The sequence below is a fragment of the Bos mutus genome, chromosome 21, assembly GCF_027580195.1.
Source record: "Bos mutus isolate GX-2022 chromosome 21, NWIPB_WYAK_1.1, whole genome shotgun sequence".
In the NCBI taxonomy this organism is placed as follows: domain Eukaryota; kingdom Metazoa; phylum Chordata; class Mammalia; order Artiodactyla; family Bovidae; genus Bos; species Bos mutus.
The window spans coordinates 32,769,621-32,895,205 of NC_091637.1; the positions used below are offsets into that span (position 1 = coordinate 32,769,621).

A 125,585-nucleotide genomic window follows, 5' to 3' on the forward strand; every position below is an offset into this window, starting at 1 on the left:
GGTTTGAGCCTTAGTCAAGAAACTAAGGTTCTGCATGCTGCATGGTGTGGCAAAAAACAATAACAACAACAAAAACTTATTTATGAACATTCATGGTAACATTATTCATAATAATCTAAAACTGGTAACAATCCAAACGCTCATCAAATGGTAGATGAATAAACAAAATGTGATATAGCCTTATAATGCATTCAGTTCAGTTCAGTTCAGTCACTCAGTCGTGTCCAACTCTTTGTGACCCCATGAACCACAGCACATCAGACCTCCCTGTCCATCACCAACTGCTGGAGTCTACCCAAACCCATGTCCATTGAGTTGGTGATGCCATCCAACCATCTCATCCTCTGTCGTCCCCTTCTCCTCCTGCCCTCAATCCTTCCCAGCATCAGGGTCTTTTTCAGTGAGTCAGCTCTTCACATCAGGTGGTCAAAGTATTGGAGTTTCAGCTTCAACATCAGTTCTTCCAATGAACACCCAGGACTGATCTCCTTTAGGATGGACTGGTTGGATCTCCTTGCAGTCCAAGGGACTCTCAAGAGTCTTCTCCAACACCACAGTTCAAAAGCATCAATTCTTCTGCACTTAGCTTTCTTTATAGTCCAACTCTCACATCCATCCATGACTGCTGGAAAAGCCATAGCCTTGACTAGACGGACCTTTGTTGACAAAGTAATGTCTCTGCTTTTTAATATGCTGTCTAGGTTGGTCATAACTTTCCTTCCAAAGAGTAAGTGTCTTTTAATTTCATGGCTACAATCACCATCTGCAGTGATTTTGGAGCCCAGAAAAATAAAGTCAGCCACTGTTTCCACTGGTTTCCCATCTATTTACCACAAAGTGATGGGACTGGATGCCATGATCTTCATTTTCTGAATGTTGAGCTTTAAGCCAACTTTTTCACTCTCCTTTCACTTTCATCAAGAGGCTCTTTAGTTCCTCTTCACTTTCTGCCATAAGGGTGGTCATCTGCATATCTGAGGTTATTGATATTTCTCCTGGCAATCTTGATTCCAGCTTCTGCTTCTTCCAGCCCAGCGTTTCTCATGATGTACTCTGCATATAAGTTAAATAAGCAGGGTGACAATATACAACCTTGACATACTCCTTTTCCTATTTGGAACCAGTCTGTTGTTCCATGTCCAGTTCTAACTGTTGCTTCCTGACCTGCATACAGGTTTCTCAAGAGGCAGGTCAGGTGGTCTGGTATTCCCATCTCTTTCAGAATTTTCCTCAGTTTATTCTGATCCACACAGTCAAAGCCTTTGGCATAGTCAATAAAGCAGAAATAGATGTTTTTCTGGAACTCTCTTCCTTTTCCATGACCCAGCAGATGTTGGCTATTTGATCTCTGGTTCCTCTGCCTTTTCTAAAACCAGCTTGAACATCTGGAAGTTCATGGTTCACATATTGCTGAATCCTGGCTTGGAGAATTTTGAGCATTACTTTACTAGCGTGTGAGATGAGTGCAATTGTGCAGTAGTTTGAGTATTCTTTGGCATTGCCTTTCTTTGGGATTGGAATGAAAACTGATCTTTTCCAGTCCTGTAGCCACTGCTGAGTTTTCCAAATTTGCTGACATATTGAGTGCAGCACTTTCACAACATCATCTTTTAGGATTTGAAATAACTCAACTGGAATTCCATTACCTTCACTAACTTTGTTCGTAGTGATGCTTCCTAAGGCCCACTTGACTTCACATTCCAGGATGTCTGGCTCTAGGTGAATGTGAATGATCACACCATCATGATTATCTTGGTCATAAAGATCTTTTTTGTACAGTTCTTCTGTGCATTCTTGCCACCTCTTCTTAATATCTTCTGCTTCTGTTAGGTCCATACCATTTCTGTCCTTTACTGAGCCCATCTGTGCATGAAATGTTCCCTTGGTATCTCTCATTTTCTTGAAGAGATCTCTAGTCTTTCCCATTCTATTGTTTTCCTCTATTTCTTTGCATTGATCACTGAGGAAGGCTTTCTTATCTCTCCTTGCTATTCTTTGGAACTCCGCATTCAAATGGATTAATGCATTACTATATATCAATAGAAAATAAACAAACTATTGGTAAATGCTATAACATTAAAGAATCTCAAAAACATTATGCTAAACAGAGAAAAACAGAAACAAAATATTACTTACATATTGAATCATTTCATTTGTGCAAAATTCAAATAATGCAACTCTATGAAGATATAAAACAGATCTCCAGTTGCCTTGGTCTTGGGATGGGAGCAGAGACTGAGGACAGATGGGCACAAGGGAATTTCTGAAGTGATGAAAAATTTCTAAAACTATATGGTGGTGATAATAGTACAAGTTTATTTTCTTTCCTTTTTTTTTTTTTTTTTTGGTTGTACAAGTTAAACGGAGTGAGTTTGATAGCATGTAAATGAAAAATTCTTAATTAAAAGCCAAAAACCACACAACTTTAAAAATGTGGAAAATATTTTAATAGAAACCTCATCAAAGAAGATACGTAGATGACAATAAGCACAGTTTAAATGCTCAATATCATCATTAAGAATATGAAAACTAAAACTACAATGTGATGCCATTACATACTTGTGGAATAGCTGAAAGAAAAATGGAGAGAATGAAGAGTATTTGGAATTTTTATATGTTACACTGCAATCATTTTGCTGGGTGCACTCGGTGCAGCCACTTGGAACATAATTCAGCAGTTTCTCGTAAGGTGAAACATACACTTACCATATGCCCCAGAAATCTGACTCCTAGGCATTTACTCGTGAGAAGTGAAAATATACACCTACCCCTTAAAATCTGTATACTAATATTTATACCAGAGTTGAAGAGAAAGTTGAGAGTTTGGGAAGTTGAAGGTGGCTGGAACATGCAGAGTACTGGAATAAGAAACCTTTACAGAGAAAGAGAGCTCCCGTAATCTGCAGTCTTCAACTGAGTACTAAGTAGCACATTACATGAGGATGCTACCAAAGCAAAGGACAAGAGGAACAATAACCAGAACCAACAAAACTGGGAATAGTTCATGTTCTCAACAGCTGGGTGCAAGGATCTCTTGACAAAGTAGACATCAGAGAGATGTCTCAGAAGAGTATTGCCAAATGAGTCCTAGAATAAAGACTACTCTGGCTCCGTGAGAAAAAAAAAGAAATCACAAGCAAGTCTCAAAGGAGTCACACTGTTACCAAATAACTAACTGCACGTAAGATCAAAATCAAAGAAATACAAAGAACTCCAAAACACAATTGTAAATGACAACATCTGGTGTCCAACAAAAAAGAACCAGGTATAGAGGAAGATTGTAGGACGACATCAAAATAGGAAGCACCAGGAATCTAGAGTTGCACCAGCAAATTCTGTCTGATGTATCTATTCTGGAAATCTGGAATCTGTTGAAGGCTTTCAGCTTCCAGTGGGAGGACTTGGATGCTGAATTGTGGCTAATTTCAGTCAATTTTAGCTCTTAGCACAGTAGCAGCTACCCATCTTCCACCCCACAGCCACATGGCAGGCAGCTGTGCACATATTTCTGCAATAGCTTGCATGCAGTATGTAGAAACAAATATCAGGGATCCTGTCCTCCATATATCAGGGATCTCTTTTGTGATGGCTGATTGCTGTTTCTGATTACAGAGGTAGAGACAAAGAGGTTGGCATTGTTGTTGCATCTTTCCCATTGTTGCAAGCTCCTCCCTCTCTAGCTGAAGTGACATACATAGGACTTAAAGGTATGGCATCTTTTTATCTACCCTTCATTTTTATCTTTTTCCCCTCTCAGAAACCAGACATTAAAGACTGCTGCTGCTGCTAAGTCGCTTCAGTCGTGTCCGACTCTGTGAGACCCCATAGACGGCAGCCCACCAGGCTCCGCGGTCCCTGGGATTCTCTAGGCAAGAATACTGGAGTGGGTTGCCATTTCCTTCTCCAATGCATGAAAGAGAAAAGTGAAAGTGAAGTCGCTCAGTCGAGTCCGACTCTTTGCGACCCCATGGACTGCAGCCTACCAGGCTCCTCCGTCCATGGATTTTCCAGGAAAGAGTACTGGAGTAGGGTGCCATTGCCTTCTCCACATTAAAGACTAGGATATTTAAAAATATATGCATATACAAGGAAAATTAGAAAATGAACATGCATGCCCAGGGAGTCTCAGAAAAGATATGAGAAGACATTGAATTTATACCTCAGACTGATCCTCAGCACAAAGACAGCCTACAACAATTAAAAAATAAAACAAAAAAACCCAGTAAACTCTTGGAAAAGGGGATAATCTGATTTCCAGAATTATCACATTAATTGATTCGTATATCCAGTGTTCATAAAAAATGACAAGGCACACAAAGAAACAGTAAGTATGTTTCTCAAAGGAAAAAAAAATCAATGGAAACTATCTCTGAAAAAGATATAATGGCAGATATACTACACAAAGACTTCAAAACGATTGTCTTAAAGATGCTCAAAGAACTCAAGGAAAATGGGATAAAGTCAAGAAAACGATGTGTGAACAAAATGGAAATATCAGTAAAGAGACAGAAAACAAAAAGGAACCAAAAAGAAATTCTGGAGCTATAAAATACAATAACTGAAATGAAAAACTCACTACAGGGATTCAAAGGCAGATTGAGCAGGAAGAAGAAAGAGTTAGCCAACTCGAAGATAGGACAATGAAAATTATTGAGTCTGAGGAGAAGAAAGAAAAGAGGTTGAAGAAAAGTAAACAGATCCTAAGAGACCTGTGGGACACCGTCAAGAGGACCAAAACAAGCCCTGGGCAGTCCCAGCAGGAGGTGAAAGAGAGAAAGGGGCAGACAGAATTTGAAGACATAATAATGGAAACTTCACAAAGTTGATGAAAGACATAAATGTGAACATCCAGGAAGCTCAACAAACTCCAATAAGATGAACTCAAAGAGAATCACGTCAAGAGTCATAATTAAACTGTAAAAAGGTAGGCAAAGAGAATCTTAAGAGCAGCAGGAGAGAAGCAAATCATCACACACAAAGGAACCTTAATAAGATAATTGTCAGATTTCTGACAATTTTTGAGCCATAAGACAGTAGGCCCATACATTTGAAGTACTAAAAGGAAAAAAATGTCAACCAAAAGCCCTGTATCCACCAAAACTGTTCTCTAAAAGTAAGGGAGAAATCTAGAAATTCCCAGATAGTTGAAAATTGAGGGACTTTGTGACCAATAGACCTGCCCTGCAAGGAAGGGATAGTTGGGGAGTTTGGGATGGGCATGTCCACATGGCTATGTTTAAAATAGATAGCCAACAAGGACCTACTGTATAGCACATGGAACTCTGCTCAATGTTATATGGTAGCCTGGATGGGAGGGGAGTTTGGGAGAGAATGGATACATGTGTTTGTATGGCTGGGTCCTTTTCTGCTCATCTAAATCTGTCACATTGTTTATTAATCTTCTATACTCCAATACAAAACAAAAAGTTTAAAAATAGATAAATAAAAGAAAAAAAAAGAAAGACATGCTCAAAACAGTCCTGCAAGTTGAAAAGAAGATACTAGGCAGTAACTTAAAGTCAAAGAGAGAAATAAAGATATTAACAAATGTAAATACATGGGCAATTATAAATGCTAGTATCGTTGTAACAGTGGTTTGTAACTGTGTTTTTTGCTTTCTATATGATTTCAGGGACTAAAACATTAAAAAAAAATCAATTGTTACTACAAATGCTAATATTAATGTAAATACTCTAATTCAAATCAGAGTATCTTAACTTTAAAATGTTAAATGTAATCCCCATTGTAACCACAAAAAATAGCTATAGAATATATATGAAAGGAAATGAGAAAGGAATTCAAATATTTTACTACCAAAAAAGAACTAAACACAAAAGACAAGAATGCAGAAAATAAGAAGCAAAAAGGCTATAAGGCATTCAGAAAACAAACAGCACGATGACGAATAATTCACTCTTATATGTAGTTACATTAATATAAACACTCCAATCAAAGACAGAGATTGGAAGACAGATAAAAATATATGATCCAATCATATGCTGTCTACAAGAGATTCACTTGAGATCCAAAGACACAAGCAGGTTAAAACTGAAAGGATGCAAAAAGATTTTTCATGCAAATTGTAACCAAAAGAGAGCAAGAGTGGCAACACTAATATCATGCAAAATAGATTTAATTGAAAAAAATTATAAGAGACCATGAAGGATGTTATGCATTAACAAAAGATTCAATACAGCAAGAATATGTAACCAGTATAAACATTTGTGCGCCTAATGACAGACCATCAAAATATATGAAAGAAAAACGACAGAACTGAAGGGAGAAATAGGTATTAGTACAATAATAGTTGGAGGCTTTAATATCTCATTCACCATAATGGACGGAATAACCAGACAGAACATAAGTAAAGAAATAAAGGGTTAAACAACACAATAAACCAACTAGCTCTAACACACACTCTACCGAACAGCAGAATACACCTTCTCTGCAAAAGCACATGGGACATCTTTCAGTGTAGACTATATACTAGGCCACAAATTAAGTCTCAATAGATTTTAAAAAATAGATATCATACAAAGTATCTTCTCTGCTCAAAAGGGGATGAAGTTAGAATTCAAAAAAAGGAAAGTTCACAAGTTGTGGAGATTAAACAACATATTTTTAAACAACCAATGGATCAAAGAAGAAATCACAAAGGAAATTAGAAAATACTTAGAGGGACTTCCCTGGTGGTCCAGTAGTTAGAGTTCACCTGCTAATGCAGGGGACATGGGCTCAGTCCTTGGTCTGAGAATTAGGATCCCACATGCCAGGGGGCAACCGAGTCTGTGCCCTAGAGCCCGTGAGTTGAAACTACTGAAACCTGTGTGCCCCAGAGCCTGTGCTCTGCAACAGGAGAAGCCACCGCTATGAGAAACTTACCCACTGAAACTAGAGAGTAGCCCTCGCTTGCTGCAACTAGAGAAAATCCCTTTGCAGCAACAAAAATCCCGTGCACTGCAATGAAGACCCAGTACAACCATAAATAAATAAAAATAAAAAGAGAAAATACTTAGAGATAAATGAAAATACAGCATACAAAAACTTAGGATGCAGCAAAAGTAGAGCTAAGGGGGAATTTATAACTATAAATGCTTACATTAAAAAAAACAAAACAGAAAATAGCTCAAAACAACCGAACTTTATAACTCAAGGAACTAAAAAAGAAGAACAAACTAAATGCAAAGCTAGCAGAAGGAAGGAAATAATAAAGATTAGAGCAGCAATAACCAAAATACAGAATAGAAAAATAACAGAAAAGCAATGAAACCAAAAGTTGGCTCTTTGAAAAAAATCAACAAAATTGTCAAACTTTTAGCTATATGGACTAAGGAAAAAATAGAGATTCAAATGACAAAAAAAAAAAAAAAGATTACTACCAATTCTATAGGGGAAAAAAAGGATTATAAAATAGTACTTACAACTGTACATCAATAAATTGGATAGCCTAGATAAAAATTCTCTAGAAACACAAAGCCTACCAAGATCAAAGCATGAAGAAATAGAAAATCTGAATAGACCCATAACTAGTAAGGGGATTGAATTAGAAATCCAAAATCTGCCAACTAAGAAAAGCCCTGGACCTGACGGATTCACTGGTAAATTCCATCAAAGATTTTATTTTATTTCCATCAAAGATTTTAGAATACATGCTGCTGAAGTGAGCACTCCATCAAAGACTTAAAGAACTAATACCAATCCTTCAAATCTTTCCAAAGAAGTGAACAGGAGGGACGCTTTGTAACTCATTCTACGAGATCAGGATAACCCTGATACCAAAGACAAAGATACAATAAGAAAAGAAAACTACAGATCAACATCCCTATAAACATTCTGCAAAAAGTCCTCAGGAAAATACTAGCAAACAGAATTCTGCGGCATATTAAAAAGATTATATATCATAGACAAGTGAAATTTATTTCTGGAATGCAAGGATGGTCCAACGTAGCAAAACCAATGAATGTAATATCCCACATTAACAGAATGAAGGGGAAAAAACACATGATCATCTCAATTGATGCAGAAAAGAATTTGAAAAAAATCCAACTCTTTTATAATGAAACAAACTAAGAAACTACCTCAACATAATAAAAGTCATATAAAAAATATACAGTAAACATCACACTCAACTGTGAAAGACTGAAAGCTTTTCCTCCAAGATCAGGAGTACAGCAAGGATGTCTGCTTTTATCACTTCTATTCAACATGGCACTGAAAGTTGTAGCCAGAGCAATTAGATGAGAAAAAGAAATAAAAGCATCCAAATTGAAAAGGAAGAAGTAAAATTACCTGTTTGCAGATAATATGATCTTATATGTTGAGAAACCTAATTTTGTTGAGATTTAACAACAACAAAAAATCCTGAAAGATTCAATAAATTGATTCAGTAGGTAGCAGGATATAAATCAACACACAAAGATCAGTTGTGTTTTTATACACAAACAATGACCAATCTGAAAAAGAAGTTACAAAAATAATTCCATTTACAATTGCTCCAAAAAATAAAATACTTTGGAATTTACTTAATCAAGGAGGAGAAAGATTTGTACAATGGATACTACAAAACACTGAGGAAATAAATTAAAGATATAAATAAATGTAAATACATCTCATACTCATTGATCAGAAGACTTTATATTGTTAAAATGTCAGTATTACCTAACACAACCTACAGATTCAATGCTGTTGCTGTCGCATCGCTTCAGTTATGTCCGACTATGTGCGACCCCATAGACGGCAGCCCACCAGGCTCTCCCGTCCCTGGGATTCTCCAGGCAAGAACACTGGAGTGGGTTGCCATTTCCTTCTCCAATGCATGAAAGTGAAAAGTGAGAGTGAAGTCGCTCAGTCGTGTCCGACTCTTAGCGACCCCATGGACTGCAGCCTACCAGGCTCCTCCTTCCATGGGATTTTCCAGGCAAGAGTACTGGAGTGGGGTGCCATTGCCTTCTCCTACAGATTCAGTGCAATTCCTATAAAAAATCCCAATGGCTTCTTTGTGAAAATAGGAGGAAAAAATCCTAAAATTCATATGCAATCTTAAAAGACCCTGAATGCCCAAAACAATCTTGAAAAAGAAAAATAAAACTAGGTAACTCACGCTTCCTGATTTCAAAACTTAAAGCTACAGTCATCAAAACATGTGGTATTGGCATAAAGATAGACCTGAAGACCAACGGAATAGGATAGAGACCCCAGAAACAAACTCTGATATATACGATCAAATGATTTTTTATAAAGGTGCCAAGACCATTTAGTGAGGTAAAGTAGAGCCTTTTCAACAAATGGTGCTGAGAAAATTGGATAGCCACATGCAAAAGAATGAAGGAGAATTCTTAACACCATATGTAAAAACTCACTCAAAATGGATGAAGGACCCAAATGTAAGACTGGAAACAATAAAACTCTTGGAAGAAAGCATAGGACCAAACCTTCACAACACTGGATTTGGCAATGATTTCTTGGCTATGACACTGAAGGTACAGATAACAACAACAAAAAAATAGACAAATCAGATTTCATGAATATTTTTAAAGATGCATCTCTTGCCTCTCCTGCATTGGCAGGTGGATTCTTAACCACTGCGCCACTTGGGAAGCCCCAAAGCAACAGGAGGGAATTATAAACAGGCAGGCCACCCTCTGCATTTTCTCAGCCTCAGAGGATGCAGAGGATGCAGGTTGCCCATCCTTGAGTTTGCAGACAAGCAGATCCTCCTGTGCAACATCCTTTGTTGGCTGGAATCCCTATTGGTGCATCGCTGTGGGTGCCCTGGAGAGGGTTCTGATGCACCGCAGCAGCCCACTTCTGTCAGTTTCTCCTCAGTGTGCCTCTCTTCCTGGCAGCCCTGTGTGGTCCATCGCCACTTTCAGGGTGAGAGCACTAAAGCCTCCTCCAGGTCTGGCTCCAGCCCAGATACAGCGTCTCTCTCCTGGCACATCCCTCTTGCAACACACAGTCTCTTGGCACCAGACACCTTGCCTTGCCTCGCATGATCCCCTCCAACAGCCCCAAGGCCCAGGCTGGACCCTAACGGTCAGATGCTGTGGCGCAGTACCTGCCCGTCCTAAGTATTTGGTGAGTGGACAAGGGAAGAGAGAGAAACGCGTTTACAACGGCATTAGATAACCAGCTTCTCTTCTGAACTCTTGTCGGGAGAGTAGGATTTGACGAGCATGTGTGGGATCCTAAGAACTCTTTTTCTGTTGGTGATGGTCCCTTCAGAAAAATCTTGATTCCTCTCTGCTTTTTCTTCTACAGGCCTGCCATTTTTCTCTCACTAAATCATTGCCTCTCTCCCACTCCTTGCCTTCCTTCTTTCCTTTCCTACTTTTTCTACTTCCCCTACATCTTAGTTCAGGTTCTTTGTGCTCAGCCTCTAACAGGTTGCTCCATCCACTCCCCCTTACATGCTATCTTTCGGATGACCATTTAAAAAATATCACAACTAGTGATGTCTGCAGAAGCGTCTTGCTCTGACTATGCAATAGAATTTTTTGAACCTTTCCAGCCTTACCTCTGTTCTTCTCAGCCTGGCCTCCTCCAGTCTCCAGTGTCCCTAGGAGCCAGGCTCTTTCTCTCTCCTTCTCATCATTGCTAAATCGTCCTTCCAGACACACACAGAAGTCTTCTATGCAGCCCATTGTGCTTGTAGTCCTACAGGGTAGCCCCCAAAGTTCTCCAGTTTTGTGATTTTTTTTTTATTGTGGTAAAATACCTCTAATATAATGTCTATCATTTTAACCATGTTTAAGTCCACAGTTCAGTGATATTAAGTACATTCACATTGTTGTGAAACCATCACCAACTTTCATCTCCATAACTCTTTTCATCTTGTAAAACCAAAACTCCAGACCCTTTAAATAATAACTCCTCATTCTTCCCTAGCCCCAACCCCTGGTTAACCACCATTTTACCTTCCATCTCTATGAATTCAATTCCCCTAAGTACCTCATCTAAGTGGAATCATACAGTATTTATCCTTTTTGTGATTGGCTTATTTCACTTAGTGTAATATCCCTGAGGTTTATCTATGTTATACCATATTGCAGAATTTCCTTTCTTTTTAAGGCTGAATTATATTCCATTGTGTGCATATACCACATTTTGGTCATCTATTCACTCATCAATGCAGACCTGGTTTGCTTCTGTGTTTCAGCTGTAGTGAATAAAGCTGCTATGAACATGTGTGTACAAATATGGTTTTGATACCCTACTTTCAATTACTTTGGGTATATACCCAAAAGTAAAATTTCTGGGTCATATGCTTCCCTGGTGACTCAGACAGTAACGAATCTGCCTGCAGTGCAGGAGACCCAGGTTCGCTCCCTGGGTAGGGAAGATCCCCTGGCGAAGGGAATGGCAACTCACTCCAGTTTTCTTGCCTGGAGAATCCCATGGACAGAGGAGCCTGGAGGGTTACAGTCCATGGCGTCACGAAGAGTCAGACACGACTGAGCAACTGAGCACACACACACACACACACACACACACGCACACACACACGCACACACTTGTTGCTCTGAGGCTGGCTACTTCTCGGAGGCGACACTGTTTCCTGCCTTCTGCTAATCGGCCAGTGAGATGCACCTAGGAGGAGGGATGAGCTTTGTGGTTTCAATTCACACACAAATGTGTCTGCTCTTGATGGTAGGTACCTCAGACCACTTGCCACAAAGGCCCTCTCTGTGACAATTGATAAAATGATAGAGACCATCTTGCCAAAAGACCCCACTCTCTTTCCTGCTTAGGCAACATTCCATTTAGGGGAATGGTCTGTGCCCCTACTATCTCACTCCTCCTGCTCATACCCTCTCTGAAACAGCATACTTTGGTCATCTTGCTAGTTCCTTGCTAGTAAGTTAGTAAATTTGACATATTCTCAAGAAAGAAAAAATCAACAGGTATATGAAGAAGTATGAAAATATTACCCATAATGATAAGAAAAATAAGTCAATAGAGACAGACTAAAATATGACAGAGACAATAGAATTAGTAGATAAGAACATTAAACTAAAACAGCAATTATAAATATATCCCATATCTTAAAAAAAAAAATAGACAAAGCCTGAGCATAAAAAGAGACCTGAAAAGTAATTCTAAAAATGCAAATTTAATTACTAGATAAGAAAAATATTATATTGATGCTGTTATTCAGTCACTAAGTCATGTCTGACTCTTTGCAACCCCATGGACTGTGGCATGCCAGGCTTCCACATCATTTACTATTTCCCAGAGTTAGCTCAAATTATGAGCCATACTCTGTAAAGCCACCCAAGATGGTAGGTGAACTCTCCACTGGTGGAGAGTTCTGACAAAATGTGGTCCATTGGAGAAGGGAATGGCAAACCACTTCAGTATTCTTGCCTTGAGAACCCCATGAACATTATGAAAAGGCAAAACGATATGACACTGAAAGATGAATTCCCCAGGTCGGTAGGTGCCGAATATGCTACTGGAGAAGAGCAGAGATAGCTCCAGAAGGAATGAAGAGGCTGAGCTAAAGCGGAAACACCACCCAGCTGTGGATGTGTCTGGTGGTGAAAGTAAAGTTCGATGCTGTAAAGAACAATACTGCATAGGAACCTGGAATGCTAGGTCCATGAATCAAGGTAAATTGGAGGTAGTCAAACAGGAGATGGCAAGAGACATTTTAGGAATCATAAAATGGATGGGAATAGGCAAATTTAATTCAGATTATCATTATATCTACTACTATGGGCAAGAATCCCTTAGAAGAAATGGAGTAGCCCTCATAGCAAAAGAGTCTGAAAGGCAGTATTTGGGTGTAGTCTCAAAAAGACAGAATAATCTGTTTGTTTCTGAGGCAAACCATTCAATATCACAGTAATCCAAGTCTATGCCCCAAGCACTAATGCCAAAGAAGTTGACATTGAACAGTTCTATGAGGCCTATAAGATCTGGAACTAACACCAAAGAAAGATGTCCTTTTCATCATAGGGGACTAGAATGCAAAATAGGAAGTCAAGAGATACCCAAAGTAACAGGCTAGTTTGGCCTTGGAATACAAAGTGAAGCAGGGCAAAGGCTAACAGAGTTTGCCAAGAAAATGTACTGGTCATAGCAAACACCCTCTTCCAACAGCATAAGAGACGATTCTATACATGGACATCACCAGATGGTCAATACTGAAATCAGATTGATTATATTCTTTGTACCCGAAGATGGAGAAGCTCTATACAGTCAGGAAAAACAAGACCAGGAGCTGACTGTAGCTCAGATCGTGAACTCCTTATTGCAGAATTTAGATTTAAATTGAAGAAAGTAGGGAAGATCACTAGGCCATTCAGGTGTGACCTAAATCAAACCCCTTATGATTATATGTAGAAGTGACAAATAGATTCAAGGGATTAGATCTGATAGACAGAAGGCCTGAAGAACTGTGGAGGGAGGTTCATAACTGTATAGGAGGCAGTGATCAAAATCATCCCCAAGAAAAAGAAATGTAAAAAGGCAAATGACTGTCTGAGGAGGCCTTAAAAATAGCTGAGAAAAGAAGAGAAGTGAAAGGCAAAGGAGAAAAGTAAAAATATACCCATCTGAATGCAGAGTTCCAAAGAGTAGCAAGGAGAGATAAGAAAGCCTTCCGAAGCGAACAATGAAAAAAATAAAGGAAAACAATAGAATGGGAAGGACTAGAGACATCTTCAAGAAAATTAGTGATACCAAGGGAACATTTCATGCAAAGATGGGCACAATAAAGGACAGAACTGGTATGGACCTAACAGAAGCAGAAGATATTAAGAAGAGATGGTAAGAATATACAGAAGAACTATACAAAAAAGACCTTAATGACCTGGATAATCATGATGGTATGATCACTCACCTAGAGCCACACATTGGAGTATGAACTCAAGTGGGCCTTAGGAAGCGTCACTGTAAACAAAGTTAGTGGAGGTGATGGAATTCCAGCTAAACTATTTAAAATCCTAAAAGATGATGCTGTTAAAGTGTTGCACTCAATATGCCAGCAATTTTGGAAAACTCAGCAGTGGCCACAGGACTAGAAAAGGTCACTTTTCATTCCAATCCCAAGGAAGGGAAATTCCAATGAATGTTCATACTATAGCACAATTGCTCTAATTTGATTTGCCTGGAGAATCCCAGGGATGGAGGAGCCTGGTGGGCTGCCATCTGTGGGGTTGCACAGAGTCAGACACGACTGAAGTGACTTAGCAGCAGGAGCATATGTTAGCAAGTTAATGCTCAAAATCCTTCAAGTTAAGCTTCAACTGTATGTGAACCAAGAACTTCCAGATGTTCAAGCTGGATTTAGAAAAGGCAGAGGAACCAGAGAACAAATTGCTGACATCCAATGGACCATACAAAAAGCAAGAGAATTTCAGAAAAACATCTACTTCCACTTCATTGACTATGCTAAAGCCTTTGACTGTGTGGATCACAACAAACTGTGGAAAATTCTTCAAGAGATGGGAATACCAGATCATTTTAGCTGCCTCCTGAGAAACCTGTATGCAGGTCAAGAAGTAACAGTTAGAATCGTACATGGAACAACAGACTGGCTCCAAATTGGGAAAGGAGTACATCAAGGCTGTATATTGTCACCCTACTTATTTAACTGACATGCAGAGTATATCATATGAGATGGCAGGCTGGATGAAGCACAAGCTGGAATCAAGATGGCCAGGAGAAATATCAATAACCTCAGATATGCAGATGATATCACCCTATGGCAGAAAGCAAAAAGGAACTAGAACCTCTTGATGAAAATGAAAGAGGAGAGTAAAAATGCCAACTTGAAACTCAACATTCAAAAAACGAAGATCATGGCATCCAGTCCCATGAATTCATGGCAAATAGACTTTATTTTCTTGGGCTCCAAAATCACTGCAGATGGTGACTGCAGCCATGAAATCAAAAGATGCTTGCTCCTTGGAAGAAAAGCTGTGAAAACCTAGACAGCACATTAAAAAGCAGAGACATTACTTGCTGACAAAGGTCTGTATAGCCAAAGCTATGAATTTTCCAGTAGTCAAGTATAGATGTGAGAGTTGGACCATAAAGAAGGCTTGATTGCTGGAGAATTGATGCTTTTGAACTGTGGTGTTGGAGAAGACTCTTGAAAGTCCCTCGGACAGCAAGGAGATCAAACCAGTCAATCCTAAAGGAAATCAACCCTGAATATCCATTGGAACGACTGATGCTGAAGTTGAAGTTTCAGTCCTTTGGCCACCTGATGTGAAGAACTGACTCATTGGAAAAGACCCTGATACTGGGAAAGACTGAAGGCAAGAGGAGAAAGGGGCGACAGAGGAAGAGATGGTTGGATGGCATCACCGACTCAATGAACGTGAATTTGAGCAAACTCTGGGAGATAGTGAAGGACAGGGAATGCTGGCATGCTGTAATCCATGGGGTTGCAGAGAATCAGACATGACTGAGTGACTGAACAACAGTTCAAACTCATGTCCATTGAGTTAATGATGCCATCCAACCATCTAATCCTGCCTACAATCTTTACCAGCATCCGGGTCTTTTCCAATGAGTTGGCTCTTCTCATCAGGTGGCCAAAGTATTGGAGTTTCAGCTTCAGCATCAGTCCTTCCAATGAATATTCAGGACTGATTTCCTTTAGGATTGACTGACTTGATCTCCTTGCAGACCAATGGACTCTCAAGAGTCATCTCCTGCACCACAATTTGAAAGCATCAATTCTTTGGTGCTCAGCCTTCTTTATGGTCCAACTCCAACTCACATTTGTATATGAACTATGGGAAAAACCATAGCTTTGAGAGAGAGAGAGACAAACATTTGAAGAATCCAAATTTGATGAAAAGTACCAATAGCTACAAAAACAATCAGTGAACTCCAAATAGAAGAAATATGAAGGAAACCACACTGAGGTACATCAATAATTGCTTAAAATCAGTGATCTTCAAAACGCACTATTTACAAAATGAAAAGTCAATTGACAGCCTGGGAAATATATCAACTCGGTTTACAATAAATATGTCTAATGAATTTATAAACATCAGCAATAAAGTCAGAAAATACAATTAAAGATTTACAATAGCAATGAAAAATATAGTGAAAGTGAAAGTCGCTCAGTCGTGTCCGACTCTTTGCGACCCCATAGACTATACAGTCCATGGAGTTCTCCAGGCCAGAATACTGGAGTGGGTAGCCTTTCCCTTCTCCAGGGGATCTTCCCAACCCAGGGTTCAAACCCAGGTCTCCCGCATTGCAGGCGGATTCTTTACCAGCTGAGCCACAAGGGTTGAAAATAAATCTAACAAAAGATGTGCAAAATATTTATGTAGAAAACTAAAGGACCTTATTGAAAGGCAATAAGAAAACCAAACGGAGCAACACCATGTTCATGGATAGAAAGTTTCAATACTGTAAAGTTGTACAGTATTGTACAAATGGATGTACAGCTTTATTACTTTTCCAATCAAGTCCTAATGGAATTTTTTACATAAAGCCAAAAAAGATTAGTAGCCAGATCCTATAAATCAATTAGAAAGACAAACAACTCAATAGAAAAAGTTTCAAAAACACAAACAAGCATTTCACAGAAAACACAAATGGCCTGTTAAGTTTATGAAAATACACTTGGCCTTGTTAGTAGAAAAGGAAATGCAAATAAAACCACAAATTACCATTTCATGCCCACTGGTTTGGAAACATTTTTAAAGACTGACAAAACATTAGCAAAATGTAACTAGTACACCGCTGTGGGTCTAGAAATTAGTACACTCACTTTGAAGAAGAATTTTACATTATTTGTGAAGGTGAACATTCACATACCCTTTGACCCAGCAATTCCACTCCTGGAGACATGAACAGAATATTCCCAGAAGCACTGTTTAAAATAGCAATAAAAATGGCAACAACCCAAATGTCCTTTACAGTAGAATGAATAAAAGCTTATGGTTCAGTCACACAATAGAACATTAAAATGGAACAGAAGACTACAGCGACTATAGCTCTGTGCAGCGTGGATTGCATTTTCTAAGGACGACCGTCACAATACATCCTGTTTTACATGTTCTCTCCTTCTTAAATGCCAATGACATGAATACTAGATCTTTTTTTATAGTCCCCTGGGTCTCTGGGGTCCTTTTCACTCTTTCTTTTTTTCCAGTTTATTTTCTCTCTGTTGTCCAGATTGGGCAGCTTCGTGGATTCTTTCTTCTATCCCCTTCCATTTTGCTGCTGAACACATCTACCAAGCTTTTTATTTTGGTTATTGAATTTTTCAGTTCTAAAATATCCATTTGGTTCTTCTTTGTATATTTCTTTGCTGAGATTTTCTCTTTTTTCCATTTGTTTCGGATGTGCTCACAGTCTCTTACTAAAGCATTGTATAATGCCTGGTTTTAAATCTTAATCAGATAACATCACTGGAATCTTGAGTGTGGTATCTATTAATATTTTTTTTTTTTTCCTTCAGTGTGAGATCTTCTTGGCTATTGGTGTCACAAGTAATTTTCTACTAAAACCTGGGTGTTTTGGCTATTATATTATGAGACTCTGGATCTTCTTTAAACTTTTGGTTTCAGCTGGTTTCCTCTAACACTGGTCCAGCAGAGGAGGGGAGGTACTACCTCATTAAGGCAAGGCACGGTTAGACATCCAGGTTCCCCACTCTGCCTCCATATTAATCAGCTCAGGCTTCCATAGCAAAACACCAGAGACTGGGTGTCTTAAACAACAGAAATTTATTGTCTCACATTCTGGAGATTGGAAAGTCCAAGATCAAGGTGTTGGAGTTTGATTTCTGGTGAGAACTCTCTCCTTGGCTTACAGTTGACCACCTACTCACTCTGTCCTCCCATGGCCTTTTCTCTGTGCGTTTACATCCGAGGTGTCTCTTCCTCTTCTTATAAGAACATCTATTGGACTAGGACCTCACCTTTATGACCTTGTTTAACCTTAATTACCCCCTTAACAGCCCCATCTCCAAATATTGTCTTATCAAGGGTTACAGCTTCAGCTTATGAATGGGGATGGCACAATTCAGTTCATAACAGCCTCCACTGACTCTGGAGTGGGGGTATTATCTGTTATTGCTGGGAGGGCATGAGAGTATCTGGCTTCCACTAGACCTCCCTGGCTCTGAGGAGTGGGTGTGCTGCCCCTGACAAGACCTCTACTTACACTATACTATTCAGGATAGTGGCAACCTCTGGAGTGGTGAGAGGAGATATGATTTAGGAAAAGACACAAAAGGCTCCAAGGAATTGGATGTGTTTTATTTTCTAGTTGTGAAACAAGTATCTTGGTATTAATTATATTATTATTATTTAAACTGTAAATACGTTATCTATGGTATAGTCTCTTTTTTCTTTTTAAAATTTATTTTTTAATTGAAGGATAATTGCTTTACAGAATTTTGTTGTTTTTTTGTCAAACCTCAACATGAATCAGCCGTATGGCTGATTATGTTACAGAACAACAAAATTCTGTAAAGCAATTATCCTTCAATTAAAATATTCCAGAATTCAAAAAAGAAAAAAAAAAAGAAAAACCCAACCACAACAAAATAGAAATATGGTCTCTCTACTTAGAATATTTATAACATAGCTGAGATGCTCAGAAATAACGATCTAACATCTGTGGTATTAAGCATTATCTATGTGCCAGGCAGGGCTTCCCAGGTGGTGCTAGTGGGAAAGAACCTGCCTGCTAATACAGGAGATGTGAGAAACTCAGGTTAGACCCCTGGGTTGGGAAGATCCCCTGGAGGAGGGCATGACAACCCACTCCAGTATTCTTGCCTGGAGAATCCCCATGGACAGAGGAGGCTGGCAGGCTATAGACCATGGGGTCATAAAGAGTCAGACATGACTGAAGCAACTTAGCATGCACGCATACATGGGCCAGGCATTGTGGCCCTATACATCACCTATATCGTTTTACTTATTCTACACAATCCATTTTACGGATGAGGATGCTCAGGCTCCAAAGAAGTCAGAATCACAGAGATGAAATTCAAGCCCAGGCCTGTCTGCAGAGCCCATACTCTTCAAGCCCATAGCACCTTGAATGAAGTTAAAACTAATTAATATCACTTATCACAATTGTCATGTGCCACTCACCTGCCACCACTAATAAAATCTGACAGAGAACATTAGACTTTACCATTTCAGCCACAAGGGAAGCCTCCAAGTTTAGGCTGTGTTGTGAAAGTCGCTCAGTCATGTCTAACTCTTTGAGATCCCATGGATCTCTAGCCTGCCAGGCTCGTCTGTCCATGGAATTCTCCAGGCCAGAATACTGGGGTAGATAACCATTCCCTGCTGTAGGGGATCTTCTCAACCCGGGGATTGAACCCAGGTCTCCTGCATTGCAGGCAGATTCTTTCCCATCTGAACCACCAGGGAAGCCTGTGTGTGTGTATAATTTTATTTATATATTTAAATATATATTTGTATTTTTATATACTGACGTGGATTTACTTTTATGTTAAAAATCTTACGAGACATATGCACTACCGTATGTAAAACAGGTAGCTGGTGGAAAGCTGCTGTACAGCACAGGGAGCTTGGCTTGGTGCTCCATGATGACCTAGAGCAGTAAAGGAGAGGGTAGAGATTAATGGCCTTACAGAGTTGTGTTCATTTCTGCTGCACAACAAAGTAAATCAGCTCCAATAAAAACTTAAAATTAAAAAAAAATTTATATTATTGTTAGCTTTAAGTTGGTTTTTTTAAATTAATTGGTTAATTTATTAACCATGTGACTGTGGAATCTTAGTTCTCTGACCAGGGATTGAATCTTGGCCCTTGGCAAGTGAAAATGTGGAGTCCTAACTATGGGACTGCCAGGGAATTCCCTATTGTTATTTTAGTAAATATTCATTTATAATTATATACATTTTAATCTTTTGCTACGCCTTTATTCCTTCCTGAAGTTCACTCAAGGATCATTTTCCTTCATCCTGAAGAATTCCCATAAAAACTTCCTGTATTGCCAATGTGTGCTAGTGACAAACCAATTTCTTTGAATTTTTGTCCACTTGACAAAATTTTGAACACATTTATGTTCCCTTCATTTCTGAAGGACATTTTTCTGGGCATAGAATTCTAGATTGGTAGGGTTTTTTTCTTTAGCACTTTAAAGATGTCATTTCATTGTCTTCTGGCTTCCACAGTTAGCCATCAATTGTACTGTTAACTGGTTACTAACTCTCTCTCTCTAAAAATATGATCACTTTAACAAAGAGCTAATGTGCCTCAGTGAGGACCCAGTGTAGCCAAAAACAAATTAATTTTTTAAAATATGGCTGCTTTTGAGATTTTTGATGGGCCTAGGTATAGTTTTCTTTATACTTCTAATATTTGGAGTTTGTTTTATTCAAGTTTAGCTTTGTTTTATTTAAATTTAGGTTTGTTTTATTTAGGTTTCTTTTATTTCAGTTTAATGTTAATCCATGCTGTGTTTCAGTAAGAACAATACAGATTCTGTATCTATGGCTCAAGTCATATATCCACTAATACAAATTAGTTTCAAGTTACACATACTGAATAAAGAGGCTGAGGGAGCAAAGGAGGGAAGGGCTGGGGCCCAGTGGGAGAAGAAACAAAGAATTGAACATGCAAGCTGGCTTTTCCATAACACCTTCAATGCTAACCTGCTTCAGAAGAAGAATAAAAGGAGGCAAGAATGAGCAGCCACAATTGTTAAACTGTTACCAGCATCATACTTTTCAACATTTCAACAGTTTGAAACACTTTTTAATAGCAAAACCATTACAAAAAACTTCCCAGACAAACTTTAACCACCTCAAGCTAAGATCCAATTAAACATTGGCTTAAAATTCAAAGAATTAGAAAAAGGGAAAATGATACCACATACACCTCAGTAGTGTGATTAACCTTTCTCTTAGATGCTTGCAGCACACAAAATTCTAATAGCTTTTGAATGTAATTTCCAATGCTAACGGTGATCCTGCCACGTCTTCAGGAAACAATACAGTAATCCTGAAAAAGCCTCTATGCAGTCCTGTTAGTGTTCTTAAAGATTCTAAAACCTGGGACCAGTAAAATCCACAGAAATTCACTCTTGCCTTTACAAACTTTAGAAAACCATGGGGGAAAAAAAACCCAACAGGACAGGAACATATGTAAAAGTCAGATTTGGTGGTTCTTAGTAACAATGGGGGAATTTCCAAGATGGGTAGGATGGGAATGTCTGGGGTAGTCAGAGATGGTTTCTCATGTTGGCTTTTATGTGTCACTGATTATCATCTTCCACATCCTGCAGTGCTTCTTTATTCCGCTCTTCACCATCACCCTGCATGTCTGAAGTCCATAGTGTCAGATTATCACTAACAACTGTGTGATAAGTGTTGAGTCCTTATAGCTTTCCTCACTCAGTGTGTTCAGTTCTGCAACTGCATCATTAAAAGCTGCTTTGTCAACCTGCAGGTATGCTCAGGGGAATTAAATACGGAAAAACTGAGAGCAAGACCTAAGTGAATGTGATGTGAAGATGAAAGTTCTGTCATTGCAACAACACTAGCAGCTTTATAAGCCACCAAGCTGTTCTCCACAGCCTCCTTCCTATCATTTCTTGTGGCAAATTCAGCCAGATACCTGTGGTAGTCCCTTTCATTTTATAATAGAAAAGCTTGGACTCAGCCAATGTTAGGGGCTGGAATGAGGTGTTTGTCCAGTACACCCAGAATGGCACAACGGATTAACTGTATCTCAGTCTCAACCATTTGCCGATATTCCCAAATCATTTTTAGTTTGTCTCCTCCTCCCCTGTTTTCTTCTTTGTTGATGATTATTCTCCAGGAAGCTCTTCTAGTTCTAATCACATTTTTTATATGCAGAGATAGGAGGTTTCTTCCTTCAACTGTCAAATCCACACGCATCCCTGCTACTTTCTTCATTGATTGCACCGTCTCATCGCATTGCTCAGACTGCTCGGCCAGCTTCGCCTGGTGCACCAGATTGTGAAGGATGGAAGCAGGTAGTGCCTCCCACTCCCAGCCTCTCACTCCACGTCTGAGCAACAGAAATGGCAGTGTCTCAGTCCTCACTGATACTCATGAATCTGTGGCTTGATGCCTTCCATCATATTTAGAAAATTCTCAGTCATTATTTATTCAAATATTTGAGCATGTCCTACATATCTCTTATGCTCAGCTCTGTTTATTCCTCAATTCCTTTTCACTCTGTGCTTCAATCCAGATAATATCTATTGATTGGTCACTAATCTTGTCTTCTCTGTGTACAGTGTCCTGTTAGACCCATTTAGTGAGTTCTTAATTTCAGATATTTTGCAGTCTAAAAACACCAATTTTTTCATTCTTATAGATTCAAGTTTTCTCTTTAAATACTCAAGCTTTTCACCCATTTTGTCCATCTTTTGCTCTATTCTCTTTAACATATTATCCTTACTTATTTTAAAACCTTTGTTTGAGATGTCACCTCCTGTTTGGTCTAGTTCGCTGCATCTCAGTTTGGAAAATGGCCTCAGGAAGAAAGTTGGTTAGATATGGGGTTCACTTCGTGTGCCCTCCATCTGTCGAAGATCATAGCCCTGTTTTGCCTGATGTCCAGCCCCTGCAAACTATTGTTGTTTAGACTGCTGTGAGGAAGAGAAAAGTTGAACAGATGGAATGGGGGTGGGGGTGGGGGCTGTGTGAGAGAAGTAGACAGACCTTGAAGGATCAGGAGGTGCCCTAGAATATCCACCATGCCCTGTTGTCCTGACTCCATGGTGCCCTGAACCCAGCACCATACTCCAGCACCAGGGCCCACACAGCAGGCAGAGTAGAGTGGCAAGAAAGTGGCTCCAATGGGCCCCAGGGGTCTCTGCAAATGACTGGAAGAGGGAACAGGGCAGCAAGAATAGTCTTTGGGCCTAAGTTTCTCAGCCAGAGGGGCCACGCGGGAGACCCTAGGAGGAGGATGGGGCAGCTTTCTTAGAACTACCATCCAACGGGAGGAAGCCAGTGTTCCATTCTACCCTGAGCACTAGGGCCCTCCCTACTGTCTTCGTTTATTTGCATCTTTTTGCATGTCATTTGTCATTTGCATAGGGTCTCATTTTATGTCAAATTCACAGTCTCTGCTTATTCCTCCCTATTTGGGTATAGGGAAAAGTGGACCTTCAGCTAAACCCCCCTTGGGGAATTTTAACTCTTAGTATACCACCAAGGTCATTTAGACTGAATTTTAATTTTTAAGCTCCTTTTCTGAGCAGCTTTAACTATTAATAAGGATTGATTATTTTATGACTTTTATCCTTTCACAGGGGTCTTCCAAAAACCAGAGAGAGATTTAAATTATTTTTTAATAGAATAAAGCTTGTTCTCTTACAATTACCACAACGATCCACTGGATTCTTTATAAGTCCAAAATACATCAATTACTGTATTGATCCATTGGATTCTTTGTAAATTCAAAACATATCCTAGATCTTAAAACCTTTTGCTATTTCATCCTCTTAGGAACTATTTTTCATCATCACTCATTAATTATTCTCAATCATGCTTTTTAAAAACAGAGACTAAAGTAATAAGAAAACGAAAGAATGATGGAATTGCCCGGGCAATTCAGTGGAGATATGAATCATTGCTATTCTACCACCTTTCAGCTTTCTTGTTGCTCTGTCTGAAACATTAGATATCTTTCAAGAAGGTATAAACAAGTCGGTCTGCAAACATTATCTTTGTTCATTTGTTTGTTTTAGCTTTCATCACACAAGATGAGAGTCCAGAATATTTCATTTTCCTACAAAAAAGAAAGAGAAAAAACCAGACATTTCACAGTTACTGAGGTATCAGTAGATGAATGCAATGTGAAGCAGGCTGTCTAGACTACAGTCATGATGGCACATGTGTGCTCAGTCACTCAGTCGTGTCCAACTCTTTGCAACCCCATGGACTATAGCCTGCCAGGCTCCTCTGTCCATGGGATTTTCCAGGCAAGAACACTGGAGTGGGTTGCCATTTCCTTTTCCAGGGGATCTTCTCAACCCAGGGATCGAACCCAGTTTCCTGTGGCCCCTGAATTGACAGGCAGATTCTTAACCACTGAGCCACTTCGGAAGCCTAAAGATGATGGTAAATTTATATATAAGCAAAGTTGAAGTCTATGAATCTTCAGATATCTTAGAAGAATTTTCTCAAATTCAAGAATTGCCCCCATTTCCCCAGAGAGTGGGGAGCTGGAGACCAGAGAGGAGTGGTTCTTTTTCAGGGTCACTGTTCTCGGTCTGTCCAGTTTCACAGCAATGGGTAACTCAGCCTGCCTTTATCATGGCGTATGGTAGGTGCTGCCCTGCAAGCTGGAACAGGGCTGGCCCTAGGAGTAAGGAGGCTGTCCAAATCCCCACTCCTGAGACCTGGCACTCGCCCAGCTCATCTGCCACCCTTCCTCGGGCCTTGGGGCCCTTGAAGCTGTGGTTTTCCTCTGGGTGGTGACTCAGTGCCCAATGCCTGCCCTGCATATGAACCTCCCCTTCCTTGGGCCTCACTGACCGCCCTGAACCAGAGGCAGCTGTGGTTTCCCCTAAAACAGCAACCACAAACTGCCAAGCCCACCCCACCTACCCTCCACTACCCACTCCACCCCTCAGGGCCCTAGACCTAACCTTGGGGTGCCAAAGGAAAAAGAACAGAAGGGAGGCTGCAGACTCCCGTGAGACGTGGAGTTTATGATGAGCTTTGCCTTTTATAGCTTGAGTGTCAAAGATATATCCATTTCATAGATGGGGAGAATAAGGCCAAAATGTTTTAGGGGCTTCTTTCAAATCAATCTATTCATTCCTTCAACTAGCATTCCTCAAAAGCCCACAAGAACACAGGAGAGTAGACGCTGAGATGTGATGCCCACATTTCCCTTCAGGGAAGGACTTGGTGTCTGGGGGCAGGGCAGGAGGACTGTAGCTGTCAGCCCATCCAGGGATCACTTCAGCTGCAGATACTTGCTTTACCCTGGGCCATGCCCTTCTCTGGGTGATCTGTATCCAAAGACTAATCTAGCTGGGGTGCAAAGGCCCAGCTATTTCAGCTCAGTGTGGGACTGTGAGGGGCCGTTCCATGCCAAGCTCCCAGTGAGGAGCCCAGGCTGGGTGGGGCCTGCAGTACAGCTCAGCTTCTCCCTCTGCCCAGTGCTGCCTCTTCCCCCTCCCTTCTACATGCGTCAATCTCCAGAGCTCTCCCTGAAGAACATCCAGCATGCTACCCTTTGAGCCACAGTCTGCTTCCTGGAGAACCCACCCTGCAATACTTAACTTTCAAAGAGCTGCCAGCCCAGGGGCAGAGAGACAAGTAAGCAACCAAAGTGCAGGAAGGATGGCCCCAGGGGGGACGCAGCCAGCAAAGGCCCCGAAACAGGCTTCAGTGCACAGGCAGAGAGGGTCTGGGAGGCCCTGGCTAACAGCACTGAGGCCAGAGCCTAAGTGCCTCTCACCACCTGAAAGCTGCAGCACAGACCCTTGGTTTGGAGGAGGGTCACCTACCTACTACAATTTTCTCTGACCTAATCTGTCCCTGTAAGAAACAACCCCCAAGGTGGCCCTCTCCCAACTTTCTTCCTCAAATACATACTCTGTGGGTCGAGGTGTCTCCAGGGCCTTGTGGCCAGCCAGGGGCAGCTGCAGAGCTCTGGGGCTACTCACGGGAGCTGTTCTGGATCTTGAGGGCTCAGAAAGGAGAGCAGACCCTTAGGTCAAGCAAAGGAACCCTAGGATTGTGAGGAACACAACTTGGTTCCAATCCCACAAAGAGAAACATGGCCAAGAGAGCAAGCAAGCTCCTCTCACTGTGGGCACATTCCCACAGTACGGTCCAGCCTGCATCTTGCCATGCATCTGGTGATGAGAAACTGTGACCCTGTGTCCCCTCCAACCAGAGGTCCCAGAGCTGATAATTTAGATAATCAGGAAGGTCTTCCTTCCCTGGAGTCTTTCCTCCGTCTCCCCTAGGGCCTTCCTCAAGAGTCCTATTCTGGCTTTAGGGGCTGTGGAATCTGTGCCATTCTGCCCGAGGCTGATTCTCAGCATAAATAATCCACCCCTTGGCTCCCTAATCTGATCCAAAGTCATTGTGGGATCTTGGGAACATTCCTCTGCCAGGGACCTCATTTTTCCATCTGTCTGACACAGGGGCAGGAGAGGAAGTCTTTCAGCTTCCTGACTGCCCTGACATTTGTGACCCAGTAGTAAATCAAGTTTATCAAAACCATGATCCTGTGCCTGCCCCCACCCATCCCCTTTGTCTCCCCACCCACCCTCCAACTTTCCCAGGCCCAGCGTCTGCCACTGCCCCTTTCCTGACCTTTCACCTCTCCTGGGACTGATAAGAGATGAGAGGGTTTGAAGTCAGCCTTGCTTCCCATCTGACCATAAACGATGCTCAGAGGAGGTGCCGGTCACTACGTGCAGAGAAGCAGCTACAACAAGCCAGTGTTCTGGGAACTCCTGGAAATCATGTTGGAGAAATGCTTCCCTGGTAATGAACTGGATTGAAGAGTCCAGGGTGGGAAACAGCCAGTTCAAGGCTGTACTTGAACACGTGGATTTGGGACTTTCCCTGGTGGCTCCTACGGTAAAGCATCTGCCTGCAATGTGGGAGACCCGGGTTCAATTCCTGGGTCGGGAAGATCCCCTGGAGAAGGAAATGGCAATCCACTCCAGCACTCTTGTCTGGAAAATCCCATGGACGGAGGAGCCTGATTGGCTACAGTCCATGGGGTCGCAAAGAGTTGGACACAACTGAGCGACTTCACTTTACTTCACTTCCCTTGCAGCAGAGAAGTCAGAAAAAGTGCTGTTCATGCCAGACTCCTTTGTTATGAACAAGGATGACTCATCACAGACAATCTCTGCTCAGAGTGTACCATGGGCCCCACCATCCCCCACAAGGAGGACCAGTGGGAGGGGACAGAAATGGACTGGGCACAGGCGGTGGCTTTGAATCTAGTCCAGGATGAAGGGAAACCACGCCAGAGAGTTTAGCCAGGCCGCAGCTGCACCAACCCTGCCCCTGAGACAGCACTGGAGAGGAATGGAACCCAGCCATCCATTCTTCTCGGCCAAGCCCAACTTAGGTTTGGTTGTGAACGTTTCTAAGGGAGTTAGTGGCAAGCTATGGGGGCTCAGTCTGCAACCAGGACCAGGGATCAGTCTATGACCAGGGTCAGTGCTCAGAGTACCACCAGAATGAGAACTGAGCCTTGATGACATGAAGGGCCCTCACATTAATCTCCCTCCAGGTGGGGCTCGGAGCCAGGTAAGTTGTGGGAAGTCTGGGGTGGAAGGGAGGGTCTCTGTTTTCCTGTGTACGACATGGGGGTTTTTATTTCTGCCCTGCCTGATAACCAGAATCTAAACTATATGACAGCTTCATGCTTTACGAAACACCATCCCTTTTGACCCTCACAAGAACCCTTATCCATACCTGCCTCGCAGGGTGAGAATGCACTTTAGGAGATGGCTGAAAAGATGGGTGGGGTTGTTTGCTCAGTTTTTTTTCTTTGCATAGATTATGAATCTTTTTTTTTTAATTTGGCTGTATTGGTTCTTAGTTGCAGCTGCGGCATGTGGGATCTTTCCTTGCAGCATGCAGGCTCTCCAGTACGAGGGCTCAGTAGTTGTGATGCGTGAGCTTACTTCCCCAACTGGGGATTGAACCAAGTTCCCTGCATTGGAAGGCAGATTCTTAACCACTGGACCACCAGGGAAGTTCCCCGATTGCTGTTTTAAAAGAATTCAGAGGATGGGAGCATCTCAAAAGGGAAGGCCCTTACTGTTATCATGGTTTCTCTTCATCTGTCTTTCAGTTAATTTTTATCTTCCCAAACTCATGTGCAAAAAATGTTTGCTGAGTCAAACTGTGCTAAAGTGTTAGAACAAAGACAGCACTCTCCTATGTCACTGCTCTTTTGAAGTGACCACTTCAACTCATTCAGTTATTTAGGAGACAAAAATCAGAAGACAAAAATCTCTGCAAGGAGATGAAACCAGTCAATCCTAAAGGAAATCAATCCTGAATATCCATTGGAGGGACTGATGCTGAGGCTGAAGCTACAATACTTTGGCTGCCTGATGCAAAGAACTGACTCATTGGAAAGGACCCTGATGCTGGGAAAGACTGAAGGCAGGAGGAGAAGGGGATGACAGAGGATGAGATGGTTGGATGGCATCATCAACTCGATGGACATGAGTTTGAGCAAGCTCTGGGAGATGGTGAAGGACAGGGAAGCCTGGCGTGCTGCAGTCCATGGGGTTGCAGAAGGTCAGACATGACTGAGCAACTGAAAAACAACAACAAAATAAAGCATTTATTGCTATTATTTCTATCTCAGAGAAGTCCAGTTTAGATACCATCTCTTGGCATTCCTCTCCTGACAGATGAGATTCACTTACACTCTTTCCTCTCCTTTTGATATCATAACACCACATTTATTGGTTACATTCACAATCAGTAAATAGTGCTCACTGCTAAGCCAAGTAATATGCTGTCCTTTCCTTTCTTCATACCTTTCTTTTCCTTTCTTCATAAATACCTTTCCTTGCTTTGTAAACTTTTCTTCTTCAGAATTGTTGACTCGTTTTTTCATTTGCTTTTTTTTTTCCTTTCGACACATGCCACACCCTGCAAAAGTCCTGTAAAATGATTCTCAATACACATTTTCACTATAATTCCTTATTTTTTTCACTCTGAGATACCCCTCCTGGAGCCCCTGGTTTTCCTGCCTCCATCTGAACTAACAGCTCTAGATCAGCCCCACAGCTGTCATCCTGTGCTTCTTCCCTTAATGATCTCTGTTTTTCCTGCATTCTATTTCTTCTTCTTTTTCTTCACAACAAAGACCACACCATTTATTTACAAAGGCCAGTGTGGGAGTTGGGAGAGGTAGGGAGGGAAAGCCACACAGACATCCTTCTGGATTGCTTGGGACCCTTTCCCACTTGGAGAAAATTCCATTCTTCTTGCCTCCATATTCTCAGTAGTGGGTCCTTATTTCTTCTTTCTTGGTTTATGCCCTTCTGTGAGCTGGAGCACATCCTCCAGTAGCTTCCTGAGGAAGCTTGCATGTGAGATAAAGTTTTTCAAACCTTGTCTATCTGAAAATATCTACATTCTCTTCTCACACTCTATTGATACCTTGGATGGGTATATAATTCTCAGTTGAAAATAATTTTCCTTCAGCATCTTTAAGGCATTGCTTTGAGGACTTCTGGCTTCAAATATTGCTATTAAGAGATCTGATGCCGACCTGATTCCTGATCCTTTGTATAAGATCTGGTGTCACTTTCTGGAAGCTTCTACAGTCTGATCCAAAGAAATGAAGTCCCTTTGCAGGAGTGAAACAGAGTAAGGCTCTGTGGGGCTCCCAGGCAAGGAGGATTTTCTGTCCCTCATTTCTTGTAGGCAAGACTCCAGCCTTCATGACCTTCTCTGAGTTCCAAAGGGCAAATTTGTACAGTTGCTAATCAAGAGAGGAAGCCAAGAAACCACCTGAAGCCAGATTAAAGGGACCACAGAAGCTCTTCCATATTAGACCTGACCACTTGAGATGGGATTAAAGGAGTACAGGCCCTACACACACCCTAATCTTGTTAGATATCCCACTTTTGAATCACTGTTATAAACCCTTCATCAGATCCTCTCAGGTTGGGACACAGTTTTTCAAGGCAGAAGCTTGGTGTGTCCTCCTTTGCTGGTAAAGTAATAAAGTTATCCTTTTCTACTTCAAAATTGTCTCCCAGATTGGATTTGGCATCAGTGTACAGAAAGGCCAAGTTTTTGGTGACTGGAGTAGTATTTGAGGCTAGTCTCTGAAGTTTGTTCTGATCTCAGGAGGGTTTTTCTCAATTAGCTCTTTGCTTCTCTCTACAAACTTCTAGTTGGTCTAATTTTTAGCTAGCTTTTCTCAAAGCACTACCAGACTTAATTGCTTACCACCAATATCTCCATTGTTTTGAGAGCACCGACATGCTTGAATTTCCCCCCACTCTGTGCAAATAAAGCCAGTTCCCTTGAGGAGAGCATCAGAGTTTTTATGGACTTCCTCTGTCTTTGTACAAAACCTCTGTACCACTGCTCTGAAACTAGTGTCTTGGAGTGCTATCCCTGCTTTATAAGGATGCTGGGTTGGGGCAGTAGCCTTTGGTCTTCTAAACTAGCCTGTCCTAGAATGCAACCTCCCCTCTATAAGTGAGAGAGTCAAGGCCTCAGTATCCTCTGGCTTCCATGACTAGGGTAGACATTCCACTGTGAATTGGAAATGGGTTGAGGAAAAAGGTCCCAGGCTTCTCAGCTACTCTTACCTGGAATACACCTCAACACAGAGGTGAGGGAGATGAGACATGCTGGTGGCCTGCCACTCCCAGGGAGATCCTGCACGTCTAAGCTGGGCACTGGGGATAGAGGGAACCCTGTGTTCTTCACTGCAGCTGCCTAGAGTGGAGCTTTTTTCCCAATGACCTGGGAGGGGAGAGAGAAAGCAGGGATCTAACTCTTCTTACTGTTAGCAAAAGCTCAGCCTCTCTGTACATTGGTGCCACCAAATCAAATCTCAGAGACATTCCCCTTTTCTGTTGCTTTGGCCTCTCTCACATGTTAAAGACTTCCCTCAAATGTCTGAAAACTAGCTCTCTATTTGGCGGCTGACATCCCATCCTGAAGGCATACTCATAGCAACTGGAGATCACTTTCCATGGAGAAGAAAGAGGGCCAACCTTGGAGGTGGCCACACCTGGCTAAAAACCCATCTCCACCTTTTTCACTCCGAATGGGTAAATCCTCCATGCATCATCTTTCCTCTTAGTAAAATAAAAATAATAATATACCTGCTGATCATACATAAGTGCTTGGCACACCACAGGTCCTCAGGAAATGTTCATATCCCAGCCTCCCCGATTCAGAGGCTGATCTAAGACACCTCAATCCTTATAATCTACACTGACATTGGTATGCACTTCTCTTCCTTCTCTCTCTCCTTCCCTATTAACAGCATATGCTTGTGATCATGCCTCTACTAACCATGGAGGGACAGCCCATCCTCATAATGACATTGCCACCATGCTGCCTTAAAGCAAATTTTGGTGTCAGATGGACCTGGGAGTTAACAGATAAGATGTAAAATCAGATTCTGAGCCTTGAGTTAATGGATATGATGTAAAATTAGATTCACCCAGTGTCCCCAAGCCTTGGGTGAGACCCCTAAATATTTACTACAATCAAAAAGATAAGACAGGAACAGGATAATCTGAGGGACTCAGAACCCACCCAAAAGGAAGACCCTCAGTGACAACCGGCATCTGGACTTCAGAGAAGAGGTTCCTTTCTGCCTAGAGCAAAGAGGGAGTGAGTCTTCAAGTCTTCCAATAGACTGGAGACACGGTTTTTCAGAACAGCTGTTGAACTTCATGTACCACACCCCATCCCCACATTACCGTGCCTCCCACTTCCCTCCAGCTCCTTCCTGCTGTGCCCATTTTGCTGCTCAAGCCCAGGCCGTGGCTCTATTTCCTGGAGGGCACCGTCTCCCAAGGCCTTGAAGCAGGAGGAGACAGGGATAGACTCCCTTAGGCCAGCAGCGGGAGTCTTGGCCTCCACCCGAGAATCTGTGTGTTCTTGCCTCCCTCAGAACATTCTGCACCAGGCATCTGACTTCAAAGGCTCCCGGAGCTGGGCCTGGCCCTCTTCCTTCAGCTATCTATCTGATCCTGCCATGGTGGGTGCTCAAGCCTGAAGTCCCAGGGCCCAGGATAAGAGCTTGGCCAGCCCCATGCTGTAGCCAGTGCCCTCTAGAAAGGGCATTCTATACACAGAGTTCTACATACGTGAACCTTCTGCTGGGAATGTGTGCCTCCAGGCCTACACACAGCACACTGGGGTGGCCGGTCACCTGAGCAGAACCAGCATATGCGGTGCTCAGGGCTTTTCTTGCACTCCCGTGACCCCATCCTTCATCTGTCACCTCTCCCGCATTTCTGAGGGGGCGAATGAGCACATACGCTAAGACACACCTGGGAAACTCGACACCCCTCCATCTAATGGGCCTCAAGGGGCACCTCCAATCAAACAGCTCCCAGAATGCTTCCCCTCCTGCAGCTAGCTGGAATAAAAGGCAACAGCTGCCAAGTGTCCAATAATAAAGCTGTGGGAGTCTAGGGGATGGAGCCATTTTAAAAGGATGGACATGAAAGTGTTCTCTAGCTTGATCTGGGTTGCATATTATAGGCTCTAATTCAATTAAAAAATCGTCACTGGCCCTAGCCCCTCAAACTCGGCAGAGACTAGACAGGCCAAGCGGAGAGCAGAAGACAGGTGAGAGAACCATTAAGGGGGCCAGGTCTGGAGGCTGGTGGATGGCAGTGGGAAGTTGCAGTGGACGTGGGCTGGAGCCCTTGTCAAGAAAAAGGGCCAAGGCTGGGGACTACAGAATGTCAGAGACAGAGGGGATCAAGAGTGAGAGTTGTGAGGTGTGAGGGCCAGGGAAGCCCTCTCTTTCGGGAGATCAGGGTGCTCTGGGGAGTCCTGGTGTCCACACAGGTGATGGGGACGGGGGGCAGCGGTTTGTTGGCTTCTCCTAGGTTCTGATTGAGTGGGGACTCCGTGATGGGAAGCTGGAAGGTCCAGGGCTCTAGAAAATATTCAGCTTTCTGAAAAAGGTGACCTCAGATAGTCCAGCAGTGGCCAGTTCACAGGTCCAAGGCCTCCAACATTGCTAATGCCTGGTTTCCCCAAAGCAGTCTAAGCAGAATCGCAGAACAAACCTAGAGCCCAGCCCAGGCTAGGCAGGGTCAGCCGCATCATCTGTGTGGCCTAAACCCCTATGTTTGCTGGACATGTGTGGTGGAAAGGTGGACACGAAGTGCTCCATCAATGAGAGGGCTGAATCTAGACCACCCATTAGGCTAGGCAGGAGCCCTCTCCGCATCTCTGGTCTTCTGGCATCTGCTCCCAGCATAAGAGGCTCACTACCTCACATTTTTCACTCCATTTTCATAATTCCTAAGTTCCAGGTTGTTTTCCCCTTGGGGTTGAACTCTGCCACCAGGAGATTCCTCAGAAGTCTGGGATATACCGGTCTCCCCAGGCTGCTCCTCCCTGTCCATCCAGTCTGGTACAGCGTGCTGGCTCTTCTCTGGCTATTAGGCAGTGGGGGCCCTGAAAGGATCTTGGCCCTTCAGGTAGTCTCAGCAAGAAGGAGGAACAATCTCCTCCTTTGACCTGCATGCTTTGCCACTATTAATTCAGCCCAAACTTTGGGGGAAGCGAAGTGCCTTGTTGTATGTTCACTTCAACTCATAAGGGAGAAAGTTCTCATTTCATAGGCACGTGCCTTGGTTTCCCACAGCCAACTGCTGTTGGCCCCAGGCCCTGTCCCGTTGGGCCTCTGCTCACCTTATTCCCTTCTACCCACTACTGTAAGTTTGTGCCTTTGGTGAGTCACTTCACCTCCCCCAGCTTCAGTTTACTCACCACTAAGATGGGGATGGTGGCAGTGCGCACCTCACAGGATGACAGATGAAGTACAAGTCATGTGTGCCTAGCACACAGGGCTCAGCACAGGTGAGTCTCCTCACCCGGAAGCTTGTGAGAGGGGCGTGTTCAAGGCCCAATACCTCTAACAGGCAGGTTCTCATCACGAGGTGGGGCTCCTTGGCTGCAGGCAGAGCTGTGGGGGCGGGGAAGAAGTTTGGCTCTTACTGCAGGATTCCTTTGGGAATTCTCCAGTCTAGTCTAGTCCAGGACTATCTTTGCTCCCTGATGACCTCAGAGCCCCTTCATCCTCATTCCTCTTTCAGAGCCACAGGAAAAGGGCATACTTTACTGTCTGCACTTTCTAACCAAGTGAGCAAGGCTCTGAGGCTCGGCTGCATGGGCATCCTCCCCTAATCCGGTCCTGGTGGCTGTCCCTCCCAGGGGGCTCAGGCGCTGCCTCTTGAATGCTGCAGACAGGGGTGCAAGTCCTCGCTCTCCCTGTGCCTTGGTCAGCCTGCTCTGTTAGAAAAGGCTTCCTTTCCCTCGTACCCCTCTTCCCTTGGAACTACCACCAGGGATGAATAAATGGAGAAAGCCTGACATGATCCGAGAAGCCCTTCCAGGCCCCTTACTTTTGCCAGGTGGGCTTTGTCTGCTTCCTGGTGAGATGTGAGACTGTTGGTCAAGGCTGTATCTGGGCAGAGGCGAAGCAGGGGTTAGCCCCGGGCCACCAGAAAAACCCATCCTGTCCTCAAGGGGCTGGCACTTGAGGCAACAGTGAAAGCCCCTGAAGCATCTTCAGGACACATTTAAAGTCACAAATTGCACAATTCAGTGCCTGAGCTTTCTAACTATTTCAAGGCCAGTGCTGGCCCCATCCACACTGGTAAGCCTCTCCCACCGACTCTGGCCTACCTGGACCCTTCCTCCTCAGACTAAAAGGGTTAGCTTTGGGCTTTACGGAATCTGGGTCAAGTGCGCCTTCTGGCCCCAGGCCTTTGTACACACTGCACCCCAATCCTGCCATCCCTACTCTTTGCTAATGCCCACACCCTTAGAATTCAGCCCAGGTGGAATCTCCTCAGGGTTTCCCAGGTGGCTCAGATGGTAAAGAATCTGCCTGCAATGCAAGTTCAATTCCTGGGTTTGAGAAGATCCCCTGGACGGCATGGCAACCCACTCCAGCATTCTTGCCTGGACAGTCCCATGGACAGAGAAGCCTGGTAGGCTACACAGTCCGTGGTGTTGCAGACTCAGACACAGCGGAGAGACTAACGCTTTGGGAACTTCCTCTGAGGCCCTTCCTCACTCCTCAGACCACCCCTGCAGGCTGGGTGGACTGTTCTGCTGGGCTCCCTTGGCACCCTAAGCCTACTTACCTCCATCGCTTCCTCCCTCCCCGTTCCTTGATGATAGGGCTGGGCCTTTGGTCCACGACAGTGTGTGGAACACAGAATTTGAGAAATGAATGAATATGGGGAGGTTGTGCATGTAGGAGAGGAAGGCGTATGGAAACTCTCTGCACTTTCCACTCACTTTCCCTGTAAACTTAAAACCGCTCTAAAAAATGAAGTCTATTAATTTTTTAAAGAGATTTATGAATGAAGAAACATGATCAACCCTTGATTATGCAACATTAACTTGCAGAGGCCACAGGCTACTGTACTTGAGAGAAGTACCCCAGGGCGACTCGTCATCCCTTAGGGCAGGGACTTCTCTTCCCTTATCAGCCCTGCCAGCCCAGGTCTGAGCACACAGGTGGTGTGTTCTGACTGGTGGGATGACCAGTGTCCAATTCCCTGCCCATCCACCTGTGATGCAATGAGTTAAGGAGCCTGCAAAGTCATCTGAGGTTTGGACCGGGCCCTCCATTGTCTGTGTTATGGCTGCTGATCCATTCCTGGAATGTCAGGCTGGCTGGAGAACGGAGCAGGAACTAACCCCAAGGCTCACAAACCCTCCACATGTGCGTGACCTTGCAGGCTTTCTGCCCCTGACCTAGAGTATTCCTGCATCCCAAACCCCACAGTCTCTCCAGGAGCCCCAGAGGGACTGAGCTGGAAGGAAAAGGGATCGATAGACCAGAAGGGACAGTCCTGACTCCGGGATACCTACCATTCAATTTCTCAGTGTTCCTGTTCACCAGTCATAGACATGCGGCAACATAATGATGATTTTTTTTCCCCTAGAAATTCCGGCCTTGGCCACTGCCCCCTGGAGGTCCAGGAAGATCAGGGCAGGCTGCAGAAGCCTTTGGGGCCTCCACCCTGCCCCAGCACCCTACTGTCCCCAGCCACTGCTCACGTGACGTCCTGGAAGAGGCCACACAGAGGCTGCCACGTGGTCTCTCACACTCCGAGACCCAAGCCCTTTACCTCTGCTTCTCCAGTTGGTCTCTTTCTCTGGTCTTCCTCCAAAGCCCTGAGCCTGGGAGGCAGCGTGACTCATAGCCAGAATCAGGAGTTGCAGCCAGCCAGATCTTCCCCACTTAAAAGCTGTGGGACCTTGAGAAAGTGAAGCGATGCTTTCGAGCCTCAGTCTGTTCATCTGTCAAATGGGATGATACACTCTCCCTTAGGGATTGCTGTGAGGATTACATCATAAATGGTAGCTGTGACTTCACAGGACATGGCTTCTGAACAGTACTTCCTTCAGGTGCTCTGTGGCAGGGGGGCCACGCATCCTGGTTTTCCCAGGACAGTCCCACTTGATGCCTATTGTCCTGGCATATTTACTGCCCCTTTTCACTCTCAGAAGAGCCCGCCTTCGACAACAAGATGCATGGTCAGCCTACTCGCGCCTCTCTCTGTTCCCAGCTCAGGTCTAGGCTATGTGAGCAGCTTCATAACACTTTCTCCTTTCCCTTCTAAGAGGCCATGGCTTCGTATGCAGTTGGGAGGACTTTTATTTCCTTCTCTTTGAACTTCAGGTTATTATTATTTTTAATGGGGATACCAATGCCTATCTTGAAGGCTGCTTAGAGGATGAAATGAGATAAGGTAAGCAAAGCACGTATCTGGCACAGGTCAGGTGCTAGATAAACATGAGCACCCTTCCATGGCCTTCCCTCCCTGGTTCCCATCATGCCAGCTTCCTCTCCTCCCCCTATGGGGCTCCAGAGCTCAACTTCTCCACTACCAAAGAGAGTGGATTTCAGAAGCTCCCAGTGACATATGAGCCCCCAAGCCCTGATCTCTCCCCAAAATAAGATGATCTTCACCTCTACCCCCAAGCTCCCTGCAGGCTGAGGAGCATTCCAGCCTCTCCTTCCTGCGTGCATCCACGTGTTTCTGTGGGAGGCTTCCAAGCCAATCGCTATAGCCGGAAACCCTTCAGCCCTCATCTACCTTGCCCACACAAACAGAAGGCACCTTTGAACTCTCCCCCCCACCCTTTTCCAGGAATCCAGAGGCCCCAAAAGAAGTCTGCAGGTCCTCCAGTCCCAGTGACTTGCTATCTAGGCCAGCAGGCAAACAGTTACCATGTCACTGTAGCAGATAAAGCTGCCATGAGGCCAGCCTGTTACAGTAAGTAACTGACATACTCCTAGATCACACCTGGATTAGCAGCTGTCCTCCAAAGGCCCAGAAGTTCTCATCTCCCATCTGGCCCTTGCCCTCTCAGCCGCCTACTGTTATACTGCTGGCATTCCTTTGCTATTAGACAGCTAGCAGCTCTCCTGGCCTGCTCCTTGCCCTTGCCTTGCCCCAGGCAGCACCAAGCCTGCTTCGAATATTATGGAATATTTGGTTCCACCAGGAAGCTCTTGGTGTAAACAAGCTGTCAGTCACTGGGAGCTGACTCTAGGGCTCTTTGTTCAGAGGCAGTTGCGTGACATTTCGGATTTTCGTGCTGCCCAAGAAACCACAGTGTATGTATGAGGGAAGCTACAGGATGGGAAATGTACAGAAGCAGCTGCTAAATTGGGACTGAAAAAAGGTATCTGGTGGTGGTGATGGTGTGTGGCGGAGGGGGTGTTTCCACAGGTCCCAGGGAGGTAAACGCTAACGAGGATGGAAGTTCTGTTCTGCAGCAGCAGCAGTCTATTTGCAGGTGGCTTCAGGGCAGAAAGAGAAACTGGCTGGGTGACCTCCACTTTCCCATCTATAAAATGGAATTAAATATACTGGTTGATTCTATTCTGAGGCTTTGTGTTTAGAGTTCAATGAAACTCTCAGCAGTATAAGGACCACACAACGCATACACATAACCCAGATATAATCCAGGGCTTCATATGGCTCAATCCTGCCATGTCAACACACCAGAGAAGCACACACTGGCAAAGACATTTAAAAGACCTAGTATTCGAGTGATTTCCAGTGGGGAGAGAAAAGTGGGGAGGGAAAAGATAGGGAGAGGGGATGAGGAGGTGCAAACTGAAACTGTAACTCAGACTGGGACTTGGACTCATGGGCTTTTAACTGAGATCACTCCTGGTCTCAGGACTTAATGAAGTTCAAGTTCATGATGTCTCATCACAGAAAGGATGCAGTGAGAGACAAAGTGATAGGTAAGAAGTATTTAGAGAGAAACACACTCTACAGAGTGTGGGCCATCTCAGAAGGCGAGAGCAGCACCAGGATATAAGGTTGTCAGTTTTTATAGGGTGGGTAATTTTATAGGCTAATGAGTGGGAGGAATATTCGAGCTATTTTGGGGAAGGGGTAGGAGTTTCCAGGAATTGGGCCACTGCCTACTTTTGACCTTTGTGGTTGGCCTTACAACTGTCACGGCCCCTGTAGCTGTGTCATGTAGCGTGCTAATGTGTTACAATGAGCTTATACTGAGGCTCAAGGTCTGGTGGAAGGTGAGCTTCCACCACCTTGGACCTATTTGGTTCTAATCAGTTTATGTCATATCCTTGAGCTATGTTATTCTTTAAAGGTTGTGCCCGGCCCCCTTCCCTCCTGTTTCAAAACTATAGTGAAAGTTGCTCAGTCGTGTCCAACTCTTTGAGACCCCATGAACTATACAGTCCGTGGAATTCTCCAGGCCAGAATACGGGAGTGAGTAGCCTTTCCCTTCTCCAGGGGATCTTCCCAACCCAGGGATCAAACCCGGGCCTCCCTCATTGCAGGCAGATTCTTTACCAGCTGAGCCACAAGGAAAGCCCAAGAATCCTGGAGTGGGTAGCCTATCCCTTCTCCAGTGGATCTTCCCGACCCAGGAATCGAACCGGGGTCTCCTGCACTGCAGGTGGATCCTTTACCAACTGAGCTATCAGGGAACTACAATGTATAAAATAAATAAGCCACAAGGATATATTGCACAGCACAGAGAATATAGCCATTTTAAATAATAACTTTAAATGGAGTATAATTTATAAAAATACTGTGTTGTATCCCTGAAACCAATATTGTAAATCAACTATACTTCAATATAAATAAATACCCAATCTTTACTTGAGTTTCTTGAAGAACATTAAAGTCTGTCAAACTCACAATCCTCAGCAACCTTCCTCAAAAATCCTTTTACTCCCCATCCCCACCTCCTTGCACCTCTTAGCAGTTTGGAAACTCTATTAAGTCAATTCCCAAACTGTAGCCCAACTTCTGGCCACCTGCATGGCTCTGCGGGCCTCCCTCCACTTGGCTCCTCTCAGGTCTTCAGGATGAAGTTCCCCAAGTCTCTGCTCCACGCTTTCCTTTTTTCTCCCTTTACCCATTACCAGAATCTGTCACAGTAAAGGAGACTCTGGGACCAACCCAAAAAGTAAGATTCCTTCCCCTTTCTTCCCATCTCCTCAGTTCTATATCTCAATCCATTTTTCCCCAAATTCTACACAAAATGCTCAGGAACCATGAGGGCAGGCTGAACAATCCTGAGAAAACACTGTGATAAGCTGGTCTGGGGCTGGGTCTTCGTTGTGGCGAGCAGGCTTTCTCTAGTTGTGACGTGCTGGCTTCTCCCGTTGCAGAGCAGGGGCTCTAGAGTGTGCGGGCTCAGGGCTCAGGTTGCGGTGTGTGGGTTCTCTCATTGAGGTGCTCAGGCTTAGTTGCCCTGCGGCATGTGAGACCTTGGTTCCTCCATCAGGGATCGAACCAGCATCCCTTGTGTCGGAAGGAGGACTCTTAACCACTGCGTCACCAGGGAAGTCCCAAAGCAAAATTCTTTTTAGGGGGTGGGACTGGGAACCGTTAATAAGTCTTGCACCACCATGCGCACAATTGTCATTAAGTTCTCCTTCCCCCTACTTGCCACAAGGACTGTGGTTTTAACACTTTCTGTGGTGGTGGTGTAGTTGCTCCGTTGTGCCCGACTCTTTCGACCCCATGGCCTATAGCCTACCAGGCTTCCCAGTCCATGGGATTCTCCAGGCAAGAATACTGGAGTGGGTTGCCATTTCCTTCCCCGGGGGATCTTCTCAACCCAGGAACTGAACCCAGGTCTCCTGTATTGCAGGCAGATTCTTTACCAACTGAGCTACAAGGGAAGCCTAACACCTTAGTCTTGCTGATTTTCCTTCACATCATGAAGGAAAAAACTCTTTTGCATCCCCTCCCTTTCCAGAACCACGGGTGTGGCCGAGGCCTTCAGCACAGCCTGGCTTCCCTGACTTAGCCTCTGGCTTCCTCCCCAACTCCAGCTTCTCAAGTCTCCAGTCTGTCCTGCATGTTCCAACAGCAGATCTTTATCCCACTCCATGCTCACCATGAGGCTGCCCTGCTGTCCAGCTCCTGACCTCCAGCACGCAGAGTCCAGGACCCCACCCAGGTACCTTCATCAACACGTGGCAGCGTGTCTCCACCCTCTGCCTCTGTTCTCACTACACTGGCCCTCCAGGGAGCACCAGCCTGAGTGCCACTCCCTCCAAAAGGCATCGCCTGGCTGCTTCTCAGTTCTGAATCACAGCACTTAGAGTCTAAGTCACACAGTTTCACTTCTCCATCACTTGATTGTTTTAAGTTTTAAGGCCTTGAGTCTTCTTCCCATAAGACCGTTAGCTCCTTGAGATCAGGGACCTCAAAAACTTATAAGGAGCACCCAGGGATACTCAGATGTCATCTTCCTCTATTATTAGCTCATGACAAGAAAAACAGACCATTTCTATTCCAAAGGCCTTAATGGAAATCTCCAGATACCCCTGCCAAGTCCTTTGCATCAACTCCCTGCCAAGTCATTTTTAACAACTTCTGGATAAAGGGCAGAGGGAACTCTTTAAAAAACATATGTATTTACGGCTTTCGTGGTGGATAATATATTCATCTGGCTCAAAACTTAAAATGAAGTCAGCTGCCTACCTTTGTTTCTCAACCACTCAGCTCCCCTGCTGAGAGGCAAACAATGGACTGAATTCTTGTTTTTCAATAGGTATTCTAGCAAATAGATACTCATTTTCTCTCGCTTTTTTCATACACAAGCTAATATGCAATATATATTATTCTCCATCTTGCGTTTTGTTTAATAATGTATCTCGGACATCTTCCCTGGTCAAACCTAGAGAGCTTCCTCACTGTGGCTGTGTGATGTTCCTGTGCAAGGATGACCCTGATTTATTTAACCAACCTTTTAAAAAATATATTCTCTTATTTGGCTGGGTCGGGTCTTAGTTGCAGAACGCAGGATCTTTGCTGCGGGACCTGGACTCTCTGGTTGTGGCACGTGGGCTCAGTACTTGCAGCACTCTGGCTTCAGCTGCTCCACGCCATGTGGGATCTCAGTTCCCTGACCAGGGATCGATAACCACGTCCCCTGCATTGCAAGGCAGGTTCTTAACCACTGGACCACATTAACCAGCCTTTAGTTGTTACATGGCGAGTGTTTCCAGTCCTTTACTATTGTATGCAATGCTTCCGTAATAGACTTGTTCAGATAAAATGTCACACTGAGATGAGTTTTCAGAATTGAGAAGCACCCAGGCGATGCCTTTTGGAGGGAGTGGCACTCAGGCTGGAGGGCCAGCGTAGTGAGAACAGAGGCAGAGGGTGGAGACACGCTGTTTATGTGGGTACTTGGGTGGGGTCCTGGACTCTGCATGCTGGGGGGTCAGGAGCTGGACAGCAGGGCAGCCTCATGGTGAGCGTGGAGTGCAGTAAAGACCTGCTGCATGGAACATGCAGGACAGACTGGAGACTTGAGAAGCTGGAGTCGGGGAGGAAGCCAGAGGCTAAGTCAGGGAAGCCAGGCTGTGCTGAAGGCCTGGGCCACACCCGTGGTTCTGGAAAGGGAGGGGATTTCTAGCTGAAATGAGGGTTTTCAACTTACTAGGTTGGTGAAGATGAGAAAATGGCACCCTCATACTTTGCTGGTAGGAGTGTAAATTGATATAACCTCTTTGGAGATCTTCCCAACCCAGGGATTGAACCCAGTCTCTCGTGTCTCCTGCATTGGCAGGCAGATTCCTTACCACTGTGCCATCTGGGAACCTTGCCTTTGGGCTACTGCTAGGTGGAATTGTTTTTCTGTAGTCAAATTTATCTGTCTTTGCTTTTATGGCTCCTAGGTTGGGTGACAAAGGAGCAAGACAGCCCCTCCTTCATCCCCCTCCAGCCCCCAATACACAGCTTTTAAAAATCCCGCCTGTACAAAAAGCTTGGAATGACTTCCCAGGTTTTGTAAGGAACAGGACAACTCCTGCCTTCCAGGAGATCCCAGTTTCAGGGAGACACAGACTGACTGCTGCAATTCCATGGTATAATAAATAAGATGGGGCACAATGGGAACCTGGGCTAGGACCGCCCTCTCCTGCCTGAGTTGGCCAGGCAAGGCTTTCCAAAGGCAGTGGCATCCAGGTAAATCTGGAGGTGTGCGGGAAGCAGCCAGGAGAAGAATGATCTTCCAGTAAAAGTGGAAAAGCATATGCAAAGGCAAGAAGCAACAAGCTCAGCCAAGGTTGTCCAGTCTGGCAAGAAGACAGGGAGACCCGCAGAGCTGGTGTGTGGTAGGGGCGGAGCTAGGAAGTAGACAGGGGCCAGATCACAGAAGGCCAAGAAGATACTGCCTGGAGGTCAGGGGGAGGTGGCAGGGAGACACATCAGCAGTGTGGAGGACGAGCTGGAGTTGGTCCAGAGCGGAGGCAGGGCCTCGGAGACTTCCGCCTCTTGCCCAGCAGCAGCCATGGCAGCCTAGAGAGACTCCAAACAGCGAGAATTTCAGACCAAATGTTCGATTCTGCCAAGCTTCCAGAATTCTATAAAAATCATCAGCGAAGCTAGCACCTTCTCTGAGAAACATGCCTACCCAAGATGATGACAACTTCAAGAGCTTTTTCCTGGGGAAGGCGGTGGTTGTCAGTCCCACCTCAGCACCCCACTGGCAGATGGGATAAATGCAGCCAGGGCCCTAACTGTCCTCTCCTCTGCTCCAGCGTGGCTCAGGGAACATGTGGGCTCTCCGGGCCCTGCCCATTCATCCAGATCCTCATTCCTTCAGAATGCAGGACTGCCATGATGGAGTGGTGGACTCCCAGCTGGCCCACGTCCTTGGGTCATCTCTTTCCTTCCAGTCAACATGGCTCAGTCCTAGCTCTGAGCAGTTCGACAGGCCTATGAACTTCTCTACTGTGACATTTTTAAACAGGCATCTTATAGCAGGTTTCCTGAGCAACTGTCCTCCTTAAAGTGCTCAGCACAGAGCCTTGCACACAGCAAGCATTCTGCAGCACTTTCTGCTAAAACTGGAAGTCTCAGGGGACGTCCTTCGTGGTCCAGGGCTTAAGACTCCGAGCTTCCAATGCAGGGTGCGTGGGTTCCATCCCTGGTTGGCGAACTAAGATTCCACATGCTGTATGCAGCGTAGACAAAAAGATCTTTTTAAAAACTGGAAGCCTCGCCATTCGTTAGGAGGTTGCTGAGGGAAAGGAAGGGTGATGTGAATAGAACAAGTCAGAATCCACTTAAACAGAACTTTGGGGCTGCCTCTGGATTTCAGTCATCCAGGGCCTCTCCATGCCCGACCCCCAACCCAGCAAAAGAAGTTGGTTCTTTTCTTCATTGCCCTAAGGCAATTTTATCCCAAAGGATCACTTGGTCAGGTGCTACAGAGACGAAGGCTCTAGGAAGCTGCTGGAGGCAGCCTTGGTTACCACCAGCAGGCCTCCTGTTGTTCAGTCGCTCAGCTGTGTATGACTCTTTGCGACCCCATGGACTGCAGCACATCAGGCTTCCCTGTCCGCCATCTCCCAGAGTCTGTCGGAGCTTGCTCAAACTCATGTCCATTGAGTCGGTGGTGCCACCCAACCATCTCATCCTCTGTCATCCCCTTCTCCTCCTGCCCGAAATCTTTCCCAGCATCAGGGTCTTTTCCAATGAATCGGCTCTTTGAATCAGGTGGTCAAAGTATTGGAGCTTCAGCTTCAGTATCAGCCCTTTCAATGAATATTCACGGTTGATTTCCTTTAGGATTGACTGGTTTGATCTCCTCGCAGTCCAAGGGACTCTCAAGAGTCTTCTCCAACACCACATTTTGAAAGCATCAATTTTTTGGTGCTCAGCCTTCTTAATGGTCCACCCCGAGGCCCTTCCAAGGCATTTCTACCCTTCAGCGGTCTGAGGGCATGCAGCGGAGTACCCACTCACACCAGCCTGGAAGGCAAGAGGGCCAGAAGCCAGCCCCAACTTCAGCTCCAGTCAAACAAGCTCCTCCACACGCAGCCACCAGATAGCAGTCGGTCAAAGGCAGGGTAGTGGAGGACTCCTGGGGCAGAGCTTGTTATCTCTGGAGTATGCTGCTGCGGAGGCGGGCACAGACACCGAGGCCCCATCTCAGGCACAGCAAAGCTCATGAGGATGACACCAGGAAGCAGGGGGCCTGGGTTCCAGGGCAGGGTCCAACCCTGCTGGCTGTGTCCCTGTCACTTATATAAAGTGCACATCTGCTTACGGTCCACGATTTTGTTTTTCCCAAAATGACAGTCTGTTTCAGTAAACGTTAGAAAAGCTCACTGGTATGAATACATATCTAGTTTTAACTTCCCATTTTATTTGACATTTACTATGTGACAGGCAGTCAAAGTATTAGTCGCTTTAGTCACGTCCAACTCTTTGCAACCCCATGGACTGTAGCCCGCTAGGCTCCTCTGTCCAGAGGACTCTCCAGGCAAGAATACTAGAGTGGGTTGCCATGCCCCCCTCCAGGGTGAGAGGCAGTAGGGTGGGCATTTTATACACATTATCTAATTAAGTCCTCTCAACAATTCCATGAGGGTAGGATAATACAGATGAGGAAAGTGAGGGTCAGAAAGGCTGAGTCCCGAGCCAAGGTCCCGCTGCTGGCACGCAGCAGAGCTGGGATCAGAACGAGAGGCTGTCTGGCTTCAGAGTCCTTTGCCCCAAACCACCATATGATGGTCAATTACCAGCCTAGACCCTCCCCCAGCCTCTGACCTCTAAAACCACAGACAGGCTGCAAAGGAAGGACAGTCTCTCAGAAGGTCACTTTTCTTTATTCTCAGTCACCCCAATCTCACAGCATGGTCTGCAGGAAATCTCAAAGTCTGGCCAACTCACAGGCTTTCCTGTGCCCACTGAGGAGCTGAAGCTCCACAGGCCCGGGGTCTCGATGCTGTGGTGTCAAGTCGCTCCTTCTAAAGGCAAGTCCTGGGCATGACGTTGGATCAAGGTTTCTCGGTCACTCCTATGTCCCCTTCCCAGAGCACAGGCACACTTCCGCAGCTTGTCCTCTGGCTTACTGTGCCCATCCTAGGAAAAGGTGGGGAGGAACTCGGGAAAGCAGGTGTCTCCCGGTTGGAAGAAGTTGGGACCTGGGCCTTTGGTCTACTTTGACCTGGGGCAGGTCATGGCCCTCGGGAGGCTCCAGAGCAGGCCCAGGCCAGACCACTACTCGGCGGAAGCAGAAGTCTTCACCACATTTTGGCAAAGTCCACTTTCTTCACCGACTTGGCCTGAAAACACCTCCTGAGTTCAGAGGGACGCGGGTGACAGAAATCCTGGGTTCAGCTCTGCTGGGAGCTGCCGCTGGGACAGGACTTCTTTCACTTTGCCCACAATGGTGCCCACCTCAGCCATGGCCCCCAGACCTAGGGAGCAGAGTTCTTCTGTGGCCCTGCAGACGGGCAGGGGACCATCCCCCACTCACCCCTTCCCAGGGCTCCCCGAGTGTGCCACCCAGAGCCCAGTGCCTGAGAAGGCCAGGACCAGGCCTGAGCCAGATCCATTGAGTCCCATCAGAGACCCCCCCCCCAGGACAGGCCCCAGGAATGGTTACAGCAACCACCTTGAGCTGTTTGGGCTGCACGCCAGGGAGGATACTGGGCACATTACCTAACAACTCCAAGAGGGAGGAATTACCACTTCCATTTCCCAGGTGAGAGAGCTGAGCTGGAGGTCACAACGGGCTGGGATATGAGGCTGCAGGAATGAGCTGTGAGCCTGGCCAGACACCCACCTTGGTCTCCACAGACCAGCTTCTTGGCCACACAGGGGATCTCGATGTAGCCGAAGTCCTTGAGCTGGCCCACCTGCTGCTCGGTGATGGGGTGCTCCCACATGGCGGTGTTCATCGCCGGGCAGAACAGCAGGGGTTTGCTGCGGTCCCAGGCCCGGATGACACAGGTCTGTGAAGAAGGAGGGGCGTGCCTGGGGTGACTGGGGGCCACTGTCTGCTGTCTCGTTACTTCGAGGATGTGTCTCTGGGTCCCTCTCACCTCCCCCTAGGCTCTGACACAGGGCCCGACATACAGGAGCTGCTCCACTAACGCTGGCCATGGCCCAGCCACCTCCAAGCATAACTCCAGTTCTGTACAGAAAGGGCTCCTGGTGCCCAAGTATCTGTCTTCCCTACAGCCAGCCATACCTCGCAGCAGCTCTTGCAAAGCTGAGGACCAGGATGTCCGGCAGGTGGGCCCGTCTGCCCCACACTAGCTCTACTTGAGGCCAATGAAAGCGTGGCCATGAGAACAGGTTCCACGGGACCAGACCCTCTCCCACGTGCTACAACATGAGCCCGCCCTGTGACCCTGTAAAGAAGCTGCTGTCCCATTTCACCGAGGGGAAGCTGCACTTCCAGGAGGTGAGCCGCTACCCAGGGTGACACCCAGACAGTGATCTGGGGTGAAGCTTTGCACCGCGCCCATGCCGTCCTCCACTGCCCTGTGCGGTTTCACCACCTCCCGGTGTCAGGCCCCTCCAAGTCAATACCAGAGCAGCCATGAAAAGGACAGACCAGCTCAGAGTCTTCAGTGCTGTGAGCTTTGCAATCACGTGGACCTGGGTTCAAATCTTGCTGTGCTCTCTGCTGTGACTAGCCATGAGAACTTGAACAAGTCCTTTCATGACAGGAGTCTGAGGTTCCTCTCTGCAAAAGCCCTCTCCCTGGGTGGTCGTGTGGATGGAGGGTGAAAATGCTTATAAAGCTCTTTGCACAGGCCTGGCACAAATACAGGCTCCAGAAATAGTAGGTCCTGTTATTATTACAGACAGGCTCCCTGGGCCAGGGGCTGCCTCGGAGGGAAATAAACTCAGGGGCCCACAGCAGTGCACTCCCCTGGGCTCTGACTGCTCCAGGCACCTCTGCCTGGGCTGTGGGCCCCTCGGGGAGCCAGTGGTGGGCACACCCCTTCCCTGAAGGGGATGCTGTCTGGGAAAAGAGGGGGAGTCCAGAGAACAATGCCACGGATGGGCCAGGGAAAATGCCTGCCCTCCTCAGGGCCCCTGGCCTCTCCTGTGACAGGAAGGAAGTGGGTCAGCACAGCCTCAGGCCCTGGCTGCTCGCGTCATCTCAGACACAGCGCTTGTCTCCCCACCGAGTCCTCGCGGTGGGGCAACCCGGCTGTGAGTGGACAGTTTCAGTCCACACTTCCTCTTGGCCCCATGCCACCTGCTGCTTCTGCAGAAGCCATGAGCATACCTAGAGGAGTCCCCTGACTCCGTGCGAGGTGGGTGGTGGCAGGGCTGGAGTTTCTAAATGCCCTCAAAGCAAAGCATGCCCACCAGAGCAGAAACTCAGCCCCTCTGTGCCCCACACGTCTCCAGCTTTTCCCATCTCATTACAAAGCTCAGCGCTTCCCGGACAAACCACAGCTCCACCAAACCTTCTGGCAGCAGGAGGACTGAAAGGAGGCATCAGTTCCCACGGTCATTTCTGTTTGGCCAACGCTGTATGTAGCACCTCAGGCTCTGCCCCTGGGAATCTGCTTGGGCGGACAGAAGGCCTGGATCTGGGATAGGAGACCAGCTGCCAGCTAGACGGGTGACCCAGGGAAGTTATCTCCTCTTTCTGGATCTGCTTGGTTATTTAGTACAAAGAAGGGCCAGAGCCTGAGTGGGCCACAGGACAGACAGAGATGCACGTCACCCAGGCCCAGGGCCCAGAGACTGGGAACGTAGGTTCATACTTAGCACACAGCGCCATGCACCCCAAGATCTAGACGGTGTGCACCCCAATATCAGGGAGAAGGTTTGAAGGAGGGGGGAAGCAGGGCAAGCTCCTTTGGGAGAATATAAGGAAACAACATCTTTCGAGAGAGTACAGAGCCACAGACCATGACGACAACAGTTTAAACTTGGTAGGATTTGCGGTTCTTTGAAATACTTGCACCTTCAAGTGAAACCTTTGAGGCAAAGGGCCTCAGGTCTGGTCTTGGGAACACATTCTACTGCTCAGCCAACTCAGTAGGAGGGAACTCCAAAGATTCCAGGGAGCGCTGGCAGCTCTAACGAAAAGAGGAAAGCAGAGCTTTCGGGAGTGAGCAAGGAGCTCTCAGAGAGTCAGCCCAGGCCAGGGCTTAGCTCCTAGAGATCAGCATGCCTTGTCACATCAGCTGGCTGCTGACCAGCCAGAGGAAAGCCTGGACATTTGGTGAGATGGTGCTGGTTACACGCAGTGCTGACGCACTTAGATGAAAGTGACCCGGAGCCTGACTCGTTCTGATGTCCTGTCAACCAGGCGCCAGCCCCACCGGGAGGCATTCTTGACAACGCAGCCCAAAGCCCGCCCTCCTCTGCACTCCCCACCCTTGCTCCTGCCACACGATCTGTGTGTTGCTCTTCCTCTGATCACCTGTGATCTAATTCAAATAATACTTAAATCACTAGCAGCTTCTTCGAGAAATACCTTAAGCACCCATCAACTAGCAAACAGAGAGACGAACCCCCTATCTAACCCCCAAAACCTCGACCCAGCTTCATTAGTGATTTCGTCATATTAAACTCTGAAAAAACCTTCTGCTGTTAGCTGAAGCAAAATTACTGATTACCTCATACATGCAATAAGCCTTTACTGAATGCCTACTGTATGCCCGATACTGTGCAATATGGTGGTTCCATTGTCAAAGGACTGACATAGCACATACCAGAGCACAGGCCAAAAACCCTTTCCTTCCAGACTGTCAGCTCCCTGTGTCCTGTGTGTCTGTCCACATAGGGCCTGGTCCCTGGCAGGTAAAAGAGCTGGATGAATGAGGGAAGGGGGGTAATACAAAAGAGGCGGGAAGGATAGGGCACACACCCAGATGCTCATGTAAACAAAGGCTCCTTAAGGACAGCAGCTCCCTGGAGGTCCTTCAGGCCGAAGATGACCCCAACTCTACAGCTGGACTTCTCTTCCTCTCCTCCACCTCGAGCCTCTTGCCTTGTCTCCTTTCTTCTCCTTTAATTTTCCACAATTTCAGGGAAACTACCTCTCAGCCTTGTGGTTAAAAGTACAGGAGAGATAAGTGTGCCTGGGAGATCCATGAGGAGGTAAACACTCTTATCTGTTTGCCCCCATAGATAGCCAGGTCCTAGTGGGAAGGCAGAGCTAAGGGGAACCGGCAACAGAGCTGGGCAGGGAGGCAAGCGGGAAAGCATGTGGAGGGCAGCCCATGGGCATGAGCACCCAGGGGCCTGAGGGGTGGACACCTCTGAGGGCACTCGCAAGTCAAGTCCACCCATCGGGACCCGGGCCATCTGGCCACCTGCCAGAGCATAGGGGCGGCCAGGTGGAAGGTGGTCCAGAGGACTGTGTTCTGAGCAAACCAGCCCACCATACAGGGATTCCCAGGTCAGAAGACCGTCCAGAAGAAGCCTGCAGCTAGCCCACGGTGAGCGTGGCCCTGGGAGGGAGGCAGGCCCGGCAAGCCACTCACAAGCAAGTTGTCACAGATGCCACTGGCCACCTTCCCCAGAGTGTTGGCATCGAGGGGCGCCACCAGCATGAGGTCCGCCCACCTCCGCAGGTCAATGTGGAGAACTGGGTCGGATCGGCGCTTCCACATCTGGCAAAGGAAGGAAGAGCGAGGGAAGTGGGGTCACTGGGCCGGCCACTCTCAGAGTGGAGGGAGGAGGGGCCGGAGCGTTTTGAGGGCTGACACAGGCCTGGGGCACTGAGTCAGGAACCCAAGGGAGGCCACCTGAACGCCCCCCACCCCAGCTCACTGCCACCCCTTTTGCAGCTACGCTGGTGAACCCTGGCTGTGGCACCAACGGCCTGAGAGAAACCAGGCCTGAGGAAACAAACGCCCCTTGTCTCTCTGAGCTATTCCCTTTATGGTTTGGTTTTCAAGAGAACTGACATCTGGCAGGGAAGTCCTGGCCTGTCTGCTTGAGGCGGATGCTTGGGTTGTCCAAGCCAGTGGAAAGGCTCTGGGCGGTGAGAAATGGAGGGGGGGGTGGGGAGACGGGCCAGCCAGAAATGTTCTAGGCTGAGAATGTTTAAAAATGCCTGGCAGGGCACCCCTGTGGGGCCCACACTTGACGTCTGGTGAATCGACCAGTGCCTGCCCCGGCGCGGGAGAGCAGCAGGGCAGCCCGGCAGCCGTGGGAAGTGAGGCGTTCCCGGCGGCCCCGACGCTGGGAGCCACGTGGATGAGGGTGGTGGGAACAGGGCTCCTCTGTGGTTTCATCAGCCCAGATAAGTACAAGGACACTCAACCCCGGGCACGGGGCCAACGCTGAGCTCTGCCTGGGGTGGGAGGAGACTGTGGGCCTCCTGCAGGCCAGAAGCTAGACAGATGTTTTCCTCATCGCCTCTGCCCAGAGGCCCTGACCGCGGGCTTGAGCCTAGCCTGTCTGCTCCGGCCGCCAGGACCATAGGCTGCAGGGAGGACTGTCCTGTCCCATTGATACGGACACGAGGGAACTCAGCCCAGGGACCCAGCACTGACCTCCCATTCATCAGCGTCGCTGTACAGGGTGACAGGAACATCCCGGGGGCTGTAAAAATGTTTGGCTCTCTCAGTTGTGACCACGGCTACTTCCAGCTGTCACCAAGAAAAGTGTTGGGGCGGGGGGAGAAGGAAACAGAAACCGTTACCAGAGCCCCCAGCCTGGAGGCCACACAGGGCCAGGCCAGACCAGGTGAGAGCTTTGTTCATAGCCTGGCTGCGGAGAGGGCTTCTACCCCGGAGGCAGTGAGCCCTGCGTTTGCAGTTACTTCTGCTGTCACCCAAAGGTCAAGCCTCACCAGGTGCAGTGGTTTCACTTCCCCATCGGAGGGGCTGCCGAGGAATGAGTCACACCACTGCCCAGTGTATATAATGCTGCAGGCTCCAGCCACTCGGGCAGGGACAGACCAGGGCAGGCAGGAGGGGGCCCCCAGGAGGCTCCCAGGTCCTGAGCTCTGGGCTACACCACAGGTCTGCCCTCTGCAGGCCAAGGCACGAGGGAGACGGGCCCTGCACGTGCTGTCTTCAGCCACAGCCCAGCGAGCAGGCAAGCAGAGTCCCTCCCAGGACTTCTAGGAACAGGCTTCATGGGCTCTTGCTGCAGACAGGCTCCAGGAAAACCAAACCCGAGTGCCCGACACTCATGGGGCAAGAGTGATGGTTACCCCCGAGTTATTCATTTAGTAGATGATTAATGATGCAAACAAGGGGGACAGCTAACAGAACAGAAATAGCACATGATGGTGTGAATGACACCAGACCCACTTCCACGACTGGTAAACTGAGATGCTAGACTAACAGGCAGACAGAGGAAAGGGGCCCAGAAGAGGCGGCTAAGACGGGAGGGGTGTAGGAAATTACGTCTCTGGGGGACATTTATCCAGGAGGGAAAAAAGTCAAGGGTGACAAGGACAGAACTGACTAACCAGGGGGATCACTGGGGACAGTGTCTGGGCCAGAGGTGGTATACTGCCTTGATGTTGCTATTCAGTCGCTAACTCATCTCTGACTCTGCAATCCCATGAATTGCAGCACTCCAGGCTTCCCTGTCCTCCACTATCTCCTGGAGTTTGCTCGAGTTCATGTCTACTGAGTCAGTGATGCTACCCAACCATCTCATCCTCTGTCGTCCCCTTCTCCTCCTGCCCTCAATCTTTCCCAGCATCAGGTCTTTTCCATTGAGTCAGCTGTTCACATCAGGTGGCCAAAGCTTTAGCATCAGTCCTTCCAATGAATATTCATGGTTGATTTCCTTTAGGATTGACTGATTTGATTCCCTTGCAATCAAAGGGACTCTCAAGAGTCTTCTCCATGTGGGCTACATGGGGGTTATAAACATTTGTAAGCCAAAAAATATTAGGTTTGCCCAAAAGTTCATTCGAGTTCTGTAAAATGTTATGGGAGATTTCACATAGAAAATCCAATTTTCTGGTTTCTCTCAAAAACCCAAAAGCTCTGGCACTGCAGGGGCCACACTGTTGCTTGATTGGAGTTGGTGGTGCTGAGTAACGGCTGCCTTCTTGGATGGGGTGTGCCCGTGCCACCTCCACCTAGTCCCTGCCACTCCCTATCATCTTGCCAAGGCTCCCTCTCCTCATTTGTTTCCCACCTTTTGTGGGTTGTGGGACACCGCTCTGCACAGCATCTGAGAGTGAAGCTGGAAGCAGGGAGTAGACGTCTCAGAGGTAGACTGTGGAAGAGCTTCAGAAGGCCTGGGGCTCCCAGCCGTGCGGCAGAGCTCGCAGACTCGTCCATCCTCCTGCTCCCTCCTTGGAACCTACCAGCCCCCAAACGTGCATAGAACCTCCTGCTCCTGCTGAGCAGGGGAGTCCCTTCCAGGAGAGCCCTGAAGGAGCCTGGTCCAGTTCTGAGCAAGGTGGCAAAGGAAAAGGGCTGCTGTCCCCGCACAGAATCCAGCCCTGAAGATGTCACAGGACCAGCACAGGTGAAGAGAACGGAAAAAGGCAGGATGGTGCTGAGACTCTTAAGACCCAAGACAGCAATGAGGTAAGGCATGGGGCCAAATACGTGAGAAGGAACCACAAGAAGAATATATAACTTCCAAACCAGCAGAAGAAAATTCAATCTACACAAAAAAGGAAAGGGAAAGGAAAAAAAACAAAAAAGCAGTGAGAATACATAAGTAGAAAGCATTAAATAAGAGGGAAGAAGTCCTAATAGAATAGCAATTATAGTGATTATATAATTGGCTAAACTCCCTGATCAAGATTCAGACTCTTATATTGGATGTTTTAAAATCCATCAATCACATTAAAATGTCTTAAAAGACACACTTAAAAAGATATATAAAGCTTAAATAAAAGAATAAACTTGCAATTAGATAAAGTGGATTAAACTGTTTCCTCTCAAAAAGCCAACTGAAATAAAAGTAAAGAGATTCTTTTTTTAAGGTATGAACACCCAGAACAAAGAGAAGAGGACAAAAAGAAAAACCCAGCAGTTAAGATATGTTAACACATAATATATGGAAATGGAAGGAGGCATTAACAGATCAGATCAGATAGGACCAGATGCTCTTTTCTTTTTTAAATGAACATTCAGCTGAACAAAAAAGAACTCTTGGAAATTAAAATTACAAATAGTCAAAGAAAAAATTCAATGTAAGTTTAGAAGAAATTTTTCAAAAAGTAGAACATAAGGAGATGGATAATAGTATTAAGAAAGAGAGAGAGAAAATCAGAAGACCAACTTAAGAGGTCCAAATAAGTAATTAAGATTAACTAACTCATTAACTAATAATGAGTTACTGAAGGGGAGATCAATAAAATAAGAGGGATGAAAATTCCAAACGAAATAAAATTAAATTTCCCCAAACTGAAGGACTCTGAGGCTGGAACATCTGTTCTGCCCACAGGGCTCTGAGAAGGTGGCACGCGGTTAGGCTCAAGGAACCTGGAGTCTCACTTCCCAGCCCCCACTGAGGGTCGGTCAGAGGAGCCTGAGCCCACACCAGCTTCTCTGGAAGCCACATCCTCCTGTACTGACGTACACAGGGTTTGCAATCAGCAAAGCCTCAGGAGTTCTTCTCCCCCATGCTGCTGCTAAACCACAAGCCCCAGACTCTACCTGCACTGCTCCTTTCCCAAAAGAAGTCCCTCACGTTTCCCCGGTGACTGCTCCCTTCCCAGAGCTGGCCCACTGTTTTCGCTCAGTCAGTGAGAAGCTCCTAAAATCTCAACCCTGTCCCCCTGGCCTGTTCTCTGCCAGTACCACCATCAATAGTCCCAAGACACAAATCCAAATCACGAGAAGAACAGAGAGCAGAGGCCTTCCCCAAGGTCCATACGGGGTTTGGCGTGGGAAAGAATCAAGAATGAACCCTGGGCTCCCCTGGAGGTGCAGTGGCCAAGAATCGGCCTGCCGGCGCAGGGGACACGCGTTTGATCCCCGGTCCAGGAAGAGTCCGCGTGCCTTGGAGCAACTAAGCCCCTGCGCCACAACTACTGAGCTCACGGGGGCGACCACCACCGGCCGGCTGACCTAAAGCTGCGCTCGCCCAGAGAAGCCAAGGCAATGAGGACTGCACCCTGCAACGAGCCCCTGCTTACCTCAACTGGAGAAAGCTCACGTGCAGCAACCAAGACCCGGAACAGCCAAAAATAAGAACGAAATAAATTAAATTTAAAAAACAAAAAGAGAACGAACTTTTCCAAGTAGGACCTGTAGGTCACCAACCACAACCTCAGCACACCAGGACAAAACTTGCCCAGTTCAGGAGATGAATCATCCAAACTGGGTCAGGTCTCTTCTACCACCATTTATTCTTTTTCAAGTTCAAAAGAAAACACTGGAAACAAGGTAGGACTCAAGAATCGTCCCCCCCCAACCCCAGGTTACACCACTGGCCTCTGGGACCGGTGCTCTTTCATTGTTTTTTCCAAATATGTGCATCAGTCATTTCCGTCATCCTGAGTTTTCACTGCAAGCTTCAGGTCACTCTGGTGACTTCTGGACCGTATTCTTGCTTCATCTTTGATTACTATGTCCTCCTTTCCATTTAACTGCTTCCCTATCTCCTTCAACAGAGGGCTTCCCTGGTAGCTATGTCAGCTTCTGGTCACTGTCTTCTTTTCCTTAAGGGACTACTTTCATTTCTAAGAACTTCCTGACTATCCTGGACGGTCTGCCCCTTAAGATCACCCCGATTCATTCTCTCTATTCTGAAATTTGAAAAGCTGCTTCCTGAAGAGCTAGTTGCCCTGCTCTCCCCTCTCCTAACTCTGCCCTGCTCTCCCCAGGCTCCCCAAACAGTCTGCCAGTTCTCAAAGTGAGGACTGTGCCTATGGCCAGCCTTAGAAACATCCCGTTTGGTGATGGCCCTGTCAGGGGCTCCCTCCTCCCTGTCAGCTCTACCCTTCACTTCCCTCTACATGCCCCTCACCGTCCCCCCGGGCTCCTGGGGGAGTTCCACCCAGGGGTCCAGGTAGGCCTCCCACCCTGGTCCACTGCTGCGCCTTGAGATTTTTCCTTTAAGCTCATCCCTAGTCTCTCTGGCTACCTTCCCAGGTTACACAGTCATTGTTAGGGAGCTTCTTGGGGTCAGTGTCTTTATATAGAGTTATGTGAAGAGTATGTGATGAGCCATCATTCCCAATGGCCCTCCCTTGACCCCTATAAAGCAGCCACCTCTCCTTGGCAGTGACCCTGGACCCAGTGTTGTCTGGCAGGCCCAGGCTAGTTTTTCTGGTTTTAGAGGGATGTCACTTGATATGATTCTTCAGTCCCATGGGCTTGTTCTTTCCTTTTCATTCACTCTGTAAAAAGGTTCTGGGAGCCAAGAGCTAGGCCCTAGGTTTCCATACACTTTTTTTTTTTCTTCACAAAAAAGGCATGTCATGTTATCTTCCGAGATTCTAAATAACTTGGACTATTCATTCATTCACCCTGACCTTTCCCTCAGCAAATGCTAAGGAGCCTTGGCAGAGCAGAAACTCCTGAGGACAGAAACCCTCCGTGGCCTCCTCTTACACCCTTCTGGGTCCTGGGAGGAGCAGGGCTGGACATTAAAACGGTCTCTCACACACTTCAGAGTTCCTGAAAGGCAGCTCTGTACTTGGCCCCCTGGTGACAAACCTGCCAAGAGTTTCTGTCTTAATATTTTTAACCTGAGCCTCTGTGTGATGTGACCAAGGCGCGGCCAGGCCCTGTAGTATAAGCTGCCTACATTTTGCTTAGCATTTATGGAGATTCCTTCCGGAAACTAGTTGGGAAGTCTGGCGTTCTTTCTCTGTTGAAAACACATCAGCAGTCCCATCTGGGGCTCCTGGGGAGTCAGGGAGGGGAAATGGGAAACAGAATTTGGGGCGATTCCTCCACTTCTCCTGTTAGGCCCCTGGCCTGGCCCAGGCTCCTTCTGGAGCAGGTATCAAAGGAACCTGTGGAAAAGCATTTTCACAGCCACAAGATGAGATCAATCCCATGGCTTGAATGTCCACCTCCGCTCTCATCTCTGGCCTCTTCTCACTACAAGCATGAGCTAGAAGCACCCTTCCTCAAGTATAACAATCAAAAATGACATTGTCCAGGGTTCCCTGGGAGGCAAAACTGCCCGATGGAGAACCACCACTCTACAGAAATCAGCTAACAAAACTCTCTGCAGTGAAGAAAACATGTCACATCTGTGCTGTCCAGTACGGCGGCCTCTAGCCACACATGGCTACTGAACACGTGAGGTGTGGCTGATGTGACAAGGGAACTGAACTTCTGGTTTTATTTCATTTTAATAATTTAAATTTGAATACAGCTAGTGGCTACTGTATTATATAGCACAGCTCTGGTATATACAAGTAGAGAAGAGCCCCAACTGGAACCCCTAGCTGAGTGGTTAGAAAAGAGCAGGGGTTCCTACAGGGCATGTGACTGTGGCTCCACAGGAGACTGACAAGGACTCTACAGAGGAAGCACCAGCCATGACCTGACCTGGCACAAGGCGAGGAGTCCAGAGCTCTGGTGGCTTGGTCCTCTGGCTGTCACACAGCAGAAGACCATGACACTGGGCCTCCCAGTGTTGACGCTGGCAGTGCCTGGGGCCTAGGGGCCAGCCAAGCAGCTGGCATGACCCTGAGCATGGGGGTGGCGGGTATACTGTAGACAAAAGGCTCTGGGTGCAGTCAGCACATGGGGCTGGGGGGAAGCTATGGAGGAGGACGCCACATTAACAAATCCCCGAGGGAGTTCCGGTTGGCTGAGAGGGTGTTCCAGTGGCTCACAATGGTATCTCTCCACTTGACAGACATTTACTGAGCCCACTACACACATGGCAGCCAGAGCTGATAGGGGCTTAGGTGTCTGTCTAATGAGTGGGTGGTGATACATGACCCCTGACTACAAAGCAAGCCAGAGCAGGCAGTAGTTCACACCTGCCTGAGGGTTCTCGCCCTCACGGCTGTGGTTAGGTGCAGTAGGGAATGCCCATAAGCTGAGCTCCTCAAGGCCGCTTGCTGATGGTCGCCAAGAAACCTGGTCTTGAGCCCCAGTTCTGCCAGCCCACTGGCTGGGGGATCTCAGGCGAATGCTTTCTCTCTGGCCTGGTTTCCCTCCTGAGCCATGAGCCATCTGGACTATAGGGCCTCCAAGAGCCCCTCCAGCTCACTATACCATCCTAACCCTCTTGTGACCCATGCCCTTTCCCACCAAGCTCTGCCATTCTCTCCTCTGCCTCTAAACTGGCCTCTGGGGGAGCTGCTATTCTCGGCACACGGCCCTTCCTGCCATTCAAGTAAGACCAGGCTGCCAGTCTCTCTGTGCATGCGTGCTAAGTCACTTCACTCATGTCGGACTCTTTGCAACGCTGTGGACTGCAGCCCGCCAGGTTCCTCTGTCCGTGGGATTCTCCAGGCAAGAATACTGGAGTGGGTTGCCGTGCCTTCCTCCAGGAGATCTTCCCGACCCAGGAATCGAACCCGTGTCTCTTAGGTCTCCTGCACAGGCAGGCAGGTTACCACTAATGCCACCTGGAAACCACTCAATCCCTCTGTGCACTTTCCTGACTAAAGAAATTGCTCAAGAATGAAGCTAGAGCAGCCAACTGCAGAGGCTCTCCCTCGGGACGCTGTTCTGGAGTATCAGAGAAGGACCCTGGTGCAGGAGCCCGGGGCTGGCTGCCTCTGTGGCCTGTAGAACTGACTCCCCGGGGGAGCAGGCCAGGGAAGGACGGGGCCAGCCAAGCCAGCGGAGGCCCAAATAAATGCCTCAGAGTGCTACAGCTGAACCAGTTTCCACAGCAGGACCACAAAGCAGGCAGGTGGTCCCTACCTGGAAAGAAAGGAAAACCTCAAACCAGGCCATGTTTCTTCTGCTCTCCTTTCCATGATGAGAAGTATTAAAAAAAAAAAAAAGGCATAAAATCACAAAAAACATTCCGTGATATCCCCAGCAAAAGCTCCACTGACTTTAAAAAATAAAATAAGTACACACAGAGGTTAGAAAATCAAAATAGAACAGAAGGACGTAAAATCCAAGTCTCCCGTCCTGCCCCCATCTCGCCACAAGGGTAACCACCTCCAGAGGGAAAATCGCAAGCAGTTAACCTAGACGTGTGAACACACAAAAGGAATATTATATGCCAGCAGTGGGCAACACTTTTCTATAAAGGGCCAGACACTATTTCAGGCTTTGTCACCGCCACTGTACTCTGTAGTAGCAAGACTGTAGCGTTTAGTTGTCGGTGTTGGTCTAAGTTGTGTCTGACTCTTTGTGACCCCATAGACTGTAGCACACCAGGCTCCTCTGTACTCCACTATCTCCCAGGGTTTGCTCAAATTCATGCTCATTCAATCGGTGATGCTATCTAACCATCTCATCCTCTGCTGCCCCCTTCTCCGTGGGCCTTCAGTCTTTCCCAGCATCAGGGTCTTTTGCAAATGAGTAGACTCTTTGCATCAGGTGGCCAAAGTATCAAAGCTTCTTCGGCTTCAGCATCAGTCCTCCTAATGAATATTCAGGACTGATTTCCTTTAGGATTGACTGGTTTGATCTCCTTGCAGTCCAAGGGACTCTCAAGAGTCTCCTCCAGCATCACAATTTGAAAGCATCAAGCCTTCATGGTCCAACTCTCAAATCCATACACGACTACTGGAAAATCCATAGCTCTGATTATATGGACGTTTGTCGGCAAAAATGATGTCTCTGCTTTTTAATATGCTGTCTAGGTTTGTCAGAGTGAACAAGCGTCTTAATTTCATGGCTGCAGTCACCATCTGCAGTGATACTGGAGCCCAAGAAAATAAAATCTGTCACTGCTTCCATTTTTTCCCCCTTCTATTTGCCATGAAGTGATGGCCATAGGCAATACTTAAATGAATGGGTATGGATGTGTCCCAATAAAATGTTACAGACACTGAAATCAAATTTTATATAATTTTATGTGTCACAAAATATTTTTCTTTTGATTTTTTTCAACCATTTAAAAAGGTAAATAGTTTATATTTGTATGGTTTACAGGCCATACAAAAACAGACCACAAGACTGCGGCCAGCGGGCCACACTTTGCTAACCTCAGCACCTTGCTCGTTTCACCTGTATCCTGAGGACTGCCCCACAGCAGCACATGAGATCCACCCAGGCTCCTGAACGGCTGCCCTGGATTCCATCAAGAGGTTGAACCATAACTGGCTCACAGTTCTACTGCTGGATATTTGGTTTGTTTCCGTTTTGTTTTATAATTATAAACGGTGCTAAAATGAACATGCTTGTACATTTAGTGAGCTTCCGTAACCCTACAGGGTTCAATCCTATGGGTGAATCAAGGCCTGTGACCATTTCTGGTTTCTCCAGATATTGCCCAAACAGTCCTCCAGAAAACCAGAAAAGATTTCATTCTGCACATATGCAGGCCCTCTTCCCTCAATTCTTAACAGACCTGAACTTCCTGACAGGCATTCTAGAAACTTAAGGTTCTCTAAGCCGAAGCTCTGCCAACTTCCTGGGTGGGAGATTTCCTCCACTTTCAAAAATGCTCTTCTGGCTTTCAGCCCTGCTGACACCTGCTCAGCAAAAGCAGATAGAGGTGTCTGTCTTCTCCATAGTGAGGAGGGTGCCAACCAAAGGGCACAAACTGACTGAGCTGACTGCTCAATTACAGGACAATTACAGAATGCTAAATAGCCACAGCCCCTACATCCCAGGACCTTCTCTTAGGCTGCCTTTGGGTCCTAGGCCTTTCTGCCCTCACGTCTAGAATCTCCTAGCCCTGACGCCAGGAGAGACGTTAAAAATGAATCAGTTGATTATCCAGCCCCCACTTTACTGCAAGGATAAGAAAACTGAGGTCATAAAAAAGATCTGACCTGCCCAGAGTCAGCGTGAGAAATCCTCTGTGCACAGCAGCCTCTCTCGAGGGAGGGCTGGCCACCCCCCACATCTAGCTCCTCCCACCTCTCAGACAGGCTCCAAGGCTTCTCTGCAGGTGGCCACTCTGGATGCCGGCTGGTGTGTGAGGCATCAGTCCAAATTCCTTCCTACCCCTCACTCCCTCAGCCTCCCCGGTCTGGCTCCAGGTCAGCGGTCCTCCTGGGAAGTCTGAACATACTGCTGAATCAGCAGTTGTGAGCCAGGTCTGTAGAATCACCCAGCTCCTTGCCGCCCACAGCCCAGCTGCTTTTGCGAGCTGTTTGCTGGTCAAAATCTAGGGATCCCCAGGGAGCTCAGGAAAGCATGTGAACGCATGACTTAGGCAAAGAGTTGAGGAGGACTGGCCCAAGGCACAAAGACTACTCCTGGGGGTGACTCAGAAAAGGGGCACTGGGGAGATCAGTACCATCAGGGAGTAGGGGGCAGGGTAGGGGGGAGGGAGGGCCAACACAAGGCAAGCAGGGATCCCCCGTGGGTTACCCACTGGGCCACTCTAGATGTCTACCCACAGGAAGGGAGGGCCATGGGCCCCCCCACATCAGCAGATAGACAATGGCTCCACGGCGCCTCCCACGTGGGCTGTCTCAGCAACCCCAACACCCCACACAAGTGGCTGCCCTAAAGGACACGACGACGAGGGAAGAGGACAGGGTGAAGGACAGGAAACAAACACCGTTAAGTGCTTCCGTGTGCCAGGAGCTGTGCCTAGGCGTTGGCGCAAGACGCCAAGTTCCTTCAGCTCTACCCCCCTCCCCCAGCCTTGACGGCAGCCCGAGGGGATGGGTGACAGTCCTCATCTTTATTTTAAAATGACAAAGGCAGGCCCCCAGAGGCTAACTCCGGGAGTCCTCCCTGCTAGATCACTGCCCTTCTGGAGTTGTTCAGCTTCAACTCCAGCTGGAGAGGGGGCGCCAAGTCCTGTTCCAGACGTGGCCTGCGGGCAACAGAGGCTAGACTAAAAGGCCAGGGGTGGCTGGAAAGCCTCCCTGCTCCAGGCAACCCTCTCCTCACACCCGGATAAATGCTGGCCGAGTGGGATGGCAGGAAGCCATAGAGCTGCCATTTCCCTCTGCTCTGAGGCTGCCCATCTGTTTCCTGGGATAGGACTCCCTGCCCCCACCCGGCCCCAGGCCGGAAATTCACTTGCTCTGGGGCTATGGGAAAAGGGAACTGCATGGCTCCCTCCCTCCCCAGAGGGCAGCGGCAGAGGCTGCCTCCCGCCCTCAAGGTTCTTGCTGGCCAGCTCCTACTGAGGGTTCTGGGCACACAAGGAGGGGGCAGGCCACAGTGGTTCCTGCCCCACCAGCACCACTGCCCAGCCTCAGAGCAGCCACAACACCCTCCCCTCTTCTGGCCTGACTGGCATCCCTGGCTGCCTGGAGGGTGAGGTAAGAGGGTGACTTTCTGGGTATAAGCTTGTGGAAAGTTTAAAAAAAAAAAAAAAAAGTTTCCCGCCCCTGCCTGTGAGTCACGACATGGTCATCTGCAAGTGAGCACTGCCCCCTGCTGGACGCTTTGGGTACAGCCACCTGTGTCACCCTGACTTAGGTGCTGAGCAGACATAAGCAAGGAAAAAGCACACCCTGCGCCCTAGCAGTTTCAGTTCAGTTCAGTCGTTCAGTTGTGTCCGACTCTTTGCGACCCCATGAATTGCAGCATGCCAGGCCTCCCTGTCCATCACCATCTCCCGGAGTTCACTCAGACTCACATTCATCGAGTCAGTGATGCCATCCAGCCCTCTCATCCTCTGTCGTCCCCTTTTCCTCCTGCCCCCAATCCCTCCCAGCATCAGAGTCTTTTCCAAAGAGTCAACTCTTCGCATGAGGTGGCCAAAGTACTGGAGTTTCAGCTTTAGCATCATTCCTTCCAAAGAAACCCCAGGGCTGATCTCCTTGCAGTCCAAGGGACTCTCAAGAGTCTTCTCCACCACCACAGTTCAAAAGCATCAATTCTTTAGCGTTCAGCTTCCTTCACAGTCCAACTCTCATATCCATACATGACCACTGGAAAAACTATAGCCTTGACTAGATGGACCTTTGTTGGCAAAGTAATGTTTCTGCTTTTCAATATGCTATCTAGGTTGGTCATAACTTTCCTTCCAAGGAGTAAGCGTCTTTTAATTTCATGGCTGCAATCACCATCTGCAGTGATTTTGGAGCCCCAAAAAATAAAGTCTGACACTGCTTCCCCATATATTTCCCATGAAGTGATGGGACCAGATGCCATGATCTTCGTTTTCTGAATGTTGAGCTTTAAGCCAACTTTTTCATTCTCCTCTTTCACTTTCATCAAGAGGCTTTTTAGTTCCTCTTCACTTTCTGTCATAAGGGTGGTGTCATCTGCATATCTGAGGTTATTGATATTTCTCCCAGCAATCTTGATTCCAACTTGTGCTTCCTCCAGCCCAGCGTTTCTCATGATGCACTCTGCATAGAAGTTACAAGCAGGGTGACAATACACAGCCTTGACATACTCCTTTTCCTATTTGGAACCAGTCTGTTGTTCCATGTCCAGTTCTAACTGTTGCTTCCTGACCTGCATACAGATTTCTCAAGAGGCAGGTCAGGTGGTCTGGTATTCCCATCTCTTTCAGAATTTTCCAGTTTATTGTGATCCACATAGTCAAAGGCTTTGGCATAGTCAATAAAGCAGAAATAGATGTTTTTCTGGAACTCTCTTGCTTTTTCCATGATCCAGCAGATGTTGGCAATTTGATCTCTGGTTCCTCTGCCTTTTCGAAAACCAGCTTGAACATCTGGAAGTTCATGGTTCATGTATTGCTGAAGCCTGGCTTGGAGAATTTTGAGCATTACCTTACTAGCGTGTGAGATGAGTGCAATTGTGTGGTAGTTTGAGTATTCTTTGGCATTGCCTTTCTTTGGGATTGAAATGAAAACTGACCTTTTCCAGTCCTGTGGCCACTGCTGAGTTTTCCAAATTTGCTGGCATATTGAGTGCAGCACTTTCACAGCATCATCTTCCAGGATTTGAAATAGTTCAACTGAAATTCCATCACCTCCACTAGCTTTGTTCAATACCCCACAAAACTAGCATCACAAATGGTGTCAAAGGTCATGTGTGGTTCCCCAGCTTGGTCAAGATTCTCTTCTTAACCAAACATTAGTCAGCCTCTTTTGAGCCACTTTGCAACTAGGCCTGTCCCCAGGCTTCATCCTCCTGAGCACGATTCCTGCTGCTACACTGGTTTACTAGCCAGAATCTCACACCCTCGCTATGTGATCAGTCTGGATATCTCAGCAGGCTTCTCGTTCCCCAACACTCCCTAGATGATGTCTGATCACCTGGGCTGCCTTCAGAGAGAATCAGCCAGGACAGTATGCTAAAATCTCCCTTAGCCTGATGTTTCTTCTTAATTTTACAGATATACACACACACCACTCTTGGCTACTAAGCTTCACTTTTCCTTGCTGTATTCATAATTAAACCCAATTCTATACTGAGGTCTAGTTTCCCTTATCACAATAGTTTTCCTGAATAAAATCCCACTTCTGGTCTTTCTTTAATACATCAAGTGAACAAAACCACATGGGCTGAGGCAGGCTAGGAAGGCTTTTATGTGAAGTGCTTGTGAAGAAACTGAAAGGGCAAGGGAGAGTAGGGAGGGCAGCACAGCCTGGAAGGGGCTGGCCCAAAGGAAAGGCCATCAGGGGCTACTAGAAGGAGACAGACCAACAAAGGGCCTAGGATATATTAAGATGTGGGGTTATCACCTGTTGGCTTTCACATTTTTTAAAGCCTTCAACTTTTCCCACAAAAGAATCTGCCCTGGAACCCCATACGTAAAACTGATTAATGATGAGGTGACCTGACCAAAGGCAAGGGGCTAAGCCCACTACCTCTGGCACGCTGTGGTGGTCTCTGGGCATCTCTGGGCACCTGAAGGAGCAAAGTTTGAAACCAGAGCTGCAGGCAACAGGGAGTCGCTAAGGTTCCCATGCATTTGGACTGACAGGACAGCCACGGTGTCCAACAAGGAAGGAGGACAGAGCAGAAATGTCCAGGATGGAGTGAAAGCAGAGGCAGGGAGCCCATGGCCACCAGGGGGCGCTGAGAACTTGCCACACTTCTCCAGCCAGCCCTTTTCCACACCAGGACCTCAGGGAACCGAAGGTCAGTGTTTGGGAAGCCAAATCCTCCATTCACCAGTGCTCCTTTCCCAGTCTCCACTCACTCTGTGTCTATCTAATCTAGTTTCTGGTTATACTGTTCCACTCATCCCTGTCTGCTGCGTCCCCTGCATATCAATGCACACAGAGGACTTCCACAAACACCATGATTAAGGAAAACCCTGTGTACTGCACAAAAATGGGCTGGCCCCAGCACACCAGCTCTCTAATGTCAGAGGCTGTCTAGTAAGGATACTCACATCAGGAATGTCCAAAAGCTTAGACACCAGAAGAGGCAACTTCAGGGCTGCAACACTCCCAGTGACTCCCACAAGAACATGGAACTGTCTTCTCAAGGGTGCAGCAGCTGAACTTGTGGCCCTTGGTTCCATCTGGGGTCCAGTGGCTTCGAGTCCTGGGAGCCTGCCAGAATTGGGCTCCATAAAGCTCTGTCAGGATTTAGGATCTATAAGCAGAACAGGGCACCTGCTTCATTCATACATTCAACCAAAATGTATTGAGCACCCTGTGTTAGATGCCAGGCCAGATGCTAGGGTTCCCCAGGGGTCAATAATCCCAGATTCTTGGAGCAGTTTGATGAGGTCAGACACCCCTACCCCACATCAGTCAGTCACACTGTAATATGGTCAGTGCCAAGTAGTCAGAAACCTAAAAAAAAACGTAACATTCAGGTTGAGTCCTGCAGTACGAGGAAGTTTTTCAGAGAAGAAAATAACTTCACAAGAAGAGCAATCTTGCAAAAGTAAAGAGGCCTGAAGGAGGGTGGCAGGTCTGGGGAACAGAGAGTAGCTTAGCAGTGAGGACAAAGTGTGATGAGGGGGCACTGGGGTGGGCAGGAGGTCAGGCTGCAAAATCAGGTCAAGGACTAAGTGTCAAGGGCAGTGAGGGCCGGGGTGGGGTTTCATTTTAGAAAGACGGTGCCAGTGCTGGTAAGGAGTCTGGAGGGCACCTTGGTGGTGAAGAGACTAGAGGGGGTAGACGAAGAAGGAGCCACTGCCGTGGGCTGGGCTAACTGAAGACTGGCAGGGCAGGTTCCAGGGGTGCCTATGGGGTGGACCCTTAGGCAACAAAGGGGTTTGGGTGCTCCAGGGAGGGATTTGCCTCTCTGTCCCTTTCCCTGTGGATTAGGCACCACCCTACAATTCCATGGCCAAGAAGAGACAAGCATAAAAAGGATAAAGGCCACCCCATGAGACTAGCTGCTTGGTCTCTTCCTCTGGTCCCCAGATGTTGTTAGAAGTGATTGTTTATGATAATATGGCTGATGGATGCATCGAATCCTACACTCTGGCAGGCTGCACCAGCAAAACATACTCATTCCATCAGCAACAGTCATCAAGGGTGATCACACCAGGCAAAAGAATTGTGGAAGACACAGTTGCTGCCTTCAGGGAATCTGTGCATGGACAGAAGACGGAAGTCACACCTGAAATCATTTGAGATGGGTCCTTCTCTGGGATGGACCTTTTCAGTGATCACTGATTCCATTTGGACATCAGTTTCCTTGCCTTTCCGTCCCCACTTTCCCACGGCTACCACCACCAGCAAGCTCCCTGAATGTCTGACCTGGTTTAAACACCAACCACTAGGCAGGTATCAGGCCTGTGGTAGGTCCTGAACATCTGCTGAATGGATAATCACCTGTACCCTCTGAAGCAGAGCTGGGCAGAGAACAGAAGCCTGGCCTGTGAATCAGGAGCCCTGGGCCCTGCCCTTGTGCTCTTGACCTGCTGTGTAACCTTGGCTCAGGGTCATTCCCTCCCTGCACATCTCTTCGTTGAATAACGCAAAGACAGGACCAGGCGATCTCTGAAGCTCCTCCCATCAGCAACCTTCTGAGTCAATGCATGAAAGACAAGAGGTAAGCAACTCTCTGTACAAGGGTATCCTGGGACATGTACTCAAAAAAGGTAGAATCAACAAGGGGAAGGGACCCCAAGGCAGACCCTGAGGAAGAAGTCCAATGAGTCACTCAATGGCTACTTATCTGACTGCAACCCATAAGGGCTCCCTCTTTACTCTACAGGTCCCTTGGCTCCTTAGGGCCCCCTTGCCCATTTTTTACCTTTAAGACTCAGACACATACCCATATGAGTTGAGGACCATGTTTGGGTTGATTATACCACTCTTATCTGGAAGGGTCTCCCAGGGGCCCAGACCCTTCTCAACAGAGGTTAAGCACAGGCTAGTTTCCTAGAACAAGACATCCCCCCAAAGGTCCATTTGCCAGCAATCTCAATCTCTGCTCTACATCAGGGCCTCAGCCAGGGCCATGCTTGCCCACAGCAGAACTGAGTCTACTCTAAGGCCCGGAGAACCGTGTTGGCAGCTGCCAAGGCTAGAGGGCCTATCAGCCAACTTCTTCCCAGAACTAATCTGTGTGCTGATCAGCATCCAGGAGGAGGCACATTCTCAACTCTTCAGAAACACCCACCTGCCAAATCCCAAACCTTGACCCTTGACCCTATCACACAACTAGGGCTAGGAAAAGAGAGATTCCTGCCAAATCAGAAACTGAATTTAAAACTCCTGGTGGCTCAACAGTAAAGAATCTGCCTGCAATGCAGAAGACTGCCTGCAAAGCAAGGGATGCAGGATCGATCCCTGGGTCAGGAAGGCCACCTGGAGAAGGAAAATGGACAAAATCTCATGGACAGAGGAGCTTGGCAGGCTACAGTCCATGGGACTGCAAGAGTCGGACATGACTTAGCGACTAAACCACCACCACATCAAACTGATATCATTCCTAAGGAACAGGTTACTGAAAGCAATCGGTTAAATCTGGGGCAGGAATTCATGCTGGTGACTTCAACTGCTTCCCCACAGCAGGTGGTACAGCCCAAGATTTCCTATTAATACTTAGCCTGCTAAGCAGTCTTTGTTAAGGACCAAACCCTAAATATCTTTCTAGAAAAGAAGGGGGAGGGGCGATATGTACTTGAGGATTAGAGAGTAGATAATTTAACCAACCTCTGAAAGCAAGGTCAAATCAGCTCAAACTGCCAGTCCTGTGGAGGGCAACAGTTGGCAGGAGTTCTTTATGTTTACTCTCAAAGGTTGCTGTAGACAGCACCTCATCTTCCTGAGCTCTGCTGGACTCACAGGAACTCTTGAGCAGCAGAAAGAGCTGGTAAGCAGTAAGGCCAAAGGGCTGAAAGCTGTGATTACTGAGCCTCGAGCTCCCAGGGTGCCAGCCATGCAGGTAGCAACATGCATGCAGCCACAGCCAGAAAAATGACAAGCTTCTCTGTCCTTTGAGAAAGACAAGGCCAGACAGAGTAAAGAGCCTCAACTTGTGGCCGCCTTGTGATGTGTAAGTCTCCTTTTCTGATGAGTTTAATTAGGGCAGAGTTAAGTAAAAGTTTCCAGAATGCCTGCCAATCACAATATGGGCAAGTGTGGAGCCAGGGCAGAACCAGGGCTTTAAAAAATACAGATTGTGGTTTCAGGCCAGCCCAGACACAAACAGGAGCTGGGGTCCAGAAAAAAGAACCGAATTTGGGTGAGTGGGCAGGGAACTCAGGACTCTCTGGCCTGACGTCAAAGTTTCTCACCCCTGACCCCAAGATTTCGCTCTTCCCTTATCTCCCACCAGTCAGTACAACTCTGCCCAAGTAACACCTGCAGCTCCCGCTAGTGGTACTCCTCCCCCAAACCCAGGCATTAAAAGCCGTGGCACAGCCGCTGGAGCACTTTAAATCCTTCCTTCAAGGAAAGGCAAGGAACTCTTCAGGGAGAACTCAAGGTCTTGACATTCTGCTAAGACTGCTCTTCTCTCAAACCAGAAGCAGGCAGGCTTGACTCTGCAGCTCCTGGCATCCTTCCTCAAGGCCACAAGTTGGGGACACATTACATTCAGGCTTCCCAGGTGGTCCTAGTGGTAAAGAACCCACCTGCCAATGCAGGAGATGTGACAGATGCAAGTTCAATCCCTGGATGGGGAAGATCCCCTGGAGGAGAGCATGGCAACCCACTCCAGTATTCTTGCCTGGAGAATCCCATGGACAGAGAAGCCTGGTCCATAGGGCTGCACAGAGTCCAACAGGACTGAAGCGGCTTAGCACTCACACATTAATATTACATTCACACATGGGGGCTACTAACAAGGGAGTGACTGGGAACTGCTACCTCTCAGCCACCAGGAGAGATGAGGAAAACTTCTGCTCCAAGGTACCCATCACTTCCCCAACTTGGGAATCTCTCCTGCCTATTACCTGGCACTGGCCTCCAATACTTCAAAGTGCAGCACTTAAGTTTTTCTCTGACAAAATTTGGCCTCACTCTCACTTTTTAATGTCATTCAGCACTTTTAGGTGGAGCCAGGGGATAACTGCAATATCCCAGGGCTTTCCTTTTTCTATTGTATCAACTTGTAAAATGGTTTGTACTTGGGGCCATCCCCTTTCCTTTTGGAAAATAGGCTCGAGGTTTTTGTTTCTTTCTTTCTTTAAGGCAAGAGGTAAATGTGGGTAACCGATAGGGCTACCTTTTAAACTAGATTAAAGGGCCCTAGGCAACTGCAGAAGAGCATAAAGCAGGGATGGGAGAGCACACACAGAAATGCACCACTTCATAGTATACCTACGGCTGATTCATGCTGCTGTTTGGCAGAAACCAACACAATATCGTAAAGAAATTATCCTTCAATTAAAAATAAATTAATTAAAAAAAAATAAATGCCCCACTTCAGGATGGAGCTGGGAACAGGTCCATAGCGCTCCGGACCCATAGACTCCACAGCCCTTACACACACACACACACACACACACAGAACTGGAGCTCAGCAGCGGACACACACACACACACACACACACTGCTACAGACCCGCAGCGGCGAACAAAGATTCTTGGGCACCAATAGGAAAGGGAGGACACGCATGGACACACGCACCCACATACACGGAAACTGAGGTCACACAAAGAGGTCAAAGTCGCCAACGAAGCTTCCCCAGCCTCCTGCTTGCCCCACCACGGGAAGCCAGCCTCCTCGGTTCCCCCAGCCTCCTCACCCGCGGCAGGCGCGTCTCGGAGCAGCCCCAAATATCGCGGTATCCCGGTCGCCCCTCCCGCTGATTCTGACTGGTACGCAACTTTACGGCTGTCGGAGGCCGCCTCCGCGACCGCGTAGCCTTCTGGGAGTTGTAGTCAACTTCTCAGCCTTCCAGGAACTGTAGTGCACTCGCGGAATCCCGCGGAGAACACCGGTTCCCAAGTTGTTGGTATTTCCTGTTATCATCTGGGCCTGCCAGTTGTCTGACCTCTTCATCCCCCCAGCCCCACCCACACTGTTTATCACTGCAGTTTTACTGAGCCTATCTTCTATGTTTTTTAATTTTTTTAATTAAATATTTTTTTTGGCTGTGCCAGGTCTTAGATGCTGCGTGCGGAATCTTTTAGTTGCAGCGTGGGGGATCTTTAACTGCAGCATGTGAACTCAGCTCTTCCTCAGGAAACTCAGAACTCCTAACAGGCAGAAGGACTCTAGCAATTCCAAGGCTGCCTCAGAGAAAGAACTACACAGAAGTGGGTGACTTTTGACCTCTGGGAATGACAGGCGACAGGCCCGCTGGGCCCACCCTACTTCCAGGCCCCACAGCCCACGGTGCGGCTCCTGTACACAGGCCCTCATGAAGACACGTGACACAGCAGGGCACAGAGGGCCAAACGTTCCTCTTTATTATGGTTCACTCAGTTACCACAGACAGACAGGTCGGCTCAGGCAGGTCAGCTGCCAGTTGGAGAATGGTCTGTGTTTCCCAGAAACAAGGAGGGGCAGTGGGCACCAGCAGAGTACAAAAGCAGGTTACTGGCCAAAGACCTGAGGATTCGCAGAACTGACCTCAGCCTTCCTGCACCCCACCCTCAAGCCAGACCATCCAGCAGAGATGAACCTGTGCCCAGCCCCCACTTCTAGTTCAGTTCCCTCCCCAGGAAAGTGCATAGATGCCTGGAGATGCAGCATCCCAGGGCCTGGACAACCTGGGCCACGCGCGGGTATAGCAGGTCTTCCAAGGGCAGAGCCAGGGCATGGCCATCCAGGTCTGAGCCAGAAAAGAGCAAAGGCGGGTAGGACAGGAAGCTGACGGGAGGGAGCATCCAGCAGGTCAAGGATGCTGTGCTGGCAGCGAGACCGCAGGCCTCCCGGAGCTACCAAAGAGGAAGAGGAAGGGGGCCAGAGGTCTGGGCGGGGAGAGAGGGAAGGGAAGAACCTAGACCTAGGGTCTCTTTTCGAGTACTAGGGGCTGTGACAACTGCTTTCCAGAGAGAAAGTGGTAGAGAAGAGAGTCAATCACACTCTGGCCCAAGCCTAAGGGGCCATCAGGAAGATAACTCCCAGAGGCCCTGGTTCCCCTTATAGGAAAATAAAGTACCTGGAGCTCAAAGCTCAGATGGCACTTGGAAACCAGGTGCTGGGTTCTAAGCTGGAGCCACTCACAGTGGCCAGGTGGAGTTTGGTTTTTCAAGCCAAACTGCCCAGGTGGGAAGTGGGGGCGATGAGTGAGAAATGGGCAGCTGCTCCATGGCTAAGAACCCACTCCTCTTCAGGCCTCCAAGAGAGCCAGGACCTCTACCAACAACATTCTCACAATGCCTGGGACACAACAGGCCCACAGGCCTCTATCACTGTCCTGGAAAGGAAAGGGGGTTCTAATGGGGGTGAGGAAGGGCCAAGAATCAAGTCCAGTAGACAGAGGGGAGCAAGTAATCTCAATATGATAAAAAACAGGAGCCAGAGAACCTCCACTCCCACCCCACCTAACCTGAAACCACATTCCAGCTATTGTGCTTGCACACAGGGTTGGGCCTGTGCTTCTTCCTAGACCTTGAGTTCAAGTGCCCAGAACCGCCCTATGCCCAAGAGCAAGCTGGGGGGGTGGGTCAGGGGGGATGCATGATCCCCTCTCAGTTGGTCCTGCCTACCTTCTCTTCTGAGAAGACTCATCCCTCCAGGACCAGTCCTCTGAGCCTATCCCTTCCATCAGACCCAAACAGAACAGCTATTGCTCCCAGGAATCCAGTGGTCATTCAGAGACACCCAGCACCTGCCCAGTGGGCTTGAGTCAGTCAGACATCGCTCGGAGACCAGTAATTATTTACAGATCCTTTGTTCCAGCTGCACCTTGGGCTTGCCAGGTGGTGCTAGTGGTAAAGAACCCCCTGCCAATGCAGGAGACCTGAGTCAGGAAGATCCCCTGGAGGAGGAAATGGCTACCCGCTCCAGTATTCTTGCCTGGAGAATCCCATGGACAGAGGAGCCTGGTGGGCTACAGTCCATAAGGTCGCAAAGAGTCGGACATGACTGAAGCGACTTAGCAAGCACACAGCTGCACCTTTACACCTGAAAACTGCCCAGACACCACCCAGCCCTTCAGGAAAGGCAGTGCAATCTGCCCCTGTAGATGGCAGACATCACCTAGCACACAGTAGGGGTAGGGCAGGAGAATCAGGCCACAGCAGCTGCGAGTGTAGGGAGGGACACAGGCAGAGGGGCTCGAGGGGGCTCTGGGAAGTAAAGGAGGAGAAGGCAAGGCAGGGAAGAAAGGACCCTGCCTTACATTTCCATCCCCTGTGGGTCAGGTACCCAGGAGGTCTCCACATCTCTGGCTGTGTGCCCTCCCACATCAGGGCTCAGGCTCAGCTCCCCTGTCCTCTGTCTGCTTCCTGGATCTGAGAATGGGCTTCAGTCTCAGGAGCAGATACAAGTGGGACCCTCAGCCTGGAGGAAGACAAAGAAACGCCACATGGGGAGGAAAGGAGCCCTGGGGAGGCCAAGAGACCACAGGAAGCAGGAAGAGAGACAGCAGGAAGAGAGAAATGGAGGAGGAGATTGTGGGAGGTGGGAGGGGAGGGCAAAGACCCAGATCCCAAGGAGCAAGGGAAGACTCCCTGCAGGTCTCCACCCTCCCCACCAACATCCCCAGGAGTGCTAAATACTGCTGCTTCCCAGGAAGACCAAAACTGGAAACAGTTTCAGCTCATAACCTTGGGAGGGGGCCAGGCTCTCTGCTATGCCTCCCCTGCCCCATGAGGGGTCCCAGGGCCGAGGTCAGACGGAGCAGCCTGATGGGAGGGTGGAGGGCTGGTTTAGTTCTAAACGTACATCTAGCACCACAACAACAGAGACCTCCACTGCACACTATTCACAAGGGGACACAGACACTACTACCGCCGCACGGGACAGCTCCAAGTGCAGCCCACAGCGCTCAGGGTGCTGGGAGCAGAGTCCAGAGGGTGTGGGGGAGGGGGGGCACATATACGTATATATATATATAACTCTGATTCTTTGTACAAAGTGGGGGAGGAGAAAAAGGGAAGGGGGAACCCTGCTTGGTCACCACAACAGACCCTGTGGTTTGAGCCCCCACCCCACCGGCCCCCAGCCAGCTCCCGGTCGGTTGGCTGGTTCACATCTCATTGGAGTATGTGTAGTTGGGGGTGGCAGAATACTGAGTCTGCGGCTGATTCATGGCGCCCTGTGCTGCCCCCATGGCTGCATTCTGGGCCGCCTGCTGCACGTGCGGGTTCTTCCATGCTCCCGTGGTCCACTCCTCCTGAGCTTTGCTGAAACTCCCCCCGCTGCCCCGGTAGAATTTATGGACCTGTAGGGGGGAGGAGCACAAGGAAGGGTTAATCAAGGGGAAGAGGCAGCCCGTCCAGAAAAGACGCGGGAGCCAGAGGTAAGCCACCATAAAAGCCAGTCCCCGCTCCGACCCGTGCCCTGGGAGCAAAGTCCATCGAGCCATCCCAGAGTGAGTCCCTGGGAAGACCACTGGGTCTTTCTGTAACTTGGAAGAAGGGTCGTTACAGATCACGGTCCCTCCCAACACCACCCTGTAGCTCCAGAGGCGGCCACATACCATGCTGAGGGCAATGAAGGAAAAGACGGCCATGACCGTGAACAGGACGGTGGGGATGAGCATCACCACTGCTGAGCCAATGTTCGTCCCGAAGAAGGAGATGGTGGCGATCCAGCCGCTGCAGAGAAAGGCCAGCTGTGGGGCTGCCTGGCACAGTGACGGGCACCCAGGAGCCGCCCCACTAGAGTAAGGGACCTTCTCATTGCCACAGAGAGAGACCATATCAATGGATGGACAGGGCCTGTGTCAGTGCTTTAGGAAGAACCCTTGGCTCAGGAAAGAAGCTTCTCAGAGCATAAGGCTTCCTTCTCTTGGGTTATCTCATGATGCTTGATATCCCTCATCACCCCTAAAAACCACTGCCTTATTCTCCTCTGATGCTATGCTGTATCTACTAAGTTATCCTGAATCCCTTCACACTTCCAATAACTCATGGTGTTCCCACAGGCCAGGCAGCTTAGCCCACAGAAGTAAGCAAAGGACACACCCCAGTTGCCGCCCAGCTAGCCCTGGGTCAGTCCCAGACACCCTGGTCTCTTACCAGACACCCCAGCCTGGGATGCCCACGGCCTGGATGATGCTAATGACCAGCTGGGCCATGAAGGTGAAGAAGAATGCCATGAAGCTAAAGGAGCTGTCGGTCCTGCAACAGAGGAGACATCTCCTGTCACCTGGGTGGAGGGACACGGCTTCCCTGCCTTCGAGACTTCCAAGTCCTTCCAAGTGTAAGTGAGTACTCAGTGGATCTTAGTTAAGGGGTCAAAATGGGACACCATTCACCCATGGATCTTTGTAAGTTTCCATGTGTTGGACCTGTGTGTACCACACTGCACAGGAGAGATCGCCTCATGAATGGACCACTCACTGGTACATGGATGGCTGGCACAGAAATAGATGGGTCTGTTGTGGCAGGAATAAACAGCCCATGTCAAAGGGTTGGACAACCCTACTGGCACCAAGACATCAAGCTCCAGGGGTACATGAGGGGAGGGCCCCACAAGATAGAAAGTGCTGTTGGCACAATAATGGACACATGACTGGCACCAAGATTATAACCTAACTAGCACATAAACGGATGGATCCAATTGGCAAACATTAATATTAGAGGCCCAATTGGCACTGAGAGGGATAATCCATTGGCACAAAGATTGAAAATCCCACTTGACACAAGGCAGACACCCACTGGCACTAAGAGAGTTAGCCCTACTGATACATGGATGGGTAGTCCCTTTGGCACAGAGTTGGATGCCCTCGTTAGCACATAAACAGTGTCAGTGGCACATGGATGGCTTGTCCCATTGGCATGTGGGTAGATGGTCTAGTTGGCACCAAACTAGCCAGCCCCATGGGTACCGGCATGGGCAGCTAAACCAAGACAGATAGCCCCACTGGCAAAATTTGTCATGCAGCTAGTTGCCTGGGGAAGGGAAAACAAGAACAAGTCTGGTCTCTATGTTGTCCCACCCAAGGGTAGAGTGAAGAAGGAAGGACCTAAGAGGAAGGCTCTGACTCCCAGCCCTCTCACTCCAGCCTGGAGTTCCCAGGAAGCCTAAATCCTACCTGGCAGTCTGAGCTGAGGATAAAGGGAAAGTGAGCTTGGGGGACAAAAAAAAAAAAAAAAAGAGAGAAAAATATGTAGAGAAGAGACAGGGGAGATGGACAAAGATACAGGGTTAGGAGCTGGGTTCAGCACCCGTCACTTACTTGAAGGCCTTGTAAATGGGCCGAAACCAGCAGACGTAGGAGCAGGGTGTGAAGAGGATGAGCCAGAGAAAGGCGAGGCCAAAGTTGGTGGCTCCCCCGCCTCCGATCAGCCACGCGAGACAGCCCACCAGGTTCACGGCCAGCGTGACGCTATTCACTGCAGACCCAGGAGCATGTACACAGACACCAGACGGACAGCAGACACGCACAGACACCAAGGCCCACGCAGAAACACACAAGCACCACACACAGACATACCCATAACTCAGCACAGACCCACAATCAGACACAGGCAGACAGCCCAAGCCCAGAAAGATAGAGACATACACAAACACACATGCAAACCACATTTACACAGGTGCGCACCCACAAGTCACAGCAGCCAATACACACACAGAGATACATAAGATGCACACATAACACACACACACAGAGGGTATAGACTGTAAGAAAGATAACTGGGAGCTCAGCCCAGCCCCCCACACACACCCCCGTTCCTGGGGATCTGAGAACTCCAGAGAACAAAGAGTCTCCCCCGATCAGGAACTCAGAGTCTCAGCCTAGCAAGTCCTGTTAAAGAGCCCCAAAGCCTCAACCTGGGAGAAATGCTCTTCTTATAAGTATAGCCGCAGCCCCTGGCCTTCCCAGACCCACAGCAATCACCAAGCCCATGGCACAGGAAACCCATCTTCCATCTTCTCTTGCAAGGTAGGGCATGAAAAGGGGAAAGGAAAAGGAAACGTCTCTTTACGTCGTCATACCATCCGCCCCACACTTATATAGGGCAGGCAGCAGTGGCTGGGATCTCAGTCTTTCTTTAACCCTATTACACCACCTCCTCCAAGAAGTCTTCTTTCACTGCTGCAGTCTTATTCACCTCCCATCCCTCTGACCTCCTAACAACTTGGGTGCTCTCATGTTTCCCAAAGGACAAATCCCAGCCCATCAACCAAACTAGAGGTTCCCCAAGAGTGAGACCCAGGCTCCTTCTCTTCCATGCTTACATACTCTATAACTGAACCTCTGAATCACTGAATCCCTGAGTTACAGCCAGCAGGGACCTCAAGTCTCCTCATCTGATGCTTGCACTAACACACACCCAGCTCATTGGACATAAGGGTACTTGCTCCCTTCCTCCAATGTTGTTAGCCCAAGTCCCTTTAAGGCTCCACAAAGACTTGCTGAACAAGGACTCCCCTGGTGGTCCAGTGGTTAAGACTCCACCTTCCAACGCAAGGGACGGAAGTTCAATTCCTGGCCAGGAAACTAAGATCCCACGTGCCACAGGGCAACTACTGAGCCCATGCTCTCTAGAGCCCATGCTCCACAACGAGAAGCCCTTACACCCCAACTGGGGGAAAAAAGCCCCCACATGCCGCAGACCCCTCATGCCACAGCGAAGATCCAGCACAGCCAAAAATAAAATAAATTAAAAAAAAAAAAACACTTGCTGAATAAACAAAGGAAGGCAGGCTTAATCTTGGCCTCAAACAGCCAGGCATCTATGGGCTTGGCTTTTGAATAGAACTCTTTAAGCATCTCAAGGGTTATATACATTTCCTTGGGAACAAAGCATCTGGCCAGCACCTAGTAAGGACTTAGGAAGATATTTATAGCCCTTAAATCCAGCTTCTGGATGAGATCTTCTCAGGGGCAGAGTTCCCAGAGCCTAGGGCCACCGCTCCCCAAGTCTGGCCTGACAATACTGTCACATGAGAGGTACACCCCTCTCAGGGCCCCTCACAATGAGGGTAAGCATTTCTTTCTGTGAGTTTCAGCTGTGTTTCCTCATCCCTATTTATTACCACCAGATTTCCTGGAATCATGGTGTTCTCACTGATTTTATTTGCTCTTTACATAGAACACTCATTAACCTGTTTTTATTTTGTTTTGTTTTCAGTTTTAGTTTTTTTTTTTCACCCTGTTTTTCTGTTGGTTTACATCTCTCTTCACAGTCCCATCTCTCTCCAGCTCATTTCATCTAGTACCCTTGTCGTAATTATTCTAACATCACAGGCCATCAGAAACTGGAGCCTAAAAAAAAATAAAAAATAAAAAGAAACTGGAGCCTTTAACTCAACCTCAAAACCTTAGAACATGAGAACTCGAACTCTTAACACAGACCCACATGGAGGCACGGCGATCACTGAGCCAGTACCCATTTTCTACAAATGAGGAAGCTGCCTCTTGGGAAGTCGAGTGACCAGCCCAGCCTGGTCACTATATCCCAACTGAACATTCTTTTGGAGCAATCTTCCAGCGAAAGCAAGAAAAACGAGGCTTTGAGGGGAGGAGTCCTCTCCAAATCCAGACACCTGAGGTAATCACCAGAGGTTCCCTGGAAAACCACTCCCATGAGAAGATAAATGAACTGCAATGCAGGCAGAGACTCCTCACACGCACCTGGCTGCTCTGTGACGGGGGCATGAGGAGAGGCTAGATGGGAAGTGAGGGAAACTGAGGCCTAGCTGGGGAGTTGGCCCAGGAGAGGAGCCTGCAGGAGTCAGGCAGGGACAGATGCTGCAGGTGAGGCTGAAGGACCCAGGCCTGGGGGCACCCCATCCCCGTGCCCAGCACCCGCCAGCACCCGCTCCCCCGCTCCCCAGCTCTGGAACACCCCCACCCCACAGCACTCACGCATCCAGAGGTAGTAGAGGCGCTTGGTCATGCTGAGATGCTGAGGAGGGATGTCAGCCTCAAAGTCTTGGTAGAAACATGGCTTTAGCGGGATGAATTTGGGCAGTGGTGGGAAGTTGTTCACTTTCTCTGCGGGTGAGGCACATTCCACAGTTTCGCCCTGAATACTCCCCTCCCCAGTGACCTGATATGATCGCTCTCCCCCTGGCCTGGGCGGCCCTCTTGGCCCCTGTGGCCACAGGCCACTTCACCATCCCTACCAGCTCTCCTGCTGCCTCAGGTCTCCAGAGTGGCCCTGAGGCAGCACCACTGTCAGAAGAATAAAAACAGTAAACACCGTCCATCAGGCGTGGACACCGGGTCAAGGGTAGTTCTGGGCAGAAGCAGCAGGATGGTGAGTCTGGAGATGTGGGTTCCAGCCTCCACTCCAAGAATCAGTCATCACCCCTCTCTCCAGACCTCCGTTTACCCAGTGGGATGGGGGTCAAACTAGATAGACCCTACAGGTCTCTCCAGTTCTGAGCCTTTAGAAACCAGACAACCCAGAAACCAGAAGGAAAAGGTCTCAGAGTATTAGAGAGTAATGGTGACAGAAAGGATGGGGACTGAGCTCTCCATGTCACTCATCGGTCAGATGGACAGGAGGGCCAGGGAGTCAGGATGGGCTATCTCTGGTCGCCAGGTTCAGAGGTCTGACAGACAGCTAGACAGTGAGGGTCTTTGATAGATAAGTCTCGGTGGGGGACCAGGGGAAACCCAGGGGCAAGAGGACCGAAAGAATCTGATCTTCAAAAACTACGGGGTATAAACGGCCCAGGAAAAGGGCCACCCACCCTATGTCACTGTCCCGTCCTACCCATGTGGATCCACCCTCCCCTTACCTGACATGATGGCACCCGCTGGCCCAGCGGCCTGTCCACGCTTCTTTGTCTCGAACTGGAAGGAAAGAAGAGTCAGCGAAGGTTGAGGATCATGGCTCACCCAGCCAAGTACTTCTTTCAGCCCCAGCTGGGCTGGAAACTCCCCGGAGCAGGACCCGTCTTACAGAACCACCGTTCCACCAGCTCTACCCTTCCAAGGACTCCTGCCCTTGACCTCCAGGCATAAAATCTATTTTCAGAAAATCCAAGGAGAGGGTGGCAAAGGAACCTGGGAGGCCACCTCAAGCAGGTGCAAGTCAAGTGACAGAGAAAGCTTGAGGAAATTCTATTCTTGACCTTGAACACGGCAGAGCCCTGGCCCCAGGCACAGGCTGGGCTCCCCTCCCCCTGCCTTTGTCTCGAGTCATTCATTCACTTCTTGAGCATTTATAACCTGCCAGGCACTGGGGAGACAGCATGAAGAAGTGGTCCCTGCTGTTGGCATGAAACAGTCAATAACCTCGGCCGTGAACAGTATAAAAGAGAAGGATGGCTATGAAAACACACACAGCATATATTAGGTGATCTGGTCTGGGGAGTCAGGAAAGCCGTAAGGGGAGACCTGAAGAATACACAGGAGTTGCCTGAGGCAGGGCAGCCTCTTGCGCAGGGGGGAAAGCTTGCACAGATCCTGATGTGGGAAAGAGCTTCATGCTTCTGAATAAGGGAAAGAAAGCCACTGTGGCCAGAGCAGAGAGTACGTGGAGAGGGAGCAGGAATGGAGGTGGGCAGGGTGGGATTCTTGAGGCACTTAGGAGGCCAATTAGAAGGGGCTCCAAGGTGGCTCTGGGGTGTGGGGGGAGGGAGGCCCTCATGAAGACTCTCTGCCAGCTTAAACCACTGAGCAAACGGTGGGCTGTTTACTGAGAGCCCCGTCATGAGAAGAGGCGCAGGGCTCCAGGGAAGAAGAGAAGCTTCATCATGAACATACAGAGTCTGAGGTGCTGTGAGAACCTCCAGACAAGACAAAGCCTTGTAGGCTTTGGGAATATCTGGGTCACAAGCTTAGCAGGAGGCCTGTGCTGAGATAGACATCAGGTAATGGTTGGTGAGTGAAGGTTAAGGAAGCAAATGAGAGCATTTTACCAGAACAGTAACTTTGATAGATAAATACAGATATACTGAAAAACAGAAAATGGTCTATGGCCAAGCACTAAGGCAATGCAGCATCAAAATTTGGGCAGAGGGACTTCCCTGGTGGTCCCAGTGGCTAAGACTCCACGCTCCCAATGCAGGGTGTCTGGGTTCGATCCCTGGTCAAGGAACTAGATCTCACATGCCGCAACTAAGAGTTCTCTCTAAAAGATGCCACAGACTGCAAGGAAGACTGTAGATCCTCATGCGCAGCCAAATAAATAGATAAATAGAAATAGTAAAAAGAAAAAAAAAAGTGGGCAGAGATTTCTATAACGTTTAAATCAAGCAAAGCGAATCTATGGTGTTAGAAGTCAGGAGGGTAAAGGGAACACAAGCATCAGGAGTGCTGGTCGTGGTCGGTTCCTGGACCTGGGTGTTGCTGACACAGAGGTGTTGATTTTGTGAAAATCCCTCAAGCATACGATTACAATGTGTGCACTTTTCTACCTGTTATACTTCAATTACGAGTTTGCTTTAAAAGAAAAACAAACCTTCCTAGAGTTCCAGTCAAATTCCTCTGGCTCTATTGAAGATTAGGCCATCATGACCTTTTGTGGTCCCTTTGCGATATGAAATCAAACACAGATGTAAAAACCTAACAACATCTACCACAAATGGAGAAGACAGGCATGACAAAGACAAGCGTGAAATGGTTCTTTTACCCTGCTGCATTAATTGTAACATTGTAATACCAAAAGATTGGAAACAATTGACATGTCTATCAACAGCAGACTGGTTAAATAAATGATACTGGCTGTTTCTACACTGAGGAGGAAATGGCAGCCCATTCCAGTATTCTTGCAAGGAAAATTCCATGGACAGCAGAGCTTAGCATGCTGCAGTCCATGGGGTCGCAAAGAGTTGGACATGACTGAGTGGCTGAGCATGCAGGCACAGTTATTCCTAAAAATACTGATATGGAGAGCTTCACAATTACAAGCAGTTGAAAAAATGCAATGCATAGAACAGTTTAGGCTACCTCTCATGTTAAAAAAAAATAAAGCAGGGGAGAGGAGAATAAAAGTGTTTTTTGCTTTTGTCCCCAGAATCCTACTCTAGTTATTTACCCACAAATAAGAAACAACAAATATATGTTTTCAGGATGATGCTATTTTACAGTAGCAAAATGTTGGAAGCAACTGTTCGAATAAACTTTGTATATCATTCAATAGAGTAACATGTAGCTGTAAAAAAGAAGAAGATGGTATCTCTGAACTTCTATAGAATCATTTCCAGTATATACAGTTAAGTAGAAAAAGCAGGGGATTCTCTGGCAGCCCAGGGGTTAGGACTTGGCGCTTCTGCTGCAGGGGGGATGGGTTTAACCCCTGGTCAGGAAACTAAGATGCCGAGAAACAGACGCCAGGAGCCACAAGAAGTGGCCAAAAAAAAATAAAAAGCAGAGTACAAAGTATTGTAATTAGAATGCTACTTTTTATATAAAAGGAGAAACAAGAACATGCATTTATAAGTTTGTTTCTGCAAGAGAAATACAGAAAGAATAAATAAGAAACGAATGAAATGGTCATCCAGATGATGGAAGGGCTAGGATGAGTAGTGAGATTTCTCAGCGTAAAGATTTTTACAGATTTTTTTACATACAATGTCTTACGTATTCAAAAACTTACACCCGAAAGAAATGAAAGTCTAAAATTGAAATAAACACAGGGATTTTCCTGGTGGCCCAGTAGTTAAGACTCTGAGCTTCCACTGCTGAGGTCCCAGGTTCAGCTGGAACCCAGGACAGGGAACTAAGATCCTGCATTCTGGGCGATATAGCCAAAATATATATATATTGGAGAGAACCACTAAAATTGAAATAAACAAAAACAAATTAAGCTATCTGTACAGCAAACTGATAACACAATCACACAGGAAAAGGAACTGGCCAAGTGGCTTGATCTCAGTACTCTGTGTTCACTTAAAAGGATCTATCTCAACAGCAAAAACAACTAGAAAGAAATCTAAAATCTTAGCAGGTTTACTGTTGGTGTTAGTGTGGTGACTGAAACTTTTCGTATGTACCGTAGCAGAGAACATATGAGAGAATGTGTTTGTGTTGTTGGAACCTGGGTTCTCAATGTTAGATACGGAGACAGAATATGGAATATGGGAAGATAAGAAAGAGTCTTGTGATGCTGGATTTGAATTGGAGGCATCAATATGAACTCATGTCTTTAAAAATATGTGGTTGGTCCCAAGCCAGGACAAAGAAATACAACATCAGCCTAGAACATCTTGTGGTGCCAGAAATAAGCAGGAATTCAACTAATTAGTACATGTCAAAAGGACACCAATTTGAAGGGGCTACCAATCAGCCAAATTTGGGAGAATTCAGAGCATCAAAAATAATGACAGTAATATAACATGTTGAGTTTAAAAAATAATCCAAAGTGACACTCATTTTTTAAATGAGGGAGGAAGAAAGCAAGCTCTTCTTTGCAGAAGAATGCTAGCTATAAATGTAGGAGTAACAGAATTAGAAAATCTTCTAATTTTGCAATCATGAATGTCACAGCTGATTCACACAAGGATCCGCAATAGCTGCTAAGTCTTTCACTAGGTGAAAGATTGTTGGGGAAGAAGACAGTCACAGAGTCTCAAAGATGACTTACTAATTACAAAGGAGAACAGGCACTTTTACTGTGAAGAAAGTTGGCAGACGCCATCTTCACCAGGTGATCAAACTCAAACTCACCAATAATGGGACAGACATTATGGCTTCCCGGTGTGATATACCAGGAGGGGCACAGCATCACCTATGTAGTATTCCTGCCCCCAAATATTTAGCTTGAATCTAGTCAAAAGAAACAAGCAGTCAAATCCAAGTCGTGGAGCATTCTATAAACTAAACTGGCCAGGACATTAAAAAATGCCAACATCTGGGACATCCCTGGTGATCCTGTGGTTAAGAATCCCTTTGCCAATGCATGGGACATGGTTCCCTGGTCTGGGAAGATCCCACAGGCTGCGGGGTAACTAAGCCCAGGCACCACAACCACTGAAACCCGTGCGCCTAGAGCCTGTGCACGGCAACAGGAGAAGACAAAGAGGAACACAGAGAGGAGCAGTACAACAAAGAGCAGCCTCCACTCCGCTCAACCAGAGAAGGTCTGCACGCAGCAAAGAACACCCAGCACGACCATAAACAAATAAATAAAAAATTTTAATGCCAACATCCTAAAAGATAAAAAAAAAAAAAAAAAAAAAAAAGATAAGGGATTCTCTAACCTAATGGAATCTAAAGCTATATGGCAACAAAAACTAAGTGTAAACCTTGATTGGATTCTGGTTCAAGGGGGAAACAATGGGATATCAAGAAACTTGAATAGAGACTCTAGATAGTAATATTTGGGTCTATATCACATTTCTTGGGTGTGATAGTGTTCTTGAGGTTATGCAGGAAAATGTCCTTTTTCTTAGGAAATATGTGCTCCAGTGCTTAGGGGTAAAGTGTTGTGATATCTGAATCTTCAAATAGTTCAAAAAATAAGGAATAATGAATAGATATAGACAGAATCAAAGCAATGTAGCAAATGTTAACAACTGGTGAATCTCAGCAAAGTTACATGAGTGTCCCTGTTTTATTCTTTCAACTTTAAAGTTTTCAAGATAAAAAGCTGGAGGAAAAATATGAATAATATGAGTTAGGGATGATAACACATTGAAAGAAAAGAATGTGAAAGTTCAGTATAACACACAAAAGAAAGGGAGATGGGCAGGAAAAGTTCTAAGACAGAAGGAATGATGTAATTTTTTAAATCATCATTTTGTAACGCCTACGTAGAACTGACACAGGCAGGGATCATCAACGGCTGCTTAAACCGCTGGGTGAAAGATGGCTGGGGAAGAGGGGAAACACACAGTCTGAGTGTCACCGCCCAACCACCACCACCACCACATTATTTATTAATCACAAGAAAGAAAAGTTACTTCTGTAATGAAAGGATCTGGCAGGCCAAGTGACCAAACTTCTCAAACTTGCCTGATTATGGGACAATAGGACATTATGTGCTTCCTGACATGACTCATAGAAGAACACAACATCACCTATGTAGTATTACTGCCAAAATGTTTAATCTGAAAATAATTATTATAAAAAAGAATCTGACATGTCCAGATTGTGGGAAATTCTCCCAGATAAATGTTAATGTCATGAAAGATAGAAATTGGTAGAGGGACTCAGAGAGGAGACTTGCAGGAGATTGCAACCAAGTGCAATGAGTGGTCCTGGATTTTTAAATCATAGCTATAAAGGACATTTTTAGGATGAGTAGAGAAATTTGAATACAGACTGAATAGAAGATATTACTGTTGCTGCTGCTACTGCTAAGTCGCTTCAGTCGTGTCCGACTCTGTGCGACCCCACAGACGGCAGCCCACCAGGCTCCCCCGTCTCTGGGATTCTCCAGGCAAGAACACTGGAGTGGGTTGCCATTTCCTTCTCCAATGGATGAAAGTGAAAAATGAAAGTGAAGTCGCTCAGTCGTGTCTGACTCTTAGCGACCCCATGGACTGCAGCCCACCAGGCTCCTCCATCCATGGGATTTTCCAGGCAAGTAAGTGTTAAATTTCTTAGGTGCTGTGGTTACATACAATAATACTTTGGTTCTTAGAAGACACATGCTGAAGTATTTAGAAATATTATGTCTTGTCTGCTACTTATTTTCAAATCGTTCTGCAAAAAATGTCAGGAAATTTCCTGGAGGTCCACTAGTTAGAATTTATGGCAATCATTTCACAATATATACAAATATCATTATGCTGTACACCTGAAAGTAATATATGTCAATTACACTTCATAAAAATAGATAAATATTTTAAGTCAGGGAAAAAATATATAGTTGCATTTGGCTATATATACACAAAGAATCAAGAATCTCTAGTAGGACATCAATAAAAAATAATTGTGGTTCCTGGGGGACAGAGGAACTGCATAGACATGGGAGTAGACAGGAGGAATAATTTTTACTATGTATCTGGTTTTTTTTTTTTCTTCTATTTTTGGCCACACCATGAGGCATGCAGGATCTTCCAGACCAGGGATCAAACCTGTGCCCCCTGCAGTGGAAGCACGGTGTCTTAACCACTGGACGGCCAGGGAAATCCCATTTACTATGAATCTTTATACCATCAAACCCAAGACACCATCAACTTTTAGATCATTATATTATTTACCAAAAGAAAGAAAATAAAACCCACCAATTTATAATGATAAGATGCCAAAATTTCAAAGATACAGACATTAAAATGTTTTCAGAAATATCAAAGTGTTTATTTTAGAATTGATGAAATTCAGGACATCTTTTTGAATTATGAATTGTGTAAATGTATTACCTGTTTAAAAAAAAATAAATGAAAAGAAAAGTCAAGCAGAAAAGCTGGCAAAGAATGAGCAGGAGCAGTTGATGAGGCAGGAGGAAAACCAGGAGAGTGTGAAGTCTCCAAAGCCAGGAGTAGAGAGTGGACAAATGTGACAGATGCCACTGAGAGGTCCAGCATCAAAAGGCCTGGACTGAAAAATGTTCAGTTCGCTCAGCAGCAGCAAGTCACCTGTGACCCCAGCAAGAACTACTCTGGAAGTGGTAGGAGCTGGGCTGAGGGGTTGGGGGTGGTAGCAGCCAAACTATACATTAATAGTTGAACATGTAAGCTGAGAGCAGGTATAGACAACAATTTGAAGAAGCCTGCCTTGTTAGAAAACAGAAATAGGGTAATACCTGGGTAAGACAAGTAGTTCAAGGAGAGACTATGGCTCAAGGTTGTCTGTTTAGGATGTTAATAAGCTCGAGATGTGAAAGTTCCAGGGAAGAGTTGCAATTACAACAGAGACAGAACTTAATTAACGGAGCAAGCCCTTGAAACAGGGAGAAGCATGGGGTCCAGTGCAAGGAGATGGGGAGAAAAACATGATGCAAGCAGATGGGGGAGGTCTGAGGTCTTGGAAAGGACAGTGGGAGTCCCATATATCTGCTTCAATTTTCTCTGCAATATGGGAGGGAAGTTTGAGTCGAAAGGGAGGAGGTAAGAGTAGAGGATGTAACTAAGTCAGTGGGCAATTATAACACAGTCTGAGAAGTGCTCCACAAGAGCAAGTACACAAAGCTGTGAGAACCCAGAGGAGCACCTCCCTGGTCCATCCTGGAGGAGCCAGGCTTCACAGAGGAGGTGATAGCAGAGCTGAATCCTGAAGGATAAATAAGAGTTGGCCAGGAAAAGGAAGAACCAGAAAAACATGTGCAAAGGGAAGGTCAGAACTATGGCATGGCAAATTCAAGAAACAGAAAGAAGCAGAGCACAGATAAAGCCTAAAGTGGAAGGAGTGAAAAAAAGGCAAAAATAGGGCCAAGAGATGGGAGGGGCCAGTCATCCTGGCCTTAAAGGCCATGAGCAGAATTTGAGCTTTATCCTCTGAGTCTTGGGAGAGACTGAAGGATTCTATTCTTCTTTTAAAAAAAATATAACCTCAAAGTTTTTTTTTAATAAAGTGAAATTATGTTGCTTTTTAGCAACATACATAAAAATATCTGCAAGTTAAAACAAATCAAAGTCCATAAAGGAGAAAACACAGGTTCTTCCAAAATCCACCTTCTCAGAGGTCACCCCTTTAACAGTCTGACCTTTAGGTTTCTGGTTTTTATGTATACATAAGCATATATGTGGAGAAGGAAATGGCAACCCACTCTAGTATTCTTGCCTGTCAAATCCCATGGACAGAGGAGCCTGGTGGGCTACAGCTCATGAGGTCGCAAAGAGTTGGACACAATTGAACACACACACACACACAAGCATATATGACAAAAATGAGGTCATTTTATACATGCTAGTTTATAACCTGGTTCTCTCCACTCAGCAATATCCCATGAAAATGTTTCACATCAATGAATACAGGTGATTTCAACCTTTTTAATGACTGGTCAACCAGTCATTAATGTCAACAATGTCCATGGCCACGGAGCAGTCAGTTGTGACATGGGCTGATTCGGGAAATTAGAAGGTCACAGCTTCAGGGAGTGGTGGAGCAGAGGGCAGTTGCCAAGAAATGAGGGAATATGAGGAGAGGAAGAGGGATACGTCTAGCAGACTAATTTTTTAAAAAACTCAGCTGAGACTTTAATATAACACAGGGAATATTAGTGTCAAGAATGAAATATCATGCATTAAAGGATTAATAGCCATCTCTTGACAGTGAGATTGTATTATTGTCTTTCTTTTATCTTTATTTTCTAAAACGTCTACAACATCTTACATCACTTTTCTATATCTATATCACTATGCACAAAGTCATAGGTTTAAAGCAACAGCAGTTAGAGGAAGACATATAGTTAGATGGGTTTTTCCAGATAGGAGACTTGAGCACATTAATAAGCAGGGCAGACAGTATTGTTAAGGAAAAAGAGCGGAGATACTAAAGATACAGTAGAGGGGGAAACAGCTGACAGACACCGATATCTCAGGAGACAGGAAGGGCCGGCACCCATAGCACAGAGTGGGTGTATTAGACTAGGAGCCCTAGGATTCAAGAAGTAGAGAAACACAGGTATGGTTCCAACTTCCACTTACACCACTCAACTAACCCTCTACATGAGTAAAGAGGCTTTGGGATAATGGTCCAAGTTTGGACTTCTCTTCCCATGGAATAGGATGGACAGCTGATGGGAAGAGGAAAGTGATGATGGTCCCGAGAAGTGATGAAGGGACAGCTGAGGCTGGAGACCCTCCATGGAAGCAAAACGAGACTATCCTGGTATGTGACGGCCACCAGAAGTTTTCCACATTCTTAGTGTAGAGTCCAGAACTGGGAGGAATTGGGGGGGGGTGGTCTGCTCTGGGGTGGGACACACGGGCCAATGACATGGTCCCTGAGGGCAAGAGCCGGTTAAAATCCAGGACCATGAAGTCCAGGAAGGACATGGTAGGTGCCATGCTCGTGAGATAGAGAAAATGGAAGTGTCAGAGAACTTGAGGTCTCCTAGAGGTCCCAAGGCAGGTAAAGCAGAAATTGGACTGTGGTCAGAGAACAATACTGGGGTTGAAGGTTTCGGAGGTGGCCACATGCCAGCGATGACCAGACTAGGTGTAGCCAGCAGAAGGAGCAGCTGAAGGAGGCATCACCTCGTGTGAGACAATGGGATGTGGAATGGGAGACTGCAGTCCAACACTAACGTCCTCCAGGAAAACAAAGAAGAGAGGCGGAGGGAGAGCGGGCAACAGCTAGATTGTAGGAGCCTCAAGGGAATAGGCTGGAACCCTGGCTCCAACCTGATCCCCATCTGGTCCCAGGCTGCCTCCCAAAGGTGTTACAGAGAAGTCAGTGTAGCAAAGTACTGATGGTGGGAAAGCCAGCGCTCAGGGCCAGAGCACAGGGCAAGACTGCCTTGTTTGTAGACTGTTAGCCCAAAAAGAATTTAGGCATGGGAGGGCTACAGAAGGCTGAGGTCACAAGAATGGAAGGTTCCAGGATCCTCTGCTCTTCTGTCAGGGATTAGCCTTTATACTTGGGCAGGGCGAGAGGGGAGCCGCAATGACCGGCCTTTGCGAACCAAAGCTCCTAAACTGCAAAAGGAGAGAAATAGCAAGTCATTCCTCAACTGAGAGTCTTTCATAATGTTGGGAGACACTGGGAGTGCTACATATCCCCCTAAAGATGCAGGCCTAAGGGAACACTTCCTTAGTTATCAGTAAGATAGCAAATACTAACTGAATTTTGTTCAAAAGACAAACTATAATTTATTCCATTTCTAACTGTGAAGTTGAGGGGACAGAAGGTCCCACAGTAAAAAGAGTGAGGTCCATGCCAAAAAGAAGGGAGTCAAGTCTGGCCTCAGATCAGGACAGAGACCTGTGGTTTGTTCCAGGGCTCCCTACTCACCAGCATGAGCCCCATGCTTGGCATAGAAATGGTCATTTTCTTCCTGCCCACCCAGAGCTTATCTGCTAAGATGGAAGTTTCCCCCTCTGGCTCTACCTCTGGTCTCCTTACCACACACCCAATCCCATATCCCCAGCCCTGATGTCCCAGAACCAAGACTCTTTCTCAGAAAACACTACTCTCCTGGCATTGCTCACACTGTCCTGTGATGACTCTCCAGTTGTTGAGTCACTAAGTTGTGTCTGACTCCTTGTGACCACATGGACTACAGCACTCCAGGCTTCCCTGTCCTTCACTATCTCCTGGAGTTCACTCAAACTCATGTCTACTGTGTCGGTGATGCCATCCAACCATCTCATCCTCTGTTGCCCCCTTCTCCTGCCCTTAATCTTTCCCAGCATCAGGGTTTGAATCTTTCTCAGAAAACACTACTCTTTTGGCATGGCTATCACTGTCCTGTGATGACTCTCCAGTAGCCCCTACTGATCTTGTGCCTGGCAGTCAAGGCCTTGTGTCAATCAGCTACAAAGCTCCCACCCACCACCTTCTGCTTCTCGTCCACACACTGACCCGCTTTCCAGCTTCATGCCGATCATATCGAGCCATCCATCTGCTTCCAGTGACCCTAAACCAGAGCCCTGCCAATTCCTCTCAGTCCTACCGTTTTTCTCATATCCCACCTCTTTTGGAAGCCCTTCTAGACATCCCTGCTGTGCCTCCCACTATTTATATTCTGAACCAGTTATTGGGCAACGAATGCTCACTCATTCTCATCCAGTCTTTTTCTGGTTCCATCATGGATGGGGCTTCCAGAAGGGACTCAGCACAGAACAGAGCACAGAGAACAAGTCAATCACATTCTTGCTTAAGATGTGGACACAGAGCAAAGGAGCTTGGAACCTTCCATTCTTGTGACTTCAGCTTCCTGTAGCCCTCCCAAGCCCAGGGGTGGGAGTGGAGCAACAGACGCCCTCCCCACAATCAGGCTAACCCCACAGTTTCATGAGCCCTGCTGTACCTCACTTCCTCCAGCAAACCTCACAAACTCCAGGCTGTCAGCAAGAACAGAAGTGCAGCCTGCAGAGGAACAGCTCGGGGGATGGGGGCAGGGACAGGAAGAGGAAGGCAGAGGGAGAAGGGAGAAAAGGAAGAGGGAGAAAAACTGAGAGGGAAGCTCTAAACTAGAACACGCAGCTTCCTCAAGGGAGGTCAGTACTTAGTCCTATTATTTCATCCCAAGAGAAACGTGCTGGCAAAGAGATGCCCAGAGAGGGGAATCAATTTGTTCAAAGGTGGCCAGCCAGCCAGAGAAAAAGTTAAAAAAGGAACAGAGCCCAGGGCCCCTATCCAGAGCTCCTCTCCCAGGATCGTGCTAACTCTCCATGGCTTTGCTAGACCTAAGAAGACCCTCTTTCTGTGGCCCAGTGACCAGTTAGTCCTCTCTCAGCAACTCAGGCTCACCAAACCCAGATCAAATCTCAACTAGCAAGATCTGTGCAGCCCCAAACAAAATCTCCCTGCAAGAACCATTCCCCTCTTTCAGAGTCCTGCCCCTTGAAGACAGAACAGGTGGGGCATAGGCTACAAAATTTTCCAGACTTCCCCACCCCATGGGGATCAGTCACAAGGCTGGGCTCACAGGCCAGGCTTCCCAACAGCTATGCTTGGTTCCCCGCTCTGAGCCTTAGTCCAGGCCATTTCTGGAAGTGCCCTCCGTTACCTCTCTTCTCATCCAAATCTCACCTCTTCCAAGAGCAGGCTCTTGTTCACTGGCTCTTGTCTCCCTTTCTCCTTGTGCTCCTGGTGTCCACAGGAAAGTCTGCCTGGCCCTCCCTAAACCCCTCATCCTGGACTTGGGGCATTACTGGTTTGAATTGCCTGAGATGGCAAATTCTCTGTCCAAGACTCTACTTGCTTCCCCTAACCTCTAGATTGGGGGCTCCCAGAGGCAGGGACCGAGATGGGTTCCCAAGTATCTCCCCCCATCCTCGTGACCGAATCCTGTCAGCGTTACAATGAGCTCCATCTGGGCCCTCCACATACCACCCTGAAGCCCCGTTGGACCCCAGGCTCAAACCAGTGCACCCATCCCGAAAACCGGAGGTGGCTCAGACCAGTGGTCCAAAGGCCCGCTGCCTCGGTTAGGTGGGGGCTGGGGAACACAACTGCTCCTCCTGCAGGCGCCTCTTGTCAAGAAGGACCCCTAAAGAGGCCACAGTCACCCCGCCTCCAGGCGCCCCCCTCCCCGGCCGCGTGCGCCAGGAGGAGGGCCCCAGGAGGAGGACTGTTTGCTGGGAACGCCAGGTGGGCCCAAGGCCCAGGTTCCAGAATCCAGGGGTCTGACGTCATCCAAGACCCGGGTTCCCTTTTCGGGAGCCGGGAATGGGGATGGTGAGGGCTGGTGGAGGCTTGGGGCACCTAAAGCATTCTTCCCCCGCCCTAACAGGGAAGGTCACCTCGACTCTCCACCTCTCCAGCTCGACCTACCCCCTGCATCCAAAGGTGAAGCGTAGCAGGTACAAAGCTGGAGATCGGGTGACCCTCTCTCCACCTGCGCCCAACCTCCCTGCAAGGCCCTTCTCTGGGCCCTTGGACCCGGGACTCACCCGCCGCTGTCGTTCGGCTGCGGAAAGGCCACCGCGCTGCGCTGCACCCAGCGATGCGGCTCGGAGCCGGCTGCGAGCCGCTCCGGGGCTGGAGGCGGGGTGCGCGCGCGCTCGCGCACGCGCGCGCCTCGGGCCAGTTCCTCGCGCGCCCGCGCCACCTCTGCCTGCAGCAGCTGTTCTCGCGAGATTCCCGAGCTTTCACTGGGCCGCGGCTTCTGCACTCGCGAGAAGAAAGGCCTGGCCACCCCTTCACCTTGCGGGAGCTGTCCGAGGTGCTAAGTTCCGGACTCTGGGCCGGATCAGGTTGTGGGCAGGCACTACGCGGACAGGAGCAAGTCGAGAACGTCGAGGAAGAGATCCAGAAATGGGAGTCTGGTACCAACAATCAGAGCCTCGGCTTCCAAATCTGTAAACTGGGAGAATAACCTCCCATGCCAGTTCCAGGAGCCTCTGGGTGTACCAGAAAGGAAGAGGGAGAGGGAGTTTCATAAGCAGGAGACTGATGAAAGTCCTTCGGATCTACAGGGCCAAAGTGACAGAGAGGGGATAGAGGATGGAAAATTAGAGATGAAATATAAAGAGTCAGAAATGAGACATAGACAAGGAAACACAAATCCAAAAAACCAGACATAGAAAGACAAGAGAGCAGAGCCATGAACATAAAGTCATAGAAACACGGAGAACAGAGTCATGGAGAGATTAAGATTTGGAGAGAAAAAAAGACAAGGAAAGATGAAGAAGAGAGCATGATGAAGTGAGAAAGAAATAAGAAACAGACAAGCTACATAGAAGAATAGAAAGGGAGAGGCTTATAAAGAAAAAACAGAAAAAGAAAGAGTGAAAAAGAGAAAGGGAGAGAGAGAAAATAAGAAAGAGACTATGGGTTTCCCTGGTGGTCCAGTGGTTAAGACTCTGTTCTCCCAATGCAGGGGGCCCGGGCTTGATCCCTGGTTAGGTAACTAGATACCCCATGCTGAGACTAAGACCTGGTACAGCCAAATAAATAAATATTTAAAATACATAAAAAAAAAAAAAAAAAAAAAGAGGCTGATATGCAGAGATGAACACTGAAAGTGAGTAGAGACTAGGGTAAATGTTTTAAAGCCCAGAATCAATGAGAGTTGCCAGAGACCCACTTGGAGAGATGAGGCTGGGAGTAAAAGACAGACAGGCTTTCATTGTGAGTGATGTTTTCATATGTAAACCTCTTGTGGGATATCTACAATCAGGACCACCCTCTATCCTACCAGCCAATAAATAGCTCCTGCCCTTCATGGTGCCCTCCACCCACACCATCCTGGGCCTAGAAGGGGGCCTCAGTGGGTGGGAGACACTGTGGGGATTCTTTGCCCAGAATAAGGGCCCATTGTATGGTCTCAGCCTGCTGGGAGTGGAGCCTCACTCCCACAGCTGGGTTAGAAAAGGAGTGGGAGTGAAGAAAGGCAGACAGGAGTTAGTGCAGGAGAGGCAAGAAAAGGGAGGGAGCTTCAGAGGCTATGGAGTCTTGAGCAGGAAGCATGATCTATGCAGGACAGAGGAGTCATGGGCTACAGAGCAAGACAAGGAGATTCTGCTTTTGATCCTGTCCCTGGTTCACTCTCATAATCACTGCCCTCTATCTTGCCATAAGACAAGCTTTAATTGATTCACAGAGTTATGAGAGGACCCAATGAAATGATGAATGTGACCCTGAGGAGGTTATCAAGCATGGCTCCTACAGAGGAGATGTTGGGAGTCCATGTGGGCCTTAGGAAATATATATGGGTTCACATGAACCTCCAGGAGAGGGGTCTGAGGTTGAGCTGAAATCTACAGTGGAGATGTTTGGGATCCATGTGGAATTTACAGGAGATATCTCATGATCCATGTGGATCCTGCTGCTGCTGCTGCTGCTGCTAAGTCGCTTCAGTCGTGTCCGACTCTGTGCGACCCCACAAACAGCAGCCCACCAGGCTCCCCCGTCCCTGGGATTCTCCAGGCAAGAACGCTGGAGTGGGTTGCCATTTCCTTCTCCAGTGCATGAAAGTGAAAAGTGAAAGTGAACTCGCTCAGTCGTGTCCGACTCTTCAAGACCCCATGGACTGCAGCCCACCAGGCTCCTTCATCCATAGGATTTTCCAGGCAAGAATACTGGAGTGGGGTGCCATCGCCTTCTCTGCATGTGGATCCTACAGGAGAATTATTTGGGTTCCTATCTGTTAGCCATAGATGACCTTTCCCCAATCAAGAGAATTAGAAGGATCTCCTATTTGGCTAAAAACTGAGGCAGGAAAAGTCCCCAGGTCCAAAATCAGAAGCCCGTCTTTGTCCCAATAGATTGTACCTTCAGAATCTGGATAAATAGAAGGAAACAGTGTTTCATGAATTACAATCATTTAAACAAACTTAGGAAGCATCACTACGAACAAAGCTAGTGGAGGTGATGGAATTCCAGTTGAGCTATTTCAAATCCTGAAAGATGATGCTGTGAAAGTGCTGCACTCAATATGCCAGAAAATATGGAAAACTCAGCAGTGGCCACAGGACTGGAAAAGGTCAGTTTTAATTCTAATCCCAAAGAAAAGCAATGCCAAAGAATGCTCAAACTACTGCACAATTGCACTCATCTCACATGCTAGTAAAGTAATGCTCAAAATTCTCCAAGCTAGTAGGCTTCAACAGCACATGAACAGTGAACTTCCAGATGTTCAAGCTAGATTTAGAAAAGGCAGAGGAACCAGAGATCAAATTGCCAACATCTGTTGGATCATCAAAAGAGCAAGAGAGTTTCAGAAAAACATCTATTTCTGCTTTATTGACTATGTTAAAGCATTTGACTGTGTGGATCACAACAAACTGGAAAATTCTGAAAGAGATGGTAATAGCAGATCAACTGACCTGCCTCTTGAGAAATCTGTACACTGGTCAGGAAGCAACAGTTAGAACTGGACATGGAACAATAGACTGTTTCCAAATAGGAAAAGGAGTACATCAAGGCTGTATATTGTCACCCTGCTTATTTAACTTATATGCAGAGTACATCATGGGAAATGCTGGGCTGAATGACACACAAGCTAGAATCAAGATTGGCGGGAGAAATATCAATAACCTTAGATACGCAGATGACACCACCCTTATGCCAGAAAGCGAAGAACTAGAGAGCCTCTTGATGAAAGTGAAAGAGGAGAGTGAGAAAGTTGGCTTAAAACTCAACATTCAGAAAACTAAGATCATGGCATCTGGTCCCATCACATCATGGCAAATAGATGGGGAAACAGTGACAGACTTAATTTTGGGGGGCTCCAAAATCACTGCAGATGGTGACTGCAGCCATGAAATTAAAAGACATTTGCTTCTTAGAAGAAAAGTTATGACCCACCTAGATAACATATTGAATAGCAGAGACGTTACTTTGCCAAAAAAGGTCTGTCTAGTCAAAGCTATGGTTTTTCCAGCAGTCATGTATGGATGTGAGTTGGATTACAAAGAAAGCTTAGCACCAAAGAATTGATGCTTTTGAACTGTGGTGTTGGAGAAGACTCTTGAGAGTCCCTTGGACTGCAAGGAGATCCAACCAGTCAATCTTAAAGGAAATCAGTCCTGAATATTCATCAGAAAGACTGATGTTGAAGCTGAAACTCCAATACTTTGGCCACCTGATGTGAAGAAATGACTCATTGGAAAAGACCCTGATGCTGGGAAAGATTGAGGGCAGGAGGAGAAGGGGACAACAGAGGATGAGATGGTTGGATGGCATCACGGACTCAATGGACATGAGTTTGAGTGAACTCCGGGAGTTGGTGATGGACAGGGAGGCCTGGCATGCCGCAGTCCATGGGGTCGCAAAGAGTCGGACATGACTGAGCGACTGAACTGAACTGAAACAAACTTTTACTTGACAAGCGTTTGCTGATCAGCTGTGAGAAACAGCATAGTGCAGTGGTTAGGAATATGAACCTAGAAGGCAGACTGCCTCCCCCTTCCCAACTGTGTACGTTTGTGCAAGGCAGTAACCCTTACTGAATCTTAGTTTTCCAAAAATGTAAAATAAGGATGATAATAATAGTACCTATGTCTTAGAGATCCTGTGAGAATGAAATGAATTATTAATAACATGTGTAGACATATGTAACAATTGAGACAATGCCTGGACACAGTAAGTGTCTAATGAGTGCCAGGCTCTGGGGACACCTCTTTCTTATGGTGAGGGCAGGAGTTAAAAAAAGAGCCAGAGCCAAACCACGCATTAACAGTTAAAGCCTCTTCTCAGATGTGGTAAATGTCACATCAGCTCACATGCCACTCACCAAAGCATGTCCTATGGCTAAAGCATGGGCAACAGGGAGACTTGCTCCCTCTAGAGCAGGGGTCCTCAATCCCCAGGCCACACAACAGGAGGTGAGCTTTGGGTGAGCCAGCAAAGCTTCATCTGCATTTACAGTCACTCCCCATCACTCGAATTACCACCTGAGCTCAGGAAAATAAGCTCATGGCTCCCATAGATTCTTCATAATGGTGAGCTGTATAATTACTTCACAATGTAACAAAGATAGAAATAAAGTGCACACTAATTGTAATGTGCTTGAATCATCCCCAAACCATCCCCCATCCCAGTCCATGGAAAAATTGTCTCCAACAAAACCAGTCTCTGGTGCCAAAAAGGTTGGGGACCACTGTTTAGAGGATGCAAGACATGACAAACAGTAGGGATGTTTAATCCAACAGCAGAGAGGCAGCAAGTGACTGGGAATAGTAATCCAGTCACCTATGGGACCAGCTCCAGGCTGCTTATCATTCCCGCTCAGCTATGGCTTACTGAGGCATGTCCACCCAACAATCTCTGGGAGAAAATCTGTTTACAGGACAATAAACAACCGGGAAGAAAAGAGGACTAGTATTTACTGAGCTCTAAATATACCTGAGTGAGATGCTAAACCTCATGACTACCCTATGAAGGAAATGCTTTTATCCTCATTTTGTAGATAAGGAAAGTAAGCTTCAGAGAGGTAAGATGATCTGCCCAAGAAAATAGAATCTAAGAAGTGGAAGAACCAGTATCTTTAGGTTGGATTTCCCCAGAAACAGACACTGGTCTACTTGAGAGATGATCTCAGAAAGCACTAGTAGAGGAGTGGACAAAGTAGAAACAAAGAAATGAAAGGAACTCAATTCAGGGTGCTATAATGAACAGTGGGCAATGGGGGTCCCGATTCTACTGGGGACCTCCAAGACACAGTGAAGAATACCATTGTATTGTATTGTTGTATTATCAAAGAATGAGGAAACTAGGGCTGAGGGCTGCTCCTGAATTCTCAGACTTTTCTGTGTCCTGTGTGCCTTCTGAGCAGAGAAAACCCTTAAGCAGAAAACCCCAGGGGTTCACATACTGTAAGAATAAAAGAATTTACAAGGACTTCCCTGGTGATCCAGTGGGTGAGACTCCATGCTTCTATTGCAAGAGGATGTGTTCGATCCCTGGTTGGGGAACTAAGATCTCACATGCCATGCAGTGTTGCTAAAAATTTATATTTACATTTAAACTATATACATATTTAAACTATATTTACAATTAAATATATACATAGTAAGGATATTAGAATAAGGATATAGGAAGCCATCAGGAACAGCTAAAGGAGCACTAGTAGCCGTGTCAGCTGTACCCAAGATCTGAATCCAAGCCTGACTGGCTCTTAAGGCCACATCAGGCTGCCTCCAAGGTCACCCATTAGTCCTGTGGAAGTTTGCAAAATGGAGTCTCCTTTTTTAAGAAAGAGACTTCTTCCCCCTCCATCCCACTCATGCTCCTGGTCGTACAGAATGCCAAGTCCCTGACACTTAATGTAAGTATATATGCCTGATGGCACAGCGCTGAGTATACAGTGACACGTATTCTTGCTGCAGAGCCAGGGCAATGTCAGAGCAGTCCGTCCAATCCAGTCTCTACCTAGGTGGGCAGCTTGAAGCTCAGAGAATTCACCCTAGATCTCCCCTACAGTGCCTCTCGCCTCAGCATCTCCTTCCCATCTTCTCACTCCCCACGTTTGTCTTCTTTCCCCAGCCAGACTGGAACCTCCCCAACCCAACCTACAGAATGGGAAAAAATACTTTGAACCATATATCTGATAAGAGACTTGCATCTAGAATATATTAAGAATTCTTACAACTCAATAATAAAAAAGACAAACAATCCGCTATAAAATAGAAAAAGAATTGGAATAGAAATTTCTCCAGAGAAGATATACAGATGGCCAATAAGCACTTGAAAACATGCTCAGTATCATTAGTCATCAGGGAAATGCAAGTCAAAATCATCATGAGATACCATTTCACACCCACTAGAATGGCTATAATAAAAAAGGCAAATAATAACAAGTACAACAGGGATGGGGAGAAATTGGAACCTTTATACGTGGCTGGAAGGAATGTAAATGGTGCAGCCGCTTTGCAACACAGTTTGGCAGTTCCTCAAGGAGTTAAACTGAGAGTTACCATCTAATCTATCAGTTCTACTCCTATGTATACACCCAAGAAAAATAAAAACATATATTCACAAGAGACTTGCAAATTCATTGCAACTCTATCTGTAGTAATTAAAACCCAGAGACAGGCATCAACAAGAAAATGTATAAATAAATGATTGTATATTCAAACAATGGAATCAGAAGTACAAATGAATGAGCAATTGATAACTACAACATGAGTGAATCTCAAAAACATTATGTTGAGCAAAATAAGGTAGATCAAAAAAATACATACTAAGGGGGGCATTCCCTGGTGGCCCAGTGGTTAGGACTCAGCGCTTCCACCGCAGTTATCCCAGGTTCAAGAGAGAAACTAAGATCCTGCATACTGGGCAAGCAGCCAAAAGCAAAAACAAAAATATTATGTGATTCCACGGATAGGAAATTCAAAAACAGGAAAATTAATGTGACAGGAGAAAAGTGGTTCCTGGTTGGGGATGGGGGTAGACTGACAGGAAAGGGATGTAAAAGAAATTTCTGGGTGGTGGAAATATTCTAGATTTTGTTTGGGGTGATAATTATAAGGTATATAAAAGTACCTAAACTTACCAAACTGAAAACTTACTGATTATAACTCAGTAAAGAGTCAGACACGACTGAGTGACTGAACTGAACTGAACTGAAAGGCCTGTTAGTGTTAAAAAAAAAAAAATAGGGATCCCTGAGGCAGCCTGAATCTGGCAAACAAAGATGATTCCACACCTCCAACCTCTTGCCTACATGTGAAACCCAGGTCAAGGACCACCCCTCATGGCTTCTCTTCTACAGGCAGTGCCTCCAATAGACCACTTGGGGGCGGTCACGGCTGCACTTGCGCTTGGCATCCACTAACACTTCTAAGGCTAATGCTCCATCAGCTAGGTTGCTTTGCTGGCAGCTAAAAGTGCTGGGTGTTGGGCAGCCTGCTGGCCTATACACAGCTCATTTTCATCACCACCACCCCTTGCAGCCTTGCCAGCAGCTCTGAATATGCAACATCCACTGCTCACACTCATCGAATTAGAACAGGAGTGCCCCTCCCAGCGTGCTTCAGCCAACTGTCCAGAGAGAAAGTACTCTTCACAAACCCCAGCCTGGGCCTGGCCTGGTAAGCGCCGGCTGTGGTCACTGGCTGAGTCCCTAGATCCCAAATCCACAGGTCACGTTCCAGTCTTCATCTGCCTGAAAAGTTAGATATTAATATATTGCAAAGCCAGTCTGGCTTTTACCTCCATGGTCTCCCTTCCCCCTCCTCAGCCTGATACCTTATTCCCCGGCAACCTTGCCCCCTGCAAAGTCTTCTGCTACCTCTTCAGTAACCTAGGCTCCCAGAGCTCTGTCTCTGGCCTGAATTCTCTTCTGCATTCCAGTCCTATCCCAAGCTGGAACCCCAGATATTTTCCACCCTATTTGTGCCTCCTCCTGTGATCCTGCCTCCAAAATTGGCTCTATCATCAGTGATAAGACACACTGACATTGTACACCTTCTGATATGCTTCACTGACTGAATATTCTTACCTCCAAAATGCATAGCCTCAATTTAATCACAAGGAAAACATCAGACAAACCCAATTTGAAGAATATTCTACACAATAATTGGTGGGTACTCTTTAAAAAATGATTATGTCAGACCTCAGTTACCCAAGCCAGACCCTGAAAATTAAGTCCCATCAATTCTGCTTTCCCATACCCACTACCCTCTTCCATCACCTCTGCGATAGTCTCCTCAAAGACATTGCATTCTTTACTGCTTCCCCACCTGACACTCTCTCAAACCATTCTCCTCCAAGCAGTCGCAGGGATCTCAGCCTCACCACTCTCCTGCTGAGAACCCTCCTGAGGCTCTCTCTATTGCGGCTGTCACCCAGCACTGCCTGCAGCTCTAAGAATTCAGATTCCCTTTACCTCTTTGCCTTTGCACATGCTGTTCCATCCTCTCTCCCCCTCATCTGACTCCCACCCCACCGCTTTGCCCGGAAATTCTACTCTTAAGAACTGGGGTCCAGAGGACCCTTGCTAGTAGAAGCTGCCCTTACTCCACCCTCTGAGTACCACGAGGCCAGGTGGAGCACCCCAGAGCCTGCTGGTTTCTCTCTGGCAGACACACCATGCCCTGTGTCCCGCGACTTCCTGCCTTCTGTCCTTCATTGTTTCTGTCAACAGCTGGGTTTAGCTCGTGTGGTCCGTCTGACTGGCTGATTCCTACTCGTCCTTTGAGTGCCCACATGAGTCTCACGCCTCAGGATGGCTGCCGAGACTAGATACCTCGTCTTGCTGCTTCTCTCTCTGCCACTCAGTGCTGTGTTGTTACCTAGATGTCTTGACTCCTCATGAGCCTGTGAGTTCTGGGGCTGTGGGGAAGGAGCAGAGCCCCATATGAATTGCTCACCATCATCTCAGTGCCAGGCTCAGGGAGATGAGACCTTAGTTCAGAGGTACATTTGCTAAATGTTTAACAACTGGCTCTTTATGAGAAATATATTCATAAATATACACATATATTTATTGTTTTACTGATATGTATGTGACATAAACAACACATAATAAAACATACAGTACTCATTGTAAAATTCATATAGCCAATTGATTCCCACAGAATGCTTTCATTGGTTTTTCTTTAACTCTTGTATCTACAGCCAACCTACAGCTGCAATTGATGAGTGAGTGCAGATAAACAACAAAACAATAAATCAAGCTCTGCAATTGTAGAATTTCAAATTCCTGTGATGTAAATATTTCCATCATGGCTGATTTTGAGTTATCAACATTATGTCACTGGAGACAGTTGAGCAAAGATGTACCATAGCACACCATTGTATAGTATTTCCACCACACAGAGATAAGAAACATAAATAATTTTAAGAACATGAGCAGTAAAATGTCATAAAGGTATTAAAAAGTGATTAGTTTTAAATATTTACTATCTTTGTTTTAATATAGTTGACTTCATTATAGGCAATATAATTAAATTTTTAATAATGGCTGTGTTTAACAACCAGATCATAAAACTGAAAATTTAACATTTGGCTCTCATGAGCCAGTACAAGCTGCTTCCAGCACATCACTGGCCCCTAATTTCTCCTCCAGGCCCAATCTTGCAGCCAGTGTAGAAGACCTTCTAGTTCGTTGGATGACCCACCTACCCTGGCCTTGCCTCTATAGCTGACCTCCTCACTCCAGTGACCTTTGTCTCTCCTTCAGCCACCACCCTGTTCCCATGGCCTCACCATGGGACTTTTCATCCATCACCAGGAACAGTTTTGCTCAAGAATCCCATTCTCCCCTCTTGCCTCTTGGACTACAGCCTTCTCTTCTTCCAGTCCTCTCAGCACTGCCAAACAGGTCCTTCAATCTTGAAGGACATTATTCCCAGAGCCCTGTTTACCAGCCTCTTCATAATGCCTGAAATATCCCTCCTCTCTGCTCATAATTCTGCTGAAGCTATACTCAAGCCATTTACACTGGGCATATAATTATTGTGCAATAAAGCAATTCACATACACTATCATTATTTCAGTAGAAGCCCTCTTATCTGATGCAACTGAAACCAGGACTTTCTCAGTTGAACAACAAAGAAAGTCAGTTTAAAAGAAGTATCATAAAAAATGGTTTGTATTTATGCATGTTTTAACTTAAAACATATAAATGTGTTTTAAGTTAAAACTTAAACTTGCCAATCTTTTGATATAATGCAAGCTAAGTTGCTTCAGTCGTGTCTGACCCTATGGACTGTAGCCCGCCAGGTTCCTCTGTCCATGGGATTCTCCAGGCAAGAATACTGGAATGGGTTGCTGTGCCCTTCTCCAGGAGATCTTCCTGACCCAGGGATCGAACCTGTGTCTCTTATGTCTCCTTCACTGGCAGGCAGGTTCTTTACCACTAGCGCCACTTGGGAGGCCCCACCCAATCATTTTGTCAAGTTGTTCACTAAAAAAATCCTCTGATGTAATGCTGAGGCTTTTTCTTTGAGTATGGGTCTGCTGAATGGAATTCCACGTTTCTTGTAGAACATACCTATAACAAATTGTCTAGACTTCCACGTCTATAACACAGATAAGAGCTTTAGGATACTTGCAAAGTAATGTGAGTGAAGACTCAAGTTTTTATAGTTTCCCAAATCTTTTACAGTGGTTTCCCCGAGCCAAAATAGAAAGCTTTTTTAAAATTTTATTTTTCATTATGGTTTAAAAAAAAAAACACATAAGATAAAATGCTTTTCATCAAGATTCATGTCAATCGTTTTATGGCCTGGGATGACTCACCTGGTGCCAATGTTATCTCAATGCATGTTTTGGGTGAGGGGCCTGGTGCTATTCTCTGAGTTTTGAGACATTTCCTTTCTCCAGTTAGAAGACTGCTAGTAGCTATATAATATCCAGCTAAAGACTAGCAGGGGAGTACTCTTTCTTCCCCCTTCTGAGGTCTCTGTCAGAGGCTTTCTCTATCTCTTTTATACTTTAATAAAACTTTATTACACAAAAGCTCTGAGCGATCGAACCTCATCTCTGGCCCCGGATTGAATTCTTCTCCTCCAGAGGCCAAGAATCCTGGCGTCTTTCATGGTTCAGCAACTGAAGGAGGAAACAGACAGAACAGGCTCCATCTTGAAAGCAGGACTCCATCTGGAGCCGGACTGTGGACTTTGAGCTATATGCCCAGTATCTATGGAAACAACATACCAACTGGAAAACCAGACCCCCAGATGGAAGAGCCCCAGGGCTCATACCTAGACTCTCCATCGCCCAAAAGAATACCCTAATTATCTGTGTAACTGAATAGAATCATAAATTCTATTATGCTTATTGGAGTATGACCACAGACCTATTGATAATTGTCCACTGTTAACTACCTAGGCTTAAGGCATATGAATCACAGGTTAACTTCGATTGTATCTTTCTTTTCCTTTGTTCAGACTAGCTTCAGGGAATTCGGCGAGGTGAGTTTGGGCACATACACTTAGGGTATATAAGGTTTTCACAAAAACTGGTTGGGGTCCTTGGCTAAGAGAAGACTCTGCCTTGGGCCTGCCAATGTAATAAACTGCATTCCACTATCTGCATTGTCCTTCTGAGTGAGTTTGTTTCCTGGAACATGTGGCTACAACATAACAACCTTTCAGAGTGATTTGTTAGAGAAAATGAAGAGGGAGCCAGGTGAGCCTAGGAGAAACATCAGACCACGCTACAAGTCTGAGCCTGAGTGAAGGAAAGAGGGAAGAAGGAAATTTGGTGGAAGCATCCTAGACTTCAGTACAGTTCTAAGGAAAGTTCAGCAACACTATTGGGGAGTTTTCCAGCCAAAGCCACCCATTATCCTTCTGTCTCCAAGGAATGGGCCTGCCTTAATATCCCATCTGTGCTCATTCATTAGCCAGGAACAGCCCATGGGAAATTTGGCCCTGGCACGAAAGCAGTGATGGGTTTCAGAATGCAGCAGCTGGGTCCCTTGGTCAATTGTGCTCCCTCTCATCAAAGATGTAAGAAGTCATTCTCATGGCCACCACAGGTCACAAGCACATGATTCTTGGTGTATCATGTATAGATTTAGCTTGGCTACATGTAACAGAAAACTCAAATAACAGTGAGTTCAACAAGATAGGTCTTTTCCTTACATAATGAGAAGTCTAGGAATAATTGAGTTGGCTCAGCGACTTGAAGATTCAGGGTAGACAAAGTGGGTATAGAGGGAACATATTTCAACATAATAAAAGCTATTTATGACAAAACCATAACCAATGTAATACTCAGTGGTGAAAAGCTAGAAGCCTTCCGACTAAAATCCAGAATAAGACAAGGATACCTACTCTCATCACTTCTATTCAACATAGTATTGGGAGTCTAGTCATAGCTATCAGACAAGAAAAAGAAATAAAGTGATTCCAAATTGGAAGATAAGAGGTAACATTGTCCTTATATGCAGATGACATGATGATATATATAGAAAACCCTAAAGACTCCACAGGAAAACTACTAGAACTGATAAACGAATGTAGCAAGGTAGCAGGATTCAAGCTCAACATATAGAAATCAGCTGCATTTCTTTATACTAATAATGAAATATCAGAAAAGGAATACAAAAAGACAATCCCTTTTAAAATCACATCCCACCCACCCCTCTCAGAAAAAAAAAAAATGCTTAGGAATAGACCTGACCAAGGAAGTAAAAAAACTTTTTGGCTGAGAACTACAAAACATTAATAAAGGAAATTAATTGCTCTTGGATTGGAAGAGTTAATATTGTTAAAAACGGCCATACTACTCAAAGCAATATACAGATTTAATGTGATCCCTATCAAATTAGCCATGATATTCTTCACAGAAATAGGACAAAAAATACTGAAATTTATAGCCAACCATAAAAGACCCCAAATTGCCAAAGCAATCTTAAGGGTGAAAAAAATGAAGTAGGAGGCATAACCCTCCCAGACTTCAGACAATACTACAAAGCTAAAATAATCGAAATTGTATGGTACTGGCACAAAAACAGACATATGGATCAATGGAACAGAATAGAGAACCCAGAAATAAACCCACATCCCCATGGTCAATTAATCTTAGATAAAAGAGACAAGAACATACATTGGGGGAAAGACAGTCTCTTTAGCAAGTGGTGTTGGGAAAGTTGGACAGCTGCATGTAAATCAATGAAGTTAGAATACATCTTCATACCATTCATAAAAATAAACTGAAAATGGCTTAAAGACTTAAATATAAGACATGACACCATAAAATTCCTAGAAGAGAACACAGACAAAGCATTCTCTGACATAAATCATACCAATGTTTTCTTAGAACAGTCCTCCAAGGCAATAGAAATAAAAGCAAAAATAAATAAATAAATGGGACCTAATCTAACTTAGCTTTTGTACAGCAATGGAAACCATAAACAAAAAGGAAAAACAACCTATAGAATAGGAGAAAATATTTGCAACAAAGTGGCTGACAAGGGACTAATTTCCAAAACATGCAAAGAGCTCATAAGGCTCAACAACAATGAAAACAAATAACCCAATCAAAAAATGGGCAGAAGACTTACACAGACATTTCTTCAAAGACGTACAGATGGTCAATAGGCAAATGAAAAGATGCTCAACATCATTAATTATTAGAGAAATGCAAATCAAAACTACAATGAGATACCACTTCACACTGATCAGAATGACCATCATTAAGAAGTCTACAATGGCATTGAAACATGTATAATATCATATATGAAACGAATCACCAGTCGAGGTTCGATGCATGATACAGGATGCTTGGGGCTGGTGCACTGGGATGACCCAGAGGGATGGTACGGGGAGGGGGGTTCAGGATGGGGAACATGTGTACACCCGTGGCGGATTCATGTTGATGTATGGCAAAACCAATACAATATTGTAAAGTAATTAGCCTCCAATTAAAATAAATAAATTTATATTAAAAGAATTAAAAATTAAAAAAAAGAAGTCTACAAATAACAAATGCTAGAGAAGGTGTGGAGAAAAGAGAATCCTCCCACACTCTTGGTAGGAATGTAAGTTGGTGCAGCCATTATGGAAAACAGTATGGAGGTTCCTGAAAAAACTAAAAATAGAGTTGCCATATGATCCAGCAATCCCACTCCTGGGGACATATCCAGAATAAACTGTAATTCAAAGAGATGCACGCTCTCCTGTGTTCATAGCAGCACTATTCACAATAGCCAAAACATGAAAACCACCTAAAATGTCCATTGACAGATGAATGGATAAAGAAGATGTGGTGCATATATATAATGGAGTACTGCTCCTGCTGCCAAGTCGCCTCAGTCGTGTCCGACTCTGTGCGACCCGAGAAACGGCAGCCCACCAGGCTCTCCCGTCCCTGGGATTCTCCAGGCAAGAACACTGGAGTGGCTTGCCATTTCCTTCTCCAATGCATGAAAGTGAAAAGTGAAAGTGAAGTTGCTCAGTTGTGTCTGACTTTTCGCGACCCCATGGACTGCAGCCTACCAGGCTCCTCCGTCCATGGGATTTTTTAGGCAAGAGTATTGGAGTGGGGTGCCACAATACTACTCAGCCATAAAAAGGAACAAAAGAATACTATTTGCAGCAACATGGATAGACCTAGAGATTATCATACTAAGTGAAGTAAGTCAGAAAGAGAAAGACAGAGACTTCCCTGGTGGCCCAGTGGTTAAAACTCCATGCTTTCACTGCAGGGGGAATGGGCTCCATCCCTGGTCAGGGAACAAAGATCCCACATACCGCAGGGCACAGCCAAATAGAAAAAAGGAAAAGAAAGACACATGTCATGTGATATCACTTCTATGTGGAATCCAAAATATGACGCTAATGAACTTATCTGTGAAACGGAAACAGATTCAATGGACAAAGAAACAGACATGTGGTTGCCAAGGGGGTGAATGAGGGATGGATTAGGAATTCAAATGAGCAGCTGCAAACCAGTATATATAGAATGGATAAATAACAAGGTCCTACTGTACAGTACAGGGAACTATATTTAATAGCCTACAACAAGCCATTTGAAAAAGAATATGAAAAAGAATGTGTAGGGAGTTCCCCTGTTGCCTAGTGGCTAGGATTCTAGGCTTTCACTGCCATGGTCCAGGTTCAATCTTTGATCAGGTAACTGAGATCCGACAAACCTCGTGGCAAGGCCAGAAAAAAAAAAAAGAAAGTATATGTGTATAAGTAAGTGTTAGTTGTTCAGCCATGTCTGATTTTTTGTGACCCTGTGGATTATAGTCACCAGGATCCTCTGCCCATGGAATTCTCCAGCAAAGTATACTGGATTAGGTAGCCATTCCCATCTTCAGGGGATCTTCCCAACCCAGGGATCAAACCCAGGTTTTCTGCATTGCAGGTTTGCATTATGCATTCTGCATTACCACCTGAGCCAACAGGGAAGCCCCATATATGTATAACTGAGTCACTTGATTGTACAGCAGAAATTAACACAATATTGTAAATCAACTATACTTCAATTTGGAAAAAATAAAAATAAAAAGATTCAGGGTAGAAATCTCTGCAAATCTCTTGGCCATTTCCTCAGACTTTTGCAATGTCTCCCCAGCCTCAGCCATCATGGTTGCATTGCAGACATCTGAAAGGTAGAAGGGCACGGAGCAAAGGGCACGCCAGCCGAGTCTGCACGCCCATTTAATGAGCTTTCCAGAAAGCCCTACCCAACAATTTCCATTTATCTCTCTTTGTCCTAAACTGTCACATAATCACTCCTATGTGGCACAGAAGTGACCGTGTGACACATTTTAGTTTTTTAACTGGTCACCTTGTATCTTCCAGTAAAACCAAGGTTGTATTAGTAAGGAAGACTGGGAGAACGGATACTAAGGAGGGTACCAGCACTGTCTGCCACACTAGAGAGTGGCCTTTTACCAACTAGGCACCTTCAGGGGGCCATGCGCTTCATTCTGTGTGCTGAGGCAATGGGGTTTGGCTCATTCGCTGACTCATTGCCATGGAGGTGGTGATGAGCACATTTATTGGGCTATTTTTATTTCACTAGAATGCCAGCTCCACTGAGCCAGGACAGTTCTTGTGTTGTTCATTGCCATATACCCAGCACCCACATCAGTGTCTGTCACATAGCAGAAACTCCAAACATATTTGGAATTAATGAATGATCAATAATAGTGTTGCTTTCTTTCCTAGGTCTCTTCTCAATAAACTCCTATCAGCTGATATCCTCGAAAGTGGAACCTGCAAAAGCCCATTGGGGATGTGTATGCTAAGTCGCTAAGTGCTAAGTGGCATCCGACTCTTTGCATCCCTATGGACTGTAGCCCGCCAGTAGCCAATCTCAGTCCATGGGGATTCTCCAGGCAAGAATACTCGAGTGGGTTGCCATGCCCTCCTCCACTACTGGGGATAATTCCTCCCAATAGTGCCCACTCCATTTAGTCCCAGCGGTTAACCTCTATTCTTTCAGGGGGAAAAGTTAACTAAGATGCCCCTCTATCCTTTTCTCATTCCTGCTTGTTCCCAGAGGAAGAGATGCTGCTATAGGCTGAATATTGGGGCCCCTTCAAACTGATATGTTGAATCCTAACCCATGATGTGATATAATTAGGAGGTGAGGTTTGGGGGAAGAAACCAGGGATTAGTGATCTTATGAAAGTGAAAGTGAAGTCGCTCAGTCGTGTCCGACTCTGCAACCCGTGGACTGTAGCCCTTGTAGATCTTATGAAAGAGACCCCCAAAGAGCTCCCTAGCCCCTTCCACCATTGTAAGGGTACAATAAACGTCTGCATCCCAGAAGAAGACCCACACACACACCCAACTGTGTGTGACCTTGGACCTCCAGCTTCCAGAAAAGTGAGAAATAAATTTTTGTTGTTTATAAGCTGCTGAGTCTGTGGTATTTTGTTATACAAAACTAAGGGACTGTCTCCCCATCCTCTCCAGGCTAAGGCCAACTCCCCGTCCCCAACTTTACTCTGATTTCCACCCTTTTTATTGTCTCAGGGATTTTTTTTTTCCCACTGTACACAGCTTTCAGGATCTTTTCCCCAACCAAGAATCGAACTGGTGCCCCCTGCAGTAGAAGCTTGGAGTCGTAAACCACTGGACCACCAGGGAAGTCCCTCCTCAGAGATTTTAATCCATCAATATTCCTCTTTCTTCAGTGCTTTCAACTCCTTTCTTGTATTTATCCTTCAAACATCTCCCTAAAGAAAAAGCAAAACTGTTATTCCTCTGTCTATAGTCCACTTAAACTATTGTTTAACTCATATCCCTGGGTGATTTCAGCCACTCCCAAGGCAGTAAATAATCTCCTGCATGTTGAAGATTCCTTGATCAAACAGTCAACATTGATTCCTTGATCAATCTTGAAGATTACAAGACAACCAAGGGCTCTTGGCTGTCAACCGAAGAAGCCAACTCTGGCTAATGTAAGCAGAAGAGGTATTCATTGGAAAGGTATCAGATAAGTCATAAGACAAACTCCTTTCTCCGACTCAAGACCCATCAACTATAACAGCGGTCATTACCCAGCCTCCTGTGGGCATTTTCAATGAGTGTGATTATTAGAGGATGTGACTGCCAGATCCTTGACAATTTGTGTCTGATTTATTCATCTGTCTCTTGTGAGCTAGTCTGTTATCAAGTCAGCCTTCCTTTCATGAATTGATCATTTTATGGCTGCTCATTATATAATAAGACATATATTATTACTTTCCTTGCTTGGTTTTTAATTTTAGAAACTGAAGCTAATTTGAATCAGTATTTTACTCTTTGATTTCAAAGATCTGGCTGCTTTATTCTTTTGTTATATAGGTAAATGACTATGAAAACAAAAATATTTTATGTGTATTTCTCCAAACAAATTAAACCTTTTGGACCAATAATAAACAGTCAATATCATACATGACTATCCCTAGAATACTTTTGGAGAAGGAAATGGCAACTCACTCCAGTATTCGTGCCTGGAGAATCCCATGGACAGAGGAGCCTGGCAGGCTACAGTCTATGGGGTCGCAAGAGTTGGACACTGCTAAGCACACAGCACACAGAATACTTTTGGTCATTCCTGAACTCAGACCCTGTTGCCCTGGCCTTGTTCAGACTCCGTGGGTGCATGGGTCACTGTGATGTTCAACTCTTTTGCATACATTAACTTTTGCCTGAATCCAAACCCCTTGCCTCCTCCCAACCCTCCTGTCTCTGTAGAACTGCTGCTGATGGGCTCCACAATCTCTAGTTCTGCAATACGGAAAACAATTTAGCTTCTCTGCTTCCTACCCTCTTGAATATTTTAGTCTCAGAACCACTTTACGTTCTTAAAAATTATTAATCTCATAGAACTTTGAAAATGTCTATCATTTACCAATATTTACTGTTATAACTTTGGGGAAGGCAGTGGCACCCCACTCCAGTACTCTTGCCTGGAAAATCCCATTGATGGAGGAGCCTGGTAGGCTGCAGTCCATGGGGTCGCTGAGGGTCGGACACAACTGAGCGACTTCACTTTCACTTTTCACTTTCATGCATTGGAGAAGGAAATGGCAACCCACTCCAGTGTTCTTGCCTGGAGAATCCCAGGGATGGGGGAGCCTGGTGGGCTGCCGTCTGTGGGGTCGCACAGAGTCGTACACGACTGAAGTGACTTAGCAGCAGCAGCACTGTTATAACTTAAACATTTAAAAATACTTATGTGTTCATCCATTCAACATAATGAAAATAAATTGCATGTTAACATAAAAAACACAATTTTATTTAAGTTAATTATATTTTCCAAAGACACATTAAAAAAGTAGTGAGAAGGGTGGCATTGTGTTATTACTTGTTTTGTTTTGGCTTAAACAACAGATTTATTTCTCACAGTTCTGGAGACTGGAAAGTCTGAGATCAGGGTGCCAGCACAGTCACGTTCTGGTGAGGACCCACTTCCTAGATTGTAGACAGCTGCTTTCTCACTGAGTCCCCACTCAGTGAAGAGCAGAGGGCATTGTCTGGCAATTCTGCAGACGTCTTTCGTGTCTGGCTAAATAGAAGGCAGCTGGAGTCCCATGTCTGCTTCTGCATTTAATTGCAGCAATATCACGCCATTCAATCTTTGGAAAATTCCACTGTATATTCATGAGAGAATAAGAATGAAAAAGGCAAATAATGTCTCAGTAGTGAGATGGCTGGATGGCATCACTGACTCTATGGACCTGAGTCTGAGTGAACTCCGGGAGTTGGTGATGGACAGGGAGGCCTGGCATGCTGCAATTCATGTTGTCATAAAGAGAATCGGACACGACTGAGCAACTGAACTGAACTGAGTGTTAAAAACATGTTTCACTTCACAGATCCTCCCTGCCGCCAGCAATCTCCCACCAAGATCCAAGGACCTCCAAAGATGCCTGGCTCACAGTTTAGGAACCACTGTTTTAGACCACATCCTGGGAGTGAGCTGCTGCTTTTTCATGTCCAAAGAACCCTATCACTCTACAAATACTGACCACCATCTGAATATCAAACACTGTTCTGGGTACTAGAGATGCAGACGAGAATAAAACAATGTCCCTGTCCTCTCAGAGCCTGCATTCTAGTGGGAGGAGACAGGTAATAGACAATTATAAAAATATAATTATGTTATGCAATCAGTTCAGTTCAGTCGCTCAGTCATGTCCGACTCTTTGCAACCCCATGAATCGCAGCACGCCAGGCCTCCCTGTCCATCACCAACTCCCGGAGTTCACTCAGACTCACATCCATTGAGTCAGTGATGCCATCCAGCCATCTCATCCTCTGTCCTCCCCTTCTCCTCCTGCTCCTAATCCCTTCCAGCATCAGAGTCTTTTCCAATGAGTCAACTCTTTGCATGAGGTGACCAAAGTACTGGAGTTTCAGCTTTAGCATCATTCCTTCCAAAGAAATCCCAGGGCTGATCTCCTTCAGAATGGACTGGTTGGATCTCCTTGCAGTCCAAGGGACTCTCAAGAGTCTTCTCCAACACCACAGTTCAAAAGCATCAATTCTTCGGGGCTCAGCTTTCTTCACAGTCCAACTCTCACATCCATACATGACCACTGGAAAAACCATAGCCTTGACTAGATGGACCTTTGTTGGCAAAGTAATGTCTCTGCTTTTGAATATGCTATCTAGGTTGGTCATAACTTTCCTTCCAAGGAGTAAGTGTCTTTTAATTTCATGGCTGCAATCACCATCTGCAGTGATTTTGGAGCCCCAAAAAATAAAGTCTGACACTGTTTCCACTGTTTCCCCATCTATTTCCCATGAAGTGATGGGACCAGATGCCATGATCTTCGTCTTCTGAATGTTGACCTTTAAGCCAACTTTAATAAATGCCATGAAAAAAAATAAAGCCAAAAAATGGAACAGAGATTGAAATAGGTGGACTAGTGTTTGTTGGCTTGTTTGTTTGTTTTATTAGGATGGTCAGGGAAGCCTCTCAGAGGTGACATTTGGGCAGGGACTGAAGGATACGAGGGAGAGACCTAGGGGATATCAGAGGGACAGCATTCCAGGCAGAAGGAGCAGCAAGTACAAAGGCCCTGACGTGGAAGTGTGTTCATTGTGTTTGAGGGAAAGCAAGGAAGCTGGTGAACTTCCCTATAGCTCAGATGGTAAAGAATGTGCCTGCAGTGCAGGAGATCAGGGCTCGATCCCTGGGTTAGAAAGATCCCCTGGAGGAGAAAATGGCAATCCACTCCAGTGTTCTTGCCTGGTGAATCCCATGGACAGAGGAACCTGGCGGGCTACAGTCCATGGGATCACAAGGAGTTGGACACGACTAAGTGACTAAGACATACACACAAGGAAGCTGGTGAGGCTTGAATGGAATGAGTGAGAGGGAGAGACAGGTCAGAGGAGGCAGAAGAGCAGGTTTTGGGTGTAATGGTGATTTCACCAAATTATAGTGTCTCTTCAAGGCCATGGAAGATTATATTCTCTAAAAACAGCCACAGCGATATTTCCAGTCCAACATACTCTTCCAGAACTTTGCCATTCCCCATGTAGAAACGGAGTCTACTTCCTTTGCCCACAAGCCTGGGAAAAGGCTTAGTGACTTCCTTGATAAACAGAATGTGGCAAAAGTGACCCTGTATGACACCCAAGTTCATAAAAAGCAATATGGTTTATGCCTGGCTCTCTCTGTCATTGGATGTTAACCGTGGAATCCAGCCTCCATGCTGTGAGGAAGCTCAAACAAACCCAGGCAGAAAGACCACATAGAAATTTGAAGCTTTCATTTGACAGCCTGCAAGAACCAACAACAACCAAAAGAACCAACAGACATGCAAGTAAGCAAGCTTTCAGGTTATTCCAGCCTCAGCATTCACATAAGTCTTCTAGCTGAAACCACGGACATGGTAAGAAAGAGACAAACCATCCTCTCTGTGCACTGCCTAAATTCCTGTCCTACTGAATCTGTGAGCATAAGTTATTGCTTTACAGAACTCAATTGTGGATAATTTGTCAGTTGGTAACTGGAACAGAGGCCTCTTAGCATCCTAAGTGAGCATTTCCAAGTCCTAATCTAATCAAAATGTGCACGTGTCCATGCATGCTAAGTCGCTTCAGATCAGATCAGATCAGTCGCTCAGTCGTGTCCGACTCTTTACGACCCCATGAATCGCAGCATGCCAGGCCTCCCTGTCCATCACCATCTCCCGGAGTTCACTCAGACTAACGTCCATCGAGTCAGTGATGCCATCCAGCCATCTCATCCTCTGTCATCCCCTTCTCCTCCTGCCCCCAAACCCTCCCAGCATCAGAGTCTTTTCCAATGAGTCAACTCTTCGCATGAGGTGGCAAAAGTACTGGAGTTTCTGCTTTAGCATCATTCTTCCAAAGAAATCCCAGGGCTGATCTCCTTCAGAATGGACTGGTTGGATCTCCTTGCAGTCCAAGGGACTCTCAAGAGTCTTCTCCAACACCACAGTTCAAAAGCATCAATTCTTCGGTGCTCAGCCTTCTTCACAGTCCAACTCTCACATCCATACATGACCACTGGAAAAACCATAGCCTTGACTAGATGGACCTTTGTTGGCAAAGTAATGTCTCTGCTTTTGAATATGCTATGTAGGTTGGTCATAACTTGCCTTCCAAGGAGTAAGTGTCTTTTAATTTCATGGCTGCAGTCACCATCTGCAGTGATTTTGGAGCCCCAAAAAATAAAGTCTGACACTGTTTCCACTATTTCCCCATCTATTTCCCATGAAGTGGTGGGACCGGATGCCATGATCTTTGTTTTCTGAATGTTGAGCTTTAAGCCAACTTTTTCACTCTCCACTTTCACCTTCATCAAGAGGCTTTTGAGTTCCTCTTCACTTTCTGCCATAAGGGTGGTGTCATCTGCATATCTGAGGTTATTGATATTTCTTCCGGCAATCTTGATTCCAGCTTGTGTTTCTTCCAGCCCAGCGTTTCTCATGATGTACTCTGCATATAAGTTAAATAAACAGGGTGACAATATACAGCCTTGACATACTCTTTTCCCAATTTGGAACCAGTCTGTTGTTCCATGTCCAGTTCTAACTGTTGCTTCCTGACCTGAAAACAAATTTCTCAAGCGACAGATCAGGTGGTCTCATATTCCCATCTCTTTCAGAATTTTCCACAGTTTATTGTGATCCACACAGTCAAAGGCTTTGGCATAGTCAATAAAGCAGAAATAGATGTTTTTCTGGAACTCTCTTGCTTTTTCCATGATCCAGTGGATGTTGGCAATTTGATCTCTGGTTCCTCTGCCTTTTCTAAAACCAGCTTGAACATCAGGAAGTTCACGGTTCACATATTGCTGAAGCCTGGCTTGGAGAATTTTAAGCATTACCTTACTAGCGTGTGAGATGAGTGCAATCGTGCAGTAGTTTGAGCATTCTTTGGCATTGCCTTTCTTTGGGATTGGAATGAAAACGGACCTTTTCCAGTCCTGTGGCCACTGCTGAGTTTTCCAAATTTGCTGGCATATTGCGTGGAGCACTTTCACAGCATCATCTTTCAGGACCTGGAACAGCTCAACTGGAATTCCATCACCTCCACTAGCTTTGTTCGTAGTGATGCTTTCTAAGGCCCACTTGACTTCACATTCCAGGATGTCTGGCTCTAGGTCAGTGATCACACCATCATGATTATCTGACTTAAGCATGATTAAGTCGCTTCAGTCATGTCCAACTCTGTGACACCATGGACTGTAGTCCACCAGGCTCCTCTGTTCATTGGATTCTCCAGGCCAGAATACTGAAGTAGGTCGCCATGCCCTCCTTCAGGCGCTCTTCCCCACCCAGGGATCGAACCCATGCCTCTTACATCTCCTGCATTGGCAGACAGGTTCTTTACCACTAGCGCCACCTGGGAACCCCCAACCTAATCAAAACAGGCCTGATTAAAACCCAACAGTGATTTCTTAGGCTAAAGCTGATGCACCCACTAGGGTATTAAAAGAAATCTCATCAATCATTTGGTCTTCTTCCCTCCAGGTTATAAATGGGCAGCTTTGGGATTCAGGCTCATGGATGGAAGTAGTGCTAAAGGAGGTTAATAAGAAAGAAGTAATAATAGACATGGGCAGTGCATAAGCTTCTGACTTCTTTTCCTCCAATGAACAAAGGTCTCAGGAACACCAGAAAAAGCCCAAGAGTCTCCTTCTCTTGCTACACTCCTTGCTGGGAGCAGCAAGTATAAAAAGACCCATGGTCATGAAGGATTTCCAGGTGAATTTCTTAAAAGTTTCAAGTAGAAGTTACATCTGTGGGCCACTATGGCCTGCAGATATGTGTATGTGAAATTAATTTTTATTGGAGTATAGTTAACTTACAATGTTGTGTTGGTTTCTGCTGTAAAGTGAATCAGTTATATGTACACATACAGGTATGTGTGTTTTAATGACATGAGTTAGTTGCTGTGGTAGACTGTCCAGAGAGATAGCTCCCATGCCTGTATACACGTTAGACCTTCCACCAGTTTCTTTCCTGCACCTTGAATCTGGGCTAGATATGCATCTTGGTTTGACCAGTAGAATTCAAAAGAAGTAATAATGTGTAATTTCTGGGCCTAGACCCTAAGAGTCTGTGAAGACCCCATTTTCACCTTTTTAGGATCAAGCCACTCTAAAAATAAGCTTAGGGTAGAGACAATGTGGAGAGAGACTCAGCCAGCATCACCACCCATTCCAGCCATTCCATCTGAGGCACCAGACATGCGAGCAAAAGCATCCAGCCCCGCTGAATGCCTTCGAGTGAGTGACCCCAGCTGACACCATATGGAGCAGAACTGCCCAGCTGCACCCAGCCAAAACACAGAAGCAAGAGAAACAATAAATAACTGCTATTTTTAACCACTAAACTTCAAGGTGATTTGTTAGCAAGCAACTATTAACTGTTAATTCCAGTTGAGCTATTTCAAATCCTAAAAGATGATGCTGTGAAAGTGCTCCACTCAATATGCCAGAAAATTTGGAAAACTCAGCAGTGGCCACAGGACTGGAAAAGGTCAGTTTTCATTCCAATCCCAAAGAAAGGCAATGACAAAGAATGCTCAAACTACCGCACAGTTGCACTCATCTCACACGCTAGCAAAGTAATGCTCAAAATTCTCAAAGCCAGGTTTCAACAGTATGTGAACCGAGAACTTCCAGATGTTCAAGCTGGATTTAGAAAAGGCAGAGGAACCAAAGATCAAATTGCCAACATCTGACGGATCATAGAGAAAGCAAGAGAGTTCCAGAAAAACATCTACTTCTGCTTCATTGACTACACCAAAGCCTTTGACTGTGTGGATCACAACATACTGTGGAAAATTCTGAAAGAGGTGGGAATACCAGACCACCTTACCTGCCTCCGAGAACTCTGTATGCAGGTCAAGAAGCAACAGTTAGAACCAGACATGTAACAACAGACTGGTTCCAAATTGGGAAAGGAGTATGTCAAGGCTGTGTATTGTCACCTGGCTTATTTAACTTATATGCAGAGTATATCATGAGAAATGCCAGGCTGGATGAAGCACAAGCTGGAATCAAGATTGCGGGGAGAAATATCAATAACCTCAGAAATGCAGATGACACCACCCTTATGCCAGAAAGTGAAGAAGAACCTTTTGATGAAATTGAAAGAGGACAGTGAAAAAGTTGCCTTAAAACTCAACATTCAGAAAATTAAAGATGGCATCCGGTCCCATTACTTCATGGGAAATAGATGGGGAAACAATGGAAACAGTGACAGACATTATTTTCTTGGGCTTCAAAATCACCGCAGATGGTTACTGCAGCCATGAAATTAAAAGACACTTGCTCCTTGAAAGAAAGGCTATGACCAACCTAGACAGAGACATTACTTTGCCAACAAAGGTCCATCTAGTCAAAGCTATGGTTTTTCCAGCAGTCATGTATGGATGTGAGAGTTGGACTATAAAGAAAGCTGAGTACCAAAGAATTGACGCTTTTGAACTGTGGTGTTGGAGAAGACTCTTGAGAGTCCCTTGGTCTGCAAGGAGATCCAACCAGACCTTCCTAAAGGAAATCAGTCCTGAATATTCGTTGGAAGGATTGATGCTGAAGCTGAAACTCCAATACTTTGGCCACCTGATGTGAAGAACTGACTCATTGGAAAACAGCCTGATGCTGGGAAAAACTGAAGGCAGAAGGAGAAGGGACAACAGAGGATGAGATGGTTGGATGGCATCACTGACTTGATGGACACGAGTTTGAGCAAGCTCCAGGAGTTGGTGATAGACAGGGAAGCCTGGCATGCTGCCTGCAGTCCATGGGGTCACAAAAAGTCTGACAGGACTGAGCAACTGAAGTGAACTGTTAACTGAAACATTTGGCAACATTTAAAAACCTAAACTGGCCTTCCCTGGTGGTCTAGTGGTTAAGACTCTGCACCTCCAAAACAGGAGACACACATTCAATCCCTGGTCAGGGAACTAAGAGACCACATGCCACATGGCACAGCCAGAGAATTTTTAAAAATTGAAAATAAATAAATATATATTGTCATACAGAAATATGAAATTTGGGGCCTGTTTTTGGAAAACACTGGACCTGTGTTGCTCACTTGAACTTTAGGGCAGAATCTGAAAGGGTTGCCCATATTTCAGAGTGAAGATCTGTGTGTACAACAGGACAACTGCTTCAGGGAGGAGAGGAGCTCTGCCTGTTACCATGGCTTCCCTGGAGGCAGAAATGATGGGAGCTAGTGACACCCAATCACAACTATTATCTTTCCCCAGGCAGGTACACTGGTCAGGTCATTAATAAGCAAGTATGCAACCCACTCCAGTGTTCTTGCCTGGAGAATCCCAGGGACCGGAGAGCCTGGTGGGCTGCCATCTATGGGGTCACACACAGTCGGACATGACTGAAGCCACTTAGCAGCAGTAGCAGCAGCATGCGTGATTTCTGAGCAGAGAGACAGTTCTCCCAGGAATTCAGCAAACAAAATATACTCTTAACCCTTGTTGAATTATATAAAATTTATCTTCTGGGACAGTATGCACAGGGCGCCCTGTGATTTACTTCAGAACAATAGAGGGCAAGCACACTTGGCTAATTGCATCTTTTGCTCAAGGGAAAGGAAGACAATTAATTACCTGGTGGTGACAGGAGACCCTTATGTCATAAACAGGACATAAACAGGATTTGACCAAGCAGTTTCTTGCACTGGGATGAACCCCAATTCACCCAGCCTGATTTGCGGCTCTGTTCTGGACCAGTAGGCTGGGGGTGGGGGGGACAGGGGCATTATATGAAAAAGCTATTTCTACTCTCTCCACCAAGGGGAGGTGGGAAAGGAACAATTGCCAGGAAGAGAGTCCAGGGAAGAAGAAACTATTTTCTGGCTTCTCCCCAGTGTTCCAATCCTAGGGGCCTCTACAGCAACAAAATTACACTGTTTATTATAAGCCTGACTCTGACAGGATGTGATGGAGGAAGGGATCTATGTATGCAACATTCAGAAAAGCTGATACAGCCACTCCTCATTGAAATGAAGCAGAAAATGTTCAATCACACACAAGCAAAACAAAACCACTGGCTCTGCATTCCCGCTTGTCAACAAACAGCTGGGGCCCAGCAGCTCTGGCTGCCCCATGAGGGCTGATCCTGCCCTTCCTCTCTCTCTCTCTCTCTTTTTTTTTTCTCTCTCTCTCTTTTTTTTTTATAAACCCCACCCTCCAGGTTTGCCTACAAGCCTCAATGCTCAGTAGCTGAGTTTCTAGGCAAGAGAGTTAGCCTATATCTGCAAAGTGAGAGATGATGATTCCATGGAAGTACTTGGGGAGATAAGATGAGACAATTCCAAGAAGTCCTATTACCATCCTCATAGATTCCATTTTATAATAGAGGAAACTGAGGCACAAAGAGATTCCCATAGCTTGACCAAGGGCACAGCTCACAAGTCTCAGAGCTGAGACTCAAACCCAGGCAGTTGGGCTCCAGAGTCCATGCTCTTAACCACTCCACTAGCTGCACCTGGCTATTAGATAAAAAAGCATTTTGTAAGCTATAGAGAAACTCAGCGCATCCCTGAAGTATAGTTAAAATTCTGGGAAAGCATAAACCAAGCACCCTAGCTGTGCCCCAGGTCTGAGTGGGAGGAGGAAGACTGGCCCCGGTGCCCGAACCCTCACCCCCATCCCAGGCAAGCACCTGACATAGCAGAATTCTACCCTGGAGTTTCAGAACCTTCACTGTGGTACTTGAGGAGGCCTAGAGCTGATGGCTTTCCATCCTGCTTCCTCTTCCTCCTGTAGATGGTCTAGTGCCATGATTAAGAAGAGACTCTGGGGGCTTTCCTGGTGGCTCAGTAGGAAAGAAACCACCTGCCGATGCAGGAGACACAGGTTTGATCCCTGATCCAGGAAGATCCCGCATGCTGTGGAGCATCTAAGACCACGTGTCACAACTATTGAGTCTGTGCTCTGGAGCCTGGGAACTGCAACTACTTAAGACTACATGCCCTAGAGCCTGTGCTCTGAAACAAGAGATGCCACCGTGATGAGAAGCCCTCACACTGCATCTAGAGAGGAGTCCTCACTCGCCACAACTAGAGAAAAGCCCATGCTGCAGTGAAGACCGAGCACAACCAAAATTAATCAATTAAATAATTAAAAAAAGAAAAAACAGACTCTGGAGCCAGACTGACTATCGACCTGGCTCTACCTCACTTATGAAATGGGTAGTGGCTTCACTGTTGATACATGTGTCTGGCACCTAGTAAGTGGCTAAGTAAACATTAGCTATAATTGATAACTATTTCCAAGCCTTATCAGCTCTATACCTTCCTCCTATGCCAAGGTTCTCAAATATCCTGACTCTTATTTTTTTTTAATCAATCCCCACTTTGAAATTAGGAGTATAACCTTATTTTCAGAAGGCAAAACTGATCTAAAGGTGGAAGCAATAATGGGGGTGGGGGGAGCGGTTTCAGGCATCCCAGCAGGGTCTTGGGAAGACGTTTGGGGACAAGAACTCCTGGGAACCTAACTTTGCCCAGGTAGGTGCCTTTTACTATACAGAATCTGGAACAAAGATGGAGGACCGACTTAGTGGTGGCACCCACTCCTGGAGAGAGAAAGAAGAAACTCCAGTGGTTTTAACAATTCTAAGTCCCACATATCCCCTTTCGCCTCTCCCTTCCAGGACTTAGGTGACTTGGCCTGTTGGCTAGAAAAGCAATTGAATTGCATGCAAGGTTAATGGCTCTTGTCTCCAAGGGAATCCCTCACTGGATCGGCAAGGCAAACTCTTTATTCCCTATCCATGGGATCAGAGCCAACACAGCAGGAGTGGGCTGCAGGCGGACACTTTGCAGTGTTGGGACTCCTGGGTCCTATCCTGGCTGGCCCAAGGGAAAAAGCAATGATGAAGGTGAAACATGGTAAGGAGGCTGGACTAGGGTGGAAAGAGAGACAGGGAGCTAGAATCAGACCACTGCCCCAGGCCCCAGGACGCAGTCTAAGGGAAGGGCACCTGGCCTGGGTAGGGACTCTGATATAGCAGAGCTCTCTCCCAGACTACATTCACCTCCAGGCATCATTGCCTAGCAGTGTTAAATTTACAAAGAGCTCTGACAGCCATAATCTTACAGAGCCTCCAGGAGAGCCCTGTAAAGTGGTGACTGCTCTTACACCCATGACCAAAGACTTGAAAACAGCCTTAGAAAAGTTGCCCCTCTTACATCCATTTCAGTTCAGTTCAGTTGCTCAGTCATGTCTGACTCTTTGCAACCCCATGGACTGCAGCACGGCAGACCTCCCTGTCCATCACCAACTCCCGGAGCTTGCTCAAACTCATGTCCATCAAGTCAGTGACGCCATCTAACCATCTCATCCTCTGTTGTCCCCATCTCCTTCTGCCTTCAATCTTTCCCAGCATCAGAGTCTTTTCCAATGAGTCAGTTCTTCACATCAGGTGGCCAAAGTATTAGAGTTTCAGCTTCAGCATCAGTCCCTCCAATGAATAATTCAGGACTGATTTCCTTTAGAAGGCCTGGTTGGATCTCCTTGCAGACCAAGGGACTCTCAAGAGTCTTCTCCAACACCACAGTTCAAAAGCATCAATTCTTTGGTGCTCAGCTTTCTTTATAGTCCAACTCTCACATCCATACATGACTACTGGAAAAACCATAGCCTTGACTAGATGGACCATTGTTGGCAAAGTAATGTCTCTGCTTTTTAATATACTGTCTAGGTTGGTCACCTTTTCTTTCAAGGAGCAAGTGTCTTTTAATTTCATGGTGGCAGTCACCATCTGCAGTGATTTTGTAGCCCAAGAAAATAAAAAAAATATTTACAGATAGTCTGTTTCCCCATCTATTTCCCATGAAGTGATGGGACCAGTTGAGCTATTTCAAATCCTGGAAGATGATGCTGTGAAAGTGCTGCACTCAATATGCCAGCAAATTTGGAAAACTCAGCAGTGGCCACAGGACTGGAAAAGGTCAGTTTTCATTCCAATCCCAAAGAAAGGCAATGACAAAGAATGCTCAAACTACCGCACAGTTGCACTCATCTCACACGCTAGTAAAGTAATGCTCAAAATTCTCCAAGCCAGGCTTCAGTAATACGTGAACCGTGAACTTCCTGATGTTCAAGCTGGTTTTAGAAAAGGCAGAGGAACCAGAGATCAAATTGCCAACATCTGCTGGATCATGGAAAAAGCAAGAGAGTTCCAGAAAAACATCTATTTCTGCTTTATTGACTATGCCAAAGCATTTGACTGTGTGGATCACAATAAACTGTGGAAAATTCTTCAAGAGATGGGAATACCAGACCACCTGACCTGCCTCTTGAGAAACCTATATGCAGGCCAGGAAGCAACAGAACTGGACATGGAAAAACAGACTGGTTCCAAATAGGAAAAGGAGTATGTCAAGACTGTATATTGTCACCCTGCTTATTTAACTTATATGCAGAGTATATCATGAGAAACGCTGGGCACAAGCTGGAATCAAGATTGCTGGGAGAAATATCAATAACCTCAGATATGCAGATGACACCACCCTTATGGCAGAAAGTGAAGAGGAACTCAAAAGCCTCTTGATGAAGGTGAAAGTGGAGAGTGAAAAAGTTGGCTTAAAGCTCAACATTCAGAAAACGAAGATCAGGACATCTGGTCCCATCACTTCATGGAAAATAGATGGGGAAACAGTGTCAGACTTTATTTTTGGGGGCTCCAAAATCACTGCAGATGGTGATTGCAGCCATGAAATTAAAAGACGCTTACTCCTTGGAAGGCAAGTTATGACCAACCTAGATAGCATATTCAAAAGCAGAGATATTACTTTGCCAACAAAGGTCCGTCTAGTCAAGGCTATGGTTTTTCCAGTGGTCATGTATGGATGTGAGAGTTGGACTGTGAAGAAAGCTGAGCGCCAAAGAATTTATGTTTTTGAACTGTGGTGTTGGAGAAGACTCTTGAAAGTCCCTTGGACTGCAAGGAGATCCATCCAGTCCATTCTGAAGGAGATCAGCCCTGGGATTTCTTTGGAAGGAATGATGCTAAAGCTGAAACTCCAGTACTTTGGCCACCTCATGTGAAGAGTTGACTCATTGGAAAAGACTCTGATGCTGGGAGGGATTGGGGGCAGGAGGAGAAGGGGACGACAGAGGATGAGATGGCTGGATGGCATCATCGACTCGATGGACATGAGTTTAGGTGAACTCTGGGAGCTGGTAATGGACAGGGAGGCCTGGCGTGCTGAAGTTCATGGGGTTGCGGAGAGTTGGACATGACTGAGTGACTGAACTGAACTGAACTGAACTGATGGGACCAGATGCCATGATCTTAGTTTTCTGAATGTTGAGTTTTAAGGCAACTTTTTCACTCTCCTCTTTCAATTTCTTTTTTTTTCCTCGCCCCATCAGGCCGGCCTCCCGGCGAGGCCCCGCCCACCAGACCCTCCTCCCACGGGGCCCCGCCCCGTCAGTCCTCTTTCAATTTCATCAAAAGGTTCTTCTTAGCTTTCTGCCATAAGGGTGGTGTCATCTGAGGTTATTGATATTTCTCCTGGCACTCTTGATTCCAGCTTGTGCTTCATCCAGCCTGGTATTTCTCATGATGTACTCTGCATATAAGTTAAATAAGCTGGGTGACAATATACAGCCTTGACATACTCCTTTCCCAATTTGGAACCAGTCTGTTGTTACATGTCTGGTTCTAACTGTTGCTTCTTGACCTGCATACAGAGTTCTCGGAGGCAGGTAAGGTGGTCTGGTATTCCCACCTCTTTCAGAATTTTCCACAGTTTGTTGTGATCCACACAGTCAAAGGCTTTGGTGTAGTCAATGAAGCAGAAGTAGATGTTTTTCTGAAACTCTCTTGCTTTCTCTATGATCCATCAGATGTTGGCAATTTGATCTTTGGTTCCTCTGCCTTTTCTAAATCCAGCTTGAACATCTGGAAGTTCTCGGTTCACATACTGTTGAAACCTGGCTTTGAGAATTTTGAGCATTACTTTGCTAGTGTGTGAGATGAGTGCAACTGTGCGGTAGTTTGAGCATTCTTTGTCATTGCCTTTCTTTGGGATTGGAATGAAAACTGACCTTTTCCAGTCCTGTGGCCACTGCTGAGTTTTCCAAATTTGCTGGCATATTGAGTGGAGCACTTTCACAGTATCATCTTTTAGGATGATGCATCAACTTAACAACAAACAAATAAATCCAGCTCTTCTGATCCAAAGTCTTTCAACCTATGTCTTCAATATATTGAGTCCTGTTCTCTTGCATTTGCCTCCCAAACACACCCCTTCTGCTATGGTTTTGAAATGCCTATGCATTCTTTGATACTACTCACTTCAAGAAATTGAACCACCCCTATAAGCTGCTCTTGGATTTCTAACCCTAAGAAACTGGGTAAGATAATGAATGTTTTCAAGTTACTGAGTTTTGGGGTGATTTTTTATGCAGCAATAGATAACCAGCACCTCTTCCCCATTGTAGGAATTGCCTTTCTTCCCCACACCAACTCACACCTTTACTGGAGAGCTCAAATCATTGGGAAGTTTCCTTTTCTCTTATACTCAGGTGAAGTTGGCTCAAACTGTAAAGAATCTGCCTGCAATGCAGGAGACGTGGGTTTGATCCCTGGGTGGGAAAATCCTCTGGAGAAGGCAATGGCTACCCACTCCAGTATTCTTGCCTGGAGAATCCCATGGACAGAGAAATGTGGCAGACTACAGTCCATGGGGTCACAAAGAGTTAGACAAGACTGAGGGACTAATGCTCACAGCACACAGATGAGATAGAACACCTGTGTTGAAATACCTGTGGTTGCTGCTTTCTAGCTGGTATTAAATATATTGGGCTGGTTACTTAATCTCTCTGTGCCTCAGTTTCCACATCTGTCAAACAATGATAAAAAGGAAGATTTTAAAGATTAAATCAGGGAATAGATGTGAGAGTGCCTGGCCCAGTACTGGGCACTTGGTGGGTGCCTGATAAATGTGACCTTCCTCTGGCTCTGGCTTTCTAGTTCCTGTCTCCCAATCCCCTGCCTGAACACACTGGGACTAGGACCAGGGATTTTAGGGGCCCCACATCCTCTTTCTGCCACTGGAGACAGAGGAGGAAGAGATCTGCCCTGAATAAGGGTTTTCTTCCTCCCACTATTGGGTAAGAAGTAACTTGTCCATGAGAGGCAGATGTACTGCTACAAAGGTCCCCTTGCAGATGAGGGACTGGAGCTGCACTGGCAAGGCTTAGGCTCCAGCCTGGTCACCCCTCCAACTCCTTGGAAGGTGAAAAGAATCTACTTTGCCACTCACTAATCCTCTACATATAAGGAAAAACGCTATTTCCAAGGCTTTGCCCATTTCTTTCCCTTTCTTCCTCCCCTCTCCCTTTATAAATTTTTAATTTTTATTTTAATCACAAATAATATGTGAAAAATAACATCAGCCAACATTTCCTGAGAACTTACCAGCCAAGGTTCTAAGACTGTTAGGTGTCTCACAACTGCTTTATGAGGCAGGTTCCTGTATTTACCCCATTTTACAGCTGAGAAAACCAAGGCACAGGGGCTAATGGCCCAAGGTCACACAGAGGCAAAAAGAAGCTAATGAAGCTCAGACTTCAAGGTCAGGACTTCATTACACAGTCTGTTCCAAACCTCCAGGCTTAAACTTTGTATTCTGAAGGCACAAATTGAGGCTTCAGAGAGTGTGTACTAGAAAACAGCACACACTACAAAAAAAAAAAAATAAAAATAATTTTTAAATGTATTTATATCTATAAACATGCACACACTTAAAAAAAAAAAACTTGTGGTCCTATTGTGAGGTTTTTTTGACAGAAAGTCTTGACTCTCTTTCCACGTTTCTGTCGTGGAGTGTGCACCACAGATGCTCAACTTAGGCACCTTCCCAAGAGTTGAGCCCTCTACTCTCCTCCCAGCTGCGTCTGCCGGGTCCCCCTGTCCCCCTCCCCCGTTCCTCCCTGCCTCCCCCGGCGTGTCCTTCCTGGGCCTCGCTTCTCACCCCGTTTTCTCTCTCACAGCGCGTCTCTCCTCTGCTATCCTTGCTCCTTCTCCTTCGTCTCTCTTGCTAACTGTCTAATGCATTTCTGCCTCTCCCTGCCCCACCCCAGCACTTGGCCATCCAGCGCACAGGCCCCTCTCCCGCCCTCGGTTGCCCTCTGCCAACCTCGCTACCCTCATTCACAGTGCCCCGCCCCGCTTTAAATCTTTCCGCTCCCCTCCCCGTCCTCGTTCCCCGCTAAGCCCTGCCACTCCGCGGCCCGGCAGGAGCTCACAGCAGGCGGGCTGCGACGCGCGCTGACAGGGTAATGAATGGCTTCAGCGGTAATTAGCGACCCGGCGGCTAATCATGATGTACATTTACATTTTAAGTGCTGCAGAGGGAGCTGGAGAAGAGGAGGAGAGAGACGGGAGGGGACGCGGGCCTTTTCCGCAGCCTCCCTTCACTGACAGGGGAGCGAAGTGAACCGAGTCTTCTCCAGCTGGCGGCAGCGGAGGGGGATGGCGGTGCGAGGCTTTCCAGGGCCAACCCGGGCGAATGCAGAACTGCCTCATCCTCAACAGACGTGAACTCGGAGCTCCCAGGCCCCTTCCTCCAAACTGCAGACCACTGATTAATCCCCTCCAAGTGAACGTTCAGCCTAGGCTTACATACCCCCGTGGATGGAGAGCTCTCTTCTTCCGTAACCAACCGGTTCGGACTTAGATTTCAGCGGTTTGGGGACTTTTTCTTAGGAGAAGGCAATGGCACCCCACTCCAATACTCTCGCCTGGAAAATCCCATGGACGGAGGAGCCTGGTGGGCTGCAGTCCATGGGGTCGCTAAGAGTTGGACACGACTGAGCGACTTCCCTTTCACTTTTCCTTTCATGCATTGGAGAAGGCAACGGCAAGCCTGGAGGGACGGGGGAGCCTGGTGGGCTGCCGTCTACGGGGTCG

General features: G+C 46.5%; 2 protein-coding genes and 1 pseudogene across 10 annotated transcripts; all 3 read right to left on the bottom strand.

Annotated features, from left to right (window-relative positions):
• Positions 1-19,905: 19,905 nt before the first annotated feature.
• Positions 19,906-22,718, bottom strand: LOC138984367 (14-3-3 protein epsilon pseudogene; annotated as a pseudogene).
• A 3,516-nt stretch (positions 22,719-26,234) lies between these two features.
• On the bottom strand, positions 26,235-69,018 carry PPCDC (phosphopantothenoylcysteine decarboxylase). Of its 8 annotated transcripts, XM_070358599.1 has the most exons (8): positions 68,908-68,995; positions 66,980-67,136; positions 64,249-64,454; positions 50,490-50,585; positions 49,473-49,601; positions 45,794-45,962; positions 33,446-33,641; positions 28,135-28,262 (listed from the first exon to the last, which is right to left on the bottom strand). In XM_070358599.1, the coding sequence occupies exons 3-7, from the start codon at positions 64,429-64,431 to the stop codon at positions 33,448-33,450; spliced, it is 771 nt and encodes a 256-aa protein (XP_070214700.1). In that variant the 5' UTR covers positions 64,432-64,454; positions 66,980-67,136; positions 68,908-68,995; the 3' UTR covers positions 28,135-28,262; positions 33,446-33,447. The 8 variants fall into 8 exon arrangements, with proteins under 8 accessions (XP_070214701.1, XP_070214700.1, XP_070214702.1 ...); XM_070358600.1 differs by lacking the exon at positions 33,446-33,641 and having other exon boundaries at positions 26,235-28,262; positions 68,908-68,996; XM_070358601.1 differs by lacking the exon at positions 66,980-67,136 and having other exon boundaries at positions 68,908-69,018.
• Positions 69,019-69,675: 657 nt separating this feature from the next.
• On the bottom strand, positions 69,676-90,820 carry SCAMP5 (secretory carrier membrane protein 5). 2 transcript variants are annotated; one of them, XM_070358608.1, is made up of 7 exons: positions 90,743-90,820; positions 78,089-78,143; positions 77,208-77,336; positions 74,571-74,727; positions 73,408-73,509; positions 72,867-72,984; positions 69,676-72,608 (listed from the first exon to the last, which is right to left on the bottom strand). In XM_070358608.1, the coding sequence occupies exons 2-7, from the start codon at positions 78,093-78,095 to the stop codon at positions 72,414-72,416; spliced, it is 708 nt and encodes a 235-aa protein (XP_070214709.1). In that variant the 5' UTR covers positions 78,096-78,143; positions 90,743-90,820; the 3' UTR covers positions 69,676-72,413. The 2 variants fall into 2 exon arrangements, with proteins under 2 accessions (XP_070214709.1, XP_070214708.1); XM_070358607.1 differs by lacking the exons at positions 77,208-77,336; positions 78,089-78,143; positions 90,743-90,820 and having other exon boundaries at positions 74,571-77,054.
• Positions 90,821-125,585: the final 34,765 nt, after the last annotated feature.

What these genes read in the sequence shown, in the direction of transcription:
- PPCDC (XM_070358600.1), bottom strand. Translation starts at nt 64,431, where the DNA reads ATGGAGCCCAATTCTGGCAGGCTCCCAGGACTCGAAGCCACTGGACCC. An exon ending in AGCTTTTGGACATTCCTGAT is followed by an intron (nt 50,586 to 64,248) that starts GTGAGTATCCTT and finishes TCTTGGTGACAG; the next exon opens with CTGGAAGTAGCCGTGGTCAC. An exon ending in GCATCTGTGACAACTTGCTT is followed by an intron (nt 45,963 to 49,472) that starts GTGAGTGGCTTG and finishes CCTTCTTCACAG; the next exon opens with ACCTGTGTCATCCGGGCCTG.
- SCAMP5 (XM_070358607.1), bottom strand. Translation starts at nt 74,920, where the DNA reads ATGTGGTTTGCATGTGTGTTTGTGTATGTCTCTATCTTTCTGGGCTTG. An exon ending in CCCATTTACAAGGCCTTCAA is followed by an intron (nt 73,510 to 74,570) that starts GTAAGTGACGGG and finishes CCTCTGTTGCAG; the next exon opens with GACCGACAGCTCCTTTAGCT. An exon ending in CCTTCATTGCCCTCAGCATG is followed by an intron (nt 72,609 to 72,866) that starts GTATGTGGCCGC and finishes TCCCCCCTACAG; the next exon opens with GTCCATAAATTCTACCGGGG.